This window comes from Netta rufina (assembly GCF_964035555.1).
Source record: "Netta rufina genome assembly, chromosome: 16".
In the NCBI taxonomy this organism is placed as follows: Eukaryota; Metazoa; Chordata; class Aves; order Anseriformes; family Anatidae; genus Netta; species Netta rufina.
Window position 1 is genome coordinate 14,648,917 of NC_140140.1, and position 142,239 is coordinate 14,791,155.

The 142,239-nt window shown below is 49.1% G+C and overlaps 4 protein-coding genes across 4 annotated transcripts; all 4 read right to left on the bottom strand.

The window, feature by feature from the left end:
- Positions 1-216: 216 nt before the first annotated feature.
- LOC311215451 (tyrosine-protein kinase Srms-like) lies at positions 217-6,875 on the bottom strand (the record flags this gene model as incomplete). The annotated part of the gene is made up of 8 exons (XM_084296597.1): positions 217-410; positions 715-871; positions 1,026-1,207; positions 1,644-1,802; positions 2,219-2,357; positions 3,390-3,556; positions 4,323-4,444; positions 6,520-6,875. The coding sequence occupies 8 exons, from the start codon at positions 6,873-6,875 to the stop codon at positions 217-219; spliced, it is 1,476 nt and encodes a 491-aa protein (XP_084152723.1).
- Positions 6,876-10,361: 3,486 nt separating this feature from the next.
- On the bottom strand, positions 10,362-52,500 carry LOC311215313 (peroxidasin homolog; the record flags this gene model as incomplete). Its single annotated transcript, XM_084296411.1, has 23 exons — positions 10,362-10,472; positions 11,721-11,838; positions 12,157-12,250; positions 12,622-12,736; positions 13,261-13,469; positions 14,096-14,230; positions 14,710-16,213; positions 17,319-17,476; positions 18,229-18,337; positions 19,790-19,946; positions 21,161-21,273; positions 22,647-22,805; positions 24,090-24,206; positions 24,380-24,652; positions 25,053-25,222; positions 26,745-26,862; positions 29,024-29,193; positions 30,915-30,986; positions 32,498-32,569; positions 35,341-35,412; positions 35,641-35,712; positions 43,039-43,110; positions 52,337-52,500. The coding sequence occupies 22 exons, from the start codon at positions 52,498-52,500 to the stop codon at positions 11,743-11,745; spliced, it is 4,221 nt and encodes a 1,406-aa protein (XP_084152537.1). The 3' UTR covers positions 10,362-10,472; positions 11,721-11,742.
- A 2,611-nt stretch (positions 52,501-55,111) lies between these two features.
- On the bottom strand, positions 55,112-69,037 carry PCMTD2 (protein-L-isoaspartate (D-aspartate) O-methyltransferase domain containing 2). The gene is made up of 7 exons (XM_084296587.1): positions 68,979-69,037; positions 67,605-67,799; positions 65,185-65,517; positions 64,123-64,225; positions 62,170-62,341; positions 61,038-61,161; positions 55,112-59,551 (listed from the first exon to the last, which is right to left on the bottom strand). Exons 3-7 carry the CDS (start codon positions 65,489-65,491, stop codon positions 59,172-59,174), a joined length of 1,086 nt encoding a protein of 361 aa, XP_084152713.1. The 5' UTR covers positions 65,492-65,517; positions 67,605-67,799; positions 68,979-69,037; the 3' UTR covers positions 55,112-59,171.
- Positions 69,038-82,552: 13,515 nt separating this feature from the next.
- MYT1 (myelin transcription factor 1) lies at positions 82,553-119,811 on the bottom strand (the record flags this gene model as incomplete). Its single annotated transcript, XM_084296821.1, has 22 exons — positions 119,713-119,811; positions 113,153-113,207; positions 111,579-111,609; positions 108,530-108,592; positions 107,534-107,778; positions 105,802-106,677; positions 105,093-105,227; positions 103,566-103,656; positions 101,922-102,035; positions 100,258-100,472; positions 97,501-97,706; positions 96,519-96,788; positions 95,820-95,974; positions 94,521-94,583; positions 94,235-94,303; positions 90,535-90,597; positions 89,830-89,913; positions 86,028-86,249; positions 85,330-85,421; positions 84,388-84,491; positions 84,155-84,298; positions 82,553-82,693 (listed from the first exon to the last, which is right to left on the bottom strand). Exons 2-22 carry the CDS (start codon positions 113,205-113,207, stop codon positions 82,553-82,555), a joined length of 3,438 nt encoding a protein of 1,145 aa, XP_084152947.1. The 5' UTR covers positions 119,713-119,811.
- Positions 119,812-142,239: the final 22,428 nt, after the last annotated feature.

Sequence of the window (142,239 nt, forward strand, 5' to 3'; positions counted from 1 at the left end):
ACACGGCCAAGCTCCGGCAACGAATCCTCCCCACCTCGTTGCCTCGTCCCTTGGCCACCTCCCTGCCTCCTCACCGAGAGGGGCCACGGGCAGTGGGGTTTTTTTGGGGGATGTGCCTTCCTCGGAGCCCTGTTGGAGGGCGAGAGAGGAGGAAGGAGCCACTCGGCAAGAGCTGGCGTGGAGGGGGCTTTGCAGGAAGGGTGGTGGGAAGGGGCTTCAGGACAGGGAGTTGAGCAGGCGCCTGTAGATGAAGCCCAGCTTCTCCCGCAGCGCCAGGAAGGTGGGCCGCTCCTCCGTGTTGCCGCTCCAGCACTCCAGCATGATGCTGTAGATCTCAGGGGGGCAGGAGCTGGGCCGGGGGAGGCGGTAGCCCCTGGTGATTTGCCGGACGGTTTCTTGGTTCGTCATTCCTGCAAGGAAGGAGAAGATTCCCCTCACTCATTCATCGCCAGAGGACTTCCCGATGGTGTGTCCCGGCCCACAACGGGCCAAGATGTCAAGGAGCACTGCCACGAAATGGCAGCAGCCACAGGTTTAGCATGGGATGGATCATCCAGCCCACAGCACCTTCCACAGCACCCTTGGGTTGTGCACCGAAAATCCCTCTAAGCAATCCCCAAAGTGACCAATCTCATGTCCCAGGAGGTGTTTCCACCTCCGAAAAGCTTCTCAGAGTGCAGATGGAGCGGTGCTGGAGGGGCCCACCAGCCCTACCTTCGTATGGGATCTGCCCATAGGTGAAGACTTCGTAGAGGAGGATCCCGTAGGACCAGACGTCGGATTTGAGGGAGTAGGTGCGGTAGTTGGCTGCCTCCGGGGCCGTCCACTTCACCGGGATTTTGGTGCTGCTGCTGGTGGAGTAGATGTCATCCTGGAAAGGAAAGGGAGAAGGGTTTTGAGGGGCTGAACGAGGAATGCAGCCGCTGCTTTTGGGGTCTTGCTGGGGCCGTGGGTTTGGGAAGGGGCAGCGGGGGCTGGCTGCAGCTTGGGGCAGTTCGGTGGCACTGCAGATCCCACTGACTGACCTTGAGGAGCCGGGCCAGCCCAAAATCGGCGATTTTGCAAGTGAGTTCCTCTCCCACCAGGATGTTTCTGGCCGCCAAGTCCCGGTGGACAATGTGCTTCTCCTCCAGGTACCTCATCCCATCCGCCACCTGGCAGGCGATGTTGAGCAGGTGGGAGGTGCCCAGGGACTTCCCTTCAGGACCTGTTAACCCAAAGGACCCAGGCATTTGGGGCAATCTAGCATCTTCTGTTTTAGGTGTTCTGGTTTGGGACAAGACCCTGCGCTGGCAGTATGGGACCCGTTGTTCTAGGGGGACGTGAAGAACCTCGAATCTGAGGTCCCATCTAACCAGAGGTAACCATCCAACCCAACCACTCCCAGTGAGGTTGGCATTGCCCAAACCCAACCGAGGGGTTCCTGCGTGCTGGTGGGACACCAAAGGGATGACATCAGACCACGTCCTTCAGTCTTGGGGTCACCCAGGCCCTCCTCCACCAAGCACCTATGGATTGCTCTGCATTACGGCTGACAACAGGACAAAACCAGGGCTTGTTCTCTCTTAGGGTCCTCTCTTGGGTTTGTAGGGCCACCTGGAGCCCTTCTGGCCCAGAGGCCTTCTCCCCACAGCAGCACTCACTGTTGAGGTAGCTGTGGAGGTTGCCTTTCCTCATCAGCTCGGTTATGATGTAGACGGGCTCATCCAGCGAGCAGACGGCGTGCAGCTGGATCAGCTTCTCGTGCCTCAAGCGCTTCAGGTTCTGGATCTCCTTGGTGAAGTCCTCTGCCTTCATGTCAGCTGGGGGGGAAAGCCGGCACGGCCGTCATGAACCCCTTTGTCACCCAGACATTGGGTGCTCAGCACCTCTAATTTGGGATGAGGACCTTTCCCCCCGCAGCCCACCCCTATTTTCAGGGCTGATGCCCACCCAACACCTCCAATCCAAACACCCGTGAGATGTTTCCCACGGGGCTTTGCATCCCATTTTCAGCGTCATTCTTCCATGGGGACTTATCACGAACTTCACTTAGCTTAATTTGGCTTATCAATATTCTCGAGCTCGTTGGACTGAGCCATTTTGGAGAGGCGCAGCCCACGCTTGGCTGGATCCACAGACCTGTGGCTACTTGCCAGCTTGGAAACACAACAGGGTGAATGCTGTGTCAGCAACCAAGACCCCATAGACCCCCGCCGACATGCTCCCCCCCACGCACCTTTGATGATCTTGATGGCCACCGGCACGGAGTTCCTCCACAGCCCTTCCCACACCTCTCCGAAGTAGCCCTCGCCCAGCTTCCTCCGCAGGGTGAACTCCCAACGTGGGCGCTCCCAGCCGTCCCTCTCGGGGGGGGTCTGCGGAAGGGGCACGGCACGCTCGGACCCGCTGGGACCTGTGGCACAGCCAGCACCGGCTCTCGGTGCCGGGGGCAGTGCCCCGGGCATGGTGCAATAGCGGCCAAGGGCTCCCCGGGGGCACAAAGCACGGGGCAGCTGCTGGAGGGGGCACGGCGTGCACGGGGACTGTGTAAATATCAGGAATTTGAGGTGTTTGAATCCTCCTCATCACCCCCTAAAGGGGCTTTTCTCTCTGTCCACCACTAAATAAAAGTGACTAAATGAATATTGTTGTGTGCAATGTCTGATCAAGACTTCAGGTCATTAAACATTTCTTTTATCAGACACCTTTCTATCTCACTCTTGAATTATTCCCATGTTTAATTGTTATTTCTAAGCCATACTCAGTGAATGTATTTCAAATCAGGACGTGAACTGGTAATTTGGGATTGGTATTGCAGTTGGATTTATAAATGTATTTATAGTTTTATTATATTCTCAAAAAATTTGGAAGCGCAGCTATTTCCTGACTCAGTATCGAAGGAGCTTGCAGCAACGTGGTTTCCAGTCTTTGTCATGGAGCAAACATTTCAGAAAAACTTGTGCATTTTGGCTGGACAAAAAGCCAAAAAGCAGCTATACATACACAGAAACAACACCTCCACCCTTAACACAGCCAATAAACGTCAAGCTGACAGCTATGTTAATGGTGTACTTAAAGTTTTAGTTTAATAGAGCTCGAATCCCAAATGGATAGGATTTCTATTTTTCATTTTTCCTTTCCTTTTTCCTTTTTCTTTTTAATTTTTCCTTTTCCTCTTCCTTTTTCCTTTTCCTTTTTCCTTTCCCTTTCCCTTTTCCCTTTCCCTTTCCTTTTTCCTTTCCTCTCTTCCCATCCTGGAACTTTTCTAGGCAAAAAGTAACTAAATAAGTCACACCTGCCAGGCACCTGCCAGCAAAAAAAATCCAGCAGATGTACCCAGCTTGGCCAAAATGAGAAAAAAAATCCGGAGAAGGGGGCGGATGGCAGCGGCAGGAGACGGTACGCACCGTGGGGCTGCAGGGCTGCAGCAAGGGGCTCTGGATGACCTTCCAGTTCTCGGTGTAGAAGGCGAGGAGCTCCTCCATGTCGGGGAAGGGGTGCCCCTTCTGGATGTACAGGCTGCCCCCGGGGCTCTTGCAGATTCGGAAATGGCTGACTTTGGTGTGGTTGCGCACTGCGGGGAGCCCAGGAGGGGGAAATCTCAGCTCCTGTACATCCCACTGAACCCCTTCACTCCCACTCCCAGCCTCTTGAATTCCCCCTAAAGCCACCCAGCTCTCCCTGGGGGTTTGCACCTCGTCCTTCCCCCAGCTCCCGGCTCAGCAGGCTCCTGGCAGTGGGTGGCTTTGGACCGGGGAGGCGATGCTTTGGCAGAGGAGCTCATTCCCCATGCAAACGAGCTGCTCGGAGAGCACCTGAGTTCACCGAGGTCGATGAATCAGAAGCGGCTGTGCCTGCGGAAGGCACGCCGCGGCGTGGGGACTGTGGGGACGTGGGGCTTGCCAGGAATTTCGGGGAGATGTTTGGTTTGGAGAGGAGCAGAGGGGAACGACGCTGCCTGGGCTGAACCTGCCCAGGCCCTGGCAACCCGGAGTGGCAGCGTGCTTTTAGACAATCCCCGGATGACAAAAGCCACTGGAATGAAATTCTGGGAGTTAGGGCTGCAAAACTGTCATTAAACCACTGTAAATTGTTCGTGGCTTTCGTACCCTGGGCAGGAGCAAGGCACTTTCCTTCGCCACGGTCATCCAGCAACCCACGCCTGCACCCATGAGCTCTCCCCCTGCCTTTAGGAAGCAGCCAGCTCCTTTCAACAAGAAACCCTAAATGCATTTCCACATTTTTCTGCCCCCGTGCTGGCTGAGCCGGGAGCTGCTCCTGGGAACGGCCTGGCTCCTTTCCCTGTGCTCATTTTCTCCGGGTAATTGCCCCAAAATTACCTGAGAGAGAGTACTCGCCCTTGTTGCTCTCGCTGTCCCGGACAAGGAAGGAGCCGTGCTGGTTGGGAGGCGAGAGGAGGAGCTGCTCGGCCTCGCTGCGGCTGATCTTGCTGAAATACCAGCTGGGGGGAGAGCAGAGGCCGGTCAGAGCTGGGTTGGGACCCCCTCCAAGGGTTGGGACCCCCTCCAAGGGTTGGGACCCCCCCCAAGGGTTAGGGACCCCCCCAGGGCCAGGGATCTGGTCCCTGACCCCCAGAACCAGGGACTGGGGTGGGATGCAGCAGGGTTATGCACGCACAGGGTTCACACAGCCAAGGCTGCAGCAGTCCCCAGGGCTCCAGCACCCTCACCCAGCCCCAGCTGAGCTGAGGGGATGGGAGCAGCCCCCCCCCTGCTTGCTCATCCTCCTGGCAGCCACCTCCCGAGTGGCACAGAGCCTGTAAACGCCTCTGCCCTCGTGCACCGTGGCCAGCCTGCGCCTGGGGCTGCTTCATTTCCTTGCTTTCATGGGTGCTTGTTGCATTTTGGCACAATTTCCTCAAATTCCTAACTTCAAACCATTTCCTCGTTGTTGGTTTTGTTTTCTTTAATGCTCGGCAGAAGGCATCTTTCACCCCCTCTCCAAGTAAAATGAATTTCCAGCTTATCCTCTGCGTGCACCAAGGCAGGGCTGTGGGCTGCGTTAGCTTCCCTCCAAGCTCAGAAAACAGCAAAAATTAGGCATTTCTGCCTCTTTTTTGGGGGGCTACACCCACCTGCCCTGCCAGAGGAGCAGGATCTCCCCTCAGTGCTTGACATGCAGCTCACAAGGAGCTCTCAGAGCCCTCCAACCCATGTCTCAACCCACGCAGACCTCTTCAGGCTGCAGCGGCACGGAGCCAAGAAGGGGAGGACCCAGCCGACCTCCCCCCTCGTTTCATGCCCCAAAATCCCCCGGCAAGAAAAGGCAGGTTGGCAGCTGGGGCCCAACGCCCTGGTGACGCACGCGAGCCCGGGGAAGAGGCAGCTTCGTTCAGCCTCACGCGGCCGGGACGTGCAAAGCCCGAGGTTTCGTCATTAGCCGGGATCCCCGGCGTCTGGGAAGCCGTGCAGGAAATTATACCTGATGGGTTTACTGCAGCTGAACAAATTACCACCCAGCTGCGACCGGCGGCTCCGGGCAGTCTGTGTGCCCAGGGCTCGCTCCGGCTGCAAAGCCGCACGCGGCGGCTGCTCAGCGGCCCCGCGGCATCGCCCTCGCCCCCGTCCCCGGGATGGGGTCCCGCAGACACCCCCAAACCCGTGGGCACAGACCCGTGGTCAGCCTCAGCCTGCCGAATCACTCTGTGCAACGGGAACGCAGCACGGAGCTGAACTCCCCCCCAGTTCTCAACAGCGTGGTCCCAAATCTCACCGATTTGCCCCAAAGCGCAGGCAAAGTGGGGAGGGAGGGTCTCTCCCATCCTGCTGGCTGCGAGTTTTGCAGCCTTATTTTCCTTTACCCCCAAGCTTTGGGGGCAGCGGGAGCCTGCAAGGTGATGATCTCCGCCTGCATCCCCACCGCTCAGCGCCACTCAGGACCTCGTGCAAGGGAGCAGCCGCCTCTCGGGGCGCTTTGCCTGGCGTGTCGGGACCGGGCTGCCTCGTGCGAGGACAAGCCCAGGTTTTCTCCAGCTGGGAGAGGGCTGGGAGGCTAACCCAGCTCCGTGCGGGTGGGAGAGGCAGCTTCAGGGAGGGATCCCCCGATTTTGGGTGCACAAGAACACCCCAGGCACGGCTTGGTCCTAAAAAGCTCCATGCTTCCCCGGTGGGTCTCAACCTGAACCACTTCTCCCCGTGTTTTTGGGCTTTTTGGAGCCAGCAGGGCTCAGACAACTCCTGGCAGCCTCCCCAGCTCCATCCCTCCCTGCTGCCTCCCCAGGAATGCAGGGAGAGAGGCAGAGGAGCTTGAGCAAGCGGTGACCCGCTCTTTGGGCACCGCAGGTACCCCCGTGCACATTTCCTCAGGAAAGGGGAACCAGCATCTCTGTCCCCACACACTGAACGCCCCCACCCCACTAATATCCCTCTCAGGAGCAGGAAAACCTCCCCGATGGGTCCCACAGCAGCCCCGTAAAAGCCAGGGATGAGGATTTTTGTGCTCCTGCTGCCTTTCCCCATGGAACCACCCAGCCACCCGGCACGGACACGCGTCGGGGTCCAAGCCCCGGGTACTTACGGCCGGTGAGCGGAGGAACCCTGGCTGAGGTTGGCCACGTAGGCGGCGGGGACGTAACCCATGGCCGGTTCCCCAAGCAGCCTCCGGGCTAAGACATAGTCCCCTTCTTCTCTGAGGACACGCAGTTTGTCCCCTGCGCTTATGCTCAGTTCGTCCGCACTGCGGGCTGTGAAAGCGTATAAAGCGATAAAGAGAGAGGACTTGGGGATGAAGGAAACCGAGCTGGGCTCCGAGTGCAGCGAAACAGAATCGGAACCAAAGTACCCCAGCGAGCAGCTATCCGGGCCGGAGCGGGGCCACAGCTTGTTCCAGAAGGATGTCAAGAAGGTCAAACGCTTGCGGACAAACTGCTCCATCCCCGGGGAACGGGACGGGATGGGACACGCGGTGCCTGGCCGCCGCTGCGGCTCTCCTTTTTCCTATATCCTTCGGGAAGCCGGAGGAAGGGGCGTGCTGGGGTTCATGCCGCCGGCCCCGGGGTCCCCGCGCGTGCCGGCAGCTCGTCGCCTTCGTCCTGAGCCGCGTGTGCGTCTGGGCGCCCGGCGCCGCCAAGTTCCTATTTCTGAAAGTGAAACTGGTCGGGCTGGTGGGGTGGCTGCTGGGGTGGGTGCGCGGGCGGGACGCGGCTGCAGGCGGCAGCCCCGGCGCGCACCTGCGGGCACATCTGGCAGACCGGCACAGCTGGAGCTGCAGTACGACCAGCAAGGAGAAAGGCTTCTCTCTCTCTTTCTTTTTCTTTTTCTTTTTTCTTTTTTTTTTTTTTTTCTAATTAATTATTATTTTAACGCCTGCTCTCACGCTCGTTGCCGGAGCGCAGCCCTCTGCTCTGTAAGCAGCTCTTGTGATGAAGTGGCAGGCTCCGGTTAATAGTTTGGGGCTGTGGGAGGGTGTTTTTTTAATTTTTTTTTTTTTTTTCTAGAGGAAAATAATTGCATCTGCAAATGCGCAAGGGTTAAAAAAAAAGAATTAGGGAAATAACCTAGAAGAGACCTGAAGTGGTTTGGGCGTTTGGAGGGGGAATCCTATGGGGTTTATCTCAACAGAACCCTTCTCCATTGGGTCTGCAGTGGCCTCCGAGCATCACCCCACTGAAGCATTCCCCTCTTCCCATTGATTTCCCTTTCTCATTACAAGGGATTTCCAAGGAATCTGCTTCCCAGACCCCTCAGGATCTTGCCCAGCCTGTGGCAGGGATGGGTCCCCCTCAGCACCCTCTGGACATCACCGGTCACAGCACCAGCATCATCCCCAGGCCCCCGCATGCGCCCCACAGCCAAACCCTCACCCCGTGCCCCATGTGGCCGATTTGCACCCCCGTGGTGCCAGCAGCCCCGCTCACAACCACACAGCAAAGCCCCTGCCAACCCCCAGCAGCTGCAGAAGGATGGAGATTTACACCTCACGTAAGGGTTGCATGCTTTAAACTGTCTGTAATGCACCCCTCCGCTGAGAAATCCCAACTGCGGCCCCCCCAGGTCGCCCCCGCATGGGTTTTGTCACTTCCCTGCTTCATCTAATTAGGGGGAGGTTTGTGCTCGGTGCGAGCTACTCCCCCAGGGACTCAGCTCCTGGCCCTGAGCCTGTTATTTTGATCCTCCCCTGCTGTAATTGCTGCAGATAGCTCGTTTTGGGCGTGCAGCTGGGTTTTCAAAGCTACTTGGAAAAAAAAAAAAAGGAAGATTTATTGTAGTGGGTCTGAGCTGAGGACTTCAGTCGGGCCCTGAAGCAGCCTCTGCCCAGATGGGGCTGTGCCATCCAGCTTAGAAATCCCCACCAGAATGACTTTGGGGATTTTTCAGCCTCTTTCTTGGTGGCGCAGACAGACATTTAATTTGTGTGTTTTTCCCACTTGAGAAAAACAGAGGATGGAGCACAAAAAGGGTCTGCAACCCCAGTGGGGGAAAAAGCAGTGGCCGTCCTCCTTCTGCTGTCCTTCAGCAGCTCTTCTGACAAGCCTGCTCCTCACGTCATGCTCCACGGGGAAGGAAATGGGCTGCCTGCTTATGCATTTAGAGAGATTATCTGATCAGATCGAGCACCAAACGTTTATGCCTCGCTGTTTTGAATGGGGACTTGGTAAACTTGTGGTTTGCAGAAGGAGACTGGAGCCTGATTTACCTTTATTGACCTCTGCCGGATTAGACTCTCTAGTGGTACGACCGATAGACGAGTGCAGCTGATTTATAACACACAAGGCTTTGGACCTTGATTTGCACCTAAATGAAAGAGTACTTCAAAATGACAAACATCCCTGAGGACTAAATACTGCCTCCGAGCCGGGCTCACCAGACATGCATAGCACACACTCATCACTGCAAACCTCTGTCTACACAGCACACGCACGCACGGCTCCGAGTCCCACGCCAGGAAGCAGCTGATAAATCACCACCTTTTTCAGTATCTTTTTTTTTATTTATTTTTCTATTAAGTTCCAGGAGCATCCCTGCTGCTTTGAATCCCTTTGGTACTATCACACACCTAAAAACAGAAAGGAAAAGAAAAAGCACATCCGTAAGAAAGTTTGGATCCTTGCGCTGGGGAAGAAAGGTGGGAGGACAAAGGGAAAGTGAAAAAGGTAAGGACGGCACAGATCCCTAATGGGTCAAGTATTTTCTCTCGGTCCCTGTGGTTGGTTTTCACAGATGCATTAAAACCAACCTGCCCGCGGATTTGTGGCTGTGGTGAACACCCAGGGACCTCAGTTCTAGCACCACTAAAAAGCACCTCCGAAGAGCAAGGAAACCAGAAGACCTGTTCTGTGGAGCTGGTTACAGAGTCCTGGTTTGGTTGCAGAGCACCGAGGAGCAATAAACACAAACAGCACTTTGCATTCATCCATGTGTCAAACGCTGCACATCATGTTCTTCCGCACTAATTGACGGAAACCAGCAGCTCCCCTCCACTAACGAGGGCGCCCATTACATCTAATTATCCGAGGTTCTGTTCCAGGTCCTGTTACGTTTACACTCAAAACACATCTTCCAGCGAAGAGCCTTTTGGGAGGAAAAAAAAAATAAAAATAAAAGGGGGAGGGAAACATCAATCTAATTAAAACCCTCAGAAGGGCAGAAACTTGGAGGATGCAGTTCATGTTGAGGAAAATATTTTTGAGCACTGGGAACGTAACGGGAGGTCACTCGCAGGGTAATATAACTCAGGATGTGCCACTTGTTACCAAACAGATGGCACAGGACAGTGGCTGGTCTCTGCAGCCCGGGCTGCCGTGGTGGTCTGCTGCTTCTGCCATCCTGGCCCGAAGGGCTCAGCCAGCCAGGAGCCTTCCCCAGGCTCTGGATTTGCCTCATCGCTGGTGGCGCAGACCCAAGCCCAGCCAAAAGGGTGCTTTCCAGCCCTCGGGTTCCTTTTTGCTCCTTCTGCTGGCATGAGAAGATTTGTTTGGGGTTTCATGTTTATTCAATCTTTCTCTTTTTGTTGTTGTTGTTTTGTTGTTTGTTTGTTTTTTTAAAAACCCCACCCAGATTTCTCCAGATGCTTCCTGGCACAAGGGCTTGGAAACAGAGCGTTTAAGAGAGGTCGTACTTCATCGTGAACCTCGGTTGGGTGCCCAGGGGACGTTGCAGACGATGGGGTGCGTGGGAAGAGGAGGGCACGACAGTGACACTAAAGCAGCTTCGGTTATCCTCCGCTTCCTGGGGACGCGTGGCAGAAGGTGGCATCTCGGCAGACTGCTGCTCTGCCACCATCACACGGGGGAAGTGCCAGAGCCCGTCCCCAGAGGCTGACAAGCAGAGGAGGTCCGGGAGATGGAGGGCTCGGAGCAGGGAGTGCAGGGGCTCGATGCAGGCAGAAGTACGGTCGTGCTGGGACGGAGGTGGTGCAGGAGACAGGAGGGGAGGCAGAGCATCGCGGGGGCTTGTGGGGTGCTCGTTCGGAGCCCTCTGGGAGTGGGGTGGGCTGGCTGGTGGAGAGCAGGAGTGCAGGTCACTGGGCACCTGAAATTGAAAAGAAAAACAGAAAAACTCCATGAGAGGAAGCTGGAGGCTGAGATCACCATTGGTACAGTGCCTGGCATGCCTGGGCTGTGCATGATTGCAGTACAAAACCAGCAATAATCCTTGAAAACCACACAAGCACTTTCCAGGGACCCTGCAGACCCTACAGTGCTCCTCAGGGATCTACAAACAATGTCAAGGAAAAGCCAATTTACACGGGTCACGCTGCAACCCATGGCTGTCAAATTTCTAACGGGGATCAACGTTCGGCCAGTAAATCTGTAAGAATCCACATACCAAACCAGGCTGGAAATGGCATGGCCAGCCTACAGGCTTCCCCTTCTGTTTTCCACTGAGATTATCAGCACAGAACAGCCTTTGCTTGCCCTCTCCTGTAATGTGACTTCCAGAGGATGCTCCTCCTCGCACAGACTGCCTGGCAAAGCAGTGCTTCTGCATAACTCCTCCGCTCTCGTCCCTGGAGTGATCATTTGCAACATGTAAAAAACTATTAAATGCCTCCTCCAGACTGGCAGGTGCCAGCAAATTGTTTACCCTCTCTTCCACAGCTGCAGGGATCTCTATGGGAAGAGGTAAAGGCTCTCAGCCTGTGCTCACTGTGACCCTGGGCACAGGGAACCAGAGGTCTTGCAGACCACAGCTGAGCAGCGGCAGCAGTCCCCGCGCTGAGCGGTGCTTCCAGCACTCCTGCCCCCGTGGCTGGGGCTGAGAGTGACTCAGGGGGAAATCTCTGTCAATATGTACGCAAATAGTGGGTTGCTCCATCTGCCCAGGTGTCCTCGTTCCCCTGAGGAGGAACCAGTCCACCTACTCCAGCGCTAGGCTTTCTGATAGCTCTCCCCGCAAAGGGAGGCTCTGGTGGATTTGGGGTTGTGGTGTTGCTAGAAGAAATCGACCCGGAGTCCCAGAGAACAGACCTCAGACACCTCACCCAGTCCACCTCGTCCATCCTATACTTATGTCTTTCCCCATCTTTGCCAAACCAGTTCTTAAAAGACCTCCAGGAATGGATATGCCACAAGGTCCCCAGACAACCCATTGCAGTGAGTCACTAATCATTGCTGTTAGAAATGGTGTCTAACCTGCTGCATTTAAGCACATTACCTCTTGTCCCATTCACCACTGGATTGCTCCATCCCTTTCTGCAGTCTCTTCTGTAGGTGAAGACTGCTCGGGTGTCCCACCACATCCCCCTGGAGGACCCCAGCCCAGAACAAACACCCTTACCTTGTACAAAGAGGCAGCACCGTCATCTTTTTCTCCATTTGTCTCCAGTCTTCTTCCCCTGTCCGTATGCACTGGAGTTCCTGTGGTGCCACTTCAGCTGGCTCTCTAGGACATTCACCTGGTGGGGATGAAAAACCAGCAGCTCTAAGAGGAGTCTGCACTATTACACAGACCATCTGTAACTTGTTCCAATTAAAGAAAAAAGTGGCAGCTCAAGTCAATCTCACCAAGCTTTAAACCTGCATTTTACCCTGCAGTTGTAGGGTTCTGAGCTCACAGAGCTCGACTCCCTCTCCTCTCCGAGCTCTACCTTCTCTGAACCTGTTAGCTCCCTTGGGTCAGATGGTTGCTCATGGCTCTGGAGGGCACAGAGGCTGTAGATAGCTAAATCCTGCTCCAGATGCCACAAAAGACAAATACTGAAGCACAGTTTTACCTGTTTCCGTAGGGAAGCAACTGTCTTCTCCAGTTCACCCACGAGGGACTCGAGATTCTTTCTGGAAGAAGGGCTCAGAGAAGGCACCTCATTTCTGGGGAGAGGGATAAAAATGAAAGGGATCACGGAAACGCTGGCTTCCCGGATTGCAGAATCGTTCTGCCTTCTCCAACACCAGCCTCCAAATCACAAATGGGGCGCAGAAGAGCCCAGCTACCCGCTTTGCCTGCCAAGGGAGGTCAGTTAAACAGCCACTTATGGTGTCCCTGATGTGCCCAGGTATTTAAACAGCAGTCATGCTCTGTGCTAAAGTGGTGGAGGATTTTTGATCAAGCTCAGCAGTGACTTACTGAAACTCTCCAGGCCTCAGTGCAGAATGCCAATGTTAAAGGCATGAATGGAACGAGTTATTAAAAACTTCTCTTACGCTTCAGAACAGAAACAAAAGAAGTGGCAATACTGCACCTGGGGAAGGCAGGCTTGAGCTTGGCAGGGTTTTCTTCTGGGTAGCTGAATCCAGGAGACCTCTTGCTTCGGAAGCGCTGGGAAAGCGCCCTGAATTGCCCACGTGTCTGGCAGTCTTGGGAAGGAAGGGAAAGGCCGCATGAGCACCCGTCTTTAACGAACCATTCATCCTGAAGTGATGTGTGAACAAGTCAGTGCTGCTCGCCTTCCCCACCCACCCTTGGTGCCTCTCTTACAGCAGAGCGGAGGAGACAGCAAAGGTGCATAACAGGGCGTGCACCGTGCGGGGATTCCCGTGTCTCGGGAGGACATCTGTGCCAGGACATAGTCCAGAGAGACCACGGCAGGATGTGCGCTTTAACGGAGGAGCTTTACACATCCCAAATGTGTTTGTTTGGTTATACGTGGTGGAGATCACCATGCCTACACCCTATTTCAGTCTCACCCCTAAGCATGAGCCACCGGCTGCTGCCAGAGACAGAAGCACTGAACTCAGAGGACCCTTGACCACATCCATCACAGATATTCCCCTTGCCTAACACTTGGTTCTCACGGTGCACCATGAAACCAGCTCCTGGCATTTTATACAAAGAGATGGTGCTGGGTGATGCCCCCCAGGGCCATCAGCCTCCTTCCCACCTTCGCAGCAGTCCTGCCAGAAGCGCAGGTCCACCGCGGGGATCTCCTCGCAGCCGACCATGCCCTGGGGGTACGATGCCACCCGGAAAACGTCCCTCTGCAGCTGCTGAATGTGATCACTGTTGTCACAGATGACACGAGCAAGGGACGCCTGCCTGATCTGAGTCAGCTGCGCCGGCGTGAAGACTCCAGGATTCTCATACCAAAACCTGCAGTGGGCGGTAATAGCAGAGTGAGTCAGGAGTAGAAGAGGAGGACAGGGAGTGAGGCTGGGAGAGGGAGAAGAGTTCCTCTACATCTGCGTGGCTGCACTGAGACCACTGAAATGGGCTTTTATTTGGTTGTCAGACAACTGTGAAGCCACGGACCCCATGAGCTGCTGGCAGATCTGAGTGCCACCACCTCACATACACAGCCCCTTGCAGGGGAATCCCAAGCTTCAAGGAGCTCTGCTGCAGCAGGCTGGGAGATGCATGGATGGGTTTGCAATGTTCCTGCCCTAAGTGCATCATCAGGCCAAGAAGGCTCTCACTTGCACAAGGAGCAAACGGGAAATTTGCTCCTATGGATATTTTCAGCATTTTGAGGAGACAATGGACATATCCACAGTGGTGTCCAATGTCCTGTGGACAGGGAATTGTTAAATCATGAAAGGACACATTGACAGTAACCGTGGCAAGTCCTCCCTCAAATACCGGGCAGAGGAAATCCTGCCTAGTATCAAAGACAAGCCACAGTCAAAAATGACACGTTCTGTTACCTCCTTGCTCCTCAAAGGGGAAAAACCTCCTCAAACAGAACATCAAAGACTGTAGGCTGACTCTGATGACTGTACCTGTCTCCATGCCTCAGCCTGCTGAACTGTGTTGTTAACAAGCACATCAGCGTTGGTCCAACTCTGGTACCAGGGACAAGATCCTCCACCATCAGTGCTGGAAACAGGTCAATGTTTTTGGTAGTTCCATATAAACTGAGGGATAAAAGATATATATTTAAAAAAATAATAATTTAAAGACTATCAAAGAATGGAGACAAAATAAATCTGATCCCATCGTAGGAATTTGTATGCCAGGGACTCAGCTGGACAATATTTCTAATGGTCTTATCTAAAATAAAATGGGATAAAGATCTGTCCTGGAAAGAGTAAGCTAATGGCAACCAGTGCAGATAGGAGGCAGTTTAGTCTCACTGGAAAACAGCTCTAAGGCTCAATCTGCTCCCAAACTATACCACACCAGTGCCTGATGACAACTCACTCAGAACCAGCCTGATCACTCGGAGAGACCTGATTTATCTTACCCTGTTCTTAAACCACAGCTATTAACTTATCCTAATATCTGTGGGCAGTAATATCCGGGAGGTTATTTAAGGGGTGCTCTGGCAAGAGCAGACGCTTTTCACCGACTGATTTGCAGCGATTCTGATGCTCCCGAGACCCGGCTGCACTACCTCCTGAGCTTCTCCCTGATCTCCAAGTTCTTTATCTCATTTCTGAGGTCCTCGAATTCCTGCGCAGACGAGAGGTTGCAGAAGACCCTGAAGTCATTGTACGGTGGGATGCCATGGTCTCGTCCTCGCTGGATGTTGATAGCGGCCAAGTCCAGTGAGACGGAGTGGGCCATGGAGAAGAGCTTCTCTGTCAGCTCCATGTTGAGGAGTTCGGAGGGGACCCGCATCTTCCCAGGAACCCCAAAGAGCCCGCGGAGGAGGGGGTCGATCCCACCCTCCTGCGTGATCCTGAAAGGGGAGAAGAAGGCCTTGTGCAGGGGGACGTGGCCTTGGTGGATGGGCTGGAAGGTTTCGTTCAGCCGGTACAGGATGGGGTTGATCAAAGTGTGCCCGAAGCGGAAGGCAGCGGTGGCAAAGGCGTTGAGAATCCCTGCGTTGACGTTGGGGTCGTAGCCTTTGTACTCACCCAGCATCTTCATCCCAGCTTCCCCGAGGATCTTCGGCAGCCAGTGGGAGTAGGTGATATGCTGCATCTGGGCACCCACGATCTTCCGCGCCTCGTGATAGAGGAGATCTCCATCCCAGTGGGGATTGAGGGCCGAGAGCTCGGCGGCGATGCGGTTGTGCTCCCTGAACCACAGGGTGTGCATGGCCGTGAGGCCCAGCTGCTCGTTGGCACGGTGGTCTCCTGCCAGGAAGCACGGCACGGGGCTCTCGTTCTCATCCCTCATGCACTCGGTGGGTGGCCCCACGGCAAAGGGAAGGAGAGGTTTCCCCGAGCCGGGCACGACCTGGCCTTGCTTCAGCAACCCTTTCTGGCTGCTGAGATCCCGCAGCTCCCTCGATTCCTGCTCGGTGCTGCCGTAGACGTTGGAGGCGTCGATGTAGGAGGTCAAGTGGTTGATCTGCTCCCTGGCGTAGACGGAGTTCATCAGCAGGGAGGTCATCCCGCTGCCGCACACGGGGCTGGAGCGGACGAAAAACATGCAGCGCCCGTTCCTCACGCGGGGGTCGTTGGCGGGGATGAGGACGGAGAAGCACGGCGGGTCGTTGCTGCACACCTGGCTGCAGGGTGCCCCGTCCGAGAAGCGGGACATGCTGATGGCTGCCACCGTCTGGTCCATGTCGTGGTCCAGGAATTGGCCCCACTGCATCAGCATGTGGGTGAACTGCTCGTCGGGGGTGATGGTCTCGGTCCCGACCATGGCAGTGGAGACGAGGCGGGGTAAAGGAAGGGGCAGGTCCCTGGCGTCTTCTGATAAGGAAAAGCCCCGGGGGAGGTTAAATCCGTTCTGGTAGGCAGGTTTGAGGAGCCGCTGGAAGGCCGTGAGGGACGCGCCCCACATCGGGTGCTGGAGGTTGTTGCAAGAGCCGTCGTGGGTCCGGTACTTCTTGTGGAAGCAGATATCGGAGCAGTTTGGGGTACGGCGGTGAGCAGAGCAGCCCGACAGGTTCGCGATCATGTTCAGGTAGTGAGGAGACACCAAGTCATTGTAACGATACCCTGGGAAGGAAAGCAAAGAGCACCACGTCAGACCACAGCCGGGTCCTGCTGTCCCACGTAAGGCTGCTGGCCTGAAACCTGCTGCTGGGATCCTCAGGATGGGCACGGCGAGGCCGTGTCTCAGCGTGGTGTCACTGTGTAATTTACAGAAAGTCTGGATGCACAGGATTAGATCAGACCCACAGATAAGAAGGGAAAATAATTTAGTATAAACCGTGCAGAGATGGAAACCAGAAGCGCTGTGGCTGGCAGACCAAACTGCTGGGGCGATCTTCTGGGTTTATTTCCCATCTCTCTGGGTTATTGCCGCAACCTTGAGCATCCCTGATGAGCCCAATTCTACGTGACGAGCAGCAGGGAAGCTGTGGGCGACTGCACAGAGCGAAAGTGCTGAATAATGCTGAGCTGTGTGGATGCTGGCGGGGAGCGAGGAGGAAGGCTGGCGGTCCGACGAGCCCGGACCAGCCCCGCAGCTCCTCGCAGCCTGGAGCAGATCCAGGCAGGTAAAAGTATTTACGGGCCCAAACATACGTGCCTGCTGCCTGCTGACTAACACGTAGAGGTGGAAACATGAGGCGGATGGGAACGTCTGATGGGTACAAAGGAAGACCCAGTTAGCAAACTTCATCCTCCGTTACAGCACCCAAATACTCCAGTTTTCGGTATTTTTCTTGTTGCCACTTGGAGGGCAGGAATCACCTCTGCCCGTGCTGCTGAGGAGCTGAAACTCAGATCCACAAGGTCACTCAGATGCCTGACCCCCTTTTTCTAGGGCTGAGGAAGGTAGATGGGTAAATATTTGTAAAGATTAGGGTCTTCATAGCCAATTGGGAGATCTTTAGCAAAACGGGGAACTGAACCACTTTCACGAGTACCACATTGGTACAACAACGACAGGAACAGCCCCCAGCTGTCATGAAAACCATTAGATGTTAGAAAGAATTGGGACCCAGACAGCACATTTCTTGATAATAATGATAATTAATCTATACTCTTGGCAGAACATCGTACTTTTAAAGCTTTCTAGATACCTACACATTGTTCTTTTAATTTAATTAATGTTAATTAATCACATGGTTCAGAAGGGAAATGAAATCTCTCCTACCTGTGACGTTCACGTCCACAATTAAGCCTTGCTGCACGTGTTCCTGAATCAGCTGCAAGGTCCTTTCAAAGATCTCACCTGCCCTGGCTGTTTCAATGGTGTAGGGGTCCCGGGGGTAGCGGAAAAGAGCCAGCAAGTCGTTGGGTGTCTTGGGGCGTCTGTTCCAAGGAATTAGAAAAGATGCAGAAACATTAAAATAAATATTTTTGTATTTGCTCCAAAATATTTGGAGCAATGAGACTGCAGGAATCAGGCTCTAAGCCTGTTCTGGTGCGTGACCCCCAAAACTAGTGCATATGAATGTGGTTTGCCTGAATATTACAGATGATTAAATAAAAGATATTTCCCCCCATGAAAATGCACATATTTAATTTCCTCAGTATCTCTGTGGTTTTTTTTCCTGCTATATAGTAATTTATTTTTTAACAGCTGAAACCCCAAGGTTTTGGGCTTAATACAAAGTGTTTATTTTTTCAACAAAACATACGTTGGGATGGAAGAGGAAGGAATTGTCATTCTCTCAGAAGTCTTTTTTCATTAAGGAAATTCTAAGAAGGATTGTATTAGTATTTCTCCCTACACAAAGTCAATTGCATTTATAATATGACTATGTTCCTTTTTTTTTTTTTTCCACTGTCTCTGGAGCCAACTCCAGCTGACAAAATGCATGTAGCAGATATACGTGACATAAGAAGTGGTATTAGTATATCAGATTTTTCCAGGACCCCAAATCCCTTCTAGCACATCCTCACATCTACACGGTATAGCTTCAACCTCCAATACCTGAAACAGCACCGTAGCTTTCATTTGCGGATTGTCAACAATAAAATGAGATTTCAGAAAGCTTCATTCAGTGCCTCTTATCTCGTTTCTGCTTCACGCCTCACTTCTTGGCCCTTCATGCACTTACTTGCTGAACAGCTCAGTACGTGTTGAATTGATGGCATAGTCCACGCTGCTGATAGCTTCCCGTATGGAGGTGGCTACAAACGTGTCGCCGCTCCGACCAACATCTGTGGCTTTCCGAAGCACAAAGAGAAAATACAAAATTCTAAATTTATTTTGATATTAATTTGTTGTCCAAGCTCAAAAAAAAAATCTGCGTATGAGAACAGGCACCACAGTAACTCCACGGCAGGTCAAATTCCATTTGCATTTGCAATTTAAATACCATGAAACTTTTTTTTTTTTTTTTAACAGATATTCTGAAGAAATTAACTGACTGAAAAAGGTGATTTTTCCAGGTGGCGGCTGTGGAACACACATTCAGAATCTGCTCCTGTACAGCTTTGCAAATAAATGCCAGTTCTGGTTGGTGCTTAAAGTGGAAAAAGAAAATTTACAAATCACAGTGGGCTAACCCTCCCCAAATGCATTTACTTCCTACAAAGGAAACTTCTAAAATTCATGATATTCATTTGAAAGCATTGCTTCTACATTCACTTTCCATTTGTGGAACACTTCTAATTCAGTTCAAATTTAGTATTACCACATCAACCACATCATTTTAAAACAAAAATGAAAGCTGTTGTTTGAATACCTTCAGAAGTAAACAAAAATCCTTGAAAGATGACTACAGAATGTTTTTTTTTTTTTTGAGCCAGCACCTTTTTCACAGGAAAGCAAACCAGTTCTCATTTGACTACTGGTGTATGCAAGGGGCAGCTGGAAAATGAGGTAGGAATCAAGAATAAATCACAGAAATTATCTTCCGAATAATTTCAAGTAACAAAAGAAATTTCCGATTATCTCAGTTCCGTGCATACTGACCCTGTATAGAAAATGCTATTAAGTTCACCAAATAAGCTCCTCAGTATTCATGATGGTCACTCCTGTGTGCTTGAGAAAAGGTCTCCACTTAAATTCTTAACCTTATTGCCGGCCTTTTATTTTTTTTTCCCTTACCAGTTCTTCCTCACCCTCTAAGAAGCACAATGGCCGCACTTGACCTCTGCTTTGACTAGCGGAGGAGTGCTGCTCTTCTTTATTCATTACAGTTTCCCTAATGCACAGAGCACTTGCTTGAAAACCCGAGACTTATTTCCCATCCCTAAGGGACGCGGGGAATGTTTCAACCCCCGTATTTGCAGTGACAGTGTTGTTCTCACTCCCCATCCCCTGGTGTGCGAGGTTACGGTCAGACGCTGACTTGTGAGCGTGCTGGCACATTTTAATAAGTTTCTCCCCCTCAGCAGAGGCAGGAACTCCAGGCACGCTGACAGCTCACTGCAGCATGAGACAAAGCCGGTGGTTTAGGACAACACCTTGTGCTCTGCGTTGAGCAACTGCGGCTCAGCTGAGGCAGCAGCGAGGAGGTGCACGGCTTCGAGCACGCCTGTGGGTGACCTGTGTGCAAAGAAGCTAAGGAAATAAGAGTGTTTTCCCTTCAGATTGCAGCCGTCACGATGCTACAGCCTCTGCTTGCACAAGAGCAAGAGGAGGCTCCAAAGGACCACCAGGAGATACGCTACCAGTGATGGTGAGCTGCATGGTGCTGGAGGTGAAGCCGAAGGGGTTTCTTGCTATGCACTCGTATCTGCCCTGGTCGGCCACCCCCAGGTCTTGAATGGAAAGGGTCCCGTCATGGCTGATGTGGAACTTGCCGCTCTCGGTGATCTGAATCCCTTCCTGTTGAACCGTCAAGATACATAAAAAGGTGTCAGTGGGTGGAAAGCTTCCATCAGCCCAACCTTCGGCAACCCTGCAGATGGATGCGATGAGCGAAGGCGGCCACCAGATGTTAGCATTGCTCTTCCAGAGGAACCAGAGAGCCGTCCGAGGGCAGCTGCTCCTGCCTGGAGCCACAGCAAAGACCTCCTTGCTCAGCTCCCTCACCCCGAGCTGCCCCCAGGCACTCGCTGCAGGGCACACAGGCAGCAGTTTCCCTGCGCTGCGCACAGACAGCCTGGCACAGAAGTTCTGAGCCACATAGCTAAGTCTAAATGTCTGCAGTTTAAGGGCAGCCTGAAACTGAGGGATTTTTGTTGGCTTTGAACTGCAAATGGCAATTTTTGCTGGCTCTGGGCGGCATCACTGATTGCAGTGCTGCAGAAGGCAGCACGCTCAACCCCACCTCTCAACCTGCCTGGTGGCACAGGTGGCTCCAGCTTTATTTCTTTATTCTTTTATTTCTTAGTATCTTTCTGCTGCCCTGGCCCAATCTAAAACTCACTGTGCTGCCCTCCCAGACTCTTTCCTTCTGCTCCACTGCTGGCTGGAGCCCAAGGCAAGCTGCAGGTCACCTCCCACCAGACCTCTGCGGGGTAAATGAGGCTGAAGCTTTTTCCCCTGTGACTTGTTCCATGCCTGGCTGTGCTCACAGCCAAGGCAGGTCCCAGTGAAGGTCACAGGTGTGATATGGCACAGAAGGAAAAAGTCTGAAGAGCTCCATCTAATGAATTCTTCAAAAAAAACAGCCAGACTGCAGCATGACTGTGAGGGATCATGGCTTTGCCCCACCAAAGCTGAGGCCAACCAGCATCATCCAGTCCCACCACTGGGAATCCTGGAAATAAGGACAAACTGCTTAGGAAAAATTCAGTTTCCAGTTATTTCCAGGAATAGTCAATCAAGCGTTTCTAACATCCTGGAAGGTCACTGGCTTCAAGTTACTCGTTTGGAAGGAAGAGCAAGAGAAAGCAGGCATGTGCACTGCGAGGCTTTGAGCCCAAGAAACCATTTAACAGCACAAATCAGTGGAAGTGTTGGTCCTTATAGTGAACGTGGCTTCTTCCCTGCGCATTGCTGAAACTGATTTAAGTAGTTCAGCTGGGAGAGTTTAACTAGGGAGCTGCTGAGCCTTCCTGAGCCACGAGGAAGTGGTGAGTGGTGTTGTCTCTTACTTTGACCCAGGTTATGGTGGGCCGTGGGTCCCCCTGGGCAGCGCAGGTGATCGCGACATCCTGGCCGGTCTCTGCCACCACGTCTTGGGGCGGATGAAGGAACACGGGGATCACTGTGAGACACAGGGAAAAAAAGTTACAAGCACAATAAACACAAAGAAAAACAAGTCTGTGTGCAGAACTTCTCACTGTTGAGAGCACAGAGTTGCTGGGCTCCTTTTGCTGTTGCAAGGGCCCTTCAAAAAGTGTCAGAAGATGCACAGTCTCTGTCCCTACACCAAGTCCTCCATCATTTACATCTATTACTTTACTTTCTACTCCTGTGTGTCTTTGTTCGGTGCAATTATATTGGAATGCATTAGGCTCTCTGTAATTTAAAGTCTTTTATTAAAGGACTTTCTAGGAGAGATGCTCTAGCTGAAATGCTGATTGTGGATTGATTCAGGGATTATTGGGTGAGGTTGTCTGGGAAGTGTTAGGTCAGATTAAGGAATTATATCGATCTTGGTGGTCTTAAAATATTCTGTGAATCCTTTCTTTGCAGCATTACTAATTTCATGCTTCTAGTTTCCTTCCATGCAGTCTATCATTACCAAAATTCTGTCATGCTTGTGAAAGAGCAAGGGCAGTTGCTTGTTTTGAAAGATTATTTATATGGGAATAAAAAAGAAAATGAAAACACGAAAGCATTCCTGTGTGACTTGTTTTCACAACGGTTTGATTTTAGAATACCTAAATTTAGGTTGAACCTGTGGCCTTGTAGCTAATGTTTAAGATAAATGTATCTGGAGCCTGAGTTAAATCTTGCTGAGAAGTAATCAGTTTTTTGTTGTTGTTTTGTTTTGCAGAATACTTAATTTAAAAAAAAAAAAAAAAAAAGAATGTCACAATTTATTCTGTAGGAAAGCCAACATTAAAAAAAAAAAAAAGAAAGAAAAAGAATTACTAAGAATTTAATTAATATAATTTTTTAAAATTCTCCAACAAAAGTCTTGTTTCCTTTACCAAAAATCACTTTCTTAATAAAAACTCCCTAACACATTAAAGGTCCCCATTTTTCACCCAAACTGGTCCAATAACAAAGCTCATCTGATGGGTGTTAAAGGTCACCTCTGCTCACAGACCCCTGCCTTAGTTTTTATGCAACCGATACGATCCCTTCTCCCATTCACTGGCCACCCCAGATGATTGCATTCCCACGATTATACTCTTTCTAGACAACTAGACGAACTTTCAAGTAAGGAAAAGCGAAGCAGCTTCTTCCAATTTGCAAATCTTGGCACGAGGGAAACCTCTTTAAAGTTTCCCACCAACAGATCGAGCTCTCATGGCTAGACGTCTGCTCCCTGGCAAAAGCAAACTCCCATCCCACAGGCATCAGGGCAAATCCCTGCCTTGTCAGAAACTGTTATCTACCAAAACATTAACTTAACGAGTTAAGGTTTGCCAGGTTAATTCTCACAACCTCCAGCTCCCAGCAGCTTACCTCGGGGGGTCACGGAGAGCTGCACGGGGAGGGTCCTCACCCCGATGGCACTGATGGCATGGCACTCGTACTGGCCTTCGTCGTGCAGCGCGACCCTCATCACCCGCAGGGTCCCCGTGGAGAGGATGCTGTGCCTCCGGTCATTTGGCAGCGGCCCACCTGACGGAATGAGCAGAGCAATTTGTTAATTGGCTGCGAGGTTTCTCTCCCCATCACTGCAGGTATCTGTGTGAGGAGTAGAAATTTCATTTCCTTCCCAACATGGCATCAGGCACCCTGAAATATCAGCTTCAGCATGCTGAGTGAGGAGTGGGCAGATGCTGCTCTTCCCACACCCAGGAAGATGACTGAGTTGTCTTGTCTAAGCAACACAAAGGAGATGGTGCTTTCTTTCCTCAAGCCTTTTCTTAGTGAATACTGCAGATTTACCAACACCTGATGGAAAGCAAATCTGCGTTCAGTTATCCAAGCTGTCTGTTCAGTCAAATACATGGAAATATTTAACACTGCCTTTAATTCAGTATTTTGATTTTCTCCAGGTTGGAAACTATATCATTCATATTTTCTCTATTTAAGGTGGAAAGTTCAACATGAAAATATTTTATTAACCCTCGCCCAAACTTCTCTATCTAGTTACTTTTTCTTTAATACTCTGCTTTCTTCCAAATGAGAGCTCTGTGGGAGCTGTGCTCCAGTACTTCTCCTCCTATTGTCTTGGTCTTAGCATGTCTCCTGTAAAAGCACTTCAAAGCTTGCTTAATTTTTGCCCTGTTGAGTGACATAGCAAACATGGTTACAAAAGTCACCTTAACTTTACATCTTGTCACCGTGACCTTTTACATCTCTCCGAGAGATCACAGCAGTGAAATCAGGTTAAAGGAGATGGGGAACAAGGTGGAGGGGAATTTCAGCTGGTCCTTAACTCTGCGTCAGGGCTATTGCTGTGGAAGCTGGAATACAATAGCCATGAATCCTCCGCAGCACTAAACCATTAATTATGGCTTGTGAAGCATAAGGAAAAGTTGGAGGGCCTCTGGGCCAAGCGTTATTGGCTTCTGTCCCAGAGCGTGTTAGATGGGATCAGTTCAGCACAGCCAGTGCTAACAATCATTAGAGATTTTAAAAGTTCCCCACCACCTGTTGGCCCAAAGAAGTTTTTCCTGAGCTAAAAGAAACCTCAGAGGTGTGTTAGCAGAGAGCCAGCGCCTTCCTGCCCCTCAGGAGGAGCAGATCAGAGACTTACAGAGCTGGCACACGGTGATACCCACCAGCCTGGATTTTCCAGACCTCACCTTTCCAAAGGCTGTAGGAAGTCCCAGGAGGAGGAAGCTCAAGGCTTTCCATGGGTTCCCATGGGTGACCTTATAGCTTAGCTCTTCTCACCCACATCCCATGGGTGGTGGCATGGAAGAGAGAGAAAACCCAAGCCAAGCGAGGCAGTACCTGCCCTTGTCCAGGCAATCACGGGTGGAGGGTGACCCTCAGCTGAGCAGAGGAAATCCACACTTTGCCCCTCGGTTACCGTCTGATCAGTGGGGACGAGGAGAAACCTGGGAGAATCTGGAGGAGAAAGCAATGACTGAGGAGCAGGCAAGAATTCAGCCAGCAAGCTCTGGTTAATTCTCAGCTCACGGGAGCGTAAAAATTAACGAGTCACAACGCACAGGGATTAAATGCACACACCTGGACTGAGCATTTCATCCCCAAAACAGCATCAGCGTGGGGCTCCTCACCTTGCACTATGATTCTTGCTGTCGCCTGGATGGACCCCTCGGTGTTGCTGGCGTTGCAGTTGTACTGCCCCTGGTCGGAGAAGGTGACGTTCTGAATGAAGAGTCCTCCGGAGCTGGTGATGGCGAAACGGGGATCCTGCGGTAAAGGAGAGCCTGTGCCAAGGGTCCAGCTGACGCGGGGGTGGGGGTGCCCAGAGACCCCGCACTCCAAGGTGACGCTTTCCCCAACCAGCACTTCAGTGTTCTGCGGCTGGATCACAAAAGTGGGCTTGGCTGGAAGGAAAGGAGTGCTTCAGAAACCAGGAGCCCTGCTGCCCGCTCAGTCGCAGACGGAAATTGCTTGAACCCTTCATGCAGCCCAGCTACTGCCCTGTCTTTTGCCTCTTCCCCACTCCCATGTCCTCTCCCCACTTGATGCCCCCATGCTGCAGAGTTCTTCCCAGCCTCCCAAGTCCCTCCCTAACCCTAAACCCAGTCTCTAACCCCCCAGATTCTGACACCCACGAAGGAGCCACCCCACAGCTCAGCCCGTGCCGTGCCATTACTCTCCTTCCCAGCGCATCAAGACCAGCTTGGCACCTACAAAAGAGGGTGCCAGCTCTGCTCAGCTCCCCTTCCAGCCCTCCCCACGCCTCTGAGATGGGCCAGGAAGGAATAAACAAGGCTCAATTACACGGGGTGCCAAAATAGCGCAGAACGACTTCTTGCGTCTTGACCTCCCCGGCGATGTTCTTGGCCATGCACTGGTAGACGCCTTTGTCCGACTCCTTGGTGTTCTGGATCATCAAGGTACCGTCCTGCAGCAGGTTCAGGCGGTTGTCATCTTTCATGTCGATCTCGTTGCTGAAAAACAGCCATAAACAGGGAAAATTGGAAAGGGGAAAAGCCCAAGGGGCCCTCCCACGAGCTGCCAGCGGGGCAGGGGGGCTTTGCACGCACTGCAGTAAATTGGCGTTCCTTGGCACTGCTCTGAGACCTCATGAAGTTTATAGCAAGAGTTATGATTTAGAGCTCTGAACTCCAGCTCCAGCTCTGATTCACTCCCTGGGCGAGCGACTTTCTCCCTCACCACGGATTCTGTGTGACGTTTACGGCCCATCAGGAGAGCGCACTGTTCCTGAGCAACAGCATCGCTGCTATTGTCAGCCGTCGAGGCCTGCGAAGCTTGTTCTCATTATTTACCAAGTGCAAATATACTAATGAATGCATATTGTTATTGTGTGCAGCCATTTCTATTCGAGCGGGCTCAAGGGCCTCAGGAGGGGGCAAAAACCTCCAAGTGAGTCTCAACGGGACCCTACCCTGGCTCGGATTCCGGTCCGAGACCTACAAGCTATGAAGCATCTTCCCTTTTTCTGCAGTGACCTGTGACTCCTGGAGCCCAGCCCGCGGCAGAAGGTCCCACCACGGCATCCCATTTGTCCCAACGTGAAGGAATCTTGGATGGCTGCGGATGATTGAAAAGGGAGAGGGGACCTCTCTCCCCCCCAGGACAAAAGCTGAATCCACTATGCAAACTAATATGCTTGCTGGGCATTTATTTAATTCCCCCGATGTCTCCTCGCTGCAGTCGTATCTCGTTTGAGGAACATTTATTATCATTACCCCTCTTACAATGCTGTCTTTGGGAGCCTGCCAGCATTTCCCTAACAAGACCTTCCTTCCAGGGGACTTCACTCAGCCATAAACTTTTGCTCCGTGCTGAAACTTTGCCTGGTGGGGAGTTAGCTGAAGAAGCATACATTGATCATTTTTATTAATAACCAGGCCCTATTCAGACTCCCACAGACAAGAAGCTCGTAAAGCAGCTAAGTAACTTCGCTTCCTCAGTGGGTAACTGCTTGAGCACAGAATATTTTATTGTGTAGCATTTCCCAGAAATGCTTTGGCATCTAGCAGAGCCATATATTTTTTTCAGCGTTGCTGCATATAGCATTAATCTGCAGGCTGCTTTGCAAAGTCTTGTCTTCCGGAGGAGCACGGTAATTTTCCCTCTGATGGAAAAGCGTTCTCCCAGCACACTGGGCCTTCAATGAGAAAAAGCAAGCATCGTGGCTTAGAGCAACACAAAACACCTTTCTCCTTTTTATTTTTTTTTTTTAATTTCAGTCTGCAGAGTGTGTTTATGGGAAAGTTATAAACTCCTGGAATCCACTACAATCCACATGAAACGTTTTAAATACAGATGATAGCTTGGATTACACGGTCATCAGAGAACGCTGTTAAAAGGAAGGTAAATACAACCCATGGAATATTCATTTCTAGTTTTTAACGTTGCATGAAACAGCTTTTGTAATTGCAGGCTGAGGAGCTCAGCGCCTGGTAGAAACCTTTGCTACCCCAGGGCTCATTGCGTGCGACTTACTTGTTGTGGAGCCAAATGATCGCAGGCTTCGGGTTGCCTTCTGCCCTGCACGTGAAATAAACCGTGTTTCCCAGGAGGACGTCGACATCGTGGGGCTCTGAGGTTATGCGAGGCCTCTCTGCAAAAGACCATTGTAACACAACCCGGTCGAGAGCAGCACAAAAGCACCTCCAGTCCAAATGGATGGGGGAGAACACGATCCTGCAGCCCCATCCTGCAGCCCCATCCTGCAGCCCCTGGGCACGAGGCACCAGCAGAGCCCCAGGCACACGGGCATTTAACACAAAACCAGCCCAAGACTTCTTATCAAGAGCAGCAAAACTAAAGATGCCAGGGAAAAAAAGAGCATCATTTATTCAAGCCCTGGAGGACCGCAGTAGCTATTCTTATTATCAACAGCTGCTAAGAAAGATCAGCTCCCTGCAAAGCCCAAGGCAGCACTGGGAGGAAACCAGACCTGCCTGCATGCTGGATCACTACAGCTGCCCCAAAATTTGGTTCCTGGCTCCCCCAAATGACCCTGTAAGTCAGCAGCACCCTCACGTGGGTCGTTTTTCTGCCCTTGGCATCCTGCTGCTCTCAGCAACTGCCTGCTCCATCCGAACGGTGCCAGCTCTCCACAAATCACACTGCTTCTCTTTTGACAGGGTTTCATTCATTATGTCCCTAATTCATCGTCCCAACCCTATTCAGCTGAGCCTTTCACTACGTGCTTCATTTTGAGATGCACTCAAGCACTCAGCGAGCCAAACGGGCTGAAAGGACGTGCTAAAATAGGAAGGAATTCGTGCCCATGGTCTGACGCACTCGATCGTGTTTCAGCAGAATACTTTCTCATCTAACAATCTCTACACTCACCAGCAAAACCAGGTGGATTATTCAAAAAAAAAAATTAAGTGAGAACCTGCTAACTTGTCCAGTGTAAGGCTGGTGCCTTTATTCGTTAGCCTGCAAGTCCACGAGTTGGTAGCCAGCTTCCAGGATTCCAGGGAGAGACCAAAACCACCACGAGCCATGATACAAAATGCTGACCCGGTGCAAATCCGCACTGCTGGCTCACATCTGCTCCGAAGCGGTGGGTTAACTCCATGCCAGCAGGCTCCACACTGACTCAGATATCAGCTGTCTGCATCATTAGGGCTTTATGCTGAATTATGCATCGTTTGTCTTCCCCAGCTGGCACAACACCAGCGTAAAAGCCTAATGCCAGCAAAATCTTCCCACCAGGTGCCCTGGCTAATTTGACAGGCATCCCGCTGTGCGCCCATGCCTGAACCGGGACAAATTTCCATCGTGGCTGTACCACGGCACCGGGTGCACGGCAGGGACAGCTCGTGGTGCAGCACACACGTTGCAACAAGTCCCAGCCCGTGTTCCAGCTGCTGCCCTTGGACCCTTTTTGTTCCTTCCACCCCCTCGAAGTTACGGGCCCTGTTTGTGCCAATTCAGCCCTTTGCACAGCTGCGCCCTAAATGGAGCTGCAACATGGTCAAAGAGGAAAAAAAAATAAAATAAAATTGTAGGAGAAATGTGGAATTCAGGAGAATTCAATTTCTTCAAGCCCCAGCTGATGTCACACATCTGGCTCCCAGCAGGGCCACACAAACAGCTGGACTGGCACGTACTGGGGGGCTGCTGGTGTCTGGTGAGGGGCAACACCTCAAAGCAAGCCCGCTGCAGGGAAGTATCGGGGATCCACAGCTAAAGCCCTGCTGATGCTTGCACACCAAAGTCAGCGTTCTGTCGTTCTCTCTCCACGAAATGTTTAATTTTGTCATTTTTCAGAACAAAGCCTTTCATTTCAAAATGGATTAGTTCATGGAGAAATTATCTAAATTTAAAGAATAACAGATTAACAAACGCAACACGCTGCCACAGGCAAAGCATCCGGCCATTCATCCACCATGTGTTTACTTGGGCTTGCAGCTGTTTGGAGCCACTGAGACTCTTGCTGTGCTCCCAACTCCATTCAGCCTAACGCGGGACAATATTTCCCAATTTCTGGTTTAGCCTCTGACTGCAGCAGATCCTGTGCTGGCCCTACGCTTTCTAAAAACCAAGACAACAACCGCCAGACAAAACAGAGCGGCTTTCAACATGCACGCGACTGTTGACTTTCCCCGCGTTACGCTGATAACCAGCCTGACCCCAGCGAGACATTTCTGGTTTGGCAGCGACAGAAGAGAGAAAGCAGGATCCCGGGATGGAAAAGAGGAAGGGAAAGAGACAGGGGAAGCATTTCCTAGCCCAGAGCCCAGCCCTGTGGCTGCAGGGCTCACCGCAGTTGAACTCCTGAGCTGTCAAGGTGACGATGGAGCGGCCGTGCAGCTCCCGAGGAGCCTCGCAGGTTGCAGCTGTCTGAATGCTGCCCTGCTCCGCGTATTTCTTCAGCAGCTCGGCCAGCCACAGCAAATCGCAGTCACAGACCAAGGAGTTGGAATCTAGTCGCCTGCAAGAGCAAGGGGAAGACATTTCAGTCCCAGCCTCCCGCCTGTGTCCCTGCTGCCTCTCTCCTGGGCATGAGAATGGAATAGCCCTGGACTGAAGGACCACTCGGCTGTTCTTCCTTGCATTTGATTATATCCCAAATGAAAATCAGAAATGTTTAATTCCCATAGCTCTTAAATTCTTAACCAAGTCAGAATGATTTTGTTGAAACACAGTCGTCTATCAGTCATTCTAGTTTTAAATGACAATTATTCTATTTAACGAGCTAAAATGAAATATTGAAATTTCTCAGAGGATGGAGATTTCAACCTTTGTTAACTCTGTCAGGTAGCACTGTCTCTGCTAGAGATTTCTGTGCTCTTGGGTCAAATATCACTGTGTGACATGCGGATATTCCTCCTGGCCTGCAACCGTAACGCTGTGCACCTAACTGCCCTAGTTGGCCAGGAAAGCTGCCCTAGGGTAGCTAAAATCTAATTCCACAGATTATTTACAGGAGTACAAAGCACAACATAGATTATATGGAGTGCAAGGTGTGATGCTTTCAAATGGGCACACAGGAATTCCCTCAGCATTAGCTGGAGCACTGAAATCAGCTCAAAGAGCCCCTTGATTTTAGCATGCTTGGGACTGATCTTTTTCTGTGACCAGGTGTTAGAGGTTGCAGCATTTCTGCACAACTGTAAGGACTTTTATTACTGCGAGAGATGCCTGAACCATGTCGAACGGGGGCAATGGTGACCTCCTGGTGCCTTTCCTTCCACTGACCTCATTACACCGTACAGTGCTGTGCGCACAGATAAAGGAGGCTGTAGGGAGATTAGCTTATGCCTCCTTTCCCACTGACAGTTTTACAGTATACGAGCCTTAGCCATCTAAAAAGACACGGGAGAAAGGCCTAATGGCTTAATGGACAAACATTTGAGAAGGTGAGATTTCACACAAGGCCATGATACAGCACTTTATAGACACCGTGCCTTTTTCTCTAACCCACACAGACAAAAGTTGTTCTCTGTTAAATATATATGAAGCATTTTACCCGCTTGCAGAAATCACAGAGCACTGTGGGGAGAAGCACATGATTTTCTTGCAGTATAAAATCATGGCAGAACCCCCAAATTCTTCAGGTTTTGCTTCCCTCCTTCCCCCCCGTTGGAAATGCATCATTTCCAAAGATCATAAAACACCAAACAAAGCTAAGCACTAGGAGATTTAAGCAAGCAAAAAGTAAGAATAAGAGACAGGTTACATGGGAATAACACAGCAGGGCATTCCTTCATGGGGTGAGAATCATGCACTGAGCAAAACGACCTTTTTTTTTTTCTTTTACAGCTACGATTTTTCCTCTTGTGTTAGGATACTGATCTAAGATATGATTGAGGTCTTATCCATGGCATGGACTTCCCACATTTTTGCATGCTTTTTTATGGTTTAAAGCACGTACGACAGCAGAGGGTTGGGATGACTTTCCAGGAACATTCGTTCCTGCAGTGTTATTGATCTGTAAGCTTCCAGTTAGACTTTAATTAGACACCAGCGTGAAGCAACTCCTAACTGGTTAAATCAGCTCTTGCGTCCAACCAAAACTGTTTTATAAACTTCACAGTGGCCTTAGAAGTGCAACAACTAAAGGCTTTGCCAACCAGGCACATTTTTCCTCAGATCCTGGCCGTCTGATCGAAGATAAACAATTGCTCTTTGCAGGCAATGTTTTTTACTTACAGTCGTTTGAGGGATTCCAGTTGAGAGAATGTCCCTGGATGAATCCTGGAAATTCTGTTGTTGTGCAAGAATCTGCAACGGAAGAACCCATGCCAAAACATTATTCAGTATTTGCACTACACGGATGATAACAACCCAGGTCAGAACTCAGCTGAAGTACAAAGGTTGCTCACCAAAATGGAGCTCGGAGTTCTAAATTGACTGTGTTTGTTTCCATGAGCTATGGGGATTTTATTCATGTGAGAACGCAATGCAATACACCGAAGCGGAGAGCGGGTGTGTACTGGAAATGGTGACTCAAGATGTGATGTAACAGATTTAAACTGGAACCTCAAAGTTAATCTGCTTTTTGCTGTGCAAAGGGAGGAGAAAGGGCACAAAATCCCTGCAGGCTGGACCCACCCTGTGCTTTCTGTGCCATGGTCAGCTCCAGTTTACAAGAGACCTTTCCCCCCTGCAGAAGATATGGGAGTTTACAGGGGCAGCTGTTGAAGTAAGGCTCCAGTAGAGAACTCAGTGTAGTTATAGACCCAAATCCATAAGTAAATCTAATTCAGACAGCAGCAGCCAAACCTGGGTTTACTCTGAACGAAGCCAAAGCAACTTCTCACTTCCAGGTTCTTAGCATGTAGATAAGACTCAAGAGTTCTTGGAAAAAAAACTGCCCTGAAACACAGCAGGGGGGAGCAGGATGGAATAATTAACTCTCCATTCCCTTAATGGAGGAAATTTAGTTATGTCAGTTATGTCTAATGCTCTCAAAAGACCACTGACTACAGAGAAGTAATTTTAGTAGATGGTGGAACAGGAAAGCAATACAAAAGCAGTGTGAGTTGAGTGCAACTGTCTGCAGACACACATGTACAGGGGGGTTCAGCCTAGCTGCACAGCCTGGATGTCGACAAACCTTCCTCTGAAACTTAAATTCGGAATTTTTGTTGGATCAAATACAGAGACTGAGATCAGCCACAGCGTACTGATCCAGGTCTGAATTTTTCTAAGGGTGTTGTTTGGATCCCTCGGTTTTGTTTGCCTATTAAGTATGGGTGTAATGCATGTTTGCATGCAGCACAGAAGGGTCTGTTGGTTTCACCATGGAGTGGGAACCACCACGTGAGCCTTTTTCCTGGTGGGTATATTTTTACTACAAGCAATGCTGGGGAGCAGGGGACACAGGACTTAGTTTCCTAATGCTTTCAAGAAGGATGCATGTTTTTATTGTTGGGCATTCTTATGACTTTGTTCCTTTTCCATCTCCTTTTTTGTATACGCTGCCCAACAATGACTTAAGTTGACCTTACAAGTGGAATAAGGTTGACTTTCTCTAGATTTACTCCCACTTAGATGGAAATGCGAACATTAAACAAGGTGAGAAATTCCCACATAATTTCAGTAACCATCCTGTTTCTCAAGTATACAAAATCTGATTCTCTAAGGATGCTTCTCTCCATACTTCTTTCCTTTTTGGAGATCACCGCACTTTGCTTCACGCTACAAAAACACCACCGTTAAACAAAATGAAGGTTTTTTTTTACCTGTCTTCTCCCCCACTTACTCACAAGGAAAGTCACATCTTTACTTACAGCCTTTCAAGTTTAGGCAGGTCGCTAAAAGTCTCTGACTCCAGGGTTTCCAGGTTGTTGAAGTGCAGGTAGCTGTCACACAGAAAAGCACAAGGGACAGGGTTAAGGATCACAATTTAAAAGATAATCACTCACCACACATCTCAGTATTCTCTTTAGTATCTTCAATTTTCACATGCAAAAATAGTAGCCAACACTGGCTTCTCCCTGTGCTGTCAATTGTTTACTCTCTCTGAATAAACTGTAACACGCACTGGGGAGATCAGATTTGCTCTTCCCTTAAACTGTGAAAGAATGAAACTCATGAAGAGCCTGCAGCAGCTGTTCCCCATCCAACCACCATCCAAGAACTTTCCCTGCCTTGCTCCTAATGCCTCGACATCCCCCTGCACAGCCTTGGATCACGGAGAAGAAATAGCCATACTATGAAGCACTTGTCCCCAGCCTAGAAATTTAAACATTTCTGAGAGGGATCATGAGTTTTCCAAGAATTAATATTTAGAAAAAGGCCCTGAGCATTCTGATAAAACTTTGAAGTCGGTCCTGCTTGGAGCTGGAGGTTGGGCTAGAGGCATCCAGAGGCTTCTTCCAGCCTGTGTTTGTTTGTGATGCTAGCAGGGGCTCCCAGAAACAAGAAACAACAGCAGAAACATTTAGGTACTGCTGTCATCGGGCTATTCTGTTTCTGGGGAAGGAAAACAGCCTCCAAAGACAGAGATAATGCAGTCAGCTAGAACACTATCATCTAAATGGTACATAAATGTGAACAGCCCTGCTATTGCTCATGCAACCAACCTGCTGCTCCATCAGCAGAGCTCCAGGAGACCTCCTGCACTGCCCCAAGTTACCCCTTGCCATCAGCAAAACAAATCTGGGGTCTGCAGCACCACAGCAAGGAACCTGACATCCCCTGCTCCCATTAGCGGTGTGCACTGACATAACCAACCTGTTCCTGACCTTTAAACGCATCTCAGGGCAGTTTCCAAGTTGCCCAAATTCTTCCCCAATTTTTACACAAAAGCATACATTCTCCAGCAGACACTGATTAATTGTGGGTCTACAAATACTCGCTGCTATTGTAGCTGCCTGGGATGAGAAATAATTGCCTAAGCCTCCGCATGGCTGTTTGATTTGTAATGGAAGGATTCACAATAAATGGATCGCTATCAGAGCACAAAACAGGCGCGGTGACTCAGATCCTGCAGTGGAGGGCAAGAGCAGGGAGAGGGAAACGCATGTGCTGTAATAAGTCTCAGATGTCTGCTGTCACTGCTTTGGCCTTTGAGGAAAGCATCTGATATTGTCCATCAATCGGGCTATACTTTCCTTGAAAAGCTGGCTTGTGGGGTACAGGAACACGGGGTAGGATTCGAGCAAAGCTAATTCTTTTGGAACCATGCCTGCCTTCGAGATTGGAAACAGATGGGCCTTTCCAAGGGTTGTTTGTTGTTTTTGTGGCTTTGTTGTGTTTTTGTTTTTTTTTTTTTTTCTTTTATTTGTGACATCAAGTCTGGAACGCTCATTGTTAAAATATCACCGAGGCCAGCATCATCTCCCTGAGCACAGCTGAGCCCGTCTCTGCTTCCCGTTTTCTCCCAGGAATCACTGCTGAGCTGGCTGATGGAAAAAGCATACCATACACAAGGATGGCAGCACACCCGTTGTTAAGCTTGCCTGTAATGCCCTACAGCTATAATACCTACAGTACCTATAGCTTGCAGCTATCCCCCATCCACTTCTGCTGTCAGCCTAGAGAACAAGCTGGATCCTATTCTTTTTACAGCAAAATTGTTAGCTGCATTCCAGCCCCATAAACTCTGCCATTTGGGACAATCCATGAATTAGTGGTTTCACCTTTGCTCCCTGTTCTCCAGTGATGTAAATAATTGCTGTATTTCAAATACCTATGCTCGCATTCTTTCCAGCGCACACAAATTCACCCACACGCACGTCATATATCATGACACCTGACATGAAAAATCCAACCCCAGTTCAGCAAGCCCCGTTAGAAGAGTCAGACCTCAGTCTTGCCATCTCACCTTTAGCATGGAGCCCAAACGGTCAAAAAACAAAACCTCTTTGACAGAATAAACAGCGTGGATTTGCAATACACAGAAGGGGAGCAATTAAGGATGCAGGAATGTCACTGTGAGAGGCTCCAGCTGCCAGGAAAACTCATGAGGCTCCTTTCATCCCAGAGAGCCTCGCAGCCTGGAGGGAAGGTCGTTACTTGGTTTACCTCCATCTTTTCTTCTCCCCATTGCAACGTCCAGATGATTTAGCGCATGCAAACACCACCACCCTGGTGGCTTGCATAAATACCCCATCCCAGCTCTCAGCTTGCACTTCATCCATTCGCTTTCAGCAAAGGTTTGGATAAGAGAGAAACTGAACCAGCACCGTCAGTTCAGGAGAACGGCCAGACCCTACACTGCTCCAGAAGTCCCAGCTGACATAAACACAGCAGGCCAGCTGCCTCCTGTTTCAAGCCATCCTACACATCCCTGGTTTCCTCCCATTGGAAGTTCTTTGGACATAGAGGGAATTAAAAGCACAGCTGGGCTCTTCTTATGCTCCAGAGGCTTAGGGTCAGGAGAAAACATACGGGACATCAGTAGGAAGAGCCCTTGGTATTAACTACCTCAAATCACTACTGGGACCAGCTGTTTCCAAGGGAAGCCAGTGCAGTGTTGCAAAGTTGGACCTCAAAACAGCAGAAGCCTCATCCTACTCCTTCCTAAGTGGCTGGTACACAGCAATTCAGCTTTGGGATTAGACAAGCCAACAGCTTGGCTCTTCTGCACAACAAACTCGAGCGACAAAGAGCACTCGTCTGTACTTACAGCTGCTCCAGAGAGCGGAGTCCTTTGAAGGCATGCTGCTGGATACTCTGAATTTCGTTTTTATAAAGGTAGCTTTCAAGAGGAGAGAAAGAAAAAAGCATTAGGACAACCCGTTCAGCAGTCGTATTTTAAGAGACACAGGAAGCCAAAGCAGAGCTTTCTGATTGGATTCAAGGGCAATGTTTTACATCTGCAACATCAGCATCCAGAAATTCTGAGCACAGAAAGTTCACTGGACAACGTTGGGAGTGGGCTGTTCAATTTCCAAGAGGTTAAGAAACTACCGAGACAGGAACTCACAGGTATTTCAGGTTCTCCAGATCTTCAAAGGATCTTCTCACAATGTGTTTTATCAGGTTGTTGTTCAGCAGCCTGTTCAGATCAAGACAGAAAAAACAGAGCTGATGAATTCAGCATGAGAGAGACTCACGGCATTTGTACTCCTGAAAACTAGAAAATCCTTAATCCACAGGTTTCCTTAATCCTTAATCCACTGAAAAATCCTTAATCCACAGGTTTCATAGAATTTAAATCTAAAGGGGCTATCAGCCTGAAGTCAGGATGCTCACAACAGTTAAGTCAATAAGAACATTTTTTGCCCAGAGGTGCATTCCAGTAAGGAACGCTCAAAAACATTTCCTTACCTTTTGTCACGGTGGCTTTCACCCAAAAGTTACAATTTTGGCCAGGAAAAGAGTGAGGAGAAGGGAGACGGGCAGCCGAAAGCAGAGAGAAGGGACAAATTAAATAATTGCTGCCATTTTTGTACAATTACTGAAGGTTTTTGGGGATGCATGGTTGTGTTAATGTGTGAGCAGGGGCATGCAGAACCAGGTTTTAACTGCACAAAAGCAGTTCAAAACGCTACTTCATCGGTTATAAGAGTCATTAAATGGTAAGGCATTGTTTTAATCTCTTTGTATACAAATATGTACACAGGAAAAATAAATAAATGATATAGATCTGAGTCCCACAGCTAGTCAGAAACAGCCTCTTTCAATCTGGAGAGCCTCGTGCCAGATTTTAATACAAAACCTATGGACAACATCGCATTGGCAGGCAGCCTCTGACTTGTGTGTTTCGTTACCATGACTGTGCATGCAAATGCGAGCCTGTGCCAAGGAGCAGAGAGCAGCCCGTCCTTGTAAGAGCGACGCTGGGTGCAACAGCAGTGACCACATGGCCGAACCCTGCAGAAACCTCCTCTGCGACCGCTGCCAAGCCCAAGGCTGAGAAAACTAAATAAATCACTTACAAATAGCTCTTGAATGGATGAGGGTTCGCTATTCTCTGCGGCTGTTGAACCGCACTTATTGGGGTCTTTCCCCACGGTATTGGATCCGACAAACCTCACGGTGGCCGCTGGTGGATTTCGTAGCTAGGATTAAGGATCTCGCTGGCTATGCTTATTTTTAAGTTCTTAAATGGAGATGTGGACAGAGAAGAGCTGTGACTGCATGTCAAAGATCTGTTTTTCTAGGAAAAACTGCTCTTCCCCTGGTAAGCAGCCAGACCCTACAGTATCAGGTCAAATTCAACACAAAACCAGGCCAGGCTGCCCATGGAGCTCATTTCACAAGTTCATTCTCTTTCTTTTTTTTTGTGATAGCTGTGTTCCTCGGAAATGATCCACCACCTGACAGCACATGGGAAGATGGTTCAGTGGTTTCCCAGCAGAAAGCCCAATTTTCTGCCCGCCCTTTGATGAAGAAAAGCGGGTAGACAGCACGTCAGAGAGCCTCTGGCAAAGGTCCCTTCCTGGGAGCAACATCTGTGCAGGTAAAGGATAGAGAGAAAAGACAAAGAGGTGGGGAAAAATGGTAAAAACACGTGGGAAAAGAAGATGAAGATACAATCGAATGCCCCAGGGATGCAAGGATGAAAGATCTCAGAAACACAGATGTGTTACGGCAGCTTCACAAGGTACCTGAGCTGCGCCAGCCCTCCACCAGCTTGTCCTCAGGTGAGGAATTACATTAAAGGTGCAAAAAGCACAGATGGTACTTGAGTGAAGGGGAGAGAAAAAAAAAAGAAAAAAAAGAAAAAAAAGAAAGAAAAAAAAAAACACCACATTTTTGGAAGCCAAAGCAGTAAAGATTTGAGGAAAAACCCCACTATCCTCTTTTGAGTACCTGTTCTGCCACCAAGGATTCAGGTGCCACTTCCAAGCTGCACATAGCAGCAGCGTGGACAAGCAGCCCGAAGAGGTTAAGGCAGAAGGATGCTGGCAAGTTCCTGCACAGCTGCGAGCAATGTCTCAACACACACGACTGAGGCTAAAAAACCCGATTTCGCTCATAAGGATGCAAAAATGATGTCAAGCCCTTGGAACACGCTCTCGTGCTTTGACAGCCAGATATGCTGAGTGGAAATCCAGCCCCTGAAAAGCAACCCCAAGGTTTGTTTGATGATCGAACACCCGAGGACTGCTCGAGAGCGGTGCAGGAGAGGACTTTTGTCTATTTACCCACAGGACAAAGACAACACAGGCACCAGCGGCGCACGCTTCCTTCCCTGCCCTCTATCAGCACACTTTCATCTTCAGCCAGGGGTGAAAGGAAGTGGCTTGTTCTCTGCTATCTGATCCTTGGCCCCACTTCTGAGGATGCTGGATAGGCTGATAAACAGGTGCCAGCTGGGACATCACTCCCCTGGATGCAGGCACTTGTCCCCTGCCACGCGGCTGGCATCAACTGCTCGACTCACAGAGGACAAGAGAGGGCTACCAGCAAGCAGATCCTTGGGGCAGGGGCATGCTGATGGGCTGAGGAGCCCCCCCCTGCACCACCATGGGCAGGGATCCTTGGCTGACCCTTTAACACAGACCCTTTACTGCAGAGAGTTTAGACCTGGACTGAAACCCAGGGAGATTTTAAATCACAGCTTGTCGACTGGCTGAATTTTGGTGCTATTGAAAAACATTCATCGAGTCTATTTCGGTGTCTCTGCTGTTTAGGGCAGTTAAAAGGGGGCAGAATTGGTGATCCAAGCCAAACAAGAGAAACTCTGGAAGTTCAAAGAGCACTCACCGTGCAGGCCTCTCATCTCATGGCCTGATACTTAAATTGTTCATTGCCTGATTAAAGGTTAAAAAGCGTATGGAAGGAGCCATCTCTGTTTCCTGTCTCAGGATTCCCTATTGTAACAGACGGATATGTCCTGGAATACACTCAAAACTGAGATAATTTATGAAGTCCCTCATACTGTACATATTCCAAAGAGCTACTTTCAGGGAAATGCATAGTCAAGACAGCACATCTGGATCCTAGAAAGACTTCAGATGGCTTGTGGACAGCTGTCTGTTCCTTGACTCCTGTGCAGTTCACCCAACCGAAGAAGTGTGCGAAATCCTGGCCACGATTTGCATGACCTGGATACGGATCCCAGCTGCAATCAATAGCAAAATGCCCAATTACCCGTTTAAGTTGCAGAGAATTGAAAGCTAAGTCCTACCGCTAACCGGATCTGCTGGGAATAAACGCTTTGGCAGACAGAAGCTGGAAAGATCATTATTGATGTATGTCTCAAGCACACCCCGTTGCAAAATGAGCTCGATTAAAAATATCAGCAGTATGTTTCCTGGAGCTTACCAACAGATAGCAAACTGGTGTGGCGCTCCCCTCCAGGACAGCTGGCAAATTTGGCTCAGAACGAACAGGCAGACTCAACCGTACAGGTTTTATTCCTGAAAATTCTTCTGGGAGGCTTGGGATACAACACCAGCCCCACACAGGCTGGCCCATATCCTCTAAGAGAGCATTTCCCACCGAGTTTCATTTATTCTCTGACCGTGCCTCCCTCTTCCATCCCCACCCTGCCTCCAGGTTGCCAAGCACAGGCTTAAGTTGCATTCACCGAGTCATTTTTCTACTCCGAAGAATGTATTAGATGATGTGACAGGCCAGTGTTCATACCCAAAACATGTTCCCTTTCCTCCTTTCCTTTGACAAACGACATGCTGCAGTCGGTGCGACATAGCAGCTCCTTTTTTTCCCTCACGCCGTTACCAGAAGTCATCACGTAGCGCATTTAAAGGGGGAGAAAAAGTTAGTTTAATGTTCAGCCGTGCGTTCTCCCTTGCTGACAGGATGATTTGGAATAGCCATTTCCCATATGTGAGAGAGAAACCTTTATTTCAGGATCCATCAGGCTCTAACATCCCCTCCTGCTCACAGGGACACGTTCTCTGAGGAGCCACCGGAGGATCCGAGGCGGCCTGCACACTGTCCCTGAAAGCAGCACCTAAAGGAGAGCTGCAGAGCTCACCAGAAGTGCTTTTTGTTCCACATAATGCTTCCTAAATAGTTTTCAAAGCACTCACAGACACGGACAAGTGTGAAAACAGGTAACTTAAGGCGGAAAGAGAAGCACGATGTGAGCGAGGACATGGACAGAACAAGGACACGGGCAGAAGTATGTGGTCTCCTCTCAGCCCCTGTTCCCTTGGGTGCCCATGACATGGACAGGAAGACAAAAAAACCTACTGGGGAAGTTAATAAGTACTGCTTTGGTCTCAGGACTCAAGGTTTCTATAAGCTGGAGGGACAAATGGCAGCAACTACTGGGCTGTGATGGCACTGGTGTGAAACCAGCAATCGCCCAGTTGGGTCAACACGGCAGGGTGCTGGCCTCCTGGGGAGCACACAGGAGGGCCGTAACACAGCGGTGTTGTCATCCATCCCCACCCAGAGATGAGCTAAAGGAGCAAAGACCGGGAAGCAATGAGACACTGCCTCTCACCACGGGCTTGCAACGTGTTTGCTCTCTGCCAGGGCCCGGCACCTGCTGTGAGCTAATGCTGGGTTAAGCAATGAGGCCGGCATCGGCCAACTCGAGCAAAACAGCTGCTGTAAAGCTGCTGGCACTCTGTGGATGGCATAAAAGAGGGTTTTTTTTTTTCCTTCCTGCTCCCTGCTGCTCTACATTTTTTACTACGGTGACATAGTAACGGCTTAAAAATACACAAAGGAGATTCTGGGACCAGCAGCTACATGGGAAGGGATAGGACTGGATGAGAAAACCTTACAGATTTAAGACTTTTTGCCCAAAAATATTGGTGCACGCGATGTTGTGGACAGCCAACAAGCAAGCTCTCGGTGCTTGCTTGTAATAAATGCTTATTACCTCTTGTGGTGCACCAGGAGCCCAAAGGCAGGAGCATGTAATGACTGTTGCTCCTCCACAGACAAACAGAGCTCCTGTTTTTAATTTCAGTAGTGCTCTGTAATTTATCAAATCCCCTGCACCAGGGAGAGGAAAGAAGAGAGAAGAGCCAGGGGAAGGTTTGAACTTTACCCAGGATGTTTAAAAGCTCCACGGGACGTTCAGGAAAGGCTCCTCTTCTCTCAGCCCACCTCTCTGCACCTCTCCCTCCAAATGCAGAGTACAAAGGCTTCCTTATCAGGGTGGTTTATAAACTGTCAAACTTGGATATTTTACAGCCATCCTGCCCAAAAGGAGATGCAAAACAGAAACTGCACCAGGCTCTGCTGCCCTTCCTCTGCCAGGCCAAAGGATTTCAGGAAAAGGCTCATTTAAAAGCTTTTACTTGGTTAAGGAACTTTATTTCTGTAAATCCCATGGCAGATAGCAGCAATCTCAGAGTTCCTGCATATGGAACCTGAGCTGCTCTGTCCTCTAAACCACGTGCTTCAAATACTCTGGCCAAACTTCCCCAGCACTTCTCTCTGGGATTTTTAAGGATTTATTCTCTTTATCACTTGAAAACCTATACAAGTCCTGAGCCAAAAGGTTACTGTCTAGGAAACATCAGCAAATTCTTTGGCTCTTGTCGGTTCTGATATGGGAATTGGGGAAACCAAAGTTCCTGGAGAGAACCTTGCCCGAGGAACATGAGGTCTGACTTCCATTCCGTTAACTCCCACCTGTGGGGAACCCGGTAACTCCTGCGAACGTGAGAATAACTGATTCTTCCAGCTTGCTGGCCAAAGCAGGAAATAAAACAAAGTAAATGAGCTATCTAAATGGAAAGGTTTCATTTGTAAAAACAGTTGATTTTCAGAACTGAAATATAAAAATGCCGTATTTTCTTAGGGCAGCGTTTTTTAGCCAACCCAGTATTCTGGCTCTGAGAACAGCTGTAGGATGCTGTTTAGTGAAAGCATGACAGCCTGTCCACTATCTGTGCAAAACACGTCCCTCTTACTGCCCTGGCATCCATAATGCTGAGATTAGGGATGGTAGGTGTATGTTCACGCCTATTTCCTTCAGTATCAGTTTATGGAATTCCTGCCCTGGAGGTCCCTTCCCAGGAACACGTGTAAGCAGTAACCAAAAACACTGGACTAAGTCATGGAGCATACAGATGTTATCGAGAGATGGGTCTTTCTTTCTCAGCTAGGCTGCATATCCCCATCTAGCAAAGTAGCAGGAGTCAGGAAGAAAGAAGCAGAAGTCTTGCACGTGCCAGGGACCTGTCTACATTTAAGCACTGTGAGGACAGCACCTGGCATCTCTTACAGAACTCGTTACGTGAAGCATTTCTCCTGTGCAAGCCTGCCAGGCTCCTTGGTTTCCCCAAGGTTCAGCTCAAACTAGCTGTCGTGCTGCTGGTTTGGCCAATCAGTCCCCTATGCACAGTGGAACAAACTTTAGCAAACGCTGATTTTTAAAATACAGCTTTTAAACAGCTCTCTATGACAAATTACTCCTGCATTGCTACTCTTTCTACAACTTCTTACAACTGACTGAACTTCTTATTTTCTGGGTTTGCCTTCTTTCAGCACTGACATCTTTACTGGATCAGGGACTTCAGATCTTTCAAGGTCAGACAGAGAAAAAATAATCTGGACTTTCTCTTGCTTTTTGGGGCCACAAATGTCTGAATCCAGGAAATATGAATGCGTCTGTCATGCAGTGCAGACTCTCAGACTAGCTGGTTTGCCTCACCAAGAGCTTGAACCTAGAAATCCTATAGCTGTTAGCGCCATGTAACAGCTTGAATAATCAGATCTGAGCCTCACCAGGCCAATTACATCCAGCACAGTGCTGTGCTGACACAGCTTCTGTTTCTGATTTGGGGGCTGGTTTGTTTTCAATGTCTTGGCTACACAGTGCAGATGTACTCATATCTATCTTCAAACCCTCAGCCTTAAGGCAGCAAGAAGCAGCAAAGGCTCCCATTATTTCCTTTGAGCAGAGCAAGAAATTCATTAGTAAAGTATTGTAGCAGACTGACGTGAGCATGCCTGCCCTGGTTGGGATGCAAGGCTCAAGGAACTGCCTTCTAATCCCATCCCTATCTGCAGTAGGGTAGGGGTAGGTATTTATTCTATGGCAAAACACAGTGACAGACTGGTATTTGTAAGGACACGCTCACTTCAGGAAACATTTGAGGCAGCCATGGAAAGAAAGACACTTTTAACGTATCCCTCTGCCATCCAGGCCATTATGGGCTGCTCCAGCCATACCTGCTGAAACATCCTCAGGCAGTAAGAGCATGCACAAAATTCTTCTTTTTTTAAAGACAGGTTAACTACCAAAATTAGTTATTAAACTGCTCATTTAATTAAAAATTGTAAGACACGTGATCCAGGGTAGAACAGAGAGAATTTTAAAGCTTTAACTGGGTATGGACAAATCGGCTGAAATAACTAAGACCAAGGCCATCCTTAAACTATGATAGCACTAATGTAATAAATAAATAAGCTCACTGCAGGATCACTGAGTGGGACTTACAGAGTACTGAGGTTCTTCAGTCTCCTGAAGGCTCCAGGTCGTATCTCCTTGATGTGGTTGAAACGTAAATCTCTGAAAGCAGAAAACACAATCAGTACACTCATAATATAAATGAGGCAGTAGCAAACAGCAACAAAGGGAGGAGGAATTCTGGAACAATTTATTGTATCAGGTCTACAGGACTGGAGAAATGGAGACAACGATCAGGGATGGAGAGGGGGAAGAAGAGGAGGAGGCGTGGGGATGATGGCTAGGGGGCTACCATTGCCTGCAAAGTCTGCCAAAAGCCTGCACAACCAACCCTACATTTACAAAATGTACAAAATTTATTTACATTTCATAGAAAACTAAAGGCTGAAAGGACTCGAGTGATCAATTCCACGAGCAGTGCACAAGGTCTGCTTCTTGGCACCCCAAGTTCATGTACAATTGCTCTTGCACCTCATGCTGGTTTGTAGAGGAATGCACATAATCATGTTGACCCACTTTTTAGGTCCCCAGCAAAATTATCTTTGTCCTAAAATGGTTAAATCTGATCAAATAACCTCATATAATAAGCATTTCACATTCTGCTCCACAGTGCTCCAAGACTCAGAACAGCTTATCGCTGCCTGCATTTCAAATTTGTGCCAACTTCAATTAGAATTAGTGGAGTCCAGGGGATTCTGGCAATTTTCAAGGGCTGTCCATGTATCTACATTGATTTGGAACCCTAAAACATGTTGTTTTGATGGCTAATGAGATAATAAAATAAGAGCTAAGTGGTTTAACCTGGTTAACCAAGTAGAAACACTTCTATAGGGAATGTGCATCGATTTGGCACCTTGCATGGTCCAGCATATTATAACAAATTGCAGAAGACTGACAACTGGTTTTTGCTGTTAGTTTCCATCCAAAGCACAACAATTAATTATTTTTTTTCTCCAATACTACCTTTAGTGAACACACAGCTATTTCTGTTTAAGACAGCCTTTTAAGGGCACTTGCTTCGAGGGGAAAAACACATGAATGTGCCGAAATGCCTGTCATTCTGGTGGTAAACCAAGGAGCATTTGGAGTCACAGCTTAAAACAAGAATTCTACACACTGCTAAGTGTTCAACACTTATTTTTAGAATGAGCTTCGACAAGAATTGTGGCCTATGTAAGACTATAACGAAGTGCATTCGCTGCAGATAGCTGTAAGCAAACAGAGTGAGCATCCAAGGGGGCTGAAAGATCTTGCAGCAAGTATTTGAGAGGAGGGTACCCAGTAAGTAGAGCTGATTTTAGTTTAAGATATAATGTTTCTTCAGCATAACAGCTTGCAAAGAAGGTTATTTTATGTTAAAAAGAATCCCACTAAGCATTCTTACTTTTAGGCAGAAAATATACAGTATTTTTATTGAACTCAAGCTGAAATATTAAATCTCTGCCTTGTTACCCCATTAATCACTGAATGCAATAGAATGACAGTGGAAGTTGTCTCTCCTGTTATTTTTTTCCCATTTCTGTAGCTTTTCAGCTTTGAACAAAGACATGAGAAGACCAAATAAGAAAACTTTCTCCTCTTTCTTAGTGGTAAATCTTGCACGCTGAAGAGCTAGAGGGCAGGAAGGCACGCAGCTTCAGCATTTTGAAAAGTGTTTCAAACATTTCTTGCTCGCCTTGTTGGAAGGTGTTACAGATCCCTCTTCACTGATGATGTGAATTTGATGGTATCTGTACAGAGCTTTCGAGGCCATGGCTGACACCATAAAGCCAAATACAATTAAGTATTGGCAAAGGCAATAGCACAACGCACTATTCTCCATGGTCTCATTAAAAGGAAATGAGGGAAAAACTAGACCATGAGAAAAGGTGAAGAAATGCAAACTTGATTTATGCACTGTAACACGCAGACACCAACTCTGCCTCCCTGGGGGGCTGTGAGGACAGTGTAATTAGTCCTGGCAGCTGGCTACAGGTAATAGGGGAGGGAACAAACAAATGGAAGAAACACACAGGAGTCAAGGCTGAGGCTGCTGATGCTCGTGAAAGGCAGCGGGAAGCGGATAGTGAGGTGCAAAATACCACCTTGGGTCACAGACTGCTGGTGGAAAAAACATCCAACTATTTTAACAAACACAGACAACTACAATCCTTCACACCCCAGCATTCACGCATAAGAGCACAGCTTCCCCAGCTGAAACTAGAAGCAAAACCCAGAACCATGGGTGACTGAAAACACCTCTGAAAAGCCAGCAAAAATAAAACACAAGCTCCCCCACCCCCAGGATTGCTTTCACTTTGGGTCACTTGCCGAAAACTACTCTATGGAAAGGTGCTGGAGAAGTCTGCAGCTCACTAAGCAAGTCTGACCCCCTAGAGAGTGGGATTTTTCACCTGTGAGAGCAAATAAAGCGAGCCTGGGCTGCAGAGCCTGGCAAGAGCAATCATGCATCACTAACAAAGGTCCCAGCACTGCAGCTTGGCAGCGCTTTCTCCATCAGCAGTGCCCCTGCTGGCGAGAAGCACAGGGATGGAGATGCCTCCTGATATTCCCATTGATGGGTGCGCAATGGGTCCGGTTTCACGCACTGAAAACTTTCAGGAACTCTTCCCCTCCACCACCCACAAGAAGCAAATAGTAAAGCTTAGCATGTTGTTTTAATGAAACGTCTTGATTTTTCACCCCTTTTCAATTCCAGGTAAGATCTTCAAATGAATCCCAGGACCCCAAGTTCTGAACTCATCTGGTTTGCACTCCTTTGGAAAGGTCACTCTGGTTTGCCTTCCATCACACAATGGCAATAGTCTGAGAGCAACCCATATCTTCATCCTTACCAATGCATTTTAAAAAAGAAAAAAAAAAGAAAAATAATCCAACTTTGGCTCATCCACAGCATCTTCCTCCAGACTTTGCTTTAGCCCTAAGCTTAGCTGGTGAAAGAACACCATGTAGGGCTGCACTGGGAAATTCCTGGCTTGCGTGCAGTGATTGAGAGCGTTCCCACTCCCTGCAGAGTTTGCCCCTTTTTACACAGAAACTCTTGTTTCTCCCAATTCCCAGGGTACTCGCGTTGGAAACTCGACATTTCTCCTCACAAAGCAGTGTGCTTTTCACCGGGACCCACCACGCAGCTGCTCGGGTGCCAGCCTGTCCCAGCTGCTGTGGACGTGAGCAGCTGGGCTCCCTCCCTCCCGCCTGCTTCCTTCACCTTGGGATCTGCAAAACTGGGGGCCAGGGGGAATCCCTTGTGATTTAACTCTCCCCCATGCTTTCAAAGCTGACAGTCTGGGATTACAAGAGAGGATCCCAGACCTTTTCCTACCTTCGCACAACCAGGGCGCACCCACTGTCCTTGGACAGCGGCTGTGCCGCACCACTCAGCACGGATCCCTCCAGCCAGCAGCAGCTTGCCTGCCCCTGCAGAAAACCTCACCAAATCCTCGTGCCAAAGCACCACGGCTCTGGCAGGAAACTGGGTGGAATGCATGGATAATCTCGGATCTGCTAGTGAAATCACTCACCTTTCCTGACTGTGGGAACTCCCAGCCCCGTCCCCGAGACTTACCAAGAATGAGAGAATTTGCAAAGGGACTGGGGACACAGGTATTTACACTCAAATCTTTCCGATCCTCCCAGCTGTGATCAGAGCAATCGTTCCTGAAATCACTGTGTTAAATAATTAACAATGATTAGCATATAAAGCAATCTACAGCTTTTACAAGCAGCTTCCATTTCTGTTTAACCTATTTCGGCTTTTAAAGAATGAGATATATATTACCACGTTACCTAACCAGATAATTAGCTACACGAGGTGTTTTACTGCAGTTCTGTGGAAATTACTGGGTTTGCTTCACTGAAGTATCTTCTGTGTTCAAAACACCGTGCACAGCAATGATGCTGCCAGTTTGGGGCCATTTAACCCAGAAGCGGTTGGGTAAGTGGCAGCCAACCAACCATCATCACCAAAGACACCGAGAGTAATGGTTGTTTTACAAAGGGAGATAAGACATTGAGGTTCCTTCCAGTTTTTCCTGGGGTGTGTAGGACATTCTACACATGATTTTTAAGTCAAGTTTCCCACTTCTAATAAGAGCCAGAGCACTTGTCAGGAAGATGCTCGTTTGTCTAACTCATCCACAGAACATCGGAGTCAGCTCTGCAGGTTCCTCCATGCTGCCAAGCAGCTACAGTGCTGGCAGGAAGGGAAAACAGCCTTGCTGAGATGGGAATGAAGTCTTCCAGGCTCATTGTCATCAGCTCCCCGGCTCAGGAATGTCCCTCTTGCACACAAGTCCCCAAATGGCTTTAATAAATGACAGCTTTCATCTGTGAATCCCTACAAGGACAGCTGAGCGTTGTCATCTCTGCTAGGGAGAGGAGACCACAGGGGGGCTCAGGGCTGGGGTGCTCCAAGTTTCTGCTATTTTGGGGTGTAGCTGTTTAAGACATCAAGATTTGACTCTTCGAGGAGTGAAGAGGAAGGAAAATACATTCAGCATGGAAATACTGATAAAGAAGTCAGTAAGATCACGGATGAAACAGGGAAGAGCAAGCATACGCAGAGAGCCTCATGCTGCAGAACAAGCTGCTGTTCCCTTTTGTACACTTCTTACAGATTGAAAGGAGAGGGATGGGCACGCTAGGTTTTAATTAAGAAATCACCACAGGCATTCCTGAAGAAAAACGTTTTAAAATTTCAGCACCCACAAACAGGTCAGGATTTTTAAAAGGGCTCCCTCTTTGTCAGCTGGAGCACGAACTCGACAGTAATTCAGCTTGGTGTGACTGCTGCTGTGCTGATCCCCCTTTTTCCGTGCACACAAGCCAGCACGCACTCACAGGCACATGTTCAACTGTGCAAGACTCATTCATACAAAAATAAGTGGTTAGAGGCAGTTCTGGGTGGTTTAGGACCACCACAGGCACTCCCCACAGCCCCCCTGGAAGCCCAGTTACCAAAGATGCGATTCTGGTCAGGGTCTGGAGGAAACTGGGCTGTACAACGTGCCTGGAAGAGTTGCACAAGGTGTCTGCTGATGTTTCTTCCTTGCTGGAACCATTTTGCCATGTGCCACCAAGCATCCCATAGCTTTCAGCAGTAAAAGGCAGGTGCACCAAATACCTCCAAAACACACTTTTGGCCCTGAACACGTCTTAAAGTAGGAAGATTACACTGCAAACTGTTGACCTCATCAATCTTAGATAATTTGAGCCATTATCTATTAGCAGCTGGTATGGAGATTAGGGTCTGATCCTAATCAAATGAGCTAAATCTATTCTTGGATATTCATGTCAGCAAGGAGGAGTCTCTTAGCCTAATCAAGATACTGCCCACATCGAATAAAGACAACGTTCCCTCCTCCTGAACTGTATCCTGACCCTGATCCAGAAGTGGTAAAAGAAAGTTTCAGAGTGCAAAGATATATTTATATTTTCAGAAAACCCAAAAAGCAGTAGCACCATGTCAGCTTAAATTAACTGTTAATGGCATTTTTAAATACCAAGTCCCTTGCAGCAAAGATGTTGGCTTTTTTCTTTCTTAAGAGCATGACCGTTTCAGTCTTTAACCAGAATATAAATGCATTCTTGCACCAAAATATACTGATTTCTCCAACCTACTGCTGTAGCCCACTCTGAAAAAGTGGCCTTAAAGAGCACAGTGATGGTCTTGGTACAGGTATGGGGAAAGGGACGTGGTGAGAGCAGAGCAGTCAGGGAAAGTGCAGATATTCAAGTGAGAACCAGATGAAGAGGCACTACAGGTCAGTGAAGCCAGGATTTCTAAACACTTGAGGTAACCACAAACCCAAGAGTTTGGGTGATTTCACTAAAAGATACTGGAATGCCTCTAGGAAGGAAAGAAAAAAAACACAAAACCTTTAAATACCTCCCCTCCCCATCTTCCTTCTGACGAAGTGACTTATAAATAGAACATAAAGAAGACTTCGGTCACCTCCAAAATGTTTAATGATGATTAAATACTGCAGCAAAGAAGAAGTCAGAAGGAGATCACACCTGGAAGATGCAGAATGTGTGGGTGTACATTCAATGACTGCACATAGGACTATCACAGGCAGAGGAAATGACTAATCCATTCTTCATCTGAAAGACCGAGAGTGCACGACAGAGACCACAATGGGAGCAGCATTTCCAAGAACTCATTTGCTCAGCAAGCCTTCCCCCTGCAAATGTAGATGCTTTTCCTGCAAATAGGCTTCTTAAGACACACGGAGAGTGCTGCAGCCTGTCCCAGCACAGCCTTCATTCCTGCTGCGTAGCATCCTACTGCAGGAAGAGGGGAACCGAGCAGGCAGCCACCACGCAGCACCCTGCACAGCCACGATGGGAAACAAAGCTCGTCAAAGCGGCCGTGCCCACGCTGCCCAATTAGCAGCCAGGTCCGTGAGCAACTGGGTCACCTCCCGTTCATGCCAGCAGCGTGTTCGCATCCCAGCTACCGCGCCGTCTTTGCTGGTGCCCTCAGCTACGTTTCCCTCGAAGTCCCCATTCATTACGTGCTACGCATAATGCAGAAGGGAGACTAGCCCACGGATAATTGGATTGCCATCCATTAGCTGCCAGCCAGAGGGGGACTTCTTTCCATGGATTTCTTCCCCTCGTGCCCACACGTTTCAAAGTTTATTGTTTCAAATGTCACTCTGTAGAACAAATGACTTCGAAGGTTAAAGACCTATTGAAATTTTCGGAGTGTATGTTTCGCAGCTGTTCCCTTCTTTGGGCTGCTGGCTAAAGAAACTGCTCGAATCCCAGCGGTAACCAGCAGATCACATCTGGATAATCGCGTTCCAGTTGAACAGACAGCAGCCAAAATACGTTTGCAGTTAAACACCACAAATTTTTATAGCTTACTTATCTGTACACACGTAGCCATGCCTGCCATCCTCTTCTCTGCTCGGGACAAAACGAGCAGACTCTGTTACCAAAGACAAATAGGCTATTGCTAAAACCAGACGCTGGGCCAGATCCTCGGCTGCACCCAGCTGGGACTGGGAAGGGAGGAGGGAAACGGCGACCAAAGAGGAGCCAGTAACAGCTCATCAATCCCGGAGCTGGTTCCATGCCAGTCCCAGCATCACTCAGAGACGGCCATGGGCTGCTCCAAGTTACGCCAGCTGGCTAGCGCCCCGAGGGGGCCATCTGCCAGCAGGGCTTGTTGAAGCACAGCGTGTGCCGGCTCGAAGACTTCCCTGCTCTTCAAGGATTGTTCGAGAGAGGGTGGCACGGAGTCACGGAAGTCAGAAAGTCCCAAACTCCCGACTTCAAAGCAAAGCCCATCTGGAAGCTGCAGCTGTTCGGCGAGGGAACAGAGCTGGAGCCTCGCATCGGTGTTTGAATCTGCAGGCACAGGCTTGGTCCTGTTCATACCAAAGGGCAAATGTGGAAAATATCACAATCCCACATTTTCTACTCAGAGTAACTCCACGATCAGATATTCTTGCTATAATTCTGAGTGCTCGCGTTGAGCAGTAACAGTTCTCCCAAGAGAAAGATTAACATACCTAAAAGCTGGAGTAGTCAGGGCCTGGGTTAAGAAGCATTTTGATCTTTCAGATTTTTTTAAAAAAAGTTTAATTATTCAAATGGTATTTATAGCAGATACAATGGGATGCTGGATGCCAAATGCATTTACATACATTAAATCCTCAAGATTGCCAGAAAGTCAGTATCTCTGTTTGCTGCACACCATACAAAGGCATGTGATCTGCCAACAGAGAACTTACCAGGCTCCTATTATTCTGTATCTATGGGAATCACTACTTAGCAGTATGGGTTTCACTTATAATTATGCAGGCAGTATTAGGAGAGAATATACCAGACAAAACTCCCTCAAAAATATCAGTCTGTAAAGACAGTCATCTCGAAACATGACTGCTTTCATATCTCACACCTGTACCACGTAGCTAATGCTTAACACCCCAGTTTCCCATTCAAGAAAGACTTGTAAGGGGAGAAAAAAGGCTGGTGACAAGTTGGAGAGGGAAACTCTGCAAGTTCCTGTAGGGCAGATAGCTACAACCCAGCTAATGTGCAACAAACCATGGAGTAGGCAGCATCACCCTGCACAATAACTACAGCATCACCAGCCTCGATAGAAAGCAAGTCCAGATTTGGGTCTGCCCCAAGTTAGGGTGAATTCCATGTAGCCCAGCTGCAATCAGTTTCTGCACCAGCACAGCTCTGTCAGATGGAGCTAGAGTAGGCATTTCCTTTGTGCCAGTCCTGCTAGGACCTCTGTGCTTTTTTTTCCATCCACCCAAGCAGATCTAGATGGCAGCAATTAAAATGCCAGCATCCCGCCTGCATTATGCTCCTCAGGCTGCCAGCAGATAAATCGCATTAGTAATATTAGAGAAATGTTTACAGGAGACATGCTCGTACGGATGTTCTGGCTGAGACCAAATTTGGATTGTTATGGGCAGAGAGAACAGCTTCTCAACCCACCAGAGTTGGAAAAGTTTGACCATCAGCAGTGATTTAACGGTTTTGAGATGAATTTTTGACAAGTCTTTCCTGCTATTTACAAAAAAAGGTCTTCCAAACCAAGGGAGCAGCTAAGAGAAACATTTTGTCACATGCCACAGCATCTTAAGGACACCCTTAAGCATAGGACAGACCACAGAATGAGAGGAAGGTGCTCTTCTGGACCTGTCAGTAAGAGCTGTTTAGAGGTCTGGAAGTGCTATGTGCCCTTTTCCTACACCTTTTCCATTTGAATGGACACACCAGCAGCTCCCCCCCGCCCAGAAGGCACATCCAACCCAACAGGTATAGTTTTACTTCTCAAGGAGCCTGTGAGATGCCCCGATTGCTGCTTTCCTAATAAGCCTTGCATGTGGTTTGTATAGTTCAGATAGAATCTGGAAAGCCAAAACTTAAAGCCTAGGAAAGAAATAGGGCGGTATTTATGAAAAATTAGGTGTTTTGTTCTGTAGAGATAAAAGCCCAAACTGCTGTGTTTCCTCTCTCTCTCCTACACCCATATACAAAGCCTTCTCAAACATAAACTGTGTACCTTTCTATAAGCACAGTTTAATATTTGTGACCTTTGATTCCCCAAAACCATCTTCCAGGGATTTCATGCCATTCTTCTTCTGCATTTTTCAACTCCCTTGATTGTCCTGTTAACGACTAACTGATGCCAAAAGAAGCAGTTTCTTTTCTATGCTCTAAAAGCCTGAAACAGTTTGCAGCACAGACAACTGCACCAAAAAGGAGAAAAAGCATGCCTTTAACCAGCAAGCTTTTTCTTTCTTCTTCCTAGAGACCAAGCAGGTAAGAAAGGCAGTAAAACGAAACGGCTACTCACAGTATGTTTGTCTGGGGTGGGATGTCGGGGATGGTTTCCAGCATCAGATGCATGCATCTCACCGTAGTCCTGAAGCACAGGCAGCGACTGGGGCAGGAACAGGAGAAACTAAGCAAGAGGAGAAAGCACAAAAAGCCTAGGAGAGCTGAAGGTTTGATCAGCATGGTGTTTGCCCGAGTGGATTTTCCTCAATTCTGAACTGCAGGGAGCTGACAAAAAAAAGTTTCCCAGCCCTGAGGTCCAGGAGGAGGGGACTCATCAGCATGTGTTTGCAATTAAATTAAGGCAGTTTGACAGTCCAACCGCCCACCCTCCCTGCCATTATGTACATCATTGAAGATCAGACTGTTCCCACCCCTCTTTAATTGTGGTGTTGAAACCTTAAGTCTTAATTTTGATTTATTTTTGCCTTGTTTCTTGATTTTTTAACAGCAGGCTAACTCCTTAGCCATTTATCTAAAAAACATACAGAATGCACCTTTGTGGACAATGACAAAAAACTGCCAGGACTTGGATAGCCTGGGATCATGCTTTTAGGGCAAAATTTTTGCCTTAGCACACACTTCAGACTGAGGATGGCATCTTATCTAATAGCCTCTGTCAAATGCAGCAGACGATACGACTTTTAGGATAGTTATTGCACGTACGTATAACATCTGGTAAAATACATCTCCCACAGTTTGTGGGACCTTGGAGCGCTACAGATAAGGGATTTTAAAAGGGAGACCACTAACACAGATAAATAACCTGCAAATAAAGAGGAAAAAAAACAACTGGCTGTACGCTGTCATGTTATACAGAGTAAAGTCTGATTAATTTCAAAGACTTTTTAGCTAATGTAGTTTCATACTACAAAGATGCAATTTAGAAAAATGTTAGGGCTTTGGAAAAACCAAGGGCAATTGAGGGGTGAAGAGGGAAAGAAACAATGAAAACAACCACATTTGAACTGCAGTAACTCCTGCAGGAGATACAGGCTTCTGTTTATCCCATTGAAGGATAAGAAAATTGAGGTGCAAAAAGGAAGACCTGTTCCCAGTTTAATTAATAATTTCTACCATTATAAAGAAGCTTAAGAGTGCCAATAGCTTGTCTTTAAGTTTTCAGTTATTACTATACAAGTTCCTAAATGTGTGGTTTTAACAGAAATGTGGAACATTAAGGCTCGTTAGGATATAAAGCTACCTCAGGAAGTCCAAACCTGGCATCATTTCATATTACCTGCAGGACCAACCCAAAGTTTTCTATGAACCTGCAGGTCTGCTTTATGGCGTGAACTGCAAGATAATTAGTATGACAAAAAGGTATTTAACCAGAGCAACATCGCCTCCCTGGTCTCTTTTCCCCTCAGATATTTTGTCACTTGAGTATCTGTGGTCCTAGTGGTGTTTTCAGTAGTTTTTTTTTCAGGTGGTTATTTTTGCCAGTCTCCCTCTCTCAATGACCCTGTAAATCAAGGCTTAGAAAGCATCTTCCAGGATACAGTAATAAGATTATTGGTCTCCTCCTCACCCAGAGAACTTGTAGGTATTTAGTTTCTGCTGACACGTTGGACAAATTGCCATTATACAATAGCTGATGCATTATCCTCGAGCACTTAGAAATTTAAGCAGGAGTCATTTAATACACAGTAAAAGCTATTTTCTTCTAGCCAGCAAAGGACATTACGCAGATTTCTTGCCTCTGATGCTCAAGCAATCTGCTGGTTGCTTGCACTCGCACCACTTCGAAAACCAGGGAAATTGTTGAACTCCCCCAATTCCCTCGAGAAGCAACTCATGCTTTTGAGCACAGTGTCCTCTAGTGGCCACCCAGCCCTTTCTTACCAAGGCAGGTCGTGAAAGAAGCAGCATCTGCTGCAGCCTTCAAATAACACCCTGAGTGCTCCAGGTAAGTGACAGCTTTTAATTCCCGATTTGAGAGGCTAAGTGCAGCTCCCTCCTGAATTAAAAAAGATGACGCAGGTTATGTCACCAAAATCTGCGAGAATTAAGTCATATTGTCTTCCACGCTGGTCCCCAGACTATAAGTTTGTGAAACATGAACTCTGTCAGGACAGGATAACCACTTAGGAGCTGCTCTGGAAGTATTTCTAGGAAAATAAGCAAAACCACTCTCTTCTAACCATGTCTTAGCATTTATGAAATTCACCACCTTCTGTTGCACACGTGGATACTCCACAAATACAAGACTTTTTGTATCCAGTTATGCCTGACTGCATGAACTACGAGCTCTAAACCAACCATCTGCAAAAAAAAATAAAAAAATAAAATTCATTCCCTTCCAGGTTTATTTATATTGCTAAGAGGAGAATTGGGTTATGCATCAGTCATGTTTCTATATGCACTTGTCTTTGCTATGTTAGTTCAGGGCCTGGTGGTATAGTTGACTGTAGCTTTTGGAAGGATTGATGGGTATTTACTTATTATTTTGTGGGATATGGACAATTAGCAGTCAAGATTTAATAAGAGCCATACAACAGGGAATAATTTGAGTGCATAAAGGCAAGTTCTGCAACCTAAATCTATTTAGGAGCGATCTTCACTTGAAGCATTCCTCTTCTACCTTACCTCCCCTTCATGACAAATGGGATGTTTGTGACGTGTTACAAAACACTAGCAATCACAGTTCCCTTACATGTGCATCAATTCATTTTATTTTCCAACAACAAGACAAATTGTTTAAAAAAAAAAAAGTTTGCAGGTCTGAACAAGAGCCAAGAATTAACTCCTAAGTGACAGGAACAAAAGTTAACGCTTGTGTCCCATGGTTCAACATTCGCAGCCTGTGCTAGAAAGGCTTTTTCCACTCTGGAAGACCAGAAGTTTTGCTTGTTTGATCATTTTTGCTTGCGTGGGTGCTGCTTTTTCTCTTTTAAGCACCCCCCTTTTTTTTTTTTTTTTTTTTAAACTATCGCTTCTGTCCCAGTAAGAAGATTTCACAGGAGTACTCTCCCCAAAGAGTTCCTCACTACTTCCCTGGGAACTGTGATATGCATTTCACTAGGACGTGAACATAAACATTACCTGTCTTGACAAATTTAAATCTACTTCTTGTGACACATCCACAGCTTTCCAAAGCAGGAAAGGATTTTTTTCTTCTCGCATCATGTGAAGGAATGCATTAACACTGTACTGGGCTTGTTTTATGGCTTGTAGAAGGACATCTATCATACAGACAACAGGAAGAAACAGTCTACAAAGAACTATCACATGGAATAAAGGTGAGCAGACATTTAATTGGCAACAGCTGGATTTGCTATTATGAACAGCTTTCTATTACAGCTGAAGCATTGTTCTCAATATTATCAGAAGGAAGCTTTCAAACTAGCTCCTAAAATCTGCATTAATTAAACAGAGAAACAGCACAGGAGACAGAAAGGGAATTGCAGAAGTGGCAGTAGCTCAGAATGCATTAAAGAAGGTACCATCGTGCTTGCTTTAGGTGATCTTGTCTCAAAGCAGAGGAACAGACTTGATGACCTCTTGATGTCTCTGTTGTCTACAAGCCTATCAGCCGTGTAAGCGAGCTCTCTTTAAGTGTTCTATTAAAATCAAGTTCAGTGCTGCGTACACTAACTCCAAAACACATCTTGCACAACTCCATTACATAAGGATTTGGAAATCATCAGATGGGAAGGTTTCTTTTGATTATATTCCGAGGAGTTCATCTAAAACTACGCACCTGCACCATATCATTAAGTGCTTTTTCTACTGTTCTAGTGTCTTAACCTTCAATTATGGAAATCAGCACTTATCTACAAAGTATTCTAATCACAACACGATGCAAAGCCATGTTAAGAAGGCTAAAAAGTCTTTACTGAATTTATTGATACAGAAACACTTATTAATGAAAGTTTTTAAGTTGTGTAACACTTTCGCATGCCTCAGGCCAATTTAACTCGTTTCTATACACAGATTTTTCAGCTTACACACTAATTATTAAAGCAGTTTGAAGTTCATTTCTCTTTGCACGTTTACTGAACTATCAAACCTAAAAGGAGTCAGATACAATTGAAGTGAAAACTACTTAAAACAAAAAGAAACAGTTAAAGCAGATAAAATTCCTAGAGAGCTTACAGGCTATACAAAAACAGTTATGCTACAATTACTCTGCTAAAAATGCATACAAAACTACAGTGCAAATGCTTGTGCACAGGGAAAAATGCATTTATGGTTCCCCTTCATTTATACACTATAAGCAATACTACTTCACAATTTTATTACACAGAAAAAATTCTACTATGAGTTTGTTTGGATCTGTGGGTTGTGGTTTTTTTTTTTTGGACAAGGGGACAACCTGACGAGCTAGAACACATTTCCTGTATATATATTTACTTATCCGTATCCAGGAAAAATAGCAGTATTTTATGCATTTTATAGAAGACTACAAAAATCTAGCAAATGTAATAAAAAGGCAAATCTGGTGAAAAATCTGAAAAATATCTTTTAAAATTAGGGGATGGGGTGTGGTAAAAAAAAAAATTAAAGAGGGCTAAACAAAAGATTCTCCCTCAAACTGTCAGCTTTAACACAATCTCAGCAAGGTTTACTACCATGACCAGTACTTTACACATCTCTTTTTAAAGTGACTTCTTTATGACCTCCATGAGAAGTTCTGCAATTGATAAACGAAAGGATAACCTGCTAAGTAAGAAGCCCCCTGTACTTAATATGTGGAGACATATAAAGTGTGCCACAATACAGAAAGGTGCCTACCTGGTAGGATAGCTATTAAACAGAAATGCCTAACACCTGCAGAGATGATAGCCTTTGGGGAAGCACAAAGGAACTCTATATAAATTCTGTTACACCTCCATTTATCACCATATTCAGGATTTTCATCTGTAGAAAAAAAAATTCCTTGTGGTTGCCAGATTTACAAGATGGGCACTTGCAAGCTTCCAGGAAACCATCAGCTCAGTGGCCACGTAACTGCCCCATTCCAAATGCACGAACAAAAACCTGAGGGAGCAGGATAGCTTGGGGTCCCATTTATTACAGAGGTGAAGACTTAGGAAACTAGAGGCAAAATACAGCCTACAACTCTTTCGTATCACGTGGCCACCAGCCACATGACTCTGATCAGTTAATATTCTTGAAGACAAAAAAAAAAAAAAAAAGCCTATTAAGCAAGGAAGAGTTCTCCAGCTTGGGCTTAGATGTATAAGAGTTATCTGTACATTTTCAAAGCCGCATAGAACTTTGAAACACTATCAAACAAGTTGTGCAACTCAGTACCATTAACTGAACACCCAGCATATTTTTGGCAAGACAGTCTTCATTCATTCCTCCTCAGAAACTGAGGAGACAGCTTCAAAACAGGTACCAAAGTGATACCACCTTCAGAGCTTTGATGGGCCAACCCTTTTCTTAAACAGCTTTGTTATCTACTGAGGGTTTGCTGTTTTTTTTGTTTACTCCCAGCTTTAGGAGTACTACTCATCAATGCAAGCTTAAAGGTTTCTTTCCAGCCTATGCTGATTTAGGTAGATTTTTCCAACAGGCTGAACCAAGTCAACTTCCCCTTCCAAACACAGTATCTCCTTCCATCAGCATTACAGGAAGAACGGGGAATAAAAAGAAGTCCACACCCACAAAACTGCAGACTGTAAAGTCCTTCTATGCAAGTCTGGTAAAGCATCTATTTAATTGCTGCAGGAATAAAATAAACCGAGACAATCCACCTCTTTCTACCTACTGTATGTGGATTAGATGTGCACAAGCTGTATTCTAGCCACCTTGCTATCTACGAACTGCATCAATTTGGCTTTTTAGGCAGTTTCCATACACCCTCCACAAAACTACGCTTGGCTGATTTCCCAGGGCACAAGCCACTCTGCCCAGGCTGGAGCCCTGCACTCCACTCTGTTCAGCCCAGCAGCTGCAAGTTCTCACGCTTACTGCAAAATCTACAGATTCTGCTTTCACTGTCAGTAGTCACAAACTCTCCTACGCATCTCCTCTCTACCCTCGTCCCCATTCAGAATTACTCTGTAAAGATTTCCAGAGACTACAGTCACAACCCTGACTACATGAGCATCCTGTCAAAGCTAATCAGCTTCAAAACTCTTCACCTGACTCCACCGCTTTAAAAGAAAGCTTCACAACTCATTGAACTGTAATTCACTAAAAGAGGTGTTTCCCATTAAGCAAACCAATATTCTGTTAATCATTTCTATCTTCTACTGAAAATGGATATAATGTTTAAAAGCAAATCTGAGACCAACCAAAGGGGAGCTGATGCTTTCCTTCTGCATTCAAAACCTGGATGCCTCAAGAGTAACACCAAATATTCTTTTCTTTCTTATCCATAAAAGTTGTGCTTTTTCACGTTTCTGGAAGAAAAAGATTTGCTGGGTCAGCTTTTTACTAGTAATCTTCACCCTCCATTAAACACACGCCACGGTAAATACATGGCAGGTTGAGCGGTAGAGTGCACAGACAGCAAAGGTCTTCAGGGAACTGCTTAAGAACATAAGAATATTTAAAAACTGCAATTCGGTAGAGCAGTCGTGAGATTTTAGAACATCCCTCTGCAGTTAGTTTCAGGGAATTAAATCCTCCTTTCCGTAAGCAGCCAAGCATTTCACCAACTTGCTTCCTAAGGAATCCCTGCTGTAGGATCAAACTATAGCACACAACCAAGAAGAAAGAGGAAACTTAAAAAAAAAAAAAAAAAAAAAAAAGCTATAATGTTTAAGTATACAGCAGCCACATTCCCCAGCTAGCCTACTGCCTTGGGTGGTCACATTAGCAGGCAAGCAAGTGGTATACATTTGTCAAGCCCTAAGTAGTACTTTATTTTCTGCCTACTCCCCACTTTCTAGAACAATTTACTTTTCCCTGTAATAAAGCAGGTAATATTTCAAGGGATCAGGCAAAGGCAAGCTCAAGACCTTTTCCCTCAGAAAGTTTACAGGGGGATCTGGCTTTAGTTCAGAGGGTTTGGTTTCCTCCTCTTCTCGTCTCTCATCCTCGAGCTCCTCGCAGTTGTTATCATCCGATGGGTTGGAGATCCGACTAGCGAAGACCTCTTTGTCCAAGAAAACAATAGTTTCCATGCGACGACGACGCACACGTCTTCGTTTAAATCTTGGGGGGTTCTTCAGCCCGTTTCCATTTTTGCTCATTGTTTCTTGATGTATAATTTTTTTAATGGTTCCTCGGATGGCTATGCGAGCCAGATCCTGGAGGCTGCGAACAGCCACTGGGGCTAAAACAAAATGAAAACCATGAACAGATACAGAGAAATTCCCCTCAAGAGCACTCACAGGAAAAGCTGCATTTGCTCAGATTAAATCAGGCCACTTGAATTCCCTGCTGTGATTTCGAAAACAGCTCTATTCAACTCCTGTCAACTCCGATAAACTGTATTGTAACTTTCCAAACAAAATTTAATTATGCATTTCTCTCATTAACTGGAGAGAAAGAATGGGATGAAAGAAGAGTTGTGTGTTTTGATGTCAAATCCTCACAATTACTTTAATATACACATCTTAAAGATTATAAGAATGTAGATTTAGGGACTGATACTGTGACTAGTTAATAACCAATATATTTTCCTATTGTAGATAACTAGAAGTGAAGTCTATTTAACTCTTCCACACGATGACTTTCCTATTGTGAAGTTATTTCAGCTTTGACAAGTTGTTCTTTTTACCAATGAGTACTATTTATGCTCTTCAAAGACTGCTCCAGACTTATGGGGTGAAGACTGGCTGGAAATCTATTGGTAAAAATAACTTTAGAAGCAAAGTTACCGTATTAAAAAAATACTTTCCACATTAATGGCTTGGAAGACTACTGTCTTCTGCACTTATTTGCTGCCAGCATATAAACACATAACATAACCTATGCAGCATAAAGAAAAAAGTAATATATTAATGTATACATCTATGTGCTAAAAAAATCAGAACTGTATTCAACTGAAAAGCAAGCATTCCTGTGATCTGGATGAAAGAATCAGAAAAAAACAGCATGTAATAAATGCAGGTCTCTCTACAAAGACATCATAAAAAGTATGCTCAAACACAGACTTAGTGGACTTTATGGTACTGTATGGACTGCTTACTGAGGTGCTTTTTCTCACACACAGACACCTTTCCAGAATAAGAATAAAGCCTGACTAATCTCTTCATGAGTATCTTTGTCTTTGTTCACTCTTAAGAGGCCTCTCTACAAAGTCTTAATCTGAAGATTGAGGCCATTGCATGACTGCATTTCAAACAACGAACCAGAAATTGCACAATTTACTTCTCTCAGGTGTTCCAGGTTTGGGCTTATTCTTAACTGCTGAGAGCCTTTGGGTAGAGGATGTTTGTTCACAGGTACTGCCCATGTGTTTTCCATCACCGTGGCGCAGGGCCTGAGAACTGTGACAGTACATGATTCCAGATTGAAAGAGATGTCTGAACATGCAAAAACAATGACCAAACATCCCACGAAGCTTAGGTACAATTTCACAACAGATCATTTGTACTTAGAATTTTAATTATGCAATTCTGATTCTAGCAGCAGATAGACTCCAAGACAGACTGGGATCCAGCACAGGAGCCTTAAAGACTGTTCAAAGAAGGAAGCAGATGGAGTAATTTTTATGGAAAGGACTGGTAGCGATGTTAAGAACAAGGAAGCAAGATGCATCTTACGAACAAAGAGCAGACAAAATCTCCCCCATAGCCAAGAACATTTGTACTCACGCAAGTGAACAAGCCTTGACTTTCCTGAATCTGCGTGGTTGGGCTGAATCAAGGGAGCAAAAGAAACAGCAAGAATCTTCTTGGTTTCCCAGGCAGAAGGACCAGTACGGGTTATCTTAGTTAACTAAACCAAAACAAGGATGTTATTTTACTGTGTGTGAACTAGTAAGATTTTTAAACATAAAAAAAAAGAACAAGCAACTCCTCTGCCTGGACATGTGGTTAAAGTACTAGAAACTGTAATAGTAAGAAACTGGAAGGTAAAGAGGGATCACTTTTCTTCCCTCCAGAAAGTTCAGAACTCCTGGTGGGATTAGCCCCAGGTAGCTTGTTCCATTGAATATGAATATGCACAAAATATGTACACCAGCAACTTGGGTCACCCAGCTTTCCCAATTCTCCCCCAGTTCTGAACCAAAACAGCCGTGCCTGACTACTGAGAAAAAGCATTAATCACTAACGAACAATCCCTCCTGAGAGAAGCCTGCAGCTCACTATATTTCTGTTACAGCTCAAATCTTGCACTAACTAAATCTTGCACAGCATATTACTGGGAAGAAACTGCATTTTGCTCATCTCAGCTGCCTTTCTAGAGCTAAAAGATCAGTTGTTGGCCATTCAAGTCCATTAAAACAACACATTTTTACATCGAAACAATCACCTGAATTACAAGATTGAGTTTGCACACAGGGCAGTTACCTACTTCTTACTGAAACCAAATCCATTGATACTTGTAAATAGGGATGATTTGCAAGCTCGTTCATAAGCCAGTTTGGATGTAAAACCTTCTAACAGCAATTCTGTACTTTGTCATAGGTAAAATATTTGACTATACGACTTGAACAAAACCTTCTTACATTTTCCTGCAGCATTGAAGTAAGTCTGCAGTTAACAACAAAAGACCAGCACACATGGAAGACTGGTACAACGATGAATATTATGGTAGAACTTAAATGTTAGGAAGTGTGCAGAGTTCAGCTACCACTGAGTGAAAGCTGGTGTACTTTAGGCTTTCTTCAATTTGTCAAATCGCTGTTGGTAAGAAGTGCAAACTGATGGAAGAGCTATTGACTACTCTGAGATCAGAATTAAAAGTAACTGGAAGAAAAACATGAGTAGAAAGGCATTCAACCTTCTCTTCCAGAGGCATGACAAGAATTCCCCCAACTTTCAACAGGTTCTTCATGTAGTCTTCGTGTTCCTTCTGTACTCCAGCACCACAGTAAACGCGGTCATACTGAGTACAGTCCGGGGAAATCTCTAAGCAATTGCCGGTAACAAATGACGGCTCACAAAATTCAAATCTGAAAATTAAGAAGATGTGTATCATACAGAAATATTACAACTTATCAACTGAATTACTTCGATTCTGAAAAAACTGACAATGAAAAAAAAAAAAAAGTTTCATAGCATTTCTCCTCCCAAGCCCTTGCATTCTAGAGATTGCCAGAACAGACCACAGCTAGAAATCCTGAAACCACAAAAACCTTGAGGTGAGAACTCATACATAAAAATTTCCAAAGGGTATTGATGCACGACTGCACACCTGATTTGCATCCAACTTTAGAAGCAGCTATTTTTAGTTAGCTAATGCTGACTCAGTTCTAATATCTAAAGATAAACATTTGGCCTGCAATTCTAAATGTAGAAGTCTCAAGGACTACTGTACCAGTTGTTTGGTATTTTCAAAACCTTTTATATGGTTTTCAGATGTTCTGGGGAAGCTTGATGCTTCAGAAAATATACATGCTGAAGCCAATGGGAGTTTTGCCATTAGCTTCAAAAGCAGCTTGATTTCATCCTTCATAAAAAGGAATTTTTGTCCATTGAATTTCTGATTTAGTTTGGAAGCAAAATGAGTAATTTTATGACACTTTTTTTTTTTTTACACACTCTAATCTACATAAGCTTTAAGCCCTACATTCAAGTGCTGACCTTGATTGAAGCTGTACGTCATATCCATTTGTCTACCAGTATCTTGCGAGGCACCTCAGTATAACACCTACTTATTCCTAAATACTTCCTGAAGCTTTTTGCTTTTGCCAAGCATGCTAGACTTTCCTAGCAGCTGGCTAACAGTTCCTACACGAGGTGTTTTAGCAGCGTAATAACTCAGCAGCCACTTCTCTCAGCAATGCCAATTTTCCAGTCATGTTGATTTCTGAATTCAGCTGACTTTTGCTTTTACTTGTCTGGAGAGAAAAGAAAAGCCTCCCTTAAAAACACCTGTTCAAACAATAGCAATGTGGCTCTCTGGGGAGGTGGGGTCATCAATGTGCAAGCACCTTCCATGCAGAAAAAATTTCAGCTGGTTGCCAGCATCAGGAAAATGCAGCCCTTTCATCAGCAGCTTCCCAGCACTGCAGTACCAGCAATTTCAAAATGGAGTAGTTTAAATTCCAGCATTTAAAGACTAATTTTCTTCCTCCCACAACAAGATGACTTTCAGGTAGCCAGAGATATTTTACTTCCATGTCTGAACAAACTGTGAGACGGATCCAAAAATATGACAGCTACAACTTTCATTGCTGAGGTTGCTTTTGGCAGTGGTTATCTTGCTAGAAAGTTATTACTTTTGACAGCAGCAGAATGGATGGTGTAAGAAAGAACATAAATCAAATCCCAAGCAGCTTTAGTACTAACTTAATCATTATAAAAATACCTTCCTGTTTTAAAATACCATTTTTCTTCTTCTCAGATAAAACACATTAGGTCACCACAGAAATCAGTTCATATTCTTCTTAATAACCATGCGTGCTCTCAGATTACAAGCATAACTATTATTGTCATTTGTTGTTTCAAGCTGTTACCTGCAATTGCATTTTAAAATAAGCAACCGTTTTCAGCTTGTTCTGAGCTCTGCACCATCAGAACTGCTGCTGAAAACACCACAGCAGTTTCTGACCACCACCACCACCCCCCAAACACACATCAGCTTAGAAGGTCACACACTGAAGCTCAGCAAGCCTAAGGAGCCAGAATCCTCAGATTACCCTGAATCCAGAGCTGCCACATGGGAGCAAGAACTGCCACGACTACAGCCAAGCACACAAAATGAAACTGAACAGGCATTGAATGGTCTTACTTGTCAAAGCTGTCGCTTGTTTTGATGAAGAAGTCCAATTTCTGCTTTGCGTATTCAATCACATCGGAATGGAGCTCCACACCATGGTTAACACCAAAAGGACCTGAAAATTGAGAGAAAATAGGCAACAGGTAATGCTAACGGGCAACAACACAAAATCCAGCAGAATCAAACACGGCTTTGGTTACTTCTTATATCAGATTACTCCTTGAGTGTAATTCAGTGCTTGTGTAGGGCCAGATGTCTTACTACTACAATATACTACAATAGGAAGTGAAACCCTACACTCACAGCTCCTGTCAGCAAATAAAGGTGTTTTGCACCATCAAGTTTGAATCATTTGGCCTTAACCAGGCAGGAAATTCCTCTGTAGGAAGAGAACACCAATAGTGAAGAAATACCGTTGCTGTAAAACTGACCACCTGGAAAAAACTTGCACGTGTAGAATAGCCTGCATGTTTTAGCAAATCCCTCAGAAATGTTATTTTATACCTCCTTGTTGATATACTAAAAATATCCACATCCAAGAAAAGAGGAAGAGTTACCACAAATTGTACTTCAATTAGCAACAAAAATAAATTGGAAAAAATAGTGTTATTCAACATCCATGCTTTTTATTCAGGACTGACTTGATCACTTCAAAAATACTTCAGGGCAAACTGCAATTATAAAACTGTACTTTGATGCTTCGTACCTGCAGTCACAAAGCCAGTTCTGATGCACTAACTGCTCTTCCACAAGCTATTCCCACCTATACATTGATAAGAACCAAAACCCAATTAACTGGCAACAAACCCAAGTTTGCGCCCAGTCCTGTGGGAATTTACTAAAGCCACCCATGTAACTTCACTGCTGCCTGCTCCAACTTGCCACGAAAATCTGGACACCATCCAGTTCCAGAAAGAAGGCTGCAAGAGTCCTGATAAATTGGCCAGCTGGATTAATGCACTGTTTACTAACATTTTGTTTCATTAATTGAGGAATGCTTCCCTCCTAAATGCAAAACTTCCTTCATTTTTTAAAACTAATGACAGTAGTTAACGTGATTGAAAAGGTATTTACCCAAGATGAGTCCAACCATAGAACTCAGATAGCCAGTGCCACTGCCAAGATTCAAAAACGACAGCCCGGGTTGCAGATCCAAAGCTTCCATCACCTCCGAGTAAATGCAGGGTGCTGAAAGATGAATATTTCCATGCTTCCACGCCAAGTCCTTGTAAGCATTGTCTTTGAACTCTTCCAGGTAGTAGTCTGCTCGATCAATGGCACGGAACGCCTGCTCTACCAGTTCTGTCCGGATATATTGTGCCTCCTTCAGGTTATCAATTAACTCGTCATTGTCTTCTCCTGCACTCACTGCACCTCCCATCTTCAAGTTTTCTGTAAATGCTAAAACTAAAGAAGAGAAAGGAAAGGTGAGAAATACAGCATGCATTTGAATGCTAAGTTCTGCTGCTGCATATGAAGTCCTTTGAGATAAACCTTTAGGTACATGAAGGGCAAGAAGCAGCAGAGAAACATTACCACCACCACCCTACCCTGTCAAACAATGAACAAAAGGCAGATCTGGCATCTAGTACCTGATGCTAGCAGGGAAAATCATAATAGACAGTTCAGATGTGCAACGCCTGTCTTAAAACAACAGCAACACGTTACGAGTGTGTCAGCTGTTCCACTGAACCCTTTTACATAACAGATTACTCTAGCTGTTATGCTTATAGGTCATTCTTCATTGCAAATCCGAGCAATAACGTAAGTCTGGCTTCCCTGCCAGAGCTCTTGCCACACGTAGACTTTTATTTCCAAGAGCGTCAAGGGGAAATTAAGAGGCAGGCGGGGAGAACCAGAAAATCTCAAGCTACACATTCAAAGAAAACATCAGGATTTTGGGTTCGTGGAGGTTAAAAACCTCTGGCCTAGACAGAAGCACAAGCTTCTTTTCTTTAGCAAATATTCTTCCACACAGCTCATCTTTAGAGCTGGCACCATCATCATCAGTAAAGGACTACAACACGAACAGCAACTGCAGAGAGAAGTTTCACTGAAGCCAGTGGAATTTTTTAGGTCCTCCTAAATCCTAGATGAGCTAGCCCCCAATCTGAAAACACTGCAGCGACACAGACTGCAGAATTACAAACACTTCTGATTTTCCTGTCATCTCCGGCAACAAATTCAGACCTTGTGATGTGGGGGAAAGAAAAGCGAGCACCCTCCTTGACTGTGCAGAATACTAAGTAGAAATATGTGCTTCATGCAGTACAGTATCTGCAGGTTTTAAAGAAAATATACAGGGAGAAGAACACAAAAGAACTTATTACTCTGAATTCTTCTAGCTTTCCTTCCCCTGGCCCCACCTACAAAAAAATCCCTTTTCAGAAAGCGCAACTTTTTTTTTTTTTTTAATGCATTTGTTTACAATGCCTTTCGTAGCTCACAATAATAACCACAGAAGCAGCAGCTTTAGAATTCATTCCTGGGATCAGAAGATCTGCCTACAGCTAAATTGTTGGGGCTTATTTGTTACATTCAGCAGAGAGCAAATTGTACACTTTCAGTTTCAGAGGAAACAAAAAAAAACCTGCAGGAATCTAAGAAAGTTTCGCAGTTACTCAAATAACATACCATCCTGACTACCTGCTGTTGAGACACACAAAATAACACACATTTCAACAGGGAACTCAAGGCAGTTTTTAATAAATTCTTGTCTCAAACATATCAGTCCAGTTTTAGACTATTAATACAATTTTAAAAAAAGCCTCCCTTTGCCTCTCTATCGCAAATCCTTCAGTTTCTCTACAGAAAAACTATTGTGCTGTATTACTTCACAGTGGAAACACCACAAATTTAAGGCCTAGGTGGGTTCATCAGCCAAATCAATTTTTTTCCCCTCTTATATACAAATCATCGCACTGCAAATACTCATTGAGGGCTGCTTTGGTCTTTAATACGCTCCCTCTAACACTGCATTAAAATACTCTCTTCCCTGAAGGCGTTAACTCCCTTGACCTTTTGTACATTTAGTTCTTACACTTGCTTCTTTTTTCCCCACTTAAGCTCTTCTTGCAATTAAAATCTGCGTTTTCAGATTTAAAGCGTAAATCCACAGTCTTTAACGGCGTTCCACTTTGCATGCCAATCAAATTCCTCCCAGCGTATGCAATCCCCACTGGGACAACTGGTCCGACCTGGTTTTAGCTCAGCTTTGCGATCAACAACCGTTCTTCCACGTTCTACAAGTAGCAGACATTTTCTAAGGGGATCAAGGAATATCCCAGCTCTAACAGGTGCCAGTTATTTCTGAAACAACTACTTTTACTGAACACGACTTGGCTTCCAATAAAATGAGTGTTTTATGAGCAGAACACAGACCTCACTCATTTCAATTCCTCCTCAAGTAATTCCATGTTTCTGTTTACCTTCGTTGCCTCTTTCTAATTAGAAGGGAGCACACAGGCTAGGAACAGGATTTACTTGTAACAAACCTTTTAAAACGAGATCCTCTCCATCCACACTTAGCACCGTTGCACTTTCCACACTCCTCAGGCAGAATACTGAATTCCACTGTTCTCTGCTGAAATGAAGAAACGATGATCGGCAGCAGATCACGGTACAGGTACGGAATCAAGCAGCCTTCCAGCCCTGAAGCATCCCTTCAGTTGCCCGTTGCCATCTTCCTCCTTAAAAACAAACAAACAAGGCTGACATGAGTGGCTGCATTCAGACGCCTGGCCCAGAACAATGAAATTAAAGGGGTTTGGTACGAAGCAGGGAGCAGCAGATGCGCGGCAGCAGCCCCAGAACAATGCACAAGGCCCACCAGCACAACCCCTCACCCCAACAGAGGGGCAGCACCTTTTTTCCCCACTAAAAATGAGCTGCAACTGCCCCAGCCTTCAATCCCACCCTTCCCACCCCAAATTAAGAACTCCTCCGACCAAATTAACCTCCCCACCACCACATTAAGAAGCCCCCAACCCTAATTAACCCTCCCACCCCCAAATTAAGGACTCCACACCACGTTAAGAACCTCCCAAATTAAGAACCCCACAGCCCAAATTAAGAATCCCCCCAAATTAACCCCACACCAAATTACAAACCCCCCAAATTATGACCCCTCTCCCCAAATTAAGAATCCCCAACAAGACACAAACCCCTCCAAATTAAGACCCTCACACCTCAGATTATGAACCCCCACACCAAATTAAGAACCCCTCCACCAAATTACAAACCTCCCAAATTAAGCACCCCCCAACCCCAAATTATGACTCCTCTACCCCTAATTAAGGCCCCCTACCCCCAAATTACGACCCCCCCATCCCAAATTATGAACCCTCACATCAAATTATGAACACCCCCACCTCAAATCCAGACCTCCCCATCCCAAATTACGACCCCCCTCCCCAAATTAATACCCCCCACCCCCAAATTAAGACCTCCCATCACCAAATTACGACCCCTCACCCCAAATTACGACTCCCTCATCCCAAATTATGACCACCCCTCCCCAAATCACAAGCCCTTAACCCCAAATCCAGACCCCCCAACCCAAATTACGACCTCCCATCGCCAAATTAAGACCCCTCAACCCAAATTACGACCCCTCCTCCCCAGATTAAGACCTCCCCACCCCAAATTAAGCCCCCCCGAATCAAATTCGACCTCCTGTCGCCAAATTAATACCCCTCACCCCAAATTACGACTCCCCCCATCGACAAATGACGACCCCTCACCCCCAAATTAAGCCCCCCCAAACCCAAATTACGACTCCTGACCCCAAATTAAGCCCCCCTCATCCCAAATTACGACCCCCCACCCCAAATTAAGACCCCCCAAACCCAAATTACGACCCCTCCGACCTCCACAGTCGCAGGCTGTGAAAACCGAGCTGAGGCCGGGCCCCCCCCTCAGGCTCTGCCCCCCCCCCGGCCCCGCCGCTGTAAACAGAGCCCAGCTGAGCGCCGGCCGCGCACTGCGCACGCGCGGCCCGTCCCACTGGGCTCGGGGGGGGGGGAGCGGGGCGTACCACTGAGAGCCGGAGGGGGAGCGGGGCTGTGCCATGGGGGAGAGGAGCGGGGGCAGGGCTGTACCACTGTGGGGCGGGGGGGGGTTGTAATGGGACCTGGGGGTGGGAGGGGACTGGGGACTGGGGACTGGGGATGGGATCCGCATATAGGGCCTGGGGATGGGGACTGTGTATGGGACCCCTGTATAGGACCCCTGTATAGGACCAATGTATGGGATCTGTGTAGGGACCTGCATATGGGACCTATGTATGGGACCCCTGTGTAGGACCAGTATATGGGGTCTGTGTATGGGATCTATGTAGGGACCCGCATATGGAACCTGTGTATGGGACCCTGTATAGGACCAATGTATAGGGTTTGTACATGGGATCTGTGTAGGGACCCATGTATGGGACCTGTGTATAGGACCAATGTATGGGACCTGTGTAGGGACATGCATATGGGATTTCTGTGTGGGACCCTGTATAGGACCAACATAGGGGGTCTGTGTAGGGATCTGTGTATGGGACCCCTGTATAGGACCAGTGTATGGGGTCTGCACGTGGGATCTGTGTAAGGACCCGAAAATGGGACCTGTGTATGGGACCCCTGTATAGGACCAAGGTATGGGGCCTGTGTAAGGGATCTGTGCAGGGAACCATGTATGGGGCCTGTGTATAGGGCCTGTATTTGGGGTCTATATAGGGACCGGTGTATGGGACCTGTGTAGGGATCCACATATGGGACCTGTACATGAGACCCCTGGTTGAGGCCGACACATGGGGTCTATGTGTGAGGCATGCACAAACAGGGCCTGCATATGGGGCCTACATATGGGCCCTACAGACCTGGCCTTACCTCAAACCCAGTAATGCACAGTTAAATACGGACCAGGCCCAAGTACAAACTGGGCCTGAGCACAGGCTGAGCCTGCAGCATGGATCAGAGCTGCAGACTGGGGCTCAGTGCCAGTGGAGCCAGCAGAGCGGGGATAATTCCGTGGTTTTATGACACCGGCCAGACCTAAAGGCAGACCAGGCCTAAAGAGAGGCTGTGCCAACAGCCCGCACCCACAGATCTGTCCTAAATATGGCCCAAGTCTAAATACAGCCCCGTGCCCATGTCCCCATCCCATGGTGGCTGCCTTCCCCCCAGTCCCATACTCCATACCCTGCCCTAATTTTGGGCTCGGCTTCTTTTCCACACCCACCCTTTGAGCTCAGCACCCAGCCCTCCCAGTTCTCCCAATCCTCGTGCCCTGCCACCCCGCTGGGATCGGGGCTCCCTGGGGTGCGGGAGCAGTGGGAGCGGTGCTGGGGAGATGCCAGCCTCCGGCTGGCACATGCAGTCCTCGCGCCGTAGCTGAGCCTCCCACGTGAAGCATGGCCAACACCAGATGTTCTGCTATCATTAGTCAGGCTTGGAAAAAAAAAAAAAATTAGAAAAAAAAAAAAATATATATATATATATATTTTTTTTTTTTTCCATGTTCCCATATATATATATATATATATATATATATATATATATATATATATATGGGAACATGGAAAAAGCATTGCTCTGGGGGCTAATTGATATTCTGCATTTTGAGCCTATGAACATCCAACACACTAGGATTTTTATTATTATTATTATTATTTTCAGCACCCATTAATATGAAAAACAAATTCTCTGAGAAGTAAATAAGGGAGATGCTTCTTAACCTGACTCTCAGGGTTGGGGATTGAAGGAAACATGTAGGGTTATCGCCAGACTGCCTCAATATCCGGCTCCCCATTTGTGCAGCAGGGAGATCCTGTCCCCTGACATTATCTGCCTGAGCGTTAGACACATAATTCGGATTATACCCAACCATGTGGGCTCCTTCTCTGGTTGTAACCAACCTGGCAGGGTCTGAGAAAACATGGGGGAAAGGTGATTTCTCTCACCCATCTCAGGATAAGGGAAATTATCCTCTAAGTGTGTCTCCATCCATAAGTGACCCACACGATGTCAGCTGAGGCTGTGGGATTGGTCTGACCTCTATGGCTGCAGATCAGACAAAATTGTCTGAACTAGCCTTAGATCAGGGACTTGGTGCTGTGTATGGCTGTGAAATGAGAAGGAATAACCACATCTAGACAAGGGGCTTCTTGATTTGTCTGAAGATGATTTGTGGGGGAAAAAAAAAATAAAATAGCTGTCCTTCCAGACACAACAAGCCTGCAGTGGGGGAAAAAAAGAAATAGCCTGGCAAATTGGACTCAAATAAGAGAAAGTGAATCAGCATCCGCGTATTTATGCGTTAAGGTGATTATCTCTGCTCCCTTCATTAACATGATAACAGCAGACTCCGTGCAAACAGGCACTGGGTAATACTGTAGATGTCTGCACTTTCATTTTGCAGAAGACAGCTGCCTGGGAGAATGGGATTATTCGTGGAGAGTGAGCACTGAACTCCTCCTTGCTGATTCAACCAAAACAGGACATGTTGATTGTGCTTGCCTTGTTTTGTTTAATAAGAAAAGCACCCGAGCATAATGGCAGCACGGTTGAAATCTGCAAACACAGAACCGACAAACTCCTTGCACGTATGATTCCCGGGCTTCCATTCAGCATCTGCTCCCCTTCCCAGTAGAGCTGCTTGAAAAAATAGTTAAAAGCTGGGTAAAAATTTCCCATTATCAGTAGGTCAGCAGCGATGTGAGAGCAGCAGGAGTGTTGGGGGGCACTGCTGTACCTCCCAGCAAATTGTTACTGAGGGAAGAAGAAAGATCCAGCAGCAGCACCTCTTCTTGCAGCAAGACCCCAAGAAGACCAGAAAGAGCTCGAGGAGTGTTTTAGAGATTCCCAAGTATACACCTGCACCTCCCAGGTGTTTTTTGTGATTCCTAACAGCCTTTTGCCTCCAGGATTTGTGAGATGCAGCCTGCCTGTTTCCAGAGAATTACAGGAGTGAGCCAGGAGAAGCACCAGGGAAGACACACGCCACGAGTCCCTGCCTCGTTGCCTGCACCCCAAATGTGTTTGGGGACACAGCCTTGGGGAGGGACCGGCTGAAGGAAGATGAGCACCCCTAAGGGATGGGTTATTTTCTGCAGCTCTAACTCTAAGTGTGTCTGCAGTACCTGGCCCGAGTCACGATGTAGGAGGGATGAGTAACAGAAGAGTAAGGCAGAGCCGTGACCACACGGGCACATTTTGCTGCCGCATGGCTTCACCCCCAGCTTTCCCCTTGGCACCTGCTTGTTCTGCTCCCCTGCCAGCTCTTTCCCCTCTGGGTTCTTTGAACACGTAGTTCTCCGTTTATGCGGAGAATTTGGATTATTGCGAAAATCCCCACATTTAGAAAAACAGAAGGGTTCGGTTGGGACCCCAGGGACCCAGCGCCTCCGGCAGCAGCACCGGCAGGTGGCCCCAGCAGCACGGCCACTGCTGCAGGGCTCAGCGCCTGCCCCTCAGCATCCCCCCCAGCTCCAAGGCTCACCAGCAAGGATCAGGCCTGCAGCCTTCATTAGCTGACATCCCTAATTGCTGAGAGCAAGCAGTTTTCATGAGGGCGAGCTGATAGCTTTTTTTTTTTTTTTTTTTTTGCTTTTGCTGTATTGATTTCCCTGCTTTCCACTGTTTCCTCCTTCCTTTTTAAAACCCAATTTCTTTTATAAATATTTCTAAAAGCACCAGCCAACATGAATTAACTTCCTGAATTCCGCGGTGGGGACGGCCAGTTAAAATGGGATGGTTTTGTTCATTTGAAAGAGGAAATAGTAACAATTAATTTTCGTGCCCGGCTGGGGGCCAGCAGGCTGAGCTCTGCCTGACCTGCAGCCTTGCAGTGCAGGTGGCTAAGTCAACACAGCAATTTGTGGGTGACAGGATGGCTCATGTAAATCAAGATTTGGAGGATCATTAAATCATTTTCACCATTTCCTTTTTTGTTTTTTAAATTGTGCACAATACCTCTGTTGCCTTTTCTGGTCACCTTGGCACTACACCACGGTCAGAAGCTTATACATATGAACACACACACGCATACATGTAAATACACACAGGCACATGTGCATTTACACAAGTATTCCTACAAACAGACTGGCAGCAGATCACCTAAATCCTCCTGCCCATACAGAGGGTATATGTGTGTGTCCGTGTCTCCGAAAGCTTTCCTCTTGTCTCACTTACTGAAGGGCTCTGTGAGTAATTGCTGCGCAAAGAGGAAGCACATCTGTCTTGATTTCCACCGTATTGCCCCGTGCATAACCACTGCCACTTGGAAAAAAAGGCCCCATAAAGACCTGGATTCATCTCACTTAGCTGAGATGTCGGAGCGGAAAGGAAGGCAGCTGCTATGAAGTCCTGCGTGGTCAAAGGCAGGAAACAGCCAGCAGACGGAGCAGTCCCCTGCCTGCACCACCTGCTCTGGGGATGAGAAAGAGTTACCAAAAGTGCCTGCAGCTGGGGACATAGAGCAGCAAGGTGCTTGAGCTCTTCTTGATATTGATGTCAGGCCATGCCAGCCACAACTTTTATCCATCTCTCCTTAAAGACCCACCCAGCAGGTCTTCCCCAAATTCCCTTCCTCCAGCAATAGGAGAGCATCTTCACATTCCCAATGGGAATATATTCCCGGCCAAGGTGCACTTTATTTGATCTCCCACCAGCATTATCCTCTAACTTAAATCATTCCCCTTCCTCCCACCCTGCATGTATTTATGAGGAGTAATCATATCCCCTCTTAACCTTTGTTTTTTCTAGGCTAAACAAGCCGAGCTCTTTTTATCTCCTCTCCAAAGATAGGTTCTCCATTCTGCTAATCACCCCGCCAGTCCTTCCTGCACCTGTTCAAGGGTAAATTCATCCTTTCCTTTCCCAAAGACAGGTCCCAGAACTGCCCACAATATCCTGCACAAGGTCTTACTGCACCGCCTACGCTGTTACTAATACCTGGCTGTGTCTGCTAACAACTAGTGTGAAAGCTGCACGAGTCTTTTTGCACAGCAAATGGAAAATAGTTACAAATCCCTAAACCCATAGCCATAACACAATTGTACGCAAGGAGATCACTGTTTCACTTGGAAGGGCATTGTGCTCCTTTACATTTGTGGGTCCCGGTGCCCAGCAATCCTTACTCGGTATTTTTCTCTTTTCACTGGGTGAGCATCAGTCTCATCTTGGCTTTCATTCAGCCTTTGCTCCAGCAAAACTCTCTGTGCAATCACGGGCGAGGGTTTGAACTGCAAAGATGCAGAGTCAAACGATGAAAACCATTTTGCATTCATCTCTTCTCTTTTCAAAACGATTTTCCAGTTTTACTTGGGGTTTAATTAAATTTCTCCGACCCAGGCGGGGAGTTCAGCCTTTCTAGATTAGCGCTCTTTTAGGTGGCTCTGATAAGAATTTAGCATCAACAATTGAGCTAACAAGCCCCAGCGACCGGTTTGTAGCAGGGGGCTAATTCTATTAACACTTTGCAGTGTCAGGGCTCCACTTTGAGCTAGAAGCCGAGAGGAGGGACGGGGAGCAAATGCAACATTTGGCAACTAAATCCCTGAGATTCAGCCTCTTTGCGGGCAGAGCTCAGCTGGAAACTATTTTAGCTGACAACATCAGAATTTCACCTGTTCTCTCTTTTTTTTTTTTTTTTTCTCCTCCTGGCTGAAGCTCTGCACTTTCTTGGCTCATTGTGATAACAGCCGGGAATAAGGAGCGGAACTGACTGGTGGCGTTGATAAGAGAAATGAAAGGGTAATGCGATGACATGATACCGGGGAAGGGCCTCTGCATCAGCCCTGCCCGTCTTGGACGTGGACCGGAGTACAGGATGGTCAGGACAAAGGTGCTTATGCTGACAGTTGCAAATTAGCCCATTGTAAGGGAAAATTGAGGTTAGCACTCTGCAGAAGTGCCTCTGTTACTTTTTTTGGGTGATGACAGAAATGTCTTGCGGGTCTGTTGTGCCATTCTGCACTCAAGAAGCCCGGCTGGTGCACAAGCATTTTCTCTCTCTCTTTCCCCTTCCCCTCCTGCTTCAGGTACCACTAAAATCTCTCTCTGTCTATGCTAAAACACAGCCTGATGTCTCTGAGCCATAGCATAAGATCTTGGCCGAGGAATCCACCTGCCTAGAGCTTCTCATCTCCAGTGCCTGGAGACCCAGTTTCAGACCTACCTGCTCCGAGCTGCCCGTAAACCTCACGCGAGCGTTTCCTTTGCAGAGAAGCCAGAACATTATTTCAGGGACGTTGCTTTGCTTTCTGCCCCGGGCAGTCATCGAGAATAATTTGAGTCAAACAGATTACCTGGATGTGACCTGAAAACAAGGCTGCTCGGTGCTTGCTGCATTCCTCAGCCACACCAAACTGCGAGTTGAAATTCAGCATCCCTCGCTGCTGGTCTGCAGATGCTCCTTGTTGCTTTGGAGCACACGGGTGCCTTTCCCCATTGCTGCCATCCCTCCTGTCAACTTCTCATCCTTCCTTGAGAGGCTCGGGGCTCCCACCTGTTTCTGCTTTGCTCAGAATGGCTCCGTGTGGCTCTGCTACCCTCTAAGGCTTTAGGGGCAAGGGGCTTCTCCAAGGCCAGCAGCTAAGCCAGGAGCATAAGCAATGCCAGGGACCTGTGGCTCCTCCAGGACAGAGCTGCCCAGGAGCCCTGCAGCACCCAGCCATGCCGTGTGGCAGGGACAGGGACAGGGATGGGTGCCAAGTGCTGCTGGAGCCGTTCCTCCCCACGATGCTGCAGCTGGAGGCTGCCCTGGCAGGGCTGGCTGTGCCTGCACCCACGTCGCACAGCCGCCGGTCTGCACCCCACGCCCACAGAACACGCCTGGTTGTATTTTATTTATTTTCCAAAGCAGGCTAATGGTTCAATTAAGCTATTTAGGCAATTTGGTTGCCTCCACAGTCAGTGCAGGGAGATGAGCAGTGTTTCAGTCCCTTCCTTGCCGGAGCTGGCAGGAGCATGTGTTCCCACATCACACCCGGCCTCCCCACGGCGCTTTGTTGGGATGAAAGCTCTTCTCTGTCCCCGGGTCAAACGATGACAAAATCTACCAAGGACACACAAATGGGCATCCTCCCTCACCCCCCTCGCCCGACTTTTGCCGCAGCATCGCCGTGGATTGGAGCTGTCAGCGGGAGACCACGCTCATCAGAAGGCTCCATCCGTAATCACTCTAAAGAGGATGCTGATATCTAAGTCCTGGAAGCTCCCCAATATCAGATCACAGCAGGGACCGAAATAATTCCCATGTTCCCTCCCATGAAAACGTGCAAACCCGCTGAGAAAGCACAGAGGAGGGAGCTGACGACACTCCCAACGCTGCAGGACCAGAGGCAGCAGAGCATCGGTGCTCAAAGGCAGCAGCAACAAGCGAGCGCCGGTGAATGTCCTCTGCCTTCATCTCTACAGCTGTTGGAAATGGCCCCGCGCACAAAGGGCAGCATCCTCATTAAATTCCGTGGAGGGTTGCCATGTGGCCAGCAGAAATTTGGGTTTTGTTGTATTTGGGTAATACATTCACCACCTCCGCCGTAATGGGGTGACAGATGGGAGCTGGGCTCCGGCTTTCATGGGAAAGGCTCCTCTCGGCGGGGAGGCAGTGAGTTTCCCACCTAATCTTCTGTAACCTCCAGACTGCTAACAACTGCAAGAAGAAAGCAATGGGTAGTTATTAAATTAATGACTTCATCCCCGAGCCAGTAATAAATATCTTACAGTTTTATCTCTCCACCCTGTAGACTGCTCTAGACGGACTAGACTGTTTATTAATCTAGCTTCTGGATTTATGTTATTTAATTGCTGAACAGCCTCAGCATGGTTGGGCTGGATTATTAAATGCTGAAGCCCGAGGAGTCCTCTGGCAATGGCAAAACCTGAGGAGCTGATTCTCGATCTTGGGCTCGATGAGCTTCGGGCCAAAACCAAATCCCCTGAGGCCAGCACCATTAAACTGGTGCAAAGTCCAGGGTAGCCCCTGGTTGGGTCCAGAGTAGTTGGCCTCATGCCATTTGGGGGGACTCTGGGACTTGCTGGGAGTAGGGAGATGCAGGGAAGTGCTTTGGCACATCATGACTTCGATAAGGACGTGCTGGAGTTAGCCATGGTCATGCCTGGCTGAGTCTCTCCCCATATGTCCCCTGATGTTGTGGGGTCAGACACCAAACCTGAGCATGTCCAGGCTCCTCCTGGCGTGGTCTGCCCCTTGGTGCCAGTCCTGGAGCTTGAGTTTTCATGTCCTTGCTCTGTCTCTTCATGGCTCGTGGTTCTCCAGATCATCACTGAGATTCAAACAAAAGAGCGTTGCCGTTCCACAAATGAATGCAGGCTTTAATGCTTGCTATACTTCCCAGCTGACAGCGATGAAAATGCCTTTAAATCTGATAGCACCGTTTTTACAGCAGCCGGTGATGTATTCGTCCTGCAGAAAGAAGGGGGTGAAGGCATCTGGAATAACAAGAGCTATTTCACGAATGCATCATCCATGCGCTTCCCTACAGCCCCAGTCCCACAAGCCCCACTGCGCAAAGCAGAAGGTCGTTTCAGGATATTTCTCCTCATCCAAGTGTAGGAGAAGTGAGTGCATTGCCAAAAGCAGGCCAGAGCCCTTCAGCTGGCCCTGCTGGGCTCAGTGCTGGTTGGGGGGGCTGCGGTGGCCCCAGCACCCTCAGCACCATCTTCTTGGGGCCCAAAGAGGTGAGGTCCCTGCCAAAAAGCAGCTCTGGAGAGCACAGTTGTCTTCTCTCCCTGGTGGAGAACCTGATGGAGGAGGAGGCTACCCCATCCCAACCACACCAGTCTTTTCAGACCCTTGACATGATCATGGTTGGCCTTTCTGGAGGCCACTGTGCACCATCACCCCTTGTCCCCATGAGGGTTTTTGGTGGGGTGGGCAGGATGCAGGTGGTGCCAGGACCACCACGGCTCACCGAGGGGCTTGGGTGTTACAGGGCAGCCTGGTGGCAAGGAGGAAGTTGGAAAGGAGGGCATGGATCGGGTGGGAGCCTCGAGACATCACCCAGAGGAGCTCGAGGGGAAGAAAATCAGAAAAAAAAATACAAGGCTGGGAAAGAAACCCCTTTCTGCTCCCCCCAAAAGCCCTTGCCGGAGCGAGTGGAAGGTACGGCTTGAGCAGAAGAACAGAGAAAAGGGTCATTAGCAGCTTTCAACAATTAACAGTGGCATCAGCGAGGCCAAATGATGCTCTCGTTGGTCAATGATTTATCGACGTATTTAGAAACGACCGTACGCTGACAAGGAGCTTTTCCCTTCATCCTGGAAGCAAAGCCCCGCTGTCCTCTGCCGCGCAGCTCTCACCCTCCGCTTGTCGGAGGAGGCTTAAGAGCTCTCCTAAGCACACCTATAAACGCACAGTGTACCATCTTAAACCAATTCAATTCCCTTCCCTGCGATAAAGGACGCCAGTTCGGAGAAGATAACATCTCACAGTGATGGCTCCCAAAGCTGCAATTTAACACAAATCCAACCGCTCCATTATGCAGCGCGGCCAATTCGTTAGGAGAGGACGCGCGAGCGCGCCTATTAGCTCGATCATCATCATCAAATATTGGCACAACGAACTGCTTCGTGGTGCAAAGCCCATCAACACCCCCCCAAAACAATGCCGTGTCCTTCAGAAAAAAGCCATGCCAGCCAGTTTAGGCGTGCCATCACGCGAGTCTGCCCCCTTTTCCCATTTAAGCTGTGCCGCTCGTTGTGGAGGGGGCAGGACCCCACGAGCTCCACGAGGTCTCCAGCAAAACCTCAAAGAGTCCTTGTCCCGAGGGAGGTGAGCCCTAGTTCATTGGGATATTAATTTTTTTTAGTTTTGTGTTTGGAGTGGCTTTCACACCCCGAAACGTAGTAGCCTCATTTTTATTTATTTTTTTTTTTTTCTGGAGAGCTGCTGGTGACTGGTCACACTGTGGCACAGTCACTACTGGGCTCTAAACTCTGCCGCTCGCCCAGTCTGCAGCTCGCAGACACCCAACAGAGAGAAAAAAGCTTCCAGTGAACACTACGGCCATGCATCTTTGAGGAAAGGCTTTAAGGAATCTTGTTTCTATCCCAAAACCTTGCTCCGGCTTTCTCTGGCTCCAGTCCTTACCCGTCTGCCACCATTTCACTCTGCCTTTCATGCCCGTGCCATCGCAGCGCTGCCACCGCCTCCAGCACAACCCAGCTCCCCTCGTGCCCCTGCGTAGGGACAGCCAGGAGGCTCAGCTCACTTAATAAGAGAAATGAATTTCTCAATGACAGACCTGCCTGAAATTCCCGTTCGCCCCAACTTGCTCAGCTCCAAGTGGCCTTAATGTGATTTACCTTATTTCACCTCGGAAGCTGCAACTCCAGCAGAGCTAAAGTGAATTTCGGCGCCTTGCAAAATGCCTCCTCCGACGAAGAGCACGGTGATGAATCCCCTTCATTGCCACAGCTTCAGAAGCAAGACTTTTCCTCCAGCGAAGCATCTCCACTCCTTGACGAGGACAGCCTGGGAGCCAGGCAAATAAAAGCGAGGCAATCCTGTCGAAAAGAACAACAGCCTCCCAGCATTTAAGTTAAAGCTCAAAGATCAATTTTGTGATTTTTTTTTAGTAAATCCAAAGGCTGAAAGCATCCATCCTGCACCCTGTCCTCCCCCGGCACCTCCTTTGCTCACGCAGGGCTGCTGAGTGCTGGGGGTGCAGGATGCGACCCCTGCTTGGGGACACGTCGGGGACATTGGCAGAAGCTCGAAGAAAGACCATAGGAACTAAAGTCACAAACAGAACTGGGTTTTATTACGAAATAACCCTGCCAGTACATAAGGAAGTTCTGTCTGCAAAATACATTTCCTGAGGAAAGTAGATCACAGTATTCATTTTCACAGAATAACATGTAGCCTGCTATAACTTTCAATGTGACTCTTTATTATTTAAATATTAACAGTATTCCTTCACATAAACAAGTACTCAGTCATCACATAACCGACACACAAACGACAAAATAAATATACAACAAGAGCACAGTTCATTTTTTTTTTTCTCGACTTAAATATTAAATAAATAATAAATACAGAATTTTCATTTCCTGTTATCAGTGCCTGAAACAATATGAATGAAAAAGAAAAGAAAAACTGAAAAAGTCTCTCTTCCCCCGGTGCCCCTGCCCCCACAAAAAAACAAACCAAAAAATTATCAAAATGTCTCAGTTATAAAATATCTTTAAAAAAATTCCCATCGTTAAAAGAATAAATAACAAAATATATAAAAAATAACTTGGTTGCATCAAAATTACAAGTAGGAGTTGTAGATAGGGTGTCTTTTTTTTTTGGAATATCATTTTTTATGGTCAAAAGTTTTAATTTTAAACTTTTTTTTTGCTTCTTTTATCTTCTTTTCTATGGTGCGGTGTCCAGTTTAAAGTAAGTATAAAATTAATAAATAAAAAAGTTAAATAAATAGAAAAAGTTAACATAAGGTGTTGTAAATATAAATTACATACATCTTGCCAAAATTAAATAATTTACAGGATAATTAAACTAACTACTTTTTTTTTTTTTTCCTCTCTTTCTTCCAGGAAGTGCAATTTCTCTACTTTTAAATACTAACTGAATTGCAGTCACAATCAATTTGGACTCTATTTACATGTTAAGAACATTGTGTTTTTAACACCTCAAATTATTATTATTATTTTTTCCCCTTTCTTTTGTAGTTTTGCACTTGGAATGGGTTCTAAAATAAGCAAACTCATGGAGCCTGAGCCCGCGGAGGCCTCAGCGTGGCCGTGCACCCACTGAGCTCCTCAGGGGAACCAGCCCAGGCTGAGCTCCCCACCGACCTCTCCAAATCACAGATTCTGCCCCAAATAGCTGCAGGATTGGGCTTGAAATGCCACCACGGCCTCGCCTTTAGCATCGGTCACCAAAATCCTCCCCACCTCTGCTCTGCCCCAACGCTACCAGGAGCCATGTGGGGGAACGCTACCAGGAGCCATGTGGGGGAACCCGGAGGGGTTTTGCCCCTTCCACTTCCAAGGTGTTTTTCCAAGGTGTTTGCACCAGGGTGGCAGCAAGCCCTGGGTGGGAGGTAATGGAAAAAAAAAAAAAAAAAAAAAAGGAGCTCCCACCTCTCCTTTTCTTGGAAAGGTGCCAAAATGGCCCCCCGATCCCCACCGCGCTCAGCCTGGATGCTGGAGCATCGCAGAGACATTCACGGAGCTGCACGTACCGAGCTGCTTACAAAATGCTTCTTTGGAACAATACCCAATACCTGAATGCTTTTTTTTTTTCCTTTTTTTTTTTTTTTCTTCTTTTTGTTTTTCCTCCAGAACGGCGCTTGTGCTGTGATTTTGCACAAGGTGTAGAACACCAAACCAAGAAAAACCCATTGCCTTGTGGATATCTGCAAGAAATAAACTGCTGATTCACGTTAAGTAAGCACTTTGCTGGCCATCAATTAACATTTCTCTTTTTGTTGCTTTTTTGTTTGTTTGTTTGCTTGTTTGTTTGTGTTTTTTTTTTTTTTTTTTTTTGTTCATCACAATCTCAAACGTTCTCTGGCATTGATGTATGATCTCTGGACTGGCAGTACTGCGCCATTGTAAGGATGATCACAATAATGAAAAGAACCAGAACCGTCATCAAACAGACTTCCAAAAAATCATATACACCGGACCATGACACATTAAGAATTCTTCTGTATGAAATATCTGGTATTGGCCTATTCATAATAGCTATTCTCATATTTAAGACAGACAAAGGAATACTGTAGTTGCAAACTCCAAAAGCTTCCCTGAGAACCTTTTTTCCATTGCGCTTTCCACTGGAGATCCAGAACTGCTCTTCAGATTTCTTTCAGAAAATAAAAATAAGCTACTTTATAATACTTAAGAGTTCCCATGCCCAGTGGATATCTGAACTCCTGGGGTTGGGAGGCCCAGCACAGGTTCAGATTTACAGGTAGCTTGCAGCTCCAGCACTTATAGCAACATATAACATAATTCATGGGTGAGTAGGTGATCTGGACATACGACCATAGACAACATGAGGGTTTGAGCCAGTCATACGCTAGTCTTGGATCAGACAAAACCCTGTTCTTGTAACGTTTTAACCCTTGGATCAACTCTGTGAAAGCACGGCAGCTTATGAAAGACGCCTGCTCTTCACCAGCTACCGAGCCCCACAACCTACTGGAGAATTTAACCTTCCATCCTGGTCTACCTCGTGGTCCAGGGAGAAAAATCCCACTTTTCCTAAGAAGGTCCAAAGTTAAGTAAACGAGAACATTGAGTTCGATCAGTTCCACGTCTCAGAAATGGCCTCTTGGTTACGTTTTGGTCCTTTGTGTGTTTTTGTTTTTTTGTTTTTTTTTTTCATTCATTAAACAAGTTTTACAACTTGTAAACCTGAATACTTGGAGGGAAAGTTCCGTCTTACAGTCTGTTTGCTTGCCCGTCTCCATCCCGCGGCACTAAACCTGGATGCCCTTGACGGCTTGCTTGATGCTCTCCAGCAGGTCCTTGTTCTCCGGGTTCTGGTAGCACTCCTGGTTGGTGTACATGTCGGTCAGCGTGTTCACGTACGCATCGAAGTTCTGCTCACTAATGGGCTCCTGCAGCCAAAAAAGCCAAATAAAAGTGTTAGCAGCGGAGCAGGAAAGGATTGAAATCTTTCTTTGCAATTAATCATACCAACAGCCAATGGTCTTGACATCAGAGACTCTTTGTGCGCGGTGCTGTGTGTACAGGAAACTCATTGTGCAGCCCCTGATCCTCCAAAATCTTCACTGGTTGCTCAATTTTTAATGCATTGGCCATGAGGAACAATTAACAGCACCAGGTTAAGTGTGTGCAGGCGGTTTGACGGGCTTGAGGCTGAATCAAGCCATGGAAATGAAAGGTTGGAGGAGGAGGCAGGGACTGCTGGAGCATCACAGGGGGAATCAAAGGCAAAGTTAGGACAGGAGCAGGTCACCCTGGGCTCGTGTCTGCCCACGCCAGCATGCTGCTGCTGCTGGACAGCTTTGGCTTTTGAGGGGCATCGTGGAAACCTTGCCAACATCTATCTCAGGGTTAACAGGGAAAAAAAAAGTAACAAGGAGGAGGAAGAAAAAGAACAGGAATAAAATAAGCATACAAGTCTCCTGGGCCTTATTTAATTGGAGTTGCCTGAAACCTTGAAAATATATTTGCTGAACAGTTTATTTGACCTTTATGAGTCAAATACTTCACAAAAAAAAAGCACTCAGTGAGCGGTTTTCTGCCAGTTAGGCAGCTGGGTGAATACTGTCCAAAAGTGCTCTGCTGGAGGATGGCGCGTCTCCAACCAGCCTGAATTTAAATACAGCCCCCAATGAAAAGGGTTCCCAAAAAACGATGGCAGAAAAAAAAAATAAATCAAAAGCTCATTCCTCTGATCATCGTGATGGTCGTTATGGCTTGTAAGAGGACAGCTTCCCCACCAGCACGCAGCCCCCCCCTGCACACACCTGTTTTTGACAACAGTAATTACATTCCTGGGAATAGAGGGAAGGTAATTAATAGCCTTTTGTGGTTTTACTATTTTAATGCAGCCTTTTCATTTTGCAGTAACTCTATGGTAACATGCTGTGGGCTGTTAGACCTTGTTAAATTAAACAAAATACACTCTCTTTAAGAATGCTATTCTTTGGCTGCCAGCTATTCAAAACTGAATTGAAACTACCTGCATTATAATGGGAGCTGTAAGATCTCTCTGACGTTGAAATCCAATCCCTCCTGATCTCTGCTTGTGCTGTCTTAGCCTAAAAGGCTCTGGGTGCCCTTGATAAAGTTTCCTATTTTGTGATAATACTCCCAGATGTAATGAGACAGAACAATAGATACAAAAGGAGATCAGCAGAAAATGACAACAAAAGGGAGATATAATGCAAGCTTCAGAGATAAGGCAAAAGCACTGATCTTATAAAGGACGGGTAGGTGTACATAGAGAATTTCTCCCCCTTTTTAATGGCCCATAAGCCTTATCTAAGCCCGATTTCGCTCTGCTCCTTCGATCACCCCAACTGGGGCTGGATGCCGACAAAGTTTCTTACCATGTGCGGAAGGCGGATATTGGCAAGACTTTGGATTAGAGCCTGGCTCAACCCTGAGAGCTCCAGGAACAGGGCTTCGTTTTGCTCCTCTATGATTTTGTTTTCCTCCTCAATGTTCTTCAGGTTCTTCTCCATGCTGGAGATCTGCAGAGCAAGGAGCAGGCAGGGTTAGCAGCCCTCCATTGAGGGCACCCACCACCACCCTCTGGGAGATCACATCCACACTCACAAACCTGCGACTGCAGCTTCACCATGGCAGCTTCCATCTCTGAGTTGGACTCGTTCAGCTCACTGATCTCCTTGTTCAGCTGCTTGATCTCTTCATCGTTCTCCAGAACTGCGGGAGGGAAAGCAGCAGGCGTTCAGCCCCTTCACATGGGCAGGCATCACACCTCCCAGCGTCCTCGCCTTTGCTTTCACGTCCTCAGCACGGGATGCACATCTCGCTTGCTCTATTTTTTGTTTATTTTTTAAGCGAGGCTTTCAGCAGCACGGTTCAATAGTGCTTTATAGGTCAATATGTAAATGCAAAAGCATTTACATTAGCATTACATATAAAGTAGAGCATAGCGGCTGGAGCCCAGTGCATCCGCACGCCCTGCAAGGTTGGCTGCCCCGACAACTGCTCTGTCTGGTCCTGAGTCAGGAATACATCATTTGAAAAATGAATGTGTGTCTTAACTAGAAATTACAGGGTTAGTAAAATAAGGGATCTTTCCTGGAAGAAATTTATCTTCCAAAGTATATAAGAATTCAAGTAAAACAGCCAAACCTTGCCCATTACCAAACCCCCTCAGTGATAGCACCGGAAACAGTGATAGTGCCATTGCTAACAAAACTCCAGATCCAGAAATATCTGTGAGATTAAAAGTCCTGAATGGGTGAAAATAGCAAAATGACTGAAAGGGACTTGTGAAAATGCCCGAGAATACTTGAAAAAACATCTTCATTTCAGCACCACTTCACTATGGGATCCCCTTTGCCATTTCACCTGTGTCACTCAGGGAGCAGCATCAGTGCCACACCACCCCCAACACTGAAGAGGCCCCAAAAGAGATGTTCATAGCACAGGATTTGCTAGTAAAACTGAGGCCAGGTTTCAATCTGCGAAGAACAAGCCATAGGGGTTCGGTACCTGACACACCTGCTAGAAAAAAATGAGTGCAAATCCTTACCATCGCTGGTCTTGAACTTTGTGTTGAGAATTTCATCCCCTGAGAGTTTTCCTTTCTTCCCAGCAAAAGTAGCTCGTGGGCACCCTGACAAACTGAAAAGCAAGTAAAAATGGGTTTCATAAACTCTCCGTATTTATAGGTGCTATGTTCCCAACAAGAGCACGTACCATTTGGTGGAGCTCACGCTGTGAGACAGCCCTTCTAAAAGCTTTTTATGGTGCAGAGGAAATTGCTTTATGAATAATGCCACAAAGGTCCTCATTTATAAAGCAAGAGCAATTTTCTCTGAGCAAAGATTTTTAAAAAAATGTGTTGTTTCCTAAAAGAGAGGGCATGACAGGCAAGGAAGGTGAAGTGAGTCTGGATGGATTGGGCAACAAGCCCCCATTTTGGCTGCCAAAGTCCTGAGCTGGCGTGCTAAATGACATTATATCACTGCTTTTCATGACTTTGGTCAATTCACACCTCACCACTGAAAAGTTACAAGAACCAAGCATTTCCAAGTGTTTTTATCCATTGCAGAAAACACAACCCTTAAAGCAACCTGGCAGAGGCCAGCATCAGAGGCAGCAATTATGGAGCCTTTCAGCAAGAGCTGAACGATGCTTGGGCAGTGTTCACAGGCAGGCAGGTTGGTCCCTAAACCATCACACCATCACTGGTGGCATGCTTGTGGTGACCTCCAGCCCATCCTTTACCTCCTGTGAGTGAGGAAGCTCCCGTTGGCGTGGCCAGAGCCGTCGCAGCCCGGGGTAGGGCAGGTCGGGCCTTCGTTTTTCAACGATTTCCAGGAAAATGAGGAACCGTTGAGGGATCCTTCCTTCTGCCTGCGGGCTGCGAGGGGGCACCCCGACGCACTCCGGTGCGAGGCGTATTTGCCACTGATGTGTCCAAGCCCAACGCAGCCAGGAACCGGACACCTGGGCACAGGGAAAAAAAAATACAGCACAGAAATGAAGAGGGATGGAAGGAAAATATGGATGATGAAGTGTAGGAAGTGAGTGCTCATGTTTGGGGACCTCATCTGGATTTTATTTGGTCAGTGCTTTAATGATGGAGAGGGTCACATTTCTTTGCATCAGCTGGGATGTTTCTTCCCATGGGTTTTAAGAATCTATGGGTCTTGCTGGGCTTTGCCTGTTATTCCCATGGCTAGAGATGGCAACAAAACCAGGCTGGGAGCTTTTCTCACTGCAGGGGCTCGTTCCCAAGCTGAGCAGGGGATGGAGGACAGCAGAGCAGGACGGTGCTGGAGGGAACCTTCCCCACCAGACTGCTGGTGCTGTGGGGCAGAAGCTGCATGGCATGGCAGGAGAGGTGCTTTCTAAGTCCAAAACCAGGGGACAGGGACACAAACATGGAAATCCCACTTCAGGGAATAGAAGCTCTGTTTTTACAGCAATGGGTATGGGAGGCAGATGGCTGCCCCCCTAAAAAGACTCAAAGCCAGCCAGCAGGCCACATCAGTGCCACACTTGCAGCAAAACAGCTGAACAGCAGCTGCTGGGGAGTCCCAACCCATCACACAGAAGGTTAAAAACCATGCTGGGTGGGTGCCTTGGGTGCCAGGTGGCTGGCTGGGTCCTGACTTTGAACCTGGACACCCCCCAAGGAGGACACGCTCACACCAAACACCTTTGGGAGCAGGAACTGCTGTCCGTCCCAGCACAAACCCTCCATCCCTGTGCCTCCAGCACTGATTAGGGCCAGTTAAATTGTGCTGGAGATGTGGTGGCAGTGCTGACACGGCCAGTGTTAATTAGCAATAAGTGCTGTGAAAGGAGCCACTGTCCCCTTGCTCGCCAGCCCGATGGCACACCAAGTACACGCGGCCGCTCAGCACAGCCCTGAGTGTCTATTAAGGTTTCTGCTGTGCCTTGCACTTGCTTAAGGATGCTAGTCAATTATAAATACAGTTAAAAGTTTATTACTTGAGGGAGGTTACCCTATAAAAGGGGAGGAAAAAAAAAAGTAGGCAGGAAACGGCGAAAATAACCTCTTGTCCTGAGTTCGAAAGCAATTAGGGGCTTCAGGTTTCCCCAGCAAAATAGCCACTGAGCTGCTCCTGAAAATCGCAGCAGTTTCGCCACAGAAATGATTCCCCTTATTGTTTATGTTTGGTACAAAAGGGAGCTGACAGCAGAAGGGGGAGCCGCACACCCATTATTTTCCCAAGATAATTTGAAAAATGCTGATCTCAATTTTAATCAGCTGCAAATGCAGCACAATTCACTTATAATATCCCTGCCAGCAGGATCCTCACTAAATTCATAACATCATTGCTTTTATATGATCACGAGCAAATTACTGAATCCTCAGGAGGAAAAGGAGAGAAAAAAAAAAAAAAAAAGAGAGAGAGAGAGAGAAACAAACCCCAGCATTTAGCATGCAGCTGTTATGGCCCAACCGTTACATATTTTACACTGTTAATTTAACTTTCATTACACTTCCATTTTTTAAAAAATAAACCAGAGCCTTATTGTGCAAAACAGCTGGCTTGGATATTTTATTTTATTATTATTATTTAACGGAAGTAACGGCAGTGCTCGATCAATTAGGCAGCCACGGATGCTTCCGCTTTGTGCCAGGGCTGGGCTGAAGGTTGAGGTGATCTGTTCTATCACATCTGTAGCAAATTGCTCGAAGGCTGAGCAGCAAAACAACGGGGACTAAATGACATTCTCCTTGGTGGTGATGTGCAAAACTCGGCCGGGCGCCAAGAGGCACTCGGTGCAGGCAGAGGAGAGGATTTGGAGGCAAAGCTCCTTAACGCATCCCCGTGGGGATGTGCGCCGGGTGCACCTTGTGCCGGAGACAAAACTCCAGCTTGCCAAGGACTGGAGGAAGCCAGCAGTGAAGAGACCATTGCACGGTGCTGTTTTGCACATCTCAAGGAGATGATGCTCGTCCTGGGGATACCAGAGGACTGGGGGTTGCTGCTTGTACTGCAGCACATCAGGGGATGCTTTCACGGCCCCCTGCACCCCACCATCCTGCTGCAAACAGGGGAGCAGAGTCCCAGTGAGGTCTCTGAGGCCAGTTTGGTGATGGACAGCATCAGTTCTCTGGGATCCAGAAAATCTCATCTCTACAAGAGCCCCTTTTCCCTTTGCCCTGGGAAGAGATCTCCTGCCAAAGAGCTGTGCTGGGGGAGCCACTTGGTGCATTCAGCACTGCAAAAGCCCAGCAGCCCTGCAACCACACTTACTGCTTTTCCTGTCCTTTACCATGACACGAGGTAATAGAGCAGCATTGCAATGCCACCAGTAATTTAGGATATTTGAGTCCAAATGTTGTGTTTTTTTTTTCTCTCTCTTTTTTTTTTTTTTTTTCCAGCAGATTATTGAGCAGTTTGCTTAATTTTTAATAAACTCTGCTAACTCCTGCTAATTAGGCACACAGTTCATTTAACTCGGAGGCTTTCCTTCCTGGAGACAGAGTGAGAACAGAGCAGATGGCTCAAATATCATCTGCTTCGTACAGCTCCTTTCCCCAGCTCATGCGCCCCGGCTCCCCACAGCCCTGGCAGAGCGCAGGGGCCAGCAGCAGCCAGCACAGCCTCTGCTCCTGGACCTCCAAAATTCAGCAAGGGTGAGAGCTGCCCTGGCAAGGGAAAGGCTAAAATAGGGAGAAAAATGTCTGGGGAGAGTTTGCTGAGCCAAAGGGGTTTGGCCAGAAGTGCCAGCACTCCTGGCTGCTCCAGCAGCATCCAGAAACTCACTAAAAGGTTTCCTCTGGCTCCCCATGCTCACTTTTTCCCTGCTCCACCTGAACCCACTGGGTTAGTGGATGGGTTCTGGCAAGGCTGGGAATGTGCTGGGTTAACCAAAAATAGGATCCTGGAGTTGGGGCTGGCACCATCCTGCCGTAAAGGTTTTGACATCCCGGAGATGTGCAAGGGGTCACAGAGCAGCCCCTGGGTGCCCAGCCCGTGGTGCTGCAGTGTGCCAAGAGCCAGGATGAGAGGGTTTGAAGTGGGCTTTTTTTAAAAATCCCTGTTCCCAGGCGGAGTATTCCCCTGGATGGTGTTGAAAAATTCAGCCCGAGGCAGCAGAGAAGGGCTTTTTCAGCTCACTCTGAACACTCAGCGGTTCATTCATTGCTACCAGGTCCTGACCCTGCAGAACTAAGCAAGCCCACCGGCACCCCTCACATGCCCATTTCCACCCTGAAAACCCCCAACATTTCATCTGGCTGCAGGTTTTTACCCTCATTCCCAACACCAGCGATTTCCTCAGGAATTATATAAAGCATGGGAAGGAGAGGAAACGTTAGTGCCCTGCCAACCTACCTTTCACATCTGCAAACAACGAGAAAAAAAAACCACTCCGTTACCTCCCCCACCTCCCAGTTTTCCCATCCAATTTCAGAATTGCATTTGTGGCATCAAGGAAAAAATCATGGGAAAAATGTGGAAGAGCTTTGATGGTGCCAGAGCCCGGCCCCAGGCCGGCGATGCTCTGAGCGGTGGGGATGCAGGGTGGTTTTATCCAGACTTACTTCATCAGCTCCGGGTCTTCTTTATCATCCTTTGTCGGGGTTATCTTGATCCCGCTTTTCTTGGCACGAGGGCAGCCTGACAGACTGTGTTTGAAAAGAGAAGAAAGGCCTGTCTGAGAGGCAGGGCCCCGCGCACGCGATGCCCCCGCTCCAGTCAGCTTCCCCCTGCACTTCGCACACTGTTTTGATCTCTCTCGATTTGCAGCTTCACATCACCAGAAGTCAGGAGGAAAAAAAAAAAAAATAAAAATCTATATATTTGAGGGAGATGGACAGTAATTAACGGTGTCTAGATAAGAAGATATCTGCTAACAGCCTGCGATGTTTAATGGAATTGTTGAAACAGAAGGCTCAGATCTCCGCTATTAATGCTCTAAAGTGATAATAGAAGTCATAAATAGGTAGCATTATTAACAGGAACATTGCATCAGCTAAAATCTGACCCTTTGTCTTTTATTCTATTGAAGGGAGCTTCTAATCAGATGCTGGAAACATCAAAAAAAAGAAAAAGAAAGTCAGATTAAAGAGATGAAAATAGGCTTCAGTTGTCAGTAACATTAATGTTTTATTCAGAACTTTACAACTCTGCCCATTGCAGGGAAAAAAATAATAAGAAGGAAAGAAAAGGAAAAAAAAAAAAAAAAAGGAAAAAGGAAAAAAAATAGTAAGAGGCTAAGGATAAAATAATTTAAGGGAAGATCTTACCTTCTATGCGATGCATAATTTCCTGTTATGTGACCAGAGCCGTCACAGCCAGGAGTAGGGCACCTGCAGAAGAAAGGGAGGCTCCCATTAGCCAGGGGACACTCACAGGGCTGGAGGCTTTGCACTGCTCGTGCCAGAGAAATCCAGGCAGCACCGAAGCAGAATTTTCTCCCTGCCTCTTCTCACTCCACAGGAACAACGTCAGGTCCGTGGCATCCGCAGCGTCAGGGCCCCCATGCCCGGTGTGGGCACTGGGGAGAAGGTCAGTGGGAAGGGATGGGGACATGGGGAGGGACACAAGTCCTGGCCTCATCCCCACCTTCTTGATAGGGACAGCTCAGGCGATGGTAGAAAAACATCAAAAAAAAAAAAAAAAAAACAAGGCAAGAAAAGACCTCCAGGACAGTGCCCATCCTCTTGGGGAAGATGCAAGGAGACACTGGTACCCTCCCGGACCATTGGGTTGGATGTGAGCCCAGCCAAGAAACCAGAAAAAATGTTTTCAGCCATGGACAACTCGGCTGTTGAGGTTTCTCCTCCTGGGCCACCTTGGCCGATGCCAAGAAGAAGCCCATCAAGAGGTTTTACTCAGGTCTAGGTGACGGTGGGGGGCTAAGCTCACTGGGAGCAGACCCAAAAACAGACTCCAAAACCAACCAATGCCTCTGATGGAGAATAATGAAGAAGGAATGAGGAGAAAGCTGAGCTTAACCTTTGGTCTCTTCCCTCTGTTACACCATGGGTAAGGGACATGGGTCCCACAGGGGTCCTCAGGTGGGGTCACCAGCACCCTCAGGTGCCCCCTCTCCACCTCCTCCTGTTGCAGAGGGCTCTTGAAGACCTCACCCACAACCATGGGGCTGAAGGCAAGCAGCCAGCACTCAGGCACACGAATGAGAGCCGAGCCTGGCAGAACACATCCGTGCTCACACAGAGCTGCACAAAGGCAGCGGGCGGCAGCACAGATAATGGTGCGAGTCGAGCACGGCGTCATTAAGGCCACCGAAGCGAGGGAGGTGAGGGGCTCTGAAGTGCCACCAGCACAAAGCCCCGCTCCGAACGCCGCAGGTGAGCCATAAAAGTTGTCATGGGGACCAGCACGAGAGGTGAGGAGTCCTCGCCGAGGACGCGCGTGCCGGCCTGCCAATTAGCCAGCGCTGCTCCAGTCAAGTGAGTGGGGCTGGAGGGGGTCCCTGGGGGGTGCTGAGCTGCTCCCTGCTTGCAGAGGGCCGCTGCTCTCAGGGGAATGGTTTTGTGCCCCCACTTTCTCAATCCTCGTTTAGTTTAGTTTTAAAATCAGAAAATATCCCACTTTCTCGACACCCGTTTGGTTTGGTTCTAAAATCAGAAAATAGCAAAACTCTCCTCGATGTGTCAGCTCTGAGTGTAGGTTTGGGGTTTGCAGGTCACTGAGAGTCTCTGCTGGAGGAAAATTTCGGCTGCAGGGAGAACAGGGACCTGTCCCGGTCCCAGAAGGGTGACATGGGGATGGTGTAAGGGCACGGCTCCACCTGCAGACCCAGCAAAGCACTGGGTCTGGTGCAGGAGGGACAGGGCCACATCCAGCAGGACCTGATGGAAATCCTCCAACTCAAACATTAGAGGCTTGGGAGATGACTACATGTTCATGACATTTCCTCATTAAACCCTAGTAGAGTAGGAAGCAAAACTATTTCTTTGTTGTTCTAGCTTCGGGCTGGGATGGAATTATGAAAACACCAACACCGAACTCCTCCTGCCTTTCAGGACTTTTAAAGAGGTGAAAGAAGTGATTTGATTTTTATTTTTAATTATCTGGAGACAAATCATTCCGACAGAGACCTTTTATTGCATGTTCCAGCCTGGAGCTATTTTTTTATATCAGGGATATTAACCCCCTGAAATAGAATTTATAATGGAAATGCTGACACGGCCTTATCTGAAGTTGTGAAAGAGCTGTGACTGCGGGATCCGTAACATCTCCGAATCCTCCTCCGTCCTCCTCTCCCTGCCTCCATCCTCACCAGGATATACGAACAGGACAACACTTGGAAAATAACACTGAAAGGCTTTGTTTTGGCCAGGGGTTACCTGTTGTATGTAGTATTTTGATAAAAAAGCACTAACTTCAGATGCCCGAAGTGCATTATTCTGGATGCTGAATGATGACTCTGGTCCATTTTTCACCACGTCCATACTGGGCATGGGCGCTGTTCCTGAGAGCTTTTAATATCTTACCACTAATTGCCTGATCGCCAGGCTGTTCTTTAAGGCTGCTGGAGAAACACCAGTTCAGCAAAGCTCTCTTAAGAGCTTCTTTCAAAATGTATATCATCTATAATGCATGATTAAGTGTACTTAGCACTAATCAGGAGAGTCCTTGCCATCCACTGGCATATTCTATTAACGTCACCTAATCCAGCTACTTTTTCCACTTCTCTGGTGCAGAACAGGAGGTTAACGAATGGTTTCCTAGCACCAGCACCTGCAGCAGTCCCAGACCCACGCTGTAAGGGGATTTGGGGTTTTGCTGATCACCTTCACTGAGCAAAGGGGCTCCCACCTGGCTGTTATTTATTCTGAGCATCACCAGCTGCAGACAGGACACAGGACTGAGTTTTTCTATCATGAGCCTATGCAATGCAAAGCCCCCTGCAGAGGCCTCCTTGGTTATGGTTATGAATATCTCACCATCAAAATAATCCTAAAATTGGATTCAGCAAAGCAGGATGCTAAGAGGAGAATCAGCCTGCAAAGACAGGCTGGCTCCATGGCAAAGATGTGGGAAAAACATTCACCATTAGTTCTGTCCCTCATAGGTTGTGTTGGGAGAAGAAATGCTCAGGTCCCCCCATGGTCTCCGCTGATTTTAAATACAATTTCTAATAAACCTTCCTAGAGGGGATGCAAACTAAGGAGCAGTAGGGAAACTCCCCCGTGAAGCTGCAGCTCCTCCTGAAAATGAGGAGCATTGGGAAGACAAGAGCAAAGCTGAAAATGGGATTTGGAGGAACACATTTGAATGGAAATACCGAGGCTAGATTCCCCCCTTTGGGAGCAGAATTGTGCACTCACACATCCAAGTGCCCACAGCCCTTTGTCCCCAGTTAGCAGATGCACACTCGGATCTGCCCCTTCGCAGCTGCTCAGGATCTGGCCTTACCCAGCACCATTTGCTTGGTCCCGCTGTCATTGCCCCATCGATCAGACACCCAAGTCCCTGTCACTGCATCCCCAACAGCCCCTTAAATTTAGCAAAAAATTAGCACTCCGAGTTCTCCAAGAGTTGGCTTCTTTTTGCTATTTTCCCAGCTGTGCCTCTACCCAATCCTAAAGCGTGTGCCTTCATCCTGGCTTTGGATTCTCTGAGAGCCACACAGAAACGATGAATTAAAAGGGAACAAATGAAAAAGAAATTAGCTTATTTCTGCGGTGTCCAAAGGAAAATTGCCAGGGGTCCGAGTTATTGCTGAACAGCTCCATGATCCCCCTCTCCCCAAAATACTCCTTCCCTCATTCCATTGCATTCCCAAAATGACATCAAGAGGCTGGGCTCCACCAGAGCTCCTCGCAGGCAGACACTTATCGGCTTTTGGAAGGAGAAGGGAAGGGATAAAAAAAGCAAAAGCAGAGCACAAAGGGGGGGCAGGGAGGGAAAAGACAGAAAAAAAGGGGGAAAAAAAGAAAAACAAAAGGAGATCCAAGTTGAGCGCAAACATACTTGAGGTCAGCAGAGTGGGCAGCCATGAGGTTTCTGAGGCTCTTGTCAGCAAGAGGACAACCAGAAAGGCTGAAAGAGAAGAGATGGAATATCTGGATAAGCAAAAAAAAAAAAAAAAAAAAAAAAAAAGGAAAAAAGGAAAAAGAAAAAGGGCTGGGGCATGGGGAGGGAGAGGGGCAACAGAAGGCGGGGAGGAAACAGAACCAAATCGTCCACATGGTGAAAAAATATACTAAAAAATAAAGTTGTATTTAGAGTCTGAGCCATGGAAAAGAGGCGAACCCACCTGCGGTGAGAGGCATAGTTTCCCGTGATGTGTCCGCTGCCGTCACAGCCTGGGGTAGGGCAACTGGGCAACAACAACACCACAAGCGTAAGTGCTGGAAGGGAATGAATTCACCCGAAAACGCGCGCATGTAGCCAGTAAAGCCCTCCTGGGGGTCTGCCCCTGCCATCAGCCCTGCTTGTGTGCAAATACACCAACTCTTCCCCTTCCACCCTCTTTTCATGCCTCTTTTATTTCAAAAAGATCACAAGAACCCTCCATAATTTTGAAAAAAATATGGCAAATGTGAAGAAAATGATGTGTTGCCGTGCGCCGGCAGGCAGAGGTGAGCAGCACCTCCACACCTCCATCGGTGCTGGGAGATCGCCCAAGCTCTGCACCCAGACACAGAGCTTCAGATAGACACAGCCAGCTCCTGGGTTAACTGCAGATAATTTGTTAGGGCCAGGAAGGAGCAAGGATGCTAAATGGAGAGAGGTGGCTCTGGGCTGGCTGTGACATCGCTTATTTATTCCAGGGCCGTTTGTTTGTAGGAAATTTGTCTACCTTCATACTATACCTAGAGGGTTCTACCTCAAAAACTGCTATTCGCATCACTGCTGGGTTTTAAAAAAGCTCAGAGAGCTTTGTACAGGGCAGCTGGTGCATGCTTTGCTCATTTAGGAAGCTGCTGCTGCTGCTCTGCTCCCTCGGACCTCTTCCTTGCCTGTTCGCACAGCTCCCTCAGGTTCCTGCTTGCGCAGCCAAATAACAAGCAGCTTGTATAGGGTCAGCAAAACGAGGCTCGCCAGACTTCCCTCTTTAGCATATGGGAAGGTCAGACGCAGGAAAAAGATCTGCAGGGAGGTCTGGGAGGGGAAACCTCAGCACCACGACCTCCAAGCGGACCCGAGGGGCATTGGGGCAGAGGCAGGTCCGGGCTGCAGTGCCTGTGTCCAGCTCTAAAACTTAACCTTTGGGGGGTCAGCATGGATAGAACAGATCTGGGCCTTTTCTTCTCCCCATCCAATGCTGTAAATACACATATGGGGGCTCAATTAAGCCCCCTCTGCAATGCAAAATGCAATGTCAGCAATCCTGCTGCAGCCAGAGCTCACGTTTGGTGGCCCTGCACCTTCACAGTGATGGAGCTCCTTGCTCCACATTAAGCAGAAGTCCTGCCTGCTCAACAAAACATCTTGAAGCTCAACACCTCCGTGAGAAGGTACATTTTAAAATGTATTTCCTCCAGTTTTTGTCTGCTACATGCCCTGAGAGCATGTTTTATACGCATCAGAGAAAGAGGCAAGAAGGACTCACGTGAGCAGCTCTTTCTTGATGTCCTTGGAGAGGAATTTAAGCTTGAAGTTGGTTAAAGTAACTTCCCCTGGGTATTTTCGTTCTTCAAAGTTTTCCTCCGACACTTCTTGCTCATCAGCTTCCGAGGAGGCAAACGAGTGGGCTGCTGGCTCTGACTGCAAGAGAACAGCCGGGAGAAGGGGATGCAGGGGTGCAGTGGATGTAAGGGTGCCAGGAGAAGTGGATGTAATGGTTCATCCCAGCTCAGAGCTCCTGCAGCTTTGGCAAAACTCTTGAGCCCTGTAAACACCTCAGTCCCCAGACCAAACAGTTTCAATATCCCCTTTTTGTAGGAGAAATGTAGGGACCCATGCTAATGGCAGAGAGAAATCAGCCTGGGGAACATCGCCAGGAGCACCTCATGTGCAAATGAAGGAAGGATTGACAGCAAAGCAAGCACCACAGGCCCAGAACAGAGCACACAGTGGGCTTTTTCTTTGCAAGAGCTCCTCAACGGAGCCAAGAGCATGTTTTTACCCCAGGACAGCTCTGCCTCCTGCCCCATAATCCGCAGCTGATGTCTGGTAGCACTGACAAAGCCAGTAATACTCTCTTAGGCTCAAGGAGCAAACGAGGAATACTGGAGGAAAACAGGAGAACTGTGCAAGAAAATATGGCCTTCAATCCACCGTGAGGTGTTACCTAAGGTCCAGAGCTCACCTCTTCTGGCTCCTCTTCCCGCTGGCGGTTTGGTTTGGTGTAGTCGATGGGCCCATCCCATTCATCCTGGCGGGAGGTCTGGCTGGACTGGGGGGAGGTCATGGTGCTGCTCGTGGCACTGGTGCTGTTTTGGCGCTGGGACACATCTGGGGACTTCATGCTGGGACTGCTGCTGCAGCTGCTGCTGCTGGGAAAGGTGCTCTCCCGCTTGCGGTGCTTGTTCATACTCAAGTCCAGAGTCCCATTTTCATCCACCTCAATGTCCATGGACTGAAAAGGGGTAAATACACCCAACGTCAGCATCTGCCAGAAATCCCCTAAGGGGATCTTGTCCCCATTTGTCATGGGGGAGGTTAGGGAACAGGTTATTCATGCCCTGTCCTCTCTGCAGTCACAGACCCACGGATCAGTTTGGGCTGGCAGGGTCCTTAAAACCCACCCAGCTCCTGTCCCTGCCATGGGCACAACCTGAGAAGGTTCTAAAGGTTTTCAGAAAAGTGTCATGCAAATGCAACCCTCCAGTAAAAGCAGCATGGTGTATCAGAAGGTTGCCTGAATACAGACATCCAGTGCCATGTAAGACATCTTGTGGCATTCAGGACATCTGCCCAAAGCTGGGAGTGTGGCACAGGACCTCTGGAAAACCCAAACTCCTCTGAAAAGCAGCTGGAGGTCAGTCTGGATGCAACTGGGAAACTTCCAATGGCACCAGACACTGAGCAGTGAGAAACTGGAACCAGCCATGGGTATCTGCTTGGGATAGTCTCACCTCCAATGGGTAAATTCAAACTATGATACAGCTCCAGAACACACTAAGAGCCAAGATTATATCCTCCAAATTCTACATCACCCAAAGCACATCAGGAGGCAAAGGCTGGCAAGCGATAAGCCATCCACTCCTCTCTATTTAAAGCTCAAAACGAAAGGGAAGATTTTAAAAAAAGGTCTTTTTGCCTTCTGAGAATTGCAGCTTGAAGCTCACCTTGCCGGGGGCCTCCTGCTGCTTGGTGCTGAGGTTCTCGGGCATTTCCCAGCAGCGGGTGGAGAGGTTGAGGATGGCGGTGGCGGCCATGTGCGCGGCCTCGGCGTCGTGGGAGTAGTCGAAGCCTGTGGAGGAAGATGAAGTGCTCTTCACGTAACTGCTGGAGGGGCTGTGGCTGGGGGAGGAGGCCTTTGGAAAAGGTTTGGCTGGAATAAAAAAAAAAGAGAAGGAACAACACAAGGCTAAGGCATGGCTGGCACGGGTAAATCAGTCCGATGCAGAGCATCGGCAGCGCCAGCCCGCTGCTATTACCAGCCCTGGATTGCCAGGGAGGTGCAATAGGAGCAGTCTGGCTGCTGCCACGATCTTGCGTGATGGTTTCTTGTTGGGAAAAGTCAATTCATTAGCTGGCTCTGCCATCGAGCCTCCCAGAACCCACTTTCCTTCATTAAAGCTACCCCTCAGTGGAAGACACTGAAAGAAAAAGCCCAGAGGAGCTTCCCAGCCCTTTTATTTTTTGCTCTCTCTCTGTTCCTAACTTAGCCACGGAGCTAAGGGAGATTTCTTGCAGCACGTTTGAACACTTCTAAGTTAAAAAATTACATTTATAGGAAACCCACGGCCATGAAATACGAGCTTCTGAGGATGACAGCGGTGAAATATGGATTTTCCGACAGCTGACATATAATTTAAATATGTCTGAGTAACCAGATTTATTGCACAGCCACACATGGTCACTACTCCTCACTGGCACTGTATATCACAGCACAGAGCAGCGCGATCCTGGAGGTGTTATCCTCTCTTCACACCCTCTGAAATCAAAGTCAGTATTTCCCAAGGTTAACCCACAATTAAACTGGCCCCAGTTTAAAAACCGGACCCATTTAGGAAGGCTCAGAAGTCAGCAGTTTCAGGGGGTGCAGACGGGATTGTCCGATTTTGAACCACCACAGGATTGTATTCGGAATCAATTAGCAAAGTTTTCCATTTCTCATTTCATTTTCCTCTGCAGGTTTTGAGGGAAAACCCAGGAGTCTCACCCAGAGAAGACTCATGAGGTTTGTCCTGCTGGTAGCGGAGCAGGAGGACAACCCGGGCAGCTGTGGCTGCAGAGCTTCACGATTGCCATCACAAACTGGAAATATAAGGCACCATAAAATGCTAATGTTCCCGAGGACTGCTTTCTTCCTGGCTGTGTGCGTATATAATGCACGTTGACATTAATGGGAAGGATGCACACACATGCAGGGGAGTATAAATCCCTCTGGATGAAGATCTCTTTAAAATAAGTTCTCAGTGAAAGGAACAGATTTCCCTGCTATGATTGGCAATCATATTCATCTTGTCGCTTTGATTAACTCATTGGAAGCTTGCCCAAATGGTTATTCTTGTGTATGGCTGCTTATTTTTGAGTCCGGTTTAATCCACATCTTCGCTGCGGAGCGCGGGTGTTTGCCAGCCCAACCTGACAATATCCAGGATCGCAAGATGCCAATTTCAATTTCACACCGTAGACTCAGCGATGCTTTTCCATTTCATAAGTATTTCTACCACTAATAGACTCGCAATCAGCAAATTAGTAAAATAAGTGATGAGAAAAAATAGAAAGGATTATCCTAGTGGGTTTGCTGGAATTATTTTTGTCAGTACAATTACCCTGAAAATTCTTTGCTAATATTGCAAATAACACAATCTATTCAGCAAGAGAATCACTTGTGCTGGGAAACAAATTACTTTTCCATCAGCCCTAACCCAGGATGACAGTGGCAGTTGTGCTCTCTGGCCTCCATCCAATTTCATTGTCTGATCCTTTACAGATTTAGTACTGTAATAAAGGCAGCTTCCATTGTAGTGCAACAACCGGGATGCTTTCAAGTACGAGCACTTTTTAGAGAGCAGCTGCATCAGGATTAAACAGGATTGTGGAAGTGGGATTAGCCAGACAGAAAGCCCTCTTGAGGCTGCTGACTTCTGCAAACCAGTCTCCTAAATCTTTATGTTTTTATTCAGGAAGATGTCCTCAGGAGCATGTTAGGTGTCAAAGAGAGGGGGGACGTTAAACGTCGGTCCCCCGGCACAGGGCTGGGGCAGGCGGGCTCCCTACACAGCTCCTGAGAACCCACCCCGGAGGGTTTAATTTCATTTCACCATTTCATTTTCACCCACACTGTCATCGCACAGCGCTGTAACCAGGGCAAGAGCCTCGGTGCGGAGCAGAGGTGGGTGGCTGCGACAGGGAGCGGAGGATGGGAGGGGGTGATCGATAGGAGCAGCGCTGGAGAGCCCAGCGCGGCCGAGAAGACAAATGGGGGGAGTGGGTCATACGTAAGATGGAAGAGAGGAGAACTATAATCCATTTAGCTAGATGAGAAAAGACAGATCAATAGATATGAACTGCAAAGCAGTGGGGACCAACTGAGGACAACTGTGTAACTTATCCCACCTGGAGCCATCGCTCAGATTAATGCTCCCACCGCTCCAGGCAATTCCTCCCAAACCCGAAGCTCAAGGGCCTCTCCCCCAGGCCGAGCTCTTGTAGCAGCCACGGGCCCCGTGTCCCTCTCCCCATGGTGGGGATGAGCCACAGGACCCAACTCAGCCTCCCCATCCCGTCCCCATTTCTCCTCCCACCCCACAAGGCTCAGCCCTGGGACTCTCCCCGCACCCCAAGGCGATGCTCCCTGGGGCCTCACAGCACATGAGGTGCTGAGACAGGCAGAAAATGCAAAACCCCACCCTTCCCTGCGCCCAACTTACATTTAAAGGCTTTAGGTGAGGTTTCGCTAGTCTGAATCTTTGGGGCAAGCATGCGTTTGCCAAAAACCTGAGCATCAAAACTTGCATAATCGAAGGTGACCTTGGAGTACTTCTCCAGCTCCTTGGCCAGGTTGGCCCGGGGGGTGGCTGGGACCATGTTGGGCCGGTAGCTTCCATACTGAGGGATCTCCAGTTGCTTCACAAAGCACATAGGCCTGAGGACGAAACAACGAGCACCGGTGATTTCTCTTTTCACTGGCATGACCAAGGTGGCACCCAGTGGCCAGGGTAGTGCAAGGGGACTGACATGGTAGGGACATCCTCAGGGGTTGCAGGGGAAGAATTGGCAGTGCCAGCCCTTTTGCTGTCCCTCAGCAAGTCTGCACCTGGTTTGGGTCCATTAGATTCTTTATTTATTTGTTTATTTTATTTTTAATTTATTTTTAAACCAAAAACTGAGGTGTCCGTCTCATCCAAAATACCCCCGTGGGCTGCTGTGACATGGCAGCTTATTTCCAACAGCAGTAAGTAAACACCCAGGTGCCACTCGCCCATGGGAGCTGTGCCAAAAGGACAACACACGAAGGCATCAGGACCCCAATCCAGCTCCAAGTCCCCCTGCAGCTTGGCCGCAAAGGGGAGCTTGAGGCACAGCTGAGCCGAGCGCGCATCTCCCCTGCCTGCAGAGTCCCCCTGCTTCTGCCGGGCTGCCTATCATGAATCAATTTGTCTTGCATATAAATTGTATATAAATGGCCCATTGTTATTCTCCTTCCCGTGACCTCTTTCCACCAGCGAGTCCTCGGAGCGGGAGCTCCTTGGAGCATGGAGCATCCTCGTGATGCGCTCAGAGCACGCTGCGCCCATCGCAGGCTCCGCTGCAAATAAATAAGTAATCGCCCCGAATGGCCTTCCTTTGCAAAGCACCGAGCTCTCAGCACCGGTGCACCAGGGTGCTCAGCAGTCCTGGGGAGCAAATAAATAAATTAATCCGACCTCGATGCCTTGGTGGGAGCGCTGCTCAGCGCAGCATGGAAAGGGCTCGTGCTGCGGTTCCTATCCTCCTGCTCTCATTGCGAAATAACTAAGCATATTACAATCCATCTGTAGCCTCATGAATCACGTCGGCTACGGAAGCCAGCATCTATCAGGGACATCCTTGCTGTGAGACAGCCCTTTCTCCCGGGAAGACAGAGATGGGTGAAATAACAAAATAAATGCGGGCGGTTTGGCAATGAGTGGCAGGTTCCTCTCCTCTGACCCGTGCGGGCTAAGGAAGAAAAGTGGGAGGACTTGTGTGAAACTGTGATCGAGTGATTTATATGTAGCCGAAATCTCCTCCTCCCCCTCCCCAGGCCCACCCTACTTATAATGCTAATATAATAGCCATAATTCTCTGGCAGTTTGCATTGCAGCGCTATCGGCACAAATGCCTTCTGCTGCGCTGCTGAAACCCTTTGGCCTGTAGCCTCAGCATTAATTGATGCTACAGAAGCAATTCATTGTCCTCAATGCCCTCCCTGGGATCATCAATTAAATATCTCCCCACCTTGGCGAGACCTATGATCATAATAACAGGACTCAGCAGTATCAGCATACAGCTGGAGCGAGCCGGCTCCCGCTGTGGGCGCGGGTCCCCGGGGCTGGCTTCCCACCCCACGTACCTGAGTATCCGGTCAGAATTGGAGCTGGTTTTCGAAGGGTCACCAGACTGGGTTTGTTGCTTTTCATGTGATTTGGCTAATTTTTCAGCAGCAGCAATGGGGCACCCAGATAAACTGTGTGAGGTGAAAAGGGAGAGAGGGGAGGAAACAGAGCATGAGGGATGCGCACGGAAATCCTCTCTCATTTCAGACACCCAGAGCTGCACTGAGCCCATGAGAAAAATGTTTGCATTTAAGGTTTTTCTGGTTAGCATTATCCCAATTTACTGTTAGTCTTGCCAAGCAGCAGAGCTGCCAGATCTCTCTGGGACAAGCCCTGGAGCATCACCAGTGCTGGGGATGGAGGAGGGAGGCAGCTGCCCAGGGCTGAGCACAGCAGAGGCCGGGCTGCTTTCTTTGGGGAGTTTTAACAGATAAATGGCATTTTTGATTTGTGTTTATTTGTCTCTTTTGAGGCTGTTTGAAGGGAGCCTTCTGAGGGGTGCTGGACAGGAAACATTTGCACTTCTGATGCACACGGCTGCTGGTACATGGTGCCTGGGGTCAGTCGGGGGCTACGAGGGCTTTTGCTCGCCCTCATCCTTTGCATGAGCTTGGCTGTGCCTCTTTGGGATCAGCTTGGCTCTTGCAGTGATCGCTCAGGGAAGGTAGAAACGCCTTACAAGCAGTGCTTGCATGCTCCAGCCCACCCCCAAGCCATCTCAGGTGCCCCCATCCCTGCAGCATCCAGCACCAAAGGACCCCCTCCAGGCTCAGGGCCAGGTCTGGCAGAGCAAAGTGCCCCACTCGAAGCCCTCTCCATAACCCCCTGGAAGCAGCCGCTCACCTCAGCCTCCCTGCGATCTCACTGCTTGCAGCAAACCACATTTCTCAATTAACCCAGCAGACTTCCCTAATTCCCCTCTAGCAATTACAGCTACAAGGAGGCATCACCAGGGTGGCTGCCCCCGTGGTCCCCAGCCACGTCTGGATGGGTGACGGCGCACACTCACCTCGCGCCAGCAGCACGGTAATGCTCACAGAGCTGGCACTCTGTGCTAATGAAGCGTGGGCATAATGAATAAATCACAAACTGGTGAGCAGATCCCTGTAGCACAAGCTAGTCTGGCTTTTGGGATGGTTTCTAGCTTGAACAGCACCATCCCCTCTTCTTGTAGCCTTCCTGTTTGTAAAATTTCTGGGGTTTGACTGAAGCCAGAGCACGGGGTATAATTACTGATCCCAAAGCACTGGCCTGTCCCCTCCTGGCCATACCTGGGCTGATGTCCTACAGCAGCCTAAACTCCCAGCTCACCTGTACTGTGGACTAATTTCAGCCCAAATATTGTGGCAATTCCCAGAAACCCTGCAAAGTGCCACACAAGCAAACATCACCAGGTGCCACCGCTCCCCTGGCTCCATGTGTCTCCTCCTTGAGCCCCCACCCCTTGTAGTCCACCTTTGAGCCTGGAAGCATTGCTCTGCCCTACTGCCCAGCCAGAAATCCCTGCCCCATCTTCGCTTTCCCATATTATTCTTTGTCTTAGGATCATCCCTTCCTTGCCCATCCTGCTTGGAGCATCTCCCAGCACGAGGGCTGTAGCTCCAGAACAAATCCTGCGCCCCTGGGGCTGGCTGCAGGGCAGAAGAAGTGGAAGGCAGTACCTCCTGTGCGTGTTGCGGTTGCTGTTGACGTGACCCTGTCCTGTGCAGCCTGGCGTGGGGCATTTCAACACGTTCTCGTGCATCGCCAAGACTTCGGAGCGAGGAGGGGAAGGGGAGAAGGGAAGGGAGGCAAAAAACAACTCGATAAAAATCAGAGAGAAGAAAAAAAAAAAAAAAAAAAAGACAAAATCATCAAGGCTTGTACACTGGCTTCCTAGAAATCAAGGCATGTGAAATGCTGTAATTAGAATTTGTCTGCGTAGAGGGAAAAAAAAAGAGATGTTCAAAGGAGAACTGCTCAGGTCAGAGCATCCCTGCACACAGCCTGGGCTTTGTCCCTGTTTGCTGATTGCAGTCCAGTTTCCCCAACAGCCCCTCCATCATTTTGGAGCCAGGCCTCCCCATTTCAGGTAGTTTTAAGTGATTGAAGTTGTATCTCTGCTTTTATCCTGAGGACTAGTCTTTGTTTGATTTTTTTTTTTTTTTTTTTTTTTTTTTTTAAGTTTTAATCTTCAGGATTATTGCTTCCTGCAGTGCTGACCTTAAAAGTAGAGAAAATAATTTGATTTGCAAGCCTTTCTGAAGCACACAGCTTGTATTATTTATTTATTAATATTTTCCCTTGTATTTGAACTTGTGCAGAGATAGCTGTACTTCCTCCTTGTTTCCTGTAAGTCTGTCTTTATAGCAGGTCTGCAACCTTTGAAATTACTGATAAGGAAGTGTGGTGGTTTTAGTTTTTGGTCTATTATGCCATTATCGTAAACATACAACATTGATTTTTATGTATATGCACAAGAAAAACTATTTAGGATGCTGGTAGAGAGGTAGAAATAAACTCTCCCTCTGTATATGTATATAAAAATCTGTTATGATGCTGATAAATATTTTCAGGAGAAGAGATGAATCTCAGTATAGCGCTTCATGAATTTTATAGCAACGAGAGCATAGGAGGAGACTCAGCTGCCTTACACGTCCTGAGCACCTCCTCTCCTTTGCCAGACGGCAACACCCTCATCACAGTTGGACATCAGGAAAGAACATTTTCTCCTTCTTCCAAATATGATATCCCAAAGAGAGAAAAATACAAGAAATTCAGTGTAAAGGTGGGAACCGCTCGACACATCTCAGGGGGTGGGCAGTCATTTTCAAAGCACCTTTGATTTGCAGAGAAAGGACCTCATCCTCCACAGGATGGTGCTAAAATCTTTAAGAAGGGTCTGACTTTCTCGTAATCTCCTTAGCATTTCCCATGAAGTGCAGTACCACCTTGGTGGACAGAAGCATCCTGGAATGAGCTGGAAAATCACCATACCACACCAGAGACCCCGTTATACCTCAGGGGTTAACATCAGACTCCTACTAGCGACTCATTTGCAAAATTCACACCATTTGGTATTCTATGGAGTGCCCAATACCCTTGGGATGGCTCTACCCATCAGATGTAAAAATCCCTCTAGGAAATACAGCTCCAGACTAATTTAAGCAACCTGTGCTCTCCTGCTGGGCACCCGAGCATGTACTCACTCTCAGGGGGGATCCTGTCTTTGTGCGGACAACCAGAGAGGCTGCGATGGTGAGGATAGAGTCCCGTGACATGGCCAGTCCCATCGCAGCCAGGCGTCGGACATTTGATTTCTCGCTTCTCGGGTCTCGAGGGATCTAGGGGATGTGGGAAGCAGGTTAGTGGATTTGGAGGGGAAGAGGTGTAAAGGTTTGGAATATTTCTTTGAAAAATTGCCCCGGATGCTTCCCACCACTCTTCCAGTTAATGAGGGAGAATCTTTGGGTTTGGAGCTATTTTTCTGAAAGTGGAGATGTAACACTGGAGACAAATCAGCAGTGAAGAGCTACTCCCCCGACCAAACAGGCATCCCAGCAGCAGTGCTTGCAGTGCACAGAGTCCCTTGCCTGGCCATGCCCAATGCCTGCCCTTACCCCAAAACCCATCTGGCTTTGAAACCAACCCTCCAGCAGCCCAGGCTGAGATTTGCAAGGCCAACAGAGCTCTTTAACCAGTTAACCCCCCTGCTGAGACACGGAGGCCACCATCATTTTATGCATTCACTCCTGACCTCAAGGATGTCCCCCTTTCTCTGGGCATGGATTTGTGGCTAAATTCCCACTGTGGGACATGAACCCCCTGCCCAGCATCCCCCTTTTCCTGGAGCTGAGCAGCTCAGTCCCTGGGGATGGAAAGGAAGAAGACACACAGAGGCTCGCCCCCATACCCCACCTTTTCCATAGTAGCTCTTTCGGATGCTGTCCAGTGGTTTGCTCTGCTTCTCGTCCACCTGGAAGTGCTTTACGTGCTCTCCCGGCAGCCGGCTGGGTTCCCTCACGATTTTCACCTGCTCGGCCTTCAGCGCGATGGCTTGCTCCAGCAGCCCCAGGTTCCCCCTCGTCATCATGTCGTACATCTCCGACTCGTCGGTCACGGCTGACTTCTGGGAGCGGGCGTCATCGTCCTTGTCATCGTCCGAGCGGACCTCCACGATGACCGAGTACTCGGGCTTCGGGCTGAACTGCCCTTCACAGTGGCTTTTCTGGGCATCCTGAGAAGTGTGAGGAGCTTCTTCACAGATCACTTCGGGAGCTATCTCTTCCTCTTCCTCCTCCTCCTCTTCCTCCTCCTCCTCCTCTTCCTCTTCTTCTTCCTCCTCCTCCTCCTCATCTTCATCCTCCTCCTCCTCATCCTCCTCCTCCTCCTCTCCTTCAGCCTGCATGGCTTTGGGCAACTTGCAGGCCTCCTCGCAGCTGGCATCGTCCCGGTGCTCCGGACACAACTCGCTGCTGCTGCGTTCGCTGGTGACCTCGATGACTTCCTCCGCGTCCTCCGTCTGGATGATGATCTCCTTGTCGCACTCCTCCACCATCTCCTCTCCCGCGTCCTCGTGGACCAGGTGCACAACGTTTTGGGGCGGCTTGGAGACCTGCAGCTCCGCTTCGGGCAGCTGCCCTTCGATGGCGAGGGTTTCCTCCGCTATTTGGCCTAGGTTTAGGAGAGAGTTGGCGATTATTTCTTGATAGCTGCTATAGTTGGCCTTGCTGGGCCCAGATGTGCTTGTTGCTGGTTTTTGTCCGTAATGGGTTGATTTTGCTGGGCTTCTCTCTGAGAAGGGGGGGGGGGGGTGGTGGGGAGTGGGAAAAGGAAAAGGGGAAGGAAAAAAGGAAAAGGAAGAGGAAAAAAGAGAGGGGGAAAAAAAAAAAAGAAGAAAAATAAGAAAAAAAAGAAGGAAAAAAAAAGAGAGAAAAAAATGAGGAAAAAGAAGAGAGAAAAAAAAAAGAGAGGAAGAAAAAAGGAGAGAAAAAAAAAAAAGAGAGGGGAAAAAAAGGAAAATAAAGTAATGATATAAGCTTGTAAACATCTCTTTGTCTTTCTTAAGCTTAATTGAAACCAGAGCCTTGCTGTTATACCCCTGGAGCAGCCTAATTTATTGCACTCGGGGACGGCAGATAGAAAGGGGATTTCCTCGCGAAAGCTTTCCCGGTGCTCAGATGCTCGCTGCTTCCCAGCCCCCAACCATCAGCAGCCAGCTGGCCCTGTACTCCCCTTGCTCCCAAAACCAGGGGCTCTCCACCAGGCGATGCCAGGACCCTGGACAGACACCCAGCCCGTCTGCCCGTCACTCCTCTCCTTGGAAAGAGGATGGATGGTCAGATCCTGCGCCAGGGAGGTGATGGAGGAGCCCAGGCTGCCGCCCTCGCCACCACTTGGAGCTCCTTTGTGCTTCCAGGGGTCTTTCCCCGGGGAGCATCCCTGATGGAGCAGCTCTCGCTTTGAAGACTCGAGAGACAATCTGTGTGTAACCCATCACCACTTAACCAGAGCTCTGCTGCCGTGCTTCCACCAAACACAATAATTGCGGGACGCGCGATTCAGAGGAGCTATAACTCCTGGTTATTAACACTCGCTGCCCTTTATTCATCTCCACAATGCAGCTTGGCAATCAATAATGACAAAGCACCTTCTGCCGGCTCAGGGCTGCGGGTCTCCTCCTGCTCCACCGCTTCCGCCTCGTCCTCCTCCAGCGTCCCCTCCGACTCATCGGAGCCAGACTCCTTTGCCTCGGCCTCCTCGCTGCCGTCGCTGTCAACGTTGTATCCTTCATCCAAGGCCAGCTTGAGCGGGTGGGATTTTCGCTTTGACACCAGGTGTTCGGCCTCCGCATCCTGAAGTTTCCTCTTCTTTGCTAGAGGACAGCTTTGTAGGCTGCGGGTGGGAGCAAGGAGGCATTGCCCGGTGAGAAGGCATGTCTACGGCATCCCAACCAGGCAGGCAAGTGGGATAAATACACAAATACTAAAAAAATAACACATGTAGTAGCTCAGATTTTTATCATTTCTAATATCTTATGGCCAGAAGATCTGCTCTCAGACCTTGACTTTGTGTATCTTCTGATATTGGCTTTACACAGAAGCCAGCACAAACTTGCCGGACTCATGCTACCAGTCCGCCCATGGACAGTTGGTGTCCAGGGAGCAGCAAGACCAATGGTTCCCAGCAGCACTGCTGGTGCTGGCCACCAGTGCCATCATGAAACCAGGCAGGGGACACAAAACCAGCCATTGGGGCTTGTCCACTGACTGCTGTAACTAAATTTATCTGAAAACCACTGGTTACTGCTGGCTTGGCTTCCAACGTAGCCAGTGGGCTCTCATTCCTCTCCGTGTCCATAAAGGTACCAAGCAGACCAAAATCTGTCCCTGCTGACAGCTCCCACTGACACCAGGCACCCAAACCAGGCACTGCTGTCTTGGTTTGGGGTCGGTGTGAAGGCTGCTGTCAGCCTGGTGAAAGACCCCACGGACTGATGGATACCCAGCAAGAAATGGATTTAGGGTGAGGGAGTTTGGCTCCTGCTCTGAACCATCTTCCAAGGAGCCAGCTTCTCCAGGGAACATCTGTCTCTGGGTTTTCTGCTTGCATGTTTCCATCCCCATTACCTCCGACCCAGCCTTACCTTCTGTGCCTCGCATACTTCCCACGGATGTGTCCTGAGCCGTTACAGCCTGGGGTAGGACAGCTGGAGAAGGAAACAAGCAACCATCAAGAACAGCAATAGGACCCGAAGAATTCTTTTTTAATTAGAAGAGTATAAGCTATGGTCAGTTAAACAGGTTCTGTGCACAAAGAACAAAATAACCGCAAAAAAAGGAAGATAATTTCCCTCAAATGCTTCAGCTTGTCCCTTTGAATTCCAAGTGAGGAGGGCAGGAGAGCAGCTTTGCAGTTTGCTAAAAATTAATGAAATGACTCACCCCATTTAATTAGATGAACGGTTCATTATAGTTTTATGAGTATGTTTAATTAAAGATTTGCATGTGTAAGAGCAAGCTTTTAAAAACCAGACAACTACTACACTCTGCCTCCCCCCCTCCCCACTCTTCAGCTTTCTTTTTCGCTGGTGCTGGAGGGAAACATGGGTTTCCACTTGTGGGATGGCTTATTGGGGAACTGGGGCTCCTGGCACCAAGAAATGGGAGCCCTGATGAAAAGAGCAGGCAGGGAACGGGGTGAGGATGTTCAGCTTTTAGCCAGAGCACGGTGGGTGAAAGTCACCTGGAGGCAAATCCTCCAGAGCACTGCAGAAGCTCGCTTTTGGGGGAACAGATAGCTTTTAGGTGACAAAAATCCCAATTCCTTGCACTTGCTCCTGCTGCCCTGCAGAAGAGGACTCATTAAAGACTTCCTGGGGGCTCTGGGCAGTGCTCACAGCCGCTCCTGCCCTTGCCAGGGGCTGCATCCACGCCGTCTGCTTGCTGCATCCCTCGGCGCAGGGCCGCACGCTTCCCCTGCAGGGGTAATTAATCCCAGCTCCGAGAGCAAGAAGGGCTCCAGATAAAAAGCATTAAAGCAAACATTTTCTGGCAAAACCAGATTACGGCATTGATTATAGGATGCCCAAGTGACTCGGCCTGACGTCTGAGGGATTCTGGAGTCGTGTAGGATTAATAACCTCATTTAGCACCGTATCACCCTCGGCCCGGGAAGTTGGAAGCGCTAATGAAATCTCCTGATGACAGTGCAAAGGGAGAAGGCATCGCCAGCCCAGAGGGGATCCGGCCAGCCTTTTAGTCTTGGAGTAAAAACACGGGATGATATTAAATAGCAGCAAGTGCCAAGTCAGGCTTTAGGGATGCAGAGTTTCTGCTCTCAGCAGAGAGCCCAGCCCCTGCAAAAAGCTCGGGAAAAGGTGAATGGGAGCATTCCAGTGGGTTCCTAATGGCTTAGCTCCCCAAAACACCACGCACAAGCTGGACTGCTGCATTCAAATAAAAGAATTAAACCCCAAAACAGGACAGGAATGGGTTGCTGAATTGTCAGGGCAGTAGGAATGGTTCCTTTGGGTACAAACTGAACCATTTTTGGAGAATTTAAAAACTGAGTCCTGCCACTACTGGGAGTCCTGCAAACAACACACCTATCCCTAGCAAAATGCTCAGGGCCATATATAAATGCACCTCATCCCACTAATGTGCATGATCAGGGGCTGCCCCCTCGCTGCTCCCTCTGCTGCTGATCTTCAAGTCTATTTAATTTTAATTGTCCTCAGCCACGACTGAGGCTGCTCTGTGCCGAGCAGCCCCAGACACACGTTAAGTGAGCGCAGGCAGAAGACAGAGCGGTGTTTATGGTGCCAGTGACTCGCCTGAAAAAGGCTTCATTCAGCAGGAAACAAAAGCAGCTCTGATGAAGATGTTACGGGCTTTTATAAGCTTTCCTGAATCAATTAAAGCTCGTTCCCCCCACCTCATTTTTAATGTGGTGAAATGAAGCCTGCAGTAAATAATAAAAAGGAACAAGCCAAGCGGCTCAGCATCGGGGTTTCCCAAAGCAGGCGGCGATTTGGGATGTCTCCGGTGCGTGGATTTAATCCCTTAAAAAGCCCCCAAAGCAGAGGTGATGCTCACCACGCTCTGGGCCAGGCTTTGCCATCCCCACACCTCTGTCCCTGCTCTTCTCCAGGGGGGTTTCACGCGTTTTGGCTGGGGTCCCAGAAGCAGAAAGGGCCTCTGGGGTCTGTGAAAGCCTCGCTCCTTCCCTGCCACAGCCACTGCCGGACCTGCTCCCCTTTCCCCGAAGCCTTCATCTGCTTGACAAAAGGGCCGCTTATTGTCATGCAGACGTTGCCCTGCTTCCAATTAGTCGATTAATCGTCCAGTTAATCAGGCAATTAGGTGACAGCTGCAGAGATGGCTTTGTGGAGCGCTCCGTCCTGCCCCTTATATATGTCACCTGCTCCAATTACCACCTCCACTCAAGTGTTCAGCAATAAAAGTTGGAGAAGTGGCGTGCCTGCCACTCGCTCCTCCATCTCTCCAGAGCAATCGGGGAGCGGAGGAGCAGAAACGCGCTGAGATTGGGCTGGTTAAGGTCCAATTACTCTTTGACACGCACGGCTTTCTAGCGGAAAGGCAGCCCCTGCTATTAGCGCCTGTCCAGGTTAAAGACTCCTACCTCTTGCATAAGCCCTTGCGCGAGGTTTAAAGGCAGCTTAGAGGTGGGGGAGGCTGTTATTTATAATGAGAAGCTCTGTAGGGTTGCAAAGGCTCGCTCCAGCTCTTTGGGCTGCTGCTGCTCGCATGCCAGCGCTGCTAAATGAGTGACAATGAGACCTCGGTGGCTTGACAGGGGATGCAGGGCTGGAGGAGGAGCATTTGGCACGAGGAGTGACGTGACATGGTTGTGTTTGGGGGCAAGGGGAGGATGGGAACTACACGGAAAAGAAATCCTGCTCTGTTGCAAGATCATCAAAGACAACACCCTACATAAAATAGGGGTATCAGGCATTGCTAGGGTTTACACCGGGCAGGACAGAGGATGGATGGATGCTCTTTGGTCCAATATACACCATCCAGCAAGATCTCCACCCTCTAAGTCCCACATATTTGCTCCCCACACCCTGGTCCCCAGATGGGCCAGCAGCAGCGGGGTTTCACCCGAGCTGACCCCAGCCTGGGGTCTCCATCCCTCCCACCGCCACCGAGGAGGAGGAGCAGGGTCCTTACCTCACCTCCTGGCCGATGAGCTCCGTGGGCACTGGCCGAAGGGGCAGGAGGCAGCAATGGAAACAAAGACATGGTCAAAAACACATCAAGGGGCTGAGCCCTCGTGGGGCATCTCCCCTCCCTGGGGGATGCTCTCCTACAGCTGCTCCATTCCTATTGCACCCAGAGGCATCCCACTTGGGAAAGAAAGGACAACCCACTCTGCCAATGCTTGCTACGTGCCATCATACACTTGCCTTGGAAATCCTTATGCTCAGACATTTGGCTTTTAGGGTGAACAATAGTTTGGGGGGGGGGATAGGGATTATTCCCCACTCGTGGTTAAGAGGACATCCCACTGCTTACAGTAACAACATACACCAACATCGCATCGGTGCCAAAAACCTTCCATTCAGCCAGAAATCCAAATAATCAGGAGGGAAAAAAAAAGATACAACACAAGCTAAATTTGCCCAAGCTAAAAACCATAACACGTTTGCTCAATTTGTTTGAGCTAATTGGGTTTCCTGGGATCCAGCTCCCGGTGGGATGACTCACAAGCTTCAACAAACTGGAGGCAGTGGCAAATCCCACGGTGTATTCGATAAATTACCTTTTCACATCCAGAAACCCAGATTCAAGTGTGGCGAAGGCAGGGTGTGAGAAAATAAATAGAATCGGGCTGCTCTCATTAGCAACCTGAGTGAGCACTTTTAGGTACGTGCAGCAAGACAATAAAACCCACATAATCCAGCTTGATTCAGCACAATTGGCAGCATCTGGTTTTTCCTTTGGTTTTAAAAAAGATGCTGAAAAGTGCAAGGAGGAAGGCAGGCCAGCACAAAGTGAGGTGGGCCAGCACAGCTGCTTGCATGAAGCTGCAACCCCTGCAGCCCTCGCACTTCATGTCAGCCAGCCCCATTCATCCCTCGCCGCCAGCCACCTTCGCAATTAATCAAATCCACGTCCACAAGAAGGAATAAATACTGCGAGGATGCCCTGCGCCCATCACACGAGGTGATGCACCGTGCTCTGCACCAGACCGCCTCGCCTCCTCCCGGAGAGGAAACACGTGAAGAGCGAACTGAGCAATTTTTTAAAGGTGGAAAATAAATATCAATCAAGCTTTGCATTAACAAGTCACTTGTCCTCGTGTCCCTGCCGGGAGACAGCCCTGTTTGCTTCTGCAGCATGCACTACTTCTGCCAGGCGCTCTCAGATGTACAACTTCAAAGCCGCTGGCAGAGTGTGCATGATGAAAGCCCCGGGAGCTGATCTGAAGCTACAGCAATTGCGATCCCCATCAAGCAAAGCATGCAAAGGGCTTTTGCTTTTTGCTTTTTAAATTTTTTTTTTTCTTTGGGCAGCGGGGATGAGGGAAGCAGGGAGGGAGGGTTAAATATTACGAGGCGCTGTAATGGTTTGTAGCTGGGAGTTTTCCAGGCTCGTGGACAAATCTCAGTGGGGCTGGAGGAGAGGCAGTGTGTGTAATTTTATAATGCCTGGACCTGACAAACCAAAGCCCTTTTGGAACAAGCAATGTGCAGGGAGGCCGGGTACCACCTCCCCGCGCAGGGGGATGATCAGCTGCTCACCTCTGATAGACTTCGATCGCGTGCGTGCTCTCTTATCGTCATTTTCTAAACTCATCTGGGATGGAAAGAGAAGGTATTGGTTAAAAGACAACGTGAAAACTGTCATTAAAGGCAATTTGCACACATGGCTGCTGCTCTGGGTAAATACCTGAGATAGACAATTCTTGCGTTGCTTTTATCATTCAACCCAAAGTTATTCATTTGAAAGGCAGAAGGCACAATCTCCTTTTGGATTGCCAGATTTAGCAGCCTTACCTTAATTTCCCCAACCCAGGGCACAGCAAGTACTCCCTGCTGGGGGTGCCAGGGAGGGATGAAGAGGCAAGAGAAAACACCCCGATAGAGGCAAACAACTCCCTTGCTAAGGCCAGACCAAATTTCCATGTATTTACACCAAACCCGGTAATTCAGAACTACTGTGAGCAACTCAGGGAACAGCCAGCATATCTCAGCCTTCAGAAATCTCTGAATATTGGGTCAAGCTGATCTCGTGCCCGGGAAGGGCAACTTCTCATGTAGCGCTCTAAAGAGCATCCTCTCCGCTGTGCTCAGATTTGACACAGAGGGTGCATCTAAATAACCTCTGCAACATGGACATCAAACGGGAGGGTCTGCGGGGAATATGGGCATGAATAAGTAACGCCAGGGACTTCAAAGCACTCGCTATTAATTAAACATCACAGCGTGCCACAAGGTAGCGGAGGGCTGAAAGCAGCAGCGCGTGGCTGCAGCGCTGTCTCCGTGCCCGCACCGTGGCGGAGGTGGGAGCTTTGAGATCAGCCCTGCCTGAGGTGACAGCAAAAGGAGGGGATGGCCAGGTAAGGGGAGAAGGTATGGCCGGGATAACAGAAGTGGCACTGCAATTAGCTTCTCAGGGAAGCTGCTGAAGGGGCCCGAGAGCCGATTTCATCTCCTGCCCTCGTCCTGCCCTAAGGTGATTGCAGCCGCTCCTATGTGGGCAGCCCAAATCCCTTTGTGCAGCCCCACAGCAAGGATGAAAATCCCAGTGTCACAAAATCTGAGTCGTTGGGTGTGTTTGGCAGCAAATGCCTATCGGGTGTGGGGGATCAGGGTACGAGCAGGGAGGCGAATGGGATCCGGGTAGACCGGGGAGATGATTTAGGTTTTATTGCAGAGCATTACACTCCAAGATATTTCCTCCTGGGAAAGAGAGAAAAGGGGAAAAAGGATTTCTGAGTGCAATTTGATGCGATAAAAACAAATTTTCTTTGGCACGTGCTCTTTGGAGCATCCTTTACAGGTCTCATATGGATGAGACCAGCTCCTGTGCCACCCCAAAACGAGGAGACTCAAAAGCAAACCCTCTGGTACCCCAATGGAGGTGGGACAGGACACACATGGGAGCTGCTCCACTGCTGGTGGGGACAATTCACACACAGTAGGTGCCTCCAAGAGCCTACGAGCACCTCGAAACTGTCTGGATGGATCCTTGGCAGGCAGGGATTATTGGGGATGGAGATCCCAGCCGATGGGGCACCACAGCTGGAAACCCCTCAAAGGGAGGGCTGAAGTTTCCCCAGCGCCTCTCTCCCTCCCACTGCCTCCCTCTGGCAGCAAGGCACTAACACACCTTCATTTCTGTGGTTTACTGGATAGAAACGCTCAAGAAAAGGAAAAAAAAATCAAAACCTGGAGCAATTTATGCATCCTGTCAGCATTCAGCTCGTGGCACCGCGGTGTTGTGCTCCGCGTTTATTACAATCTTCCCAATAACACAGCAGACAATTACTATAATTTCTATTTTTAAAGCCCCGGTTCCCTGCGGACCAATGGCTTACGTTTAAAGTGCGGAGAGGAGCAGGTGTCAAAGGGACTTCATTACATTTATGAGCCTTTCAAAGCCGGCGTGCGCCGCGCGCCGACAAAGCGCCTGATACGTTTGATTGCTGGGAGCCTGCGTTCAACCAAAATGAATTTCAGAGAGGGCTTTTCTTTTTTTTTTTTTTTCCCTTTGACAGTTTTCCCAGGGAACTGGCACGCTTTGGGCTGGTGCCTTGGCAATACGGGTTTCCTGCGGATAAATTATTCAAAGCGAGAGCAGGGTGGGCTGCGGGCAGTGCCTGTGACGTGCTGGCCACGGCCAGCGGAGCTGATGGACGTGGCTCTGGTTTCACAGCCCGTCTTCAAAAGAGCCCAGAGGGAGGGCTGGGACTGAGGGAAACACAGGGCAAAACTTCGGTTTTCTTAAACCTGCCCTTGGATGACAAGCAGGTGGGCCAGGCTGTGGCTGTTTGCTTATAAACGGGAGAGATCCCGCTGCAAAAAAATATTAGATATCACACCTGAGCTAACACCAAGCTCCTCTCTACACCACAACACCTCAACAGAGCAATTCTTTCCATTGCCTTCAACATCTCTTTCAAGGTGGAACTGTCTTCCCTGGGCAATGAGAGCACAAGGTCTGTGGAGAAGGGGCAGGAGGGTCCTTCCTTCCTAAATCCAGCTCCTAACAAAAACCCTGCATGCACAAACACACAATTAATTGGCAAGGAAACCTGGAAATAAATTATTGCTACCAGGTGCTGGCCTCACTGCATGTTAGAGCAGCTAGAACAAGGCAGGGGTTGTGCAGCCCCTCTTCGCCTCGTGGCTGGATGCTCTCTCGCACACCGAGAGGATTTTTCAGGCCAATAGACGGAACCAGGCAGACACCAGACCCTGCACTGGGTCAGGATGCTCACATCAGGACTCAGCTTCATGGCCTGTCACTGCCATGCACGGTAACCTGGAGAGCATCCCTTCCTCCCCTGGGCTTCTTTTCCCTCCTGCCCTTTTTTCTCTGAAGGTGCTTTGGTGCAGGGACAATTTCTTACCACGTTTGTCCTGCACTAAGGAACTTCCCGACATAACACAAACAGTACCGATGGTGTCCTGATGCTGCACACCTAAATCAATGAGGTTCGGAGAGAGAAACTTGAAAGACAGTTTAACCTGAGCACCAGGTGAATTTTAAAAGCCTCCTGGTGCAGTAGCTGTCTGGCTCTGCTGCCAAAACTACAGCAATAAGGTGCGGGAACAGCGGAACGGATCCGAAGTTTAATTTTACGGAGCACCTACACGGTTGATATTTTCATCTCCTTTCTCATCTTAATACACATTTATTTTCTGAAGGCAGACCGAGGCGTTAACATAAAACCACTGAAGCCTCCCGTGCCCAGACACCCAGGTGCGCCGGGGCTTCGACAGCTCTATGCAAATCCCCCATTAAGGGCCATGCTGAAATTCCCCACGGTCAGCAGTAATACTTTATATGTATTCAAGAGCAGCGCGGAGCTCAGAGAAAATAAACACGCTGAAAAAGCCTTCAGCTGGCCAAAGAGAGGTGAGGATTCAGCAGGAATATTTATTTTACCCTGGAAGCAGCAGAACTTCCATCAGCGCCTATCTGCGGAGGTTGCAAAAAAGCCTTTTGCATGAAGCTGGGGCTGAGGGACACGCAGACAGCTTCTGCTCAATTAAAAAACAAAACTGAGATTTGCTGAAGCAGGTAGGGGAGAAAATGATGAAGAAATGATGTTTTACAGAAGGGTTGAATGGTGGTTTTGTTCTTGGTTTTTCCTCTTGGGCCATGCAGGGTGGGAGGACAGCCCAGTTCCCTCTGCCCCATTTCGGGGCTGGGTTCAAAGCCAGGATGAGTTAAGGGAAGGGAGAAGGGTGGTGAGTGGGAAACACCACCACCAATAACCTTATCCCGGCAGTCAGACTCCTTCAGGCTCTCACCAGGGACAATTAACAGTCTGACTAATTTGCACCGTGGTCCCCCAGCTCACTCTGGACCAAGGGGCTGCCTCACCAGCCCGAGCTAGCCCCAGGGTCCAGCTGGATGCCGGCGTGGGGGGCTATGGGGCCAACCCAAGTCAGGCAGCAAAAACGGGGTTGAATGGCCTGGCCTGATTATTTTAAGTTTTATTTTTAACCCCACAAGGATCCCCCTTGGCTGCTGCAGGCTGCACATGGGTGGAGAGACCTGGATCTGGGTCTCCACATCCCCCTCTGCCAAGTGCCACGGCATCACCGCCCACTGCAGGTAATGCGGAGGGCTCCGTCCTGCTGCACCTTCTCTAGCTATTAATTTTTAAAAGAATAAATAAAGAAGGGATGGAGGAAGAAATACTCTTTGCTCAAGAGTCTCGCTCTTCTTTTAAAAAGGGCTGAAAGTGGCTGAAAGCCTCCGCACCAGCCCTGTAGCTCCCAGGTACAATTTTATAACCGCACTCTGGGGCTGTTTATTTTTTCCCCCTCCTCCTTTAGGGTCTTCCCCTGCTGCTTGATTTAAATCCTCCTGACGTTTCACCTATGGAGAGCCCCGTCCTCAGCTGTACAAGCTACCGTCTGCCTTCTGCTCTCTCGCTGCTGCCGAGAAAGGACACCCTGTGCTCCGAGCCGGGGGAGGATTTCGCCTTGACATCTTTAATTGCAAAACCACAGCTTGTACCTCCGCCCTCTCCCCCAAATTAAAACCTGTAGCTTTGTCACCACCAGCCTCCTTCAGCTGTGCTGCCAGTTTTCATTTGCAAAAAGGGGTCCTACACCCACCCCCCCAAAAAAAAAAAGAAAAACAACAACAATGCTGCAAATTAAACATTTACAGAGCGCTAATGCTCTGTAGCAGAGGCATCCTCCACACGAGTGAAGCGGACCAGAAAAGATGCTCAGAGCATCACGTTTGGCACAGCCACAGCTGCACCGTGTGCCTCCGCAGCTCCGGCATTCAGGGCTGGGGTGATTTCACGCGCAGCAGTTTAAGTTGACATCTACTTTCCTCTTGACTGTTTGGAAGTGCTACAACATGCAATCCAAACGCCATTTCACGCGCACAGAGACCTAAGTGGCTCGGTATGTGCAAACGGCTCTCGTGCCAAAAGAGGAGGGGTGGAGGGGAGGGAAAAAAAATTGCAGTTCCTCAACCCCATTGTTTTCAGGCTCGGTAATAAGCTGCCATTTTCATAAGATTATCCTCAAGTGGCACGAGCTGAGGCAGTTGCTGAAGCGAGACTATGAGAGCACATCTCCGACGAGGGGCTCTGGTGACCCCATCAATGCCAGCCCTACCTGTCCTAGCAGCTGCCAGCCTTCGCTGGGCCAGGGAGCTCTCCAAGGCACAGGGGAATGGAGATTTGGGAGAAAAAGGCTCATTTTTCTTCCAGCTGCTGGGGCCAGGACAAGAACAAGCAGGAGTGTCCGGGCAGACAGACGCAGCTGAATGCGTGCAGGGAGCGCCTCTCATTTCAGACCTGTCAAAGGAAATTTTATCCTGCACCCAGACTTCTTTAGGGACAAAAATAAATTAGAGTGTCCCACATCTGATTGTCCTTTCAAGCTGCACATCCTGTAGGTTATGAGCCATAACTACCATGGAAAGCTACATATAAATGTAGTCCATGCTTATTTGGTGCTCTCAGCACGACCTGGCTTTGCAGGACCACCCCAAATCCTGCTCCCACTTTGGATGTCCCCTCCCAGCTCCTCCTGGCCCCAGACCAGGTTCCCTGTGTTAAAGCACAGCTGGGCAGAGTGGCAAGGGTTGCGAGAAATGGTTAATATTAGCAACGTGCTTGGCAGAGGCAGAGCACTAGATGAGCACCAGGTACTAGGCACATTACCTTTTGTAATCATCGCTTTATTAACATACAACAATCTTATTAAATCTAATCTAAGTGCTTATTTGGCAGGTTCAATAGAAAAGCCTTAATTGAGCCGCTTTTAAATATAGCAACAACTGCTTACTCTGCTTTCTAAGAAGGTGTGAGCTTTCCTGGCGACACCTGCACGCAGCTGACAGCTTGTTAGCCAAGAAGGATGCTTCTAAGGGGGGATTTTTGCTGATATGGACTTTTCCTGGGGCTCCATTTATTTGGGGACCGAGGATGAGTGGCTAACATCAGTCACCCAAGGAGGGCTCCCTCCACTGCCCTGGGGGTCTGTGCGTCTGTCCCAGCCCGTGCCTCGTTACCAAGTGTCCAAAACCAGGCAGGAAGCATCACTTGTGTAACGAGCAGCCCCGTTCTGTGCTTAAATAAAGCTTCCTCATCTGCTGGCAGAGGCTCTGACGGCGCGGGCTGGAGCCCTTTCAGCAGCCCCAGCTGCAGCAGTAAATGGGCAGCTCTGTGGCCGGGCAGGATGAATGCCTCACTTGTCCCCTCGGCGCACACCACGGCTTCACCTGGCCCGCGAGGGGCTTCTTCCGACCAGCCGGCCCCTCACAGAAAGGGCCTCTTTTAACGGGCCTGGGACCGAGCTAAATATCCTGAGCTGTCCTTGAAGGATGGCACCGGAGAGGAAGGGAAGGATTTAAATAACTGGCCCCGAAGCCAAATCTCGCCAGCTGGAAGCCTCTCTGCCTGCACGCACCACGCAGGAGGCTCGGTTTTAACAAGGAGACAGAGCTGCCCAGTTCCTGCCTGTGGTTTGGGTGCCAGAAAGGCTCCGTCCCCCTGGCCCAGCTGGTCCCCGAGGGCTGTGACACCGTGGGGCCCTGTCCTGCTGTCACCACAGTGAGGAAGAGGATGCTCGTGGAGGAGGAAGGGCTCTCCGCTCACCTTGATGCGTGTGCCGTGCAGGCTGGCGGCTCCCTCGCAGCTGCTGATCTTCTCTCCGCAGGTCCACCTCTGGTTCAGCAGCTCGCCCCGAAACTCATTTTCTAGGGAGGGGGAGAGGAACACGGGGTCAGGAGGTGAAGTCAGCCCGGCACCGCTTTGGCAGCATCAGCCAGAGGTGAAAATGCCATTTTTATTTCCTGCTTTATTTAAACGGGCACTTAAACCATGCTGGGGGTCTCCATGCCCAGAGCAGGACCCCTTGGTGACACTCCAGGGCCACAAGTCCTGACCATGAAGACTTTGTAGTTAGGGTAAAAGAAGGCTCAGAGACCTGACGGGCTCCCATGCAGCAGCCAAGCTGCAGAAGCACCCATGGGTGCCCTCAGCCTGTTGCAGGCTCTGCACAATGTTGCTCATTTTGGTCTGTTGATGGAAAAACCAACAGCAGCAGTGACTGCAGCCCGCAGGTTGCCCACGGTGGCCACCAGCAGCAGCCCAGCAGCCTTGTAGTGCCTGTGACAACCAGCAAAGCCTCTCCACATGCTCTACCCTCACACTTTCTTCTCTTCTCTTTCCAGAGTTAAAGTTATTTTTTATTCTTTCCCAGAAATTTTACACATCCAAGGCAGCAGATGGGACCCACTGCTGGGCATCGCTGGGAGCCGAGCAGGGTCCCTGCTCCTGGTGCAGTTTTCCATGACAACTCTGGGCACCGCCAGATTTTTGGGAGCAGGGCACCGCAGCGATTCATGGTGAAGATGCAAAATGAGGATATTCAGGTTACAGCTCCTGGAGGCAGAGCAGGGGAAAGCCCTGGGAAGCACGCACTTTACAAGCTGATGCTTGGCACTCTCCTTTTCTCTTACACAACTTCAAACACATCCGAGGGGCAGGCACCAGCCCTGCTGCAGCAGCAGGAGCTGCGCTGTGGGTCTTCCCCTCCTGTTTGCGGTAATGAGATGAAAAATGTACGCCCCCAGACTCCAGGTCCCCAGGGTCAGAGCTCACCTTGGCAAGCCAGGGTTGCTTTGGGTGCTGCTGCCGCCACCAGCCTTCCCCTTCAATCTTTAATTGCGGCTCCCTGTGGCATTGAGCAGTGAATAATTTACTGCCTCTTCTCCAAGCCTCGCTCCATTCATCTTCCAGCAGCAAGGCGAGGGGAAGGAGAGCATCCCCCAGCAGGAGGGAGCTGGGGAAGCGCATCCATCGCGGGTGCTAACAGCCTGCAGAAGAGCCCAGGGCAGCTCCGGGCTCCCTGAGCGATGCCAGAGCAGGCTCCCATGCTTCCTCGATGTGTCTATTATTTGGGTGATCTCTATGTGAAAGCAGGCAGAAGGCAAACAGGCACTGAAGGAAACCTGAGACGGGCTTTCAGAAACGGATAAGGATCACGGGTAACTTGCTGAGCGTGCAGGACACCAGCTGAGTGACTTCAGAGCTGCTCTGCCACCGAGCAGCTTTTAGGAGAACGCACAACAAATACCAAGGGAAATACCTAGCCCTGCCTGTGCCTGTTCTTTATCTACAAGATATTAAGGAACAACCACATCCCACGGTGCTCTTGCAAGGATGAGCACGTTGAAAGGCTGGGATAATTCGATCCCGCAGTGACACACAGCCCAAGGTAGCGCCCGGCACCGATGACTGTGAAAGTCACCTTCATGCATTTGTTATGAAATTGTTCTGAAGCCAGCAGAGAAGTTTAGGGGAGCTTTTCTAGGCTTCACGGGCAAAACATCTGTGTTGGAGACTCTGCTCTAAATCCTGTCTAAAGCACTGTGTCCAGCCTGGATCCCCAAGAAAGGCACAGGGCTTGGACACAAAATCCAGGAGCTGCTGAAACATTATTTTCCTTTAGAGAAGCTCCAAGGAAAGGAAGTGGGGAGGCACAGATGGCCAGGCAGATGATAAAAAATGAAACATAACGTGGGAAAGAAACTAAAAAAGGGACAGAGGAAAGGAGAACGGGGGTGAGGGCATCAAGTAATAATAATAAAAGATGTTTCTAAAGCACTTACATGGGACATTACGGCCTGACTGCTTGTCTGAAGGGAAACATTTCCCTAAGTAGGAGGCTACAAATGAGCCCTGGAGCTGTCGGGGTAAACGTAGACCAAGGTGCCAGCTATATTTCCCATCGCATCCCATGCCTTTGGACCCAGGGTAAAGAGAAGGGGATGGGGCCAGGCTCTCTCCACCAGCTCAGCACCCTCCAGCCACTGCTCCCAGCCCGGAGCTGCTGTGGCCATCTGAGCCGTCACCACCAGAATCAGATTTCCTCTCCTCTGTGCTGCTTAAATGCATCTCTCCGGTCTCCAGAGGGGATCAGCTTGCACGTGCTGGCTGTGCCCTTTCCCCTCGCCTCCGGACCCGGATTCAGCAGAAAGGCAGAGCGTTTATGTGAAGGACACTCCTGTTAACCCCGCCTGGACCACCCAAGCTGAGATGTGGGATATTGCCTTAAATGACAGATTTTGTGCACGGGAAGCAGATCCCCGAGGGAACCGGTCCTTCTGAGCTCCCCTCCTGGCATTGAGCTGGGACTGCCAGAGCTCACAGCCAGGAGGAGCATTTACAAACATTTCCCCTTGAAAAGCAGCCCTAGATGCTCAGCCTGTCCAGGAGGTCACAGCCCGATGCTCACATCCCAAGGAGGTAACCAGCCTTCCTCCACTGTGCCCATCCTCTGTGCCCACTGTCTGGGTCACTCATTAAAAAGATCATGTTTTCCCATCAACATTTATGTCAGTCCATCACCAAAGCATCACCATGTCCTCTTCTGAAAGAGCTTTTTCCCAAGCCTTGAATCTGTTTGTCCCCTCCTCTCCTTCAGAGATAACCACCGAGGAAGGGTGGTTGTGAACCGAAGCACTGCAAAATGTGCAAAACCGTGACACGAAAGAGCAAGGTCTCTGAAACCTCTGGTCACCCTCATCAAGTCCAAAAAGGAAAATCTGGGAACTTCAGAAGGAGACCGCACGCAAGTCAGAAGGTGGATCAGACTTTGGAGTATTTCACTTTCCAAGGAGAGAAAGCACTGATTTTCCAGGAAAAAAAAAAAAATAAATAAAAATAAAAAAATAAGCCCTCCGAGGAACAGCAGATATTTCCCTCGAAAATAAGCCCATATGAAACTCAGGAGTGCAGAAGGGGAGCAGAAAGCAAGGTGGCCATGGAGGGAGGCTGCTGGGAGGCAGCCAGCTCCGGCACAGGGCAGCCCCCTCGCAGGCAGAGCAGCACGGCCGTGCCTCCAGAGCTGCCCCTGCACGGGGTTACATCTGCTCCAGCAAAGTGATGGGGTGAGAGACGGGGCTCTCGGAGAACAGATGGGGGAAAGGCTTCGTTTCCTCATAGATGCATCGCCGCATATTTTTAACCGAAAGACCAGAAGAAAAACATATCAATCTTCATTTGCTCCCCCAAGTGCGAGGAAAGAAAGAGGAAGAGGGTGAGATTTTTCTTCATCTTTGTTCAGGCACATCTTTCACGGGAAAGGGGAGCGCTGTGTTCGCAAGGGACCCTGTGCTGGGTCCTTCAGCCCAGGCGCTCTGCATCCTGCTAGATGACACAGGCTTGCTCCTTGGGACAAATTTGGACCAATCCTTTGGACCCCATCTTTCTTATGAATAAAAAAATTCCCAGGTCCAAATTTTGCATCATTTCTGTGCCTCCACACCACTTGGAGGCTCACAGGGGTAACACTTTGCAGCGCATTGCCCACACTCACTGCTCTCTGCACCCAAACTCCTGGAGGCATTGGCACCTTTCCCTGCCAGCCAGAGGGGGAGCAAACCCCTGCACCGAGCTGCAGCTTGCACGTGCCGTTGTAGAAGGGAAACGCGCGGTCTCAGCCACATGCTGAAAGACTTCGGCTCTTTTGCCAGGTTTACAAGGAAATACGGGAGTTTTCCACCTCGTCATTAGGTCCCTGAATGCCTCCGCAGGTTCCTTTGCAGCTACACTGAGGAACAGCAATGGCACAGGGAGGAACAACTCTGTGGAGGTGGCTGAACATACAATCTGCTGCTTTTGCTGCCACTACACACCCGCACACCAACACTTGCACCCAAGAGCACAGAATAAAGGCAGGGAGCTCTCAGCAGCACCTCTGATAGCCCTCGGGGCAAACAGCCTGGTGCAGGGCTGCATTTGCCTGGAGAAAACCCTTCAGTTCCTAATTGTGCTGCCCAAGATCTCCGAGAGAAGTGACGAATGCCCTCTCACAGCACAGAAACACTGTCTACTCCATGCGATGATCACTGTTTACTGCTGCGCAGCCACGTTCAGCGCTCCAAATTTAGCTTCCCAAACATGCATTTAATTCAAGATTTAATACCGGATGTTAATTGTATATTGCACAGTAAATGACTGATCGTTAAAACATATTAATTGGGGTTTAACAGCTGTATAATAGGTATTACATCTCACACTTATCAGCAAATATGATTTAATAATCAATTAGACTGAATGTATGGATGGGAGATGGAGCAGGGCCGGCCAGATTGCAGGTTGGTCTGTGTTGCTCAGAAGTTGACCTAAAGATATTTTTATTTAGCAGGTTGGGAAAGGAGCTTAGCAATTGCCAAGCAGATGTTGAGCTTGGATGCTGGGAGATGTGGAGCTTCCCCGGACAAACCCCAAAGAGTTTATTATCTCTGCGAAAGGACAGATGTAGGATCCACAGACAGTTCCTTCTTATAAAGCTGCAGGGAGCTGGCCCCACGACTACACCAGCAGGAAAGTGGGGAACTGGTGAGCAGGGAGCAAATGCCAAGAGATGCTCATCCTCCCCCGGCACCTGGAGGCTGCTGCGTGCCAGAACCACAGCAGCCCCGTGCTTCTGATTGTGGCTCTTATTTAAAGCAAGCTGGCAAACATTAGCGCCTTTGATGAGGGATACAAATGGCTCCTACACCCTGGGCTGGTCTCCAGGGCAGCTCACCCACATCTTGGTCTCCTGTTCAGCCACACTGCTCACCCCAGCCATGCAGAGCCCCAGCAGCTCACTGGGTGCATGAATTTTTGGTCCCTCTGCCCCAGCAGACAAGCAACATTGGCTTGATGCGCTCATGTGGTTTGCTCTACCAAACCACATGTTGTAGCATCAAAGGTTACAAAATCCATGATGCACACTGACCTTTTCCTTTACACAAAGGAAAAGAAAGGTTTGGATTTTAGTAGGATCAAGTCTTTCTGGTGCTCTCACTGCTGGACCAATGCTTGCAGCACAGCACGTGTGACCAACCTGCTCAGCACCAGTGGGGCTCGGAGGTGTCTCGTGCTGCCACCTTCCCTCCAGCTCTGGCTGCTGCAGTGCCAGGGGCCACCCAGCAGCACCCTGCCTGGGATCCCTTCTCCAGGACCACACAAAGCCCAGGAGGCTCCTGTCCATCCATCCACCACCCCTCTGCCATCTCACCACCCCCAGACCCAGCAGCTCTGCACACCGAGCACCAGGACCCACCTTTGGCCTCACCCGGAGCTGCAGGGGCTGAAGCCCTCAGCACACCTACAACTCAAAGAAAGCAAATGAGGCCACAGCCTCTCCTCATTAAGAGCAATATTCATGCTCCAGTGTTCACAGCCAGTTAATAAGGCTTTTTGTTGGAGCCTTTTTTATTTTCCTTTTCCTGCTGGCTGGCAGAATTACGGCACACGGTGCTGCAGAAGGTGTAGGGGCTTTTTGCCTTCCATCTTTGTATGGAGCTCTTCAAGAGAAGGAATTCTGCATGCCCATAGTAACATCGCTGTTTGTGCACTGTTCCTTGAATATATGGATCAAAAAGAATAGAAAGGGTGAACATTCCTCAACCTCCCATCCGTCCCCAGCTCCTTGGCTTGTCACTGTTAATACGAGGCACCCTCAGCGTGACGAGCAAAGCCACCACAACAGCAAAAGCAAAGTGGTGAGATCCTCCACGAGAGGACCTCTGAGGTTCCCAAGGGCCAGGGCAACAGCAGGGCCTGGAAAAGCAGATGCTGACCCCACCGAGATGAGAGCTAGGTCTGAAGGACGGGCATCTCCCTCCTGCCCTCACCCTTCCAGCCCTTACAGGTTGCCCAAAGTGCGGATTTTCCTACTGCTGTCTCAGGAGCTGCACCTTCCTTGCTGAACATACCTGAGCCTGGACAAAAACCAAGCAAGCCCTGGCTTCTCCTTTCCAAACTGGGAGTGCCAGGGCCCTCCTCTGCCACACTCTTCCGCAACAGGACCACTCCTGCATCCCTTTGTGCACAGAGGCAGCCGTGCTCAGACGTGCGCTCGTGCCCAATGCATGTGCAAATGGGCGTGTAACACGTCAGGCATGCAGAGCGCATCTCCGAGAAGCAAGGCACAGGATGACGCTCCTTTCTTCTTGCACATTTTCCTCATTATTTTGTTCTAATTTGGCTTTCCCGGTCCCTTCTCTATTCAATAAAAGCCAAATGCAAACTGCGTCCCTTAATCGCCGAAACAGCAGCTCACTGCTGAGAAAATAATATAGATGTAACTTCCAGCACCACACACTTTCTTTTCCATTTATATGCAAATGTCGACCTTTCACCCAAGCTGTCTCAAAGAAGTATTTCCTTAAAAATGCAAATAGCATGTTGCAGACAGTTACTCTGGCTGAGTCTTTCTTATATTATTATTATTATTTCTTTTAACCTTACCAGTGCTGTGAAAAATAACTGCTAAACTGCACCCCGGTAATAATTACTTTTCATACCAAATCGAAAGCTTCCATGGAGCCGATGTGTCGAAACACCAGCAGGAGAATTCACCACAGATGGATTTTTAGAGATGATTTTGGATAAGTGTGTCTTGGGTCAGGGGAAAGAAAGCAGCTCCGAGTCGAGCCGCTGTTGAAACAAATGAACTGATGGCTCAGGGTGAAGCCACAAAAGTGTTTTCTGTGTCATAAAACCTTGTACATGTGGAAAAGAGGTGCAGCACTAGGGCTGCTGGGGATGAGGAGGAGTAGAGAGAGTGGTGGCTAAGGAAAGAGGTGGTGGGGAAGCAGGCCACAACGAGGTGATGGAGAGGAGCAAACCATATGGGGGGATTTCAGCTCCAAGACCCACCTAGTTCGCTCCTCAAGGGGTAAAGGGAGGCATCAGTGATTGCTGGAGCCAGATCCTTCCCTCTCGCATAGCAGTGCTGTGCCTGCACGGGGAGGTTCTCCCAGCGTGGGTGGATAGCAAACAGATCGAGCTGGGTGCACTGAGACAGCTCAGGTATTCACAGTACCCCTTGTCTGAGCTGCTCCATCACCAGTTTGGATATCAAGAGAGAAGAGGAGTGAACCTGAGCACTGTGCTTGCACAGTGGTGGAAGCCAAATGTTTAAATCAAAGGTAAGAAATGGGGGTCTTTGCATGAAGAAATAGCAAGTGAGGAAAAACTAACTCCAGACAGCCTTCCTGGGACAGGCTGAAGCATCATTTAGATCTGTTAGATCTGCACTTTTTTTTTTGAACAGCAAACATGGATTTCCCCAGCACGTAGGGAAAGAGCTGAAGAAACTGCTGGGGTACAAACTGATCTTTCCTCCGTCATCTGCCAGCTATAGATTTGTCTGTCAATGACTCTTGTTCCTTCTGGGCTCCAAACTTCCAGAAATACCCTAGCGAATTTGTCACAGCCCACGTGAATCTGAATCTGCCTGGGGAGCTTACCCTTGGGCCCCCCGGGTTCGGACCAAAATACAAAACTGGAAGAAAAAATGAAAAAGAAAAAAGGAAACAATTTTGCTGCTGCCTGAATGTGGCTCACTGCTGGTGACCAAGCCGGGCACAGAGGTGTCCGAGGGACAGAGCCCTTCTGTCCCCAGCACAGGACCAGGTCCCGCTGCTGGTGTTTGCTGGAGCAGCCCCTTTTCTGCACTGGGGGGGTCTGCAGCAGGCAGCAGCAGGTCAGGCACCGGAGGAGAGGCTGCCTGGAGGAGCCGGGGAAGATGCTGGCAGCGCTGTGACGCACGGCTAGATGACTAAGTGGGCTACTTCCCAGCTGCCAGCTTGTCTTTGCGATATTAAGCCTTTCCTCTCGGCTGTCTTATAAGAAGTGAAAACTTGACACGTAAGCGTGTGTCAGGCGGAGTCCAACAGACAGCAGCAATAAGGCAGGAGAGGAGGTGAGCTCATCGTGCGCCTACAGCTCCCCTGGGGAAGCGGCAGCGCCGCGCTCGCACCGGGGCTGTCCCCACGCTGCCCACCACGAGCCAGGACCCTCTGCTGGTATCGTGCCACGGCCTGCCAGGACAGTCGCTTGCTGAGCTCCACTCGCTCGCAAGGAATCATCAGATATGCTGAGTTTATAGCCCTGCTGGCAGCGCTCTTAGCGCTCCTGCAGCCCCGTGTAATTGGGATTAAATAGAGGTGAGTGGCACCTCTCCGCCTTGCCCATGGGAGCCAGGGTTTGCTTGTGAATAAGAAGCAGGGACAATGTCACGCCTGGGGAGGAGGATGGGGCAGCGGCTGGGTGCCTCTCTGCACGTCATCCATCCCCACATCCAGCCTCTGGCATGGGCTGAGCCCCCTTCAACGCACCTCATAGCCACAACGCTGAGCCCCAGCCCGAGGTCTGAGCCCAGCGCATGGGAAACGCTGCAGGATGGGGGTACAGACCCAAATCCCAAGCCTCAGACACAGGCAGGGTTTAGCTCACACCCTGGCAAGCCTCCTTCTCCCCCCTGCCCTCCCCTCGCTCCTGCTGTCACCCAGCACCCCCATGGCACCGCAGCACCCTGCCCATGGCCAGGGGCCTCTCCTCTGCAGAGGGAAGCCACAAGTTTCCAGGGGATGTGCGAGAGGAGATGACAACCCCGTGCTCTGCTGCGATGCTGCAGGCAAAGTTAACTGTTTTGACTGTCTTTTTCCTTTCTGAAGCAACAACATGGCTCCCAGGCACCTTTTTTTTCTTTTTTTTTTTGAACCAGCAGCTCCCTCCAGAAGGCCATTCATCCTCTCCTGTCACTTGTGTACTTGCAGAGAGCATTTCTCTGGGCAAAAGCAGCTACTTGCTCGCTGACTAATTACATCAAAATATTGAGGGCAACAAACAAACCTTTAGCTCCACTTGCCAGGAGCTTGCTAGACACAGAGCTTGAGGATTACAGAGGAGAAATGTGTGCATCAGCAGGAGCAGCTGGGGCTCACGGCCACGGCTCCTTACAGAGGCACAAACTTTTCATCCTTGCTGCTTGAGCTGGGCCAACTTTGGAGGCACAGGCACCGATACAAGTGACTAAAAGGCCAGGTTTGGCCCCAAACACCCAGCTGCCAAACAGACATTGTCCTCCACCCCCTGTGCTGCCTTCCCCTAGCTGGGAAGGCTCCAGCCCCAAAACACCAACGCCAGGTGGGTTAATCCCAGCCAGCTGCTGGAGGGTTAATCCACACCTCGTAGCCATTTCCACGTGGAGGTAACTCAGTACTCATCACCAAACTTAACCAGCCACACTTGGGGATCCCAGGGACAAGCACAAGGCAGAATTACTCAGCACCAAATTGTCAGGTTTGTGGGATTGTTTAAAAAAAAAAATAAATGCGAAAGCGTTCAGAGTGTCACCTGCAGGTTTTGCCTCCGTTTTTAAATACCATGTGCATGAAAGCTCCCCCAGAGCCATCTCTTGTACCTTATAATAATATTCACCAGGGGATCCTCCTAATGCAGGGTTTAATTCATTGCTGTTGAATCCACCTGACTGCCACACTTGCAGAGAGCATTCAGGTAAACACGCCCGCGAGCTACAGCTCAAGGAGACGATTACAGCCCTCGGTCCTGTCCTCCACGCTGAGCAAAAAGGTCTGAGCGTGCCACCAAGGGGGGGAGAGGCTTCTTCAGAAGAGGCTTGACTTGCAGATGCTGGCCTAGGGAAAGCCGCACGCGTGCCAAATGGTCTCAAGCGAAGGCACGAAGCAGAAGAAACCCGAGTCCCCGCTGCAGTTTATATTTAATTAGAGCAGAGGCAGCTTATGCAGCAGTTTCGGAAACATATTGTCTTACAGCATATTGGGTATTTGTATCTTAACAGCTCGACATCGATTTCTTTTATGTGAAGGAAGAGAGGGAAGAGAACCGTGTGCCCTAAGTTGTGTTAGCTCCAAAGAGACTCCTGTACCACTTGGACTAATGTTTAGCGTAATCAAAGGCGTGAACTCATGTATTATGGATGGGAACGAGAGTTTTCAGTCTTCTGCAAAAAGGAATCTCCAACGTTTGGTATTTTGTTAGCATGCTGGCACCATATGGCTCTCCCCTGCTGATATTCTTTCACACCAGAACTTTATGTTCAGATGCTTTAGTTAATATTTTACCCAGCAAGCATAAACAAGATGCAAAGATTGCAGTCGACAGCAACCTTCTCTTAAACCATATACCCGCGTTAATAGCGGAGGGTTCTTTCAGCAGGTCCTTTACCGAACACACGCCTGGCTTTTTTCCCCCACCCCCACCCCTTTCGGGGTCCATTTACTTTAACTGCATTAGCATCAAGCAGAACACAAGCAGCAAACCCAGGGAGGACATTTTCACTCCCTTCCTGCTCACTTTCCTGGCAGGTCAAAGGCAGCAGTGGATGCGGGCAGGTGCTGCACACAAGTGGTGTTCGAGCACGACTCGTAAGGCTGCAGCTCCACGGGTTTCACATTCCCAGCTGGATTTTCTCTCAGGGCTGTGGAGTTGTCCTTTATCCCCCCCTGCAGTGTTTCACTCACCAGGGGCGTGCAAACCATTTTATGGGCCAGCCCAGCCCCATGCTGCCACCACCCCAAAATCCAACCCCACAAGGCAAGGTACGAGGAGCTGGCTGCTGGTGCAGGGCTTTGCTGGGGTCCATCCTGCCCACCCTACAAATACAGCAAGGGGATGCTGGAGCACCAGGCAAGCATCCAGCAGCCAGGCAAAGCTGGCAGCCCATGGGGAGAGCTGCCCCAAACACCAACGTGCTGAAGCACCAGGCAAAGCCAGCAACACCACATCCAACCTCGCTGCCTTCCCACCCACCCTGCCCCAAGTTGGGCACAGAACCACTCTGCAAGGCTGCAGCTTAGACATTTGGCTCTAAAAACAGCATTTAGGTCCCCCCTTCCCCCCCCCCTCCCTAAATATTCTTATTATTCTTTAATATTCTTAAAACAAATAGGACCCAACAGATGTCTTTCAGCCTGCACTCTTATTAATGAGAATATTGTAAGAATGGAAATCAGGTCACAAATGTTTAATACTTCGTTTAAAAAGTCTTCAGCTTCTTTAAAGAGTTCCACTAATCCCAACATGACAGATGTACAAGGCAGTTTTGCTTGGGGCAGATTAAAGTTCTCGCTCTGATTTGCTCTTTCATTTGGTCTGATTAAAATAACACTGCAATTTTTGTAATGTGCTGACTTCAAAATAAAAAAAATAAAAAAAAGAAAAAAAGGAAGAATAAAAAGAATAAAAAAGTGACCAGTAAAGGCCAGCATGATCACAATAAAAGCAAGTTTATTGTTGTCGAGATAAAAAAGCGAGACAAAAGGAACTGAGGGACAGCCAGCCCGTACCCAGGTTAGCATTAAAGCTCCACGTTCAAGATGAAAGGGGAACCTTTCCAAACTATGTTTTTTCCATTTGAAAGTGTTTATTAATCTATTCTTTCTGAAGCAAAAAGTTCAATGAAAGGCAGATCAAAAGTATTTTAAATCAGGTGAAAATTGTATTTTATTTTAAACTGAGCCAAAATGAAAAGCAGATATTGCAGAGCGTGTCACCGCATTACGGCCGGTCAGAGGAGGCGATCTCTGCCACCCTTCCCTCAATAAAATTGTGCTGGAAATTCCCTGTATCCTTTCCTGACATCCTTTTGCACCAGACCAGCTTCCAGACTCTTTCACAGTTACCTGCATTTCCTTGCTGCTATAAAACACACCGGGCAGCCCAGAAGAGGGGCTGGCAGGGGGCTGAGCCCCATCACGTTCCCAGCCTCTTCTTTCCCCCATGGCTTCCACAGAGCTGTGTGTGCCCGGGGGTCTGCCCAATTTCCTGACCTCTCCACACCCCTGTAATATGGACAGGGGCATTTCTGAAGCTGTTATCTGAAACACAGACCCATAAGAGGTAAACCACAGGATGCCCAGATTAAAGGGTCCCAGATTTCACTCTCACATCCCAGCCAGTTGGCCTGGGCCTTCCTGGCCCCAAATCCTCCTCTGCCTCAACGTCCCCACTGCAAAACCACAGCAAGACCTCACAGAAGTGTTGCAGGGACGAGTAACCTCCACGCTAGGCTTGTGTTGTGTATTCAGCCACTTTTCCTTACAACTCCAGCGTGTGCCATCCATAAGCGTCCACAAAAAAATTCCGCAAAGTGTTCCAGATTTCCCAAGAATGACCCCGTTCGGGTGATTTTTGATGCTTACAGTCTTTGCGCATGAATATTTAGCATGTGTTCATGCTACCAAGGTGTCCCCTCCCCAGCTGGTGGCGGGGCAGGAGCAGCCCCCCCCCTCCAGCACACACCACAGTCACAGCAGCTCTGGGATCCCCTCCTGGGGGACACCAGGCAGCTCTGCTCTCAGGCAGGGAAAGCCCAGCAGACCTGCACGGAGAGGACACCCCTGGAACATGCCCTTTGCATTTAGTGTCCCAGCCCTGTCCCCAAGGGCCAAGCCACCGCGCAGCAGCTCCCAGCGAGCAGCTCACGAGCTCTGCAAGAGCAAACGCTGCACTTTCAGAAATGATCAGAGCAGCCTACCGAGAGGGGAAGCTTGTTTCCTCCAAGCGTACACACACACGGAGCTCTTCTCTCCTCGGTTAAAATAACCGGGGGGACTGAAGGGTGACAGATTTCCTCCCACCTCTGTTTGAAGCCGGAGGGATGCCACAGCCCCGCTCTTTGGTATTACTCATGACCTGGTTCCCAGATCGGGAGCCTCACGTGAATTCATTTCACTAGAAGCAAGGTGGTTTGGGGCATCTCACCTCACCCCCAAAACTTCACAGCACACGCTTACTGCCACGCTTCTGTATTCACGCCACCATCTGCTAAGGACTAGCTGCTGGATCGAGTTTATTTTGCAGAGGTAAGCATCCTCAGCAGCACCACGGAGTGTTTGAGGTTGTGGGAGGCTTCACACAGCCCCGAGGCTGCCAGCGGTGCCAGCCAGCAAACACCAAGGACCCTGCAGCACGTGCCCATGGACACCAGCACAGATCTGCAGGAGTTCTTTGCAGAAACCAGCAAAAATCAGGAATAAAAAGTGGAAAGAAAAGTGCAAAGAGTGAGGCTTCCTGACAGCAACTTCCACCCTGTCAAAACTCTAGAAGTATCTGGGAACCGAGGGGATGGGCAGGAGTTAATCGGGGCTAGCATCCTTCAGACTGCTGCTGTAGGGCTGCTTCCCCACATGAGAAACAAACCCAGGGTCTGGGGCCACCTTTTCAGCCCTCCTGGGTGTCAGCACCCCTGCCTGCTCGGCTGAGGGCAAATCAGCATCTGCACGGCACAGAGCTGATGGGGAAGGTGATGGGAGCACTCCCAGCTCTGTAAGTTTGCAGCGTGGATCCTCCACCCTCCGCTCCCACGCAGAAGAAAGGGCAGCAGCTAGAAAGTGACAGGAGACGTCCTTTGTCGTTAAGGAGAGAGCTCAAGCAACTAAGCCGTACGGTTCGCAGCTGTAAAAATAAGCCCTTGCCACTCACAGGCTGCCACAAGGACACAAAGCGAAGGGGGGAGCGGGTCTTGCCCCCCACTTCACCATCAGCTCTCACATCTGACTTCCCAGCGGTAAGGCGATGCCTCCCCCGGCCTCCCCCCCCCCCCCTTTCCCAGGGCTGATTTCACATCTTCTGGGAAGCCCAGCCCAGCCGAGGCGATTTCCCCTGCACACTCCAGCCTTTACTGTAAGCCAGCCACTTCCCCCTCTTCCCTCAGCTCTGGGGGGCAGATGCAAGCACCCCCGGCAAAAATCAGCACCCCCCAGGACTCAAAAGGAGACCGTCCCCTCGCCAGACCGGGAGCTAGGGCCCATTTTGCATCATACCGATCGATTTCTGGGGCTCGGGGAATAAAGTCACCTGCCCCCCCCCCCCCCAAACCCCAAGACAGAAGCAAGTTGGGGTTTGGGGGGAAAAGACGTATTTATATTCCTGAGCCCCTAAAGCTGCGTCCTTCAGCTTGCTCAGGGTGCACTTGGTCGTTGTGCACCCGAAGAGGAGCATGACCCAAGGAGCCCGATTTGATGCGGCGCCCTAAAGCCAAGTTATGGGTGGGGGGGGTACGGGGGGGGGGGGGGGGCAGTTTAACAATGTCTGCTAAAATGGCAGCTGCTCTGACGCCGCGCTACGTCTTGCAAAGTCAGCCCTGCCCTCCCCATCATCTGACTGCCAGGAACCGGGGCCGGCCCGCTCCCGGCGCCGCCCCCCCCCCCACCCCGGGCCGGGGGCAGAGCCGGAGCTGCGCCCCCCCCCCCAGGACCCCCTTCCCCGACCCCCGGTTCCTCGCAGAAGTCCCGGCCCGGCTGGGTTATTCGGTGATCTGGTGACTTCCCCCGGCTGGATGTCACCCGGGCTCCCTGCGCCCCCAAGCCCACCTCGGAGCGATTTACCAGCCCAGCTCCATAAAACAGAAGCCCGGGGGGGGGGTCCTCGGGTTGTTTGCCCCCTCCCCGGCTCCGTGGGAGGCTTTAGGGACAAGGATGAGCTCAAGGTGGCAAAGGGAGCGTGGTGGCACCGCTGTCGCCTCCCCCGCCCCACAACAGTAGGGACAGGGGAGGGGAAGGGGAGAGGTGTTCGAGGCGTTCCCCCCTCCAGCCCCAAGGGCTTGGCCGGAGGGTAGGGGTCACCGCCACCCCCCCCCCCACCCCAAAGCTACCGAGGTGACACTCATCAGGGACACTGAGCGCTGCCTGGAGCCCCCCTCCCGCAGCGGGACCCCCTGTAGTAGGGCTGGGGGCTTCGGGCTGCTCAGGGGGCAAAACGACCCAGCCCGGCCAGACCTCCCCAGGACTGGACCCCCGGTCAGCCCCGAGCTGCTGCCCACCCCCAGGGCACGGAGACCCCCCCCCCTTACAGTGCCACCGGTCCGGGATGGAGCCGGACCCACCGCTCCCGAGACCCAAGCCCCAAATTCCACCAGGACACGAGGGGGGCGTCCTCGCCTGCTTTTGGGATCGGGACAAAGTCAACTTTGGGGGAGTTTTTCCTACTCCTCGTCTCTGTGCGGTTGGGATGCCACAGATCGCTAAACCACTTTTTTTTTTTAAAAAAATAATAATAAAAGGGTGGGAGGAGATCCTCGGCCTCCCCGAGGTGGCAGAAAGAGGGGAAGGATGGGGGAAAGAGGGCAGGCAGGGAGAAGGGGAGCCGAAGGGCAGAAGTTGTGCGGGGCGAGCCCGGGGGGGGGCTCCGAGCAGCAGGCGTGGGGCTGAGCTTTGCAACACGCGGCTGCTCCAGCCTGTGCCGCTCGGGAACAATAAACAGGATCATACAAAGAAGTGGAAAGGCGGCATCTTGGCTTCTGGTTTCTATGACAGCATCGGAGACAACCCAACTATAAACTCTAATTCCTAGATTCCTGCCCCCCCCCCCCCCCCCCCCCCCCCCCCTCCCCTCGCGCCCCCTCCCTTTTGTCTGCCATTAATTAAAGTGGCCATATGGAAAAGGCTGATAATAACAGCAGATGAGCCAACGAGAGGGGGGAAAAGGGAAAGAAAAGAGAAATAACTAAAAGTAGCGGCAGGGCGAGAGATTTACCCGGGGCTTTTTGCACTTGTTTGCAGAGGCTGCTCGGAGCGAGGGGGTTCAACAATAGCGGGGGGGGGGGGGGAGAGGGGGGGGCAGCGGAGGGGGCTTGCGGCTGCCCCCCACCGCTTTTGGGGTCGCGGGTGCCCTGCCAGAGGCGGCCCGGCAAGGTCTGGGAAGCAAAGGGCAGCTGCCCCCCCCCCCCCCAACGCCCCAGCAGCCCGGCTCCGGGGGGGGCTGACATTAGCGCCCCCCCCGAGCCTCCTGGTATCGGGGGTTGATGTCCGCGACCTGCCCCTGGCTTACGGGAGAGCCTCGGGGGGTTTCGGGACCCTCTTGGGGACACCTCCCCTGGGAGGGGGGTCGGTCCTGCCCGCCGGGGAGCTGCGCCCCAAACTCAGCCTAACTCGCCGGGCTCCATCGCAGCGGCAGCATTTCCCCGGGTCACCGAGCCCCTTCCCCCGAATTATCGACAGAACAACATCACCAGCAGCACCACCAAACTTTGCTGAAATTGATAAAGAGATTAGGCGAGCAAAGCCTCTTCCGAGCTAGCTAAAAATAAGAGCCCGCAGATCTCTGCCACGGTCAACGCACGGGGAGAAGAAATCCACAAACATGGCACGCTTCCCTTGTTCCTCGCTGCTATAAATAGAGAAGTCTCAAGGAGTCGATAGTGGGGGGGGGGGGGGGAAGGAAGGGGAGAAAAAAAAAATAAAGAAACAAAACCCAAAAGTGCGCTCATGGTAAGAGCGGGGCAGAGGCTGGGGCGTGCAAGCGCAAGCCCCGCACACGGAGCCCCGCTGCTGGCAGCGCTGCCCCCCCCCCCCCACCAGCCCCGAGGGGTCCCCGGGGTGGGCTGGGGGCCCTGCAGGGCACCGAGGGCTCGGGGGGAGCCCGGAGAGGGACGAGCCGAGCCCGGCCGCGCACCGCGATCAGCACCTCCGAGAGCTCCGCGTCCCGGCGCCCCCGGCGTCTTCTGCTAACACCGCGCTCGCTGCCCTCCGGGTAAACATCCACCGATCCCCCGGTCCGCAAACCCGGCAAGCATCCTCTTCCAGAAATATTCAGAAAGTTTCCCGGCTGAAAACGATGTCTTGTTTATATATATGTATTAAAAAAAAAAAAAAATCTCCTCCTTCCTCGTCTTATTCAAGCTCTTTTCAGTCAGAAGCAGAATATGTCCACTAGCGTCTCGCAGCCAGCGAGAGAGCGAGCGAGCAAAGATGGACCTAGGAGCATGATGATCATCATAAAATCCCCTCGGTTCTCCAGTGCAATTTTCAAAACAACAACCCAGCCTTCGTGCTCTAAAGGCGAAACGCCTGCGTCTGTTTACATCAACTGTGTGCTCCGAAAGCCTTTCCCCTCTGTCTCAATCCAAGGGAAGAGAAAAAAAAAAAAAAAGAGGAAAAGAAAAAAAAAAAAAAAAAGCCAGCATTATCTGCCTTTGTCAGCGAAAGAACATAATATTGACTTACCTTTCCCCACAGCTATTGTCTGCCCCTTTGCAAAATGACATCACGGAAACCAATCATGAAATTTGCATGGGGGAGGTTGTGGGGGGAGAGTTCTTGGAGGGCAGCCCACTTCCCTACACCAGTAACACGCGTGTAAGACGGGTTGTTGGTTTCAATTAAATATCTGATACTCCTTAGTGTGTGAACTCTTAAGCCTGCTAAAGGCAATGTCTCATTTACTTAATGACCGCTCTCATTAATGGAAATGGCACAGAGGGGGCTTGCTGCGCCTTCCCTTTGTAAATACACTACCCATGAACCCTTGGGGTTGCAATATATCTGTTTACTCTCCGAGGTGAAATAAATTTACAGTATAGCATCAAAAAGAGAGAGAGAGAGAGATGGAGCTGCTGACTTGAGCGCACGGAGAGTTGGGGCTCTCCCAGCCCCGCCGGCCCCTCTCGCTCCCGCTCCCCCTCGCCGAGAGCCGGCAGAAGGTGAGGGATTTTTGCCCGAGCTGATTCATAATTAATATGCACGAGGCTCGGGGCTCCTTTGATGGCAGCAACACAAAAGGACGGCGAGCGCGACGAGCACCGTGCCGTCCCCCCCGCGCATCCCTCGGCGTGGTACAGCCCAATAATTCCTAATAGCAGCAAGCAGCGAGTGACAGATGCCCTGGGTTAGCACAGCTCCAGCGAAAGTACTTTACAATATTTATTGGTGGTTAGGAAGATGACCTATCACCATAAAGAACAGACTGGGAAATTTATCGCCTCTATGAACCTGGAAGTATTGCATATTAGCTGATATACATATTCAAAAGCGAGCGCTTAAAAGGTGTATAAATATTTTTTTTTTCCTTCCCCTTAAAGAAAATAAATGGCACAAGGTGTTCCCGGCAGACGTCGCCTCACCCCACGAGGGACGGATCCCGACTCGTTCAGGACTTTGGGACGGGGAGGAGAAGACCGTGAGGATAAGTCCCAAAAGAAAACGGTGGCTGAAAGAGTTCGGGGGGTGTTTTAAGTGAGCAAAGCCCTGTGCTCTGCCCTGCTTTCCCCACCGGGGAGAGCCGCACTTTTCCTTGCAGAGAACCCCGCAGGAGCCCCCCCGGCAGAGGGGCGCATTAACACTTTGCTGGCAACTTTTTGGAAATGGGGCAGGAGGAGCGGGGGGCTCGCCTTCCTACCCAGCACTTTTTCCTGCACCTTTACGCCTCCCCCGGCACTGATTTAGACTTTGCTGTTGTACTGAAGATTTCCGAAAAGATGCGGAAGGGAGCCCCAGGCATGGAAAGCCGGGTCCTGCCCTCTCCCCGGGAAGCCCCAGCCCCGCATCGGAGCGGCTCCTGGGGGAACAGAAAGAGAAAAACCTTGGAAAAAGCCCTGGACACTGCTCGGGGACTCAGTCCCAGCAGCTCTGCTGGGACCCTTCCAGGCACCGTGGGCTGGAAGGAGCGCAGGATGCAGCCCCGTCCTGCCCACGGACTGTTACAGGGGCATGGCAGGGGGACACTGAGAAAATCCATCGTTTCAGGCGTTTTGTTGAGAAAAGGGTGACAAAAAAAATAAAAATACTCATTTTAAACTGTTGGGGTAGTCTTGGAAATTCTTGCGATGCTCATTTCCATGGCTCGCAAGCCTGGTGTGCTCCTAACCCGTGAGCATAAAGGAGGTATTCAGCAGAGAGTGCTCCTGAAAAGCCGTTTTCTATCTCCTTTGGACACACCACGAAGACGGGGATATTTTACATCCTAAACCTTTGGCATTCAGAAATTCTATTAAACTCTTATCTGCAGGCAGCAGGCCCGGTGCTACACCGCAGCCCCATTGTTCTGCGCCCGCGATAGAATCAAAGGCAGGGCCGGGAGGGCTCAGCGCCTCTCCCCACAATGCTGCCGGGTGCTCTCCACCGCTATTTCATTTAGACACGCAGCGCTAAAACTTGAGAAACAAAAGCATAATAGCCAGGACGGGAGGCAGGAGGGAGGTGCTTTCGCTTGTGCTCCCACATAAATCTGTGCGTGCACCGCCGCTCGTATACAAATGCGGGTGATGTGCAAACATACCTGTGCCTCTGAGCATCAGCACGGAGGTGTTTTATTATTGCTGCTCTTGCATTTATTAGCACGCGGTGCACCCAGGGAGCCCTAAGGCGGATCGAGCTCGCAGCTTTGATACCTTTTCCTAAGCTCGGGGTTACCAGAGGTTGCTTGGTTCCCCTTTGTTCCCAAACTCGCCAACTTCCCCGTCCTCCAGCCTCAAAACCTCCCCAAAACGGTGCAACCAACCGGCCCCTTACCCCCACCTTCCAGTAGCCACCAAGAGCTCCAGCAAGCAGCGGGACTCCCCAGACCTCCCCGGCACCCCCCAGACTCCTGGGGCAGCCCTAAGGGGGGGGGGGACGACTGCAGCCCGGGCCGAGCCGTGCCAGCAGCGGCTCAGCACCACGGCAGAGGACAGCTCCGGCCGCCCCCGTCCGGCTTTTAAGGCATTTTCGCACTTTTTATTTATTTATTTTATTTTTAAGCTCCACAGTCACTTCACAGACGGTTTCAGGCAGCAAGTAATTACCGTGCGCTCCCAGGTCTGAAAGAGCTGCCGCATCCCCGAGGGGAGCCGTGCAGCAGAAAGGTATAAAATAAAAATATTCCAATATTTTCGCCTTTGGAGCGTTGTTTGAGACGGGTACGCTGAGGGCACTGACTGCACGTCGCCTACAGAAATGAATGCCAGAAGGGTTTATTTTTTTTTTAAGTGGATTCCCTTCACTTCTGTCCCCATGCAGTATTTTTATTTATTTTAACGCCTTTCTATGCTCAGCTTTTCAGATCAGGCATTTCAAGTTTCAGGTTATTTAAAATAAAACTGCAATTGCTCGTGTAAATACAGGCATAAAAAACGCCGTGCTGCAGTTCGCTTGCTTCGCTGAGACTGTTCCGAAGTAATTTAGATCTCAAACTTTATGCATTTGTAATTGGCACCAGCTTCTCCGGTTACCAGCTGGGGGTGAAAGATTTTTTCCTTGTTTCTTTCTGAAAGCTTCTATGCAGATGGGCTGGCTGCCTTAATGCCTCAGACTACAATCAGTGCCGTTGTATGCCGAATAGAAATGGCCAGCATTAATATTGTATATGGAACAGCTGAAGGGTTGCGAAGAAACCTGCCCACTACAGGCCCCTGGCAGATGGAACAACATGCACAGGCACACAAAAAAAAAAAAAAAAAAAAGAAAAAAAAAAGAAAAAAAAACTTTTAATAACCCTCTGCTCGCTCTCTGGCGCGCCCCTTCTCCCCGATTTGGGCGGTTCCTTCCCGAAGAGGCGATGCCTTTGTCTCACCCCCATCTAGAGCTCTTTTCTCCCTAAAAAAGCGACAACTGAAGCAATCGGCGGCTTTTGCAAGAGGCACCTTGCGTTAGCCCACTACTTTCCCTTTGTACCTCGGTTAATGCAGGCACCGAAACACCCCCCTCCGGCGAAGCGACTTCACCTTTTGTCGCGTGCCACCCTCTCCCCTCCGCTACCCACCCGTGTGCGAGAGCAAAAACCCAACCCAAACTTAGCAGAACTGTGCCAGAAGTGGCAGAAAACGGGATTTGCTCCCCTCGCCCCCTGCCCTTTGTAAGCAGCTGGGAGCCGCGGCAGCGGGGACAAAGCCCGGCGGAGGCGCGCAGCAGCAGCAGCCCCGGGGCCGCGCGCGTCCCCGCGCACCTGTAGCCCCGCGGGGCCGCGCCCGGAGCGAAGCGGAGGGGATACGGGGCCGGGATCACGCCTGCTAAACGCAAACTCGGGAAACCTGTGCTCTGAAACACTCTTTCCGCTATGACATTAGGGGAAAAAAAAAGTCGAAAATCAGCCCAGAACAAGGGGAGCGTTTGTGGGACCGCCTTCCCCCCCAGCCCACCGAGCCCCTTTGCGAGGAGGGGCTTGGGCAGAGTTAAACTTCTCGAGAGCTGCAGAAACAGGGGGAGAGTGGGGGCACCCAGCACGCCCCCCACCCTTACCCACGCCCCCCCCCACCCACCCACTCCGCCCCACCCGCCGGCGAACGGCTACGAACCGAGGAAAGTCCCGCAGAGCTTCATCCTTGCCGGCGAGCGGTGGCTGCCTTCGCCGGGGAAGAGGAACAGAGAGGGCCTGGGGAAGGGGGGGGGGGGGGGCGGCTGGACGGCGGCAGGGAGGGAGCGGAGGCTCCGTGGGGTTTCTCCCTCCCTGGGAAAAGTTCCCGGCCGGAGCAAAAACTTATCCCCGCCGTTGGCCAATGGCACCTCGCCGCCAAATCACTGCAGCGCACTCGGCGGCCAATGGGCGGGGGCGGGCCGGGGCCCGGCACAATGGCTCTGCCCCCCCCCCACCCCCCGACCCCCCCACCTCCCAAAGGCCAAGCATCTCCGTGTCTTTAATGAGAAGAGAGCCGAAGCGATAACTCGTGTGTCCCAGTCGGGGGTTATAATCCTATAATCAACACCCTCTCCAGGCTGAGCATCCCCGGAGCCCCATCCACCTCTCCTGGGTCAGGGAGACCCCAAGAGAGCCATGGCTGATTGTGGGGTGACAGTGTGTCCCCCTCCCAGTTCACCCCGAGGGCACCCTAGGGACCTGGCAGCCCCTGGAGAGCTCGGTGGCTGGGTCAGGGAACCTCTCGCATGTCTGATCTGGGTGTACATGGGTCTCATTGTGGCCACACGCAGCTCACGGGATGCTTTGGTCCAGTCCAGAGTGCGTGGGGGAAGGGGAATGGCTTCTGGGAGAGATCCGAAATGGAAAAGGACGTCCCTCTGTCTCCAAGGACAGATGGCAACATTGGACTCAACCGATCCCAGCTGGAGAAAACTGGCTACGGGCCAGCGAGGAACGCTCTCGCTGGCCTCCCAGATGGAAAAGCAGGGAAATAGTTACCAGGAAATAATAATAATAACGATGATAATAAAAATTAACCAGCAAAATTAACCAGGATTGTAATTACAACGTGTGGTAGCACCGATCTTTGCTACCTTGTTGGCTCCAAGTGCAAAGTGCCTTCTGCAGGTTGTGTGGCCCCGTGCCCTCTCCGCATCACCCTTAACAAAAACATGGCCAGCTCCTTCTGAGAGTCAGCTCTGACCTGCAGAGAGGGGAAAGTGCCTTTCCTGAAAGTGCGAGAGGGGAGGGATTGCCTGGCAAAAAGCCCGATTGTCAGTATGAAAACTCAGTGCTCAGACCTGGGTGGGGAGATAAGTGCACTTGCAGACAGAGGGCAAGCCCACCCAGGCCTCAGCTTGAGTAATTTGGGAGAGGGAAAGGGGAAAAGCCTGGGCTTGGAGGGACAGGTGGCACCAGTAACAAGGAGTGCTGGACAAAGCTGATATTAGCTGAAGGAGTTGA

Bases quoted from the DNA above. Each gene is read 5' to 3' on its own strand.
- PCMTD2 (XM_084296587.1), bottom strand. From the start codon at position 65,491: ATGGGAGGTGCAGTGAGTGCAGGAGAAGACAATGACGAGTTAATTGAT. The intron at 61,162-62,169 runs GTTGAATGCCTT...GTTTTGGTTTAG, and splicing joins TCATGCCTCTGGAAGAGAAG to TTAACTAAGATAACCCGTAC. The intron at 59,552-61,037 runs GTGAGTACAAAT...ATTTTGTTTTAG, and splicing joins GTCAAGGCTTGTTCACTTGC to CCCCAGTGGCTGTTCGCAGC.